Source organism: Pelophylax lessonae, assembly GCF_965119305.1.
Source record: "Pelophylax lessonae genome assembly, chromosome: 5".
Taxonomy (NCBI): domain Eukaryota; kingdom Metazoa; phylum Chordata; class Amphibia; order Anura; family Ranidae; genus Pelophylax; species Pelophylax lessonae.
In genome coordinates, this window is record NC_138772.1 from 543,640,365 (window position 1) to 543,784,543 (window position 144,179).

At 45.7% G+C, this 144,179-nt stretch overlaps 4 protein-coding genes across 7 annotated transcripts; 2 read left to right on the forward strand and 2 right to left on the reverse strand.

Moving 5' to 3' along the window:
* Positions 1 to 2,239: 2,239 nt before the first annotated feature.
* Positions 2,240 to 3,875, forward strand: LOC309556340 (E3 ubiquitin/ISG15 ligase TRIM25-like; the record flags this gene model as incomplete). The annotated part of the gene is made up of 1 exon (XM_082258794.1): positions 2,240 to 3,875. Exon 1 carries the CDS (start codon positions 2,277 to 2,279, stop codon positions 3,873 to 3,875), a length of 1,599 nt encoding a protein of 532 aa, XP_082114920.1. The 5' UTR covers positions 2,240 to 2,276.
* A 30,495-nt stretch (positions 3,876 to 34,370) lies between these two features.
* TMEM276 (transmembrane protein 276) lies at positions 34,371 to 39,636 on the reverse strand. 4 transcript variants are annotated; one of them, XM_082259166.1, is made up of 3 exons: positions 39,598 to 39,636; positions 35,016 to 35,122; positions 34,371 to 34,905 (listed from the first exon to the last, which is right to left on the reverse strand). In XM_082259166.1, the coding sequence occupies exons 2-3, from the start codon at positions 35,097 to 35,099 to the stop codon at positions 34,414 to 34,416; spliced, it is 576 nt and encodes a 191-aa protein (XP_082115292.1). In that variant the 5' UTR covers positions 35,100 to 35,122; positions 39,598 to 39,636; the 3' UTR covers positions 34,371 to 34,413. The 4 variants fall into 4 exon arrangements, with proteins under 4 accessions (XP_082115292.1, XP_082115291.1, XP_082115290.1 ...); XM_082259165.1 differs by having other exon boundaries at positions 39,566 to 39,606; XM_082259164.1 differs by lacking the exon at positions 39,598 to 39,636 and adding an exon at positions 39,503 to 39,593.
* Positions 39,462 to 87,628, forward strand: LOC309556701 (flap endonuclease 1-like). The gene is made up of 11 exons (XM_082259167.1): positions 39,462 to 39,569; positions 42,060 to 42,150; positions 46,925 to 47,027; positions 48,878 to 48,932; positions 49,581 to 49,642; positions 59,493 to 59,629; positions 64,565 to 64,625; positions 74,850 to 74,981; positions 82,082 to 82,230; positions 84,512 to 84,665; positions 87,442 to 87,628. The coding sequence occupies exons 1-11, from the start codon at positions 39,488 to 39,490 to the stop codon at positions 87,475 to 87,477; spliced, it is 1,062 nt and encodes a 353-aa protein (XP_082115293.1). The 5' UTR covers positions 39,462 to 39,487; the 3' UTR covers positions 87,478 to 87,628.
* Positions 87,629 to 99,890: 12,262 nt separating this feature from the next.
* EPPK1 (epiplakin 1) lies at positions 99,891 to 118,770 on the reverse strand. The gene is made up of 2 exons (XM_082257376.1): positions 118,706 to 118,770; positions 99,891 to 118,639 (listed from the first exon to the last, which is right to left on the reverse strand). The coding sequence occupies exons 1-2, from the start codon at positions 118,745 to 118,747 to the stop codon at positions 99,908 to 99,910; spliced, it is 18,774 nt and encodes a 6,257-aa protein (XP_082113502.1). The 5' UTR covers positions 118,748 to 118,770; the 3' UTR covers positions 99,891 to 99,907.
* Positions 118,771 to 144,179: the final 25,409 nt, after the last annotated feature.

Sequence of the window (144,179 nt, forward strand, 5' to 3'; positions counted from 1 at the left end):
CAGCCAATTTTAATCAGTGTCCCCACTGTCAATAAATACTAAAAAACCTAAAAAATCGGCGCTAATTCATAGAAAATCGATAAACTGCATCCGTACAGATGGACAAAAAAATAAAAAGTATAAAAATATATACAATCTTCCAATAAAAGCTGAATGGGTTAAAAATGGTGAATAATACTGACTAAAACTGTGTAGTGATAGTGAAACAAAATTCAGCGCTAATTCTTAAAACTATAAACTACATCCGTGCAGATGGACAAATCTATATGTTGTGTTGTATAATAAAAATAATGACTCCAAATAATGCTGAATGAGTTAAGATATAGAATATACTACAATAGGTGCAATTGTTGATATATGTAGTGATAATGAGACAAATGTCTCAATATGTGACAAAATGTTTCAATGATGTCAAAATAAATAAACAAATGGATAATACATGTGAATGAATAGTATAGGTGAAAAGAACACTTCTAGTATCCCTACAAAAATCATATATCAACAAGGTGGAGAAATGCTAAAAATCAATTCCAAATGAATCCAGATATATAAAATGTGTCCCAATATATATATAAATTAATTGGATGCAAGTGTGAAAATAAATAAATATATTGCAAGATGTCCCAATCATGTGTAAAATAAATCGTGCTGAACTGTGAATATCCCAATCAATGCAAAATCTGTTAATATAATGCGTAAAAATCACTGTGCAAAAAAAATATCCACTCTTATAAACATAAAAATGCCGCAATAATCAATATCAATAAATCCAAAGTAAATATACTATCCCAGTGAAATAAACAAGGAAAATGGAAATTGATGTGAAACAAACCAATCCTATTATACAGATTAAGTCAATCGTATTGTACTGTGTTTGTCCCAATGTATGTAATAAAAATATGTAAAAATTTGTCCACTCCTACAAAGCATAAAATTCCACAATAGTGTCCAAGATCTGATGCAGAAAAAATGAGGTAGACCAACAGGTAAATTTCCCAATCTTGATGCTCTAAAGTGTGTAGTGGCCACTTACCTCTAACACACACAAAGAAAGCATGTGTATAATTCAATACTGCTCCGCAACACCGCTCAACAGACCACTCTCTTTAGATAAATGGATGGCGGGATCCTTAAGCTCCGGAATGTGCCTATGATGGTACGGCTTCTCCACTCTATCCTCTTATGCCCGAAGCATTGATCTCATGGGGATGTAAAGAAACAATCGCTCATGGTGCAATATCTTCAGTAAACATTTATTTATTTAAATAAAAGAAATGCACTCACATGGAAACAAAATGTTACACGCTGACATCGCTAGCAGCGGTACACAAAAGAACTTCCGGTTACGGCCGTGAACACGGAAGTGACGTCACCCTGGCTCCTCCCGACGCGTTGCATCACTAACCACGTGACTTTATCAAAGGATAGGAGCGTAGGTGACTCTTGCCAGTTTATATAGCGTCATGGTTACCATAGGAACTTTTAAGCTTCTTACTGTTAACTGTTGCCGTGCCGATCCTTGTCAGTTTATGCAGCGTCAAGGTTACTATAGGAACTTTTGAACTTCTTACTATTAACTGTTGCCGTGCCGATCTTTGTCACTCATAAAGGCAAACAGGATCTCGCCGATCTTTTGTTAGTCACCGATAGGCTGTACTGGTAATGCTGCTTACCAAATTATGACCTTATAGGTATCAAAGTTTGCCGACATTCCACGAGTGTGTGCAATTATAAAGCTCGACATGTTAGGTATATATTTACTCTGCGTAACATCATCTTTCCCATTATACAACAAAATTGGGCAAACTTTAGTGTTCTGTTTTTATTTCATTTATTAAACGCAAATACTGTGTGACACAAAAAGTTTCAACGATCGCCATTTATTTACCTAGGGTCTCTGTTAAAAACATATATAATGTTTGGTGGTTCTGGGTAATTTTCTAGCAAAAAAATTATGATATTTACACATAGGAGAGGAGTGCTAGAATTTGAAGTGGAAATTAAACACAAAATACAAAAAGCATAATACTGCAAATAGCTATTCACACTGCACTATATAATCCAGTTTTGTGCCTAAAATCAAAAGAATGTGTAAAACAAAAAAAGAGATCAACTCTCACATGTAAGGAAGGATATATCCCTTCAATTTATAAACATTTGCTTTATCCCCAAAGTTCCTTAAAATAGGAGCTGCAACACCAGCTCAGCCCCACCCTGTGCCGAGAAATGTCATTGTCGGAGACTTTCACTTTCATTTCTCTCTTCTGCTGTCAGCGATGGCGTCTGCTGATCTGAGACAGGAGCTGGACTGTTCCGTCTGTCTGAACATGTATACAGATCCTGTAAACCTGAGATGTGGACACAACTTCTGCCGGGTCTGTATTGATCATGTGTTGGATACACAGGAGGGGTCTGGAGGTTATTCCTGTCCTGAGTGCAGAGAAGAGTTCCAGGATCGGCCTGCACTGCACAGGAACATAACACTGCGTAACATAGTGGAGGCTTTCCGATCTACTCATCCAGATGAGAAGACGACTGAAATCTTCTGTACTTACTGTATTCACTCTCCTGTATCTGCTGTTAAATCCTGCTTGCTATGTGAAGCTTCTTTATGTAATGATCACCTGAAAGTCCACAGCAAGTCACCAGAACATGTCCTAACTGATCCCACCACTTCCATGGAGAACAGAAAATGCTCCATCCATAGGAAACTTCTTGAATATTACTGCACTGAGGACTCTGCCTGTATCTGTGTGTCCTGCAGGCTGGATGGAGAACATCAGGGACACAAGGTGGAGACTCTGGATGAGGCCTCTGAGAAGAAGAAACGAAAACTGAGAAATGTTCTGCAGAAACTGATGACAGAGAGAGAGGAGACGGAGAAAAGAGTCCAGAGTCTGCAGGATCGCAGGAGAAAAGTACAAGAAAAATCAGCCGATCTAACAGAGAGAGTCACTGCCCTGTTCATAGAGCTCAGGAGACAGCTGGAAGACCTGGAGAAGAGAGTCCTGAGGAACATCTCCAGCCAGGAAGAGAGGATCTCACGTTCATTGTCTGATTTGATTGATCAGCTAAAATTAAAGAAGGAGGATCTGTCCAGGAAGATGGGGGACATTGAGGAGCTGTGTAACATGACTGACCCACTGACTGTCCTACAGGAATCAGACACAGGGGACTTGTGTGATACTGAGGAGGGAGATAATGAGGACAGAGAGAGACATGATAGACTCCTCCATGATGGAGGGGATCTGGATGTGGCTGGAATCTCACACACATTACACACAGGATTATCTGATATGATAAAAGGGGTAAATGTATTCTTCAATATACAGGAAGCTTCAGACATATTACTGGATGTGAACACAGCTCATAATAATCTACAGATATCAGATGACATGAAAACTGCATCCTTGTCAGATATAGAGCAGAATCGTCCAATAACACCGGAGAGATTTCAGGATACACATAAGGTATTAGGCAAAAGGATATTTTCCTCGGGGCGACATTACTGGGAAGTGGATGTCAGTAAATCAGAATTTTGGGCAGTCGGGATGTGTTATCCCAGTATAGAGAGGACAGGAGACCAGTCAGGAATTGCAAAGAATAGGAAGTCCTGGGGTTTGTTCAAGTTTAATAATCAATATTCCATGGCACATAACAATAAAGTGATCCAGTTACCTGACAATCTCTCCAGTAACAGAGTCAGGATCTATGTGGATTATGAGGCCGGGCAGCTGTCCTTTTATGATCTGTGCGACCCGATCAGACACCTCCACACCTTCACCACCACCTTCACTGAGCCCCTACATGCTGCATTAGGTGTAGCTCAAGGTTGTATATCTATTTTTGGGGGGGTCAGGAGATGTGAGAAATAATATCACAAGACATCCACCCAAATCTGCTGACATCACCGAAATCTGACTCTTGATGATTATTGACCAATGGAATGATGTAGTGCAGTGCTCCCTAACCTTTTTATCGCCACGGACCGGTTAACGTTTGATAATTTTACTGCGGCCCGCTGAGGGGGGAACGTTAATTGTTTATATTTTAGATTGTTTTGATTTAATAATTTTAATTTAATTGTATTTAGGCCCCTTTCAAACTAGTGCGACTTGTCCTGCGATTTAGGACCGCAAAATCGCATGACAAGTAGTTTTCCAATATTTTCAATGAGCCCCATTCATATCAGTGCGACTTGAAGTCGCACCGAATTCAAAGTAGTCCCTGCACTACTTTGGCATGATTTTGAGGCCAAAGACATTCAAGCCCAGTCAAAATCACTGTAAAAGTCGCGGCAAAAAGTTGCGGCAAAATCGCGGTAAATCACGCGACTTTGAAGTCGCACTAGTGTGAAAGGGGCCTTGAACATGCCTTCAAAATAAAATACAGTTACACCAAAAAACGAATATACAGTAAAGTGATTTAACATTTTAACTCACTAGAATGCTAAATCAATGAGAACCCTGAGCTTGTTTCTTTGCAACGAAACGGTTCCATCTGGGAGTAATAGGAGACAATGACACCCGAAGTGTGTTGCTTACCGGTGAACAGAGAGAAGAGCGATACACACCTTCTCTTTACCAAAGCTACAATGCCACTTGCAGCCGCTCAGCTCCAGACGTCACCTAAAACCGTCCCGATATCAGGATATTTTGCACATGCGCTGTATTGGTGCGGCTTTAGGTGACGTCTCTCAGCTCCCGGTTAACCTCTCGTCCATGGAAAGTCGCACAAACCCAAGAGAAATACAGCACAGCAAATAAAATGGAAATAATTTAATGTTCCTTGGGCGGCCTGGTACCATTTGATCCATGAACCGGTACCGGTCCATGCCCCGGGGGGTTGGGGACCCCTGATGTAGTGGATTCAGCTATTATATTTCATAAATCTGAGGTTCCCAACACAAACAATCACAGACCTGGGAAATCTTAGCACAGGAAAGTGTGATTTAAGCCCCGTACACACGTACCGATCGTCGGCCGACCGATCCGCCGTCTTTTGCTCCCGGGCTGTCCTGTCCGCTGAAAAGTGCAAAAGACTGCACACGAATTTTGTCCGCCGACTGCAGAAGTGATGTCATGTGATGGTTAACTTTCCGTGTGTTTTTTCTTTGCTGAGCATGCCCAGTCTTGCAAATCTGCTGTCTGTCGGCCGAAATCTGTACTGACTGGCGAACAATTTGCCGTTCTGGTGTCGGCATACAAAAATTTTAATGCTTGCACGATAGATTCTGTTCGGCCGAAAGTGCGCTGTCGGCTGTCGGAAGCATCATACTAACAAGCCGAAAATCGGCCGATCGGTCGTCGGACGAATCTTTTCGGCCGACAATCTGCACGTGTGTACAGGCCTTTATTCTCTTATGATAACTTTATTAAGAGTTAGGGATTTTTCAGGGGTTCATTAAGTGTTAGTGCTCAGGATAAGACTAGGGGTTAAGGTTAGGATTCAGAGGGTTAAGTATTAATCTACATTTAAACTGCTTTTTTAAGCTTTTTAAAAAATATAATATATTAGATGTTCTGGTTGCATTGTTTTTCCTCTTTCAGGCTTTTATTCCTCTGTTTTTACCTGAGGATCCTGCCAGTAACACACTTCCGACCCTAGGGTGACAATGCTCACTCACTGTACTGTATCCTTGGCAGCAGCGGCTTCTTCTGAGTCAGGGGTGACCGGCGGCGCGACTCCACGAGTCCTTCCGGTCCTGCCTCCTCCTCAGCCAATGGCAAGGGGTTTGCCTTGCGGCCAATCAGGAAGCGAGTATCGGACGCGCTTCCTGATTGGCCAGGAGGAGGATCGGTGTGACAATAGCGAATTTTCATTCACTATTGTCACACAATGGGTGGGCTCAGGACGCACTGCTCTGCGCCCTGGGTCCACCCATTGCATCGCCCTAATAGAGCCTCTGGCTCTAATTAGGTGATGCCAAGTAAAAAAAAATCCCCATTGAACTCCATGCGTCCGGCGCCCCTGCATGCAGATTAGGGGGCCGGACGCATGGATGGGGGGTGGCACCCCTGCGCCCTGCATACACCAGCCGCCACTGATCCTTGGAGGAACAACGTTTATCACCCTAGGACAGGATTACTGAACGTTTACCCTCACAGCTCATCTCTATAACATGGAGGTGGTCTTCTGTAGTCTATTAAAGTAAACTGGGCAGGGATGATAACACAGGCCACAGAGTGCACAGGACAGCATTGGATTTCTGGCAGGATTCACAGGTATTTTTGCACTTATAAAATCTATATAAGAATATTTTTTCACTTGTGTATATAACAGAACAAAATGGAGCGAATAAGTTCATTGTTATTTTCATTGTAGTTCATTGTTGTTGTCTGCCAAAACTGTACATAGCTGTAAGGCCCTAATTGGCTTTGCTGCTGTGAGGCTGATTGCAGAAATTGATATCAGGACAGATTCAGATATTTATGACAGCTCTACTGTATGTAGAAAAAAAAAAATGAATGAGCTTTTTAATTAATACATAAATGTTTGAAATTATATTTTTTATGTGTCCTTTGAATTCAGTTTTAAAGAGGAAGTAAACCGTGTAAAAATATGTTAAAAAAAAAACCTGTAGAGACAAAAGCATAACGAGCTAGTATGCATCGCATACTAGCTCATTATAAACTGCTTACCTAAAAACGAAGCCCCCGCAGTGCCGACAGGACGGCCGACATGTCCGGCCCTCCTGCTTCCTGGATCGCGTCCTCCGGCCATCTGATTGGCCAGAGGCGTGATTACATCACTCCCGAGCTGCCGTTCACGGCATAGGGCTCTGAAGGTACGGCATGGGTGGCCGTTCCTTCAGAGCGCAAGCGCCAATGACGTCATCGGCTGCATGCATTTTAAATATCTCCTAAACGGTGCAAGTTTAGGAGATATTTATAGCACCTATAGGTAAGCCTTAATATAATACACCTTAGTATAGGCTTACCTATAGGTAAAAGTATTTAAAGTGGGTTTCAACCACTTTAACTGGAAGAATTGTATTAAGGTTGTTGTAGGATATGGTGGAGGAATTAACACCCAGCAATGGGATGATGTAACTAGAACAGGGGGTTCCACACCTTTTACAACTCCCATTCTGTTTTTGGACAATCACCTTCACATTCCATGGTGCTTGGATGAAGGTGTCAATGCCACCTGTGTGGATAGAAATGCTATAGTATGGTGTGAGCAGTCACTTCCAGTTGCATAGTCCCATCCTTGGTGTCACAATGGGATGATGTAACAATAACAGGGGGATTCTACAACCTTCACAGCTTACATGCTTTTCTTGGACAGTCAACATCTGCCTTGACACATCTAATGGGGATTTGATTTAGGTGTTACCTGAGTTGAATGCTTGGGTATCTTCCTGACCCTCATTAGAACTGAAGAAATGGCTTGGAGAAGCTAAAAAATGTCTTCAACATTACAGAATAAGTACAGTTGGATGTTACTAACTGCTTTTAGCTAAACAGTGGAGGGCTTTTCCATACTGCCCTGTATAAAAATAGTGGTTGTGAACCTAAACCGACTTTGGGTTTTCTGCTCCAGCATCTATGTCCCCCCATTCAGTGCATTCCAGAGAGGGTGCAGGTCAGGCTATGAGCAGTGGTGTATTTTGGTTTTGTGCTGCCCTAGGCAAGACTAAAATTGGGCGCCCCCCCCCCCCCCCCACCTATGTAACTTTGCCCCACTCCTTTTTTAATGGATGTGGCTCCCTCCAAAATTGATGGACTACAAGTTCCAGCATGAACCCCTGAGATCTCACGAGAGAGAGGGTGGGTGAGGGAGAGAGAGAGGGGGGTGGGTGAGGGGGGATGAGAGAGAGAGAGAGAGGGGGGGTTGAGAGAGAGCGAGAAAAGGATGAGAGAGAGAGGAGAGGTGAGAGAGAGAGGGAGGGTGAGAGAGAGAGAGAGAAGAGGGGGGATGAGAGAGAGAGAGAGAGGGGGGTTGAGAGAGAGCGAGAAAAGGATGAGAGAGAGAGGAGAGGTGAGAGAGAGAGAGGGAGGGTGAGAGAGAGAGAGAGAAGAGGGAGGGTGAGAGAGAGAGAGAGAAGAGGGGGGATGAGAGAGAGAGGAGGGATGAGAGAGAGAGGGGGGGTTGAGAGAGAGCGAGAAAGGGGATGAGAGAGAGAGGAGGGGTGAGAGAGAGAGAGAAGAGGGGGGATGAGAGAGAGATAGGAGGGATGAGAGAGAGAGGGAGGGTGAGAGAGAGAGAGAGAGAAGAGGGGTAAGAGAGAGAGAGAGGAGGGGTGAGAGAGAGAGAGAGAGAGAGAGAGAGAGAGAGGAGGGGGTGAGAGAGAGAGGGGCGGTGAGAGAGAGGAGGATAAGAGTGAGAGGGGGGAATGAGAGAGGCGGCTCTAGCAACCAGTGGCCAATAGAGTCTCAGGTGGAGGGGGGGTGGCTTCTTTGCTGCCCCCCTGCAAAGTGCCGCCCTAGGCCTGGGCCTTGTTGGCCTAGGCCAAAATACAGCACTGGCTAGGAGTCCACTCTGATTCCATGCAATCCACAGAACAAATAGAGAAAAATCTCAGCCACCGCACACCATGCAAGCCCAGCGTGTATTAAGTGAAAGCAGGCTCAACCATGCCCCCCCAACATGTTTCACCCCACCCACAGGGCTTACCTCCATGACTAAGCCCTATGGGTGGGGCGAAACATGTTGGGGGTGTGGCCTGGATGAAGTTAGGCTAAGGCCCTTTCACATGGGGCGGATCCGTTTTGACGGACTCCGCTTGCTCAGCGGGGATCGCACTGCTGATCCCCCACTGAGCAAGCGGATGACAGGTCCGTCTCCGGTCACTGTGCAGACAGGCCTGTCAGAGTCCCGCTCTCCTCTATGGGGAGATCGGATGAAAAACCGACAGCCTGTCCATTTTCATCCAATCCTATTCTATCTAACCCACTGGACGGATGGCAAATGTTTCGCCATCCGTCTGTTTTCAGCAGATCTTGTCAGATCGGACGCCATGCGGGTGTCAGCGGACACATCTCCACTGACATCCGCCTCACCATAGAGGAGAGTGGGTGGCCTGATCGGGTCCATCTGAAAAACGGACAGTCGGACCCGATCGGTCAGATCATGTGAAAGGGGCCTAAGGCTGCTATCACTTATTACACGCTGGGCTTGGAGGGTGTGCAGTGGCTAAGATTTTTTTTTCTTTTTGTTTTTTAAAAAATAATAATAGAATGGAGTATATAACTGCACTGTTCATTGTAAATGTGGCCCCTTGTATTGCTTCCTCCTCTCACATTCCAGTCCTACTATACAGGGACTGCAAAGTACCAGGTCACATTCAGGTACTTACATTGCTTTATCATCAAAATGTACGCAATTTATTCATATTCTATCATGCAAAATTATGTACCTGTACGGCGTTTCGTGTAATAGCCAGTGGGGGTGCGGACGAATGCTGATTGGTCATAGGGGGAGCCAATCAGCGGCTCCGGCGGATGGGATCTCTGCCGGGCACCTGCGATCACTCCCCATAAAGACAGAACGGCGGTCTGCCTATGTAAACAAGGCAGACCGCTGCTCTGTCATAGATGAACACAGGGATCCCGTGTTCCTGCTATTTAGGAACACGGATCTTTGTGTTCATCTAGTGAGTCCATCCCCCCACACAGTTAGAAAGCACCCCCTAGGGACACACTTAACCTTTTGATCGCCCCTGATGTTAACCCCTTCCAACTGATTACTGTAGTAATGTCACTGGTCCCCCCAAAAGTGTCAGTTAGGGGTCCGATCTGTCCACGGCAATGTCGCAGTCCCGCTAAAAATCGCTGATCGCCGCCATTACTAGTAAAAAAAAATTAATAAAATAAATAAAAATGACATAAATCTATCCCATAGTTTGTAGACGCGATAACTTTTGTGCAAGCCATTCAATATTCAATTCTTGGGATTTTTTTTTTACCAGAAATATGTAGCAGAATACAAATTGGCCTAAAATGATGAAAAAAATTGATTAAATTTTTTTTTTTTTTTATTGGCTGTGTTTTTATAGCAGAAAGTAAAAAAATTGTGTTTTTTTTCAGAATTGTCGCCCTTTTTTTTGTTTAAAGCGCAAGAAATAAAAACGGCACAGGTGATCAAATACCACCAAAAGAAAGCTCTATTTGTGGGGAAAAAGGGACACCGATTTTATCTGGGTACTCGCACAACTGCGCAATTGTCAGTTAAAGTAACGCAGTGCCGTATTGCAAAAAATGGCCTGGTCATTAACACGACTTTTTACTGCGGCGGTCAGCCCCTCACAGGCAAAGCGACGTAGGTCTACGTCGCTAGCCTGTGAGGCTCTAGGGAGCGAGCGCACGTCGCCGGAGGCACGCTTCCGCGCGGTCACGGACCCCCCACGCGTGTGCCCCACGCGACGCCGGGCACTCGCGATCTTCCGTTACACCGGAAGAAAGGCAGGCAGCTAATGTAAACAAAGCCGCCTGTCATTCTTCCCTGTGTAAGAATGGAGATCACACGGTTCTACCATAGGTGTGCACAGCCTATTGCATTAGGGTGTGCACCTCAAAGCTCAAACACATACATGTATATATATACTGATGGTGTCAGTAGAGCAGTGAACGCTGTCAGTAGGGCAGAGAGTGGTGTGAGGGCAGTGGATGGTGTGAGTAGTTTTTATTTTTTATTATATTTTACAATTTTATTATTTTTAGTATTTTTTATAAACATTGTTGGAGCCGTTAGGGGGCTTTGCTGAAATATCAGGGGTTCAAACAGGGTGAATCTGCGCCACACAGGGTTATTAGGGTGTGCCCAGGCACACCTGTCACACCCTGTGCGCACGCCTATGGGTTCTACTATGTAGGACCGTTGATCTCTGTTCTTACACTAGTAGCCACAGCCAATCACAGTGAGAAACACGCCCCTAGGGACACACTTAGCCCCTCCCTCTCCAATAAAGTTAACTCCTTCACTGCCAGTGTCATTTTTACAGTAACAGTGCATATGTATAGCATTGATTACTGTATTAATGTCACTGATACCCCCCAAAAGTGTCAAAAATGTTAGTCAGGGGTCCGATCTGTTCGCCGCAATGTCGCAGTCCCACAAAAAAAAACTGCAAATCGCCGCCATTACTAGTTAAAAAAACAAAAAACAATAAAAATGACATAAATCTTTCCTTTAGTTAGTAAACGCAATAACTTTTGCGCAAACCAATCAAAATACGCTTATTGCGATTTTTTTTTTTACCAAAAATATGTAGCAGAAAGCAAATTGGCCTAAAATGTAAAAAAACTTAGATTTTTACATTTTTTTTTGGGGGGGGGGGGGGGATTTCATATAAAAAAAATGTGAAAAATATTGTTATTTTTGCAAAATTGACGCTCTTTTTTTGTTTATAGCGCAAAAAATAAAAATCGCACAGGTGATCAAATACCACCAAAAGAAAGCTCTGTTTGTGGGAAAAAAAGAACGTCAATTTTATTTGGGTACAGCGTCGAACGGCCGCGCAATTGTCCATTAAAGTCACGCAGTGCCGAATCGCAAAATAGGCCCTGGTCTTTGAGCAGGAAAATCCTCCGGGGCTTAAGTGGTTAACTGCTATCAAAACTGAAGTGCATGTGTGAGATGAGTCCATACTAAGGGTTGCAATGTATTGAAGTTATATGACATGTCTACCTCTCGTGTGGCCTTAGTAAATTCTAGATATTGGATTTAGCTGCAGATTAGATTTGAGAACTGATATGAATTGGATCTGATACATGTGTAGCACCCTCCTAGTCAGGTGCTAGGTAGAGAGTATAGTTTTGGCTCTCTCTGCTTACCAGAAGAGCAACAGGCAAAACATATACTGTATGCACTCTGCTTATCGGGGAGCAGGATTGGTAGATGTCTGCTCAGTGTGCCCAGTGTGTGATTCATTTGGTCTCAGGGAGTGTCCCCAGCTAATCCAATGGGGAGGCACGTTGGATGCTGGAGGAAACCTGACCAATGACACACAGGCTTTTGGTACTGTCCCAGGGGTTGGCACAGACAGTGGTGCATTATGGGACAGGGTATAAAAAGCCAAGGGCACATGAGGTAGAGGTCTTTGGGGCGGAAAGCAAAGTCCCAGAAGGAGGGTGGTGGCTGTCTCCTCTTCTGCAACAGTTGGTGGTGGTCACAGGCAGTCAGCCTAGTGTACCAGTGATGTGAGGCTGAACCCAGAGGTCCAGGAGAGCTGACTACAGGAGTTGGGGCACTGCAAGAATCTGGAAAAACAGTGTCCATGAGTACAGAGGAACTTGTCCAGGGGTCTGCGCAGGAAGGGGACCACTCCGGAGTATAGAGTCAGTGGACGGGTGTCAGCTAACACAGTGAGAAAGGGGGTACTAGGGGAGTACCCTGAAGAGAATTACTATAGGAACACTTTCCTCATTTTCATTCAAGTGGCAGGATGAAGTAGCGCCCTTGTCCCATTCTCAAGTCAGAAGTCCTCAGCATTGTGAATATTTAACAGTTGGAGTATCCCACTCATCCCGTTTCCCATCCCAATTTAAATAAAACCACAAAAACAACAACCCCTAGACTGATCATTGACTGAGCCAAGAACTTAAAGTGTTACGTTTATAGAAATCGTTATACGCAATATAAAAATGACGGCGTATTCTCAATTGGGTAAATGTCCAACAGTGATCTCTCATAATGTAAGGGGTTTGAATATCCCCCAAAAAGAAGCCAATTACTACGTTCCCTTGGAAAGGCAAAACCATTGTTTGTCTTTCTACAGGAAACACATTTTAGGTCATCAACAATACCCAAAATGACAGATAAATATTTTCAGGCAGCCCTCCACTCCACTAATCCGGCGGCAAAGATTAAGGGGGTGTCTATTTTGATAGGGAAACACTCGGGATTTGTACTTGATCAGCAGTTAGCGGATCCTGAGGGTCATTTTTTATTTCTTAAAGGCAAGATTGGGACAACGCCAATAATCCTGGCGAATGTATATTTTCCGAATACTGCGCATGTTTTGTTTTGTCGCCACATGATAGATGAACTTACCTGGTTTGCAACTGGTTGTATTATCCTTGGAGGGGACTTTAATGCTCCCCTAGACCCTCTTCTGGATACGTCCAATGGCAGATCTTCCGTTACTTTTCGCATACTTAAAAAAAATAAAATCAGTGTTGGCTTCCCTGACATTAATAGACGCCTGGCCCACTGTTAATCCACAAGGCAGAGACTATACTTATTTTTCGGCGATACATAATAAGTATTCTCGTATCGATCACATTTTTTGTCACCCAAAGAGATCTGACGGCCCTGGCGGATGCATGTATAGGCATTCAATCGGTCTCTGACCATGCGCCCACTTCAATCACGTTGCGGACGGGAGATACGATATTTAAACCATGCGCCTGGCGCCTTAATTCGACATTACTGGCTGATACGAGAAATGTATCTAGTATCTCTAATGTGATCCGTAATTACTTTTCTGAAAATACTACAGATTATGTTTCATCATTTTCCAAATAGGAAGCACATAAATAAGTTGTGGGCGGAGAACTTATTAGTATCTCCCCCAGGCGTAAGAAGGACAAAGACAGGGAGATGAGGCGCTTGGTAGATAACATTTATAAATTGGAACAATGATGGACTCCCCAATAGCGCTGACTGTATATCATTGTATGAGTGCGGGGAAACTTAAGCCATACAACCAGTTGGAAAATTAGCTTCTAGGCAGCCGTGTAACATATTGGCAAGATTTTCAACTCCATAGTTATATTCATAGAGCTGCTAATTTCCCAAATTTTTCTAGGCAGTTGACAAACTTTGAGAGCATGTGTATAAAGGGAAACCAGATAGAGAAGCCTACTTCAGGAATGTATGACTGGATAGAAATGCACGGTAGATATACATTCTAAATATAAGTGGGAGTGGGAATCAGCCTTGCATAGAACATTTATGGACGCCCAGTGGTCGAATGCATGTATCATGTCTTATCAGTGTTCTGTTAGTTTTAATATTCAGAAGACGGCATTTAAAATGTTAACAAACTGGTACTACACACCAGCAAAGTTGCATGCGTGGTTTCCGGATACCTCAGATATATGCTGGCGATGTGGTAAAGAAAGAGGCACGATGCTACATATATGGTGGCAGTGTGCACAAATACAGAAGTTTTGGAAGGAAGTGGTTGTTCAGATTTGCATTATTACTAAAACTACGCTTGATCTTTCCCCTGAATGCTGCTTTCTGAACTGTTCACTGAGGTTATATAAAAAGTCGCTAGTGAGGCATATGCTAAATGCTGCTAAGTCTATAATCCCTAAACATTAGAAATCAACAACTTTTATGGAGTGGCTGGACGTGGTTAATTTGTTGTATGAAATGGAAGAGCTGGCTGCGGTAGCGACCGAGAATATTAAAAAATTTAAAGAACTGTGGGAACCGTGGGCGGTGTTTAGGTCTTCCAATATGTATGCACAAATGGAAGAATGATGTTGCTTTTTATTGGGATGTACAGTAGATGTAAATGTTGATTAATGAATACATAGATATACTTCTAATAGGTTTTTGAAGAGGAGAGGAATTGGGAGAGGAAGGGGAACAACGGTCCCCCTCCCCCTTTTTTTTTTTTTTTCTCTTGCCCTTTTTTTTTTTTTACATCACGGCGGTGATTGTGTGATCTGTTTTTGCTTGTCTTTTTCCATTGTAATGTTCTAAATTTTCTTTTCAATAAAAATTTCTATTGTCTAAAAAAAAAAAAAAAAGTGTTAAGTTTTCTGCAAACTGTTGCTACGGGTAACCCAGGGGAATCCCTAAAGTGTAATATGCAGCAGTCCTCTAGGGAGCAGTGCTACACATGAAAACTGCCTTTGGCTGGATTTTGTAGACTCCAAGGTTTATGATTCTTATCCTTCCTTCCCTACGGGTCACTGGCCCATAGCTACCATGTGTATGGCAAGTGTGTGGGTGGGTCCAGCGTGGTGCAGCGGCAGTAATACAGACTCAGTCCAGATGCAACTGAAAGAACTTGTATTGAAGTCAAAGTAAAACAATTCCCACAAGAAGCCCTGTGGGAAGAGGCCCAATGGGGAACACTCACAGATAACAGCAGCGTATAGCGGAGCAGAATTCAAATTAGTTGACAGCGTCTGTCTTGAGGGGCAGAATGCAGCCTTGCCAGTCCGAATCAAAGTGGGCAAGCTTCCAGGAGGAGTGGCAAATACCTACACTTTCCCTCCTTATCTGGAACCTTTCCCTACTGCTAATACTGTCCGTAATAGAAAACTGACCTGTCCCTACACTATCCACATACGAAATGCGTGCTGAACCCAGGAGCCAGGGTCTTAAATAGACTCTGCCTGACCCAAGATGGCTGCCAGGATCTCATGGACTGTCAGCATCCAACCCAATTGCTGCCCTAGTGACCCAAGAAACTATAGAGGAACCATGTTCCTCCTGACTTCCCCTCCCCTGCATTGCTGCTGCGGTTGAGCGCCACCTGCAGTGGAGAAAACGTATTTCATCTGCCTACAAATGTACATGTTTATTTCAGATTAGTGACTTACCAAGAAGGGAAGCAAGGATTAGGAATTGGATGAATGGCCTTGGGAGTCTGCAGCATCAAGAACAAGTCAGCAATGGATGATCCCATATTTTTCAGCCCCTGATTACTGTTGGAGATACAACAGCTTTCAGCTTAGCAGATTACCTACTGCAGTTCATAAATAGGACACTAGATGTCGCTAATGCTCAGTGATATGCTATGCATTTTCTATGATGTGTTGTATTTCCTGCACACTGTACTGCACTTGTTGGTTATCTCTTCCTGTCTGTGTTTTCCCTCACCATGAGAAGGTGATATCTTTTGATCTCTGTGTTATGTTCCAATAAAGAAGCCAGTTCCTGTTTACTCCACAATGTCTGATCTGAATGGACTCCGCTGCACCCAGTGATCACACTCTGCAGCAGGTTATGGGCCCAGGATCCGGATAAAGATCGACATAAGGAAGGTTTCCAGTGACATCTCCAATAGACAAGTAAGACTGTTTATATATAAAGGAGGGAAAAATGGCCGGAAACTCAGAACTTAAACTCTCAGTGGCCAAGCTGAACAATGACAATTATCAGCTATGGAAGTTTAAAGTGGAAATGCTACTATCTAGAGATGACTTGTGGGAGGTTACCACTACAGAGAGGCCACAGGACATTAATCAGGACTGGGACAAGAAAAACAGACAGGCACGGGCCACCATAAGCTTACTAGTGGAGGATGATCAGCTCATACATATACGCCATGAGGACACAGCGAAAGGCATGTGGGATGTGCTGAATAGACTGCATGAAAGATCCAGTTTAAATAGCAAGCTGTTTCTACTGCGGAAACTTTACATAATGAGACTTAGCAGAGAAAAGGACATGCAGGAGCACATAAACGCAATGCTGGAAGTGATTGCGCAACTCAGATCAATCGGGGAGAATACAACAGACAGCCACGCAGCAGCCATGTTGTTATGCAGTTTGCCCGATACATATACTGCACTGATCAATGCACTGGAGACACGTCCTGAGACAGATCTGACGCTATCATTTGTAAAAACCAGGCTCATAGATGAGTATCAGAGAAGAAAGGAATTAGTGCATGACTCCACAGAAACCGACACCAGAACCGCTCTTAAAGCTACAGACGCAAGGTTACACAGGAAAGAGACCAGAGTGTGTTGCAGATGTCACAAACAGGGACACATAAAGAAAGACTGTACTATATGGAAAGCAGAGCAAAGAAGACAGCATCCCTCTTATGCTAAACAAAAGGTCAAAGCCACAATCAATGATCCATGGGAAGGAAACTGGAATGCCACATTTAAAGTGACAGGCAACAATAAATGTCAAGGCTGGTGCATCGATTCGGGGGCAACCAGTAACATGACAAGTGATAGAAGTTTTTTCACAGAACTTGATCTGAGCAACAAAGAAACTATTTATCTTGCAGATGGAAGCAAAATACATGCAGAAGGATATGGGCATGGAACCCTTGTATGCCCTGATGATGCGGGACACAATCTAGCCATACCAGTGAAAGATGTGCTTTATGTTCCTAATCTAGAAGGAGGACTCTTATCTGTGAAGCGTCTAACAGCCAGAGGACTCACTGTAACATTCCAAGGTGACAAGTGTTCAATCCTAAATGGCAACCAGACAGTAGCAAGTGCCAAGCTGGATGATCATCTATATCACCTCGACATAGTGAGGGAAAAGGTGAGACTGTACACACAAGCACAATGACATATATGGCACAGACGTCTAGGTCACAGACACCCAGAATGCATACAGGAACTACAGAGGAGAAATCTGACAAGGGATCTAACAATATCCCCTTGTCCAGTTACTGTTAAGTGTGAATGTTGCATTAAATCCAAAGCTACAAGAGCAACACTTCCCAAAGTCAGTCAGAAGAGAGCTTCAAGACCACTTGACTTAGTTCACAGTGATGTGTGTGGTCCCCTAAACCCACCTACACCTGGAGGCAAAAGGTACATAGTGACTTTCATAGACGACTATTCAAGATACACAGTCACCTACCTAATACAACACAAGAGTGAAGTTTTTGACAAAATACAAGACTATATAATAAAGACCAGTAACAAGTTTCAGAGGAAGCCTCTCATACTTCGGAGTGACAATGGAGGTGAATTCACAGGATATAAGATACAAGAGTACTTAACCACTTAAGCCCCGGAGGATTTGGCTGCTAAACGACCAGGGGGTATTTTGCGATTCGGCACTGCGTGACTTTAACGGACAATTGCACGGTCGTGCGACGCTGTACAAATTTGGCGTCCTTTTTTTCCCACAAACAGAGCTTTCTTTTGGCGGTATTTGATCACCTGTGCGATTTTTTGATCACGCGCTATAAACAAAAAAGAGCGTAAATTTTGCAAAAATAGCAATATTTTTCCCTTTTTTTTATATGAAATTCCCCCCCAAAAAAATGTAAAAATCAAAATTTTTTAACATTTTCAGCCAATTTGTTTTATGCTACCTATGTTTGGTAAAAAAAAATTGCAAAAAGCGTATTTTGATTGGTTTGCGCAAAAGTTATTGCGTTTACTAACTAAGGGAAAGATTTTTGTCATTTTTGTTGTTTTTTTTTAACGCGTAATGACGGCGATCTTCGATTTTTTTTGCGGTACTGCGACATTGCGGCGGACAGATCGGACCCTTGACTGACATTTTTGACACTTTTGGGGTTACCAGTGACATTTCTACAGTAATCAGTGCTATATATATGCACTGTTACTGTAAAAATACACTGGTAGTGAAGGGATTGGCTGTGGCTTCAGCTGTATGCAGAGTGATCAACGGATCTACATAGTAGATCCATATGATCATCTCTCATACAGAGGGGAGAATGACAGGCAGCTTGTTTACACAAGCTGCCTGACTTTCTCCCTCTCCCCCGCCGATCGCAGAGTGGCCGGCGGACATCGAGGCCGCCGGTCACACGCGCGGGGGGGGTCCGTGACCACACGGGAGCGGGAGCGCGCCTCCGGCGGCGCGCGCTCGCTCCCTAGACCCTCACAAGCTAGTGACGTAGTCCTACGTCACTTTGCCTGTGAGGGGCCGGCCCTGCCGCCGTAGATAGTCGTGCGGCGGTCGGCAAGTGGTTAAAACAGAATGGAATAGAACATCAAAAGACAGTACCATATACACCAGAACAAAATGGAGTAGCTGAAAGAAAGAACAGAACTCTGACAGAAATGATCAGATGTATGCTGACAGACTCTGGACTACCACAAAAATACTGGGGTGAAGCAGCTATGACAGCTACATATTTGCAGAACAGACTTCTTTCCAGAACAATAGAGAAAACTCCATATGAACTTTGGCACAATGAGAAGCCAAATGTAAAACACCTAAAAATTTTTGGATGCAAAGCATTCATCTACATACCTGAAGAAAAACGCACCAAGCTCCAAAACAGAGCATTTGAAGGTATCTTCGCTGGATACAGTGACAATGTCAAAGGTTACAGAATCCTTGATCCCAAAACAGACAAGGTTACCGTTAGCAACAGCATAACATTTGTTGAAGATTTCAGAGACAATGTAATGACAACAGTAGAAGCAAGAATAGAAGAGAAAACGGACATTGACCAGCCTATCTCTGTAACTTCTGAACGAACAGTTGAAGTGAGTGCAGACTCTACCAGTACTGAAGAGCAGACACAAGACGGCTCAGACATAAAACCGAGACGTTCAACAAGAGAAAACAAAGGTAAACCACCTGTACGTCTCTTATACAAAGCAAGTACTGCCAATATCAACGAACCTGCAACCTGGGAAGAAATATCTCAGCTTTCAGAACAAGAAGCAAGTAAATGGATAAAGGCTGCTGATGAAGAGATAAAATCCATGCATGACACTAAAACATGGACACTTACAGAGCTACCACCCGGAAGGAAAGCCATAGGCTGTAAATGGACTTTTAAAGTGAAATACAATGCAGATGGCACAATTGAGCGATACAAAGCCTCTGACTGCTGAAAGACACTCAAGGCTTACAAAGAAGATGGGTTTAATAGACAAAGCCTTAGCTGTTGAGAAGGGGTGTTGGAGATACAACAGCTTTCAGCTTAGCAGATTACCTACTGCAGTTCATAAATAGGACACTAGATGTCGCTAATGCTCAGTGATATGCTATGCATTTTCTATGATGTGTTGTATTTCCTGCACACTGTACTGCACTTGTTGGTTACCTCTTCCTGTCTGTGTTTTTCCCTCACCATGAGAAGGTGATATATTTTGATTTCTGTGTTATGTTCCAATAAAGAAGCCAGTTCCTGTTTACTCCACAATGTCTGATCTGAATGGACTCCGCTGCACCCAGTGATCACACTCTGCAGCAATTACAAGGACTCCCACATCCTTCTCTGCCATTGACTTTTTCTTATTCTTACAGTTGTCAGAAGTAAGCTAGAAGCAGGGCTTTTTTTCTCTGAGAATAGGTGCAGGTACTCCCCTCTTCTGAGTCACCCCTTGTATCCACCCCCTACCCACCTCCGAGCGCTGTCCTTTGGTTCCACCCTCTACCCACCTCCCAGTACACCCCCTTTTAGAGAATACAGAACCAAGTATCATGTTGGGGTTCTAGGTAATTTGTATAGAATTTGTTAATGATAACTAAAAAAGCAGTAAAATAGATCCCCTGGAATCAGCAACAATAGATCCCCCCCCAACAATAGATCCCCCCAGCAACAATAAATCTTCCCCTGCAACACTAGAAAAAAAACAGTAAAATAGATCCCCTGCATTTAGGAAGAATAGACCCCCAAAAACAATAGGCCCCCAGCAACAATAAATCCTCCCCTGCAACAATCCCCCCCCAATAAATCCTCCCCTGCAACAATAGACCCCCCCCCCTCAACAACTGATCCCCCAGTGACATTACATCTTCCCCTGACACAATAGAAAAAACAGTAAAATATATCTCCTGCAATCAGCCCCCAAGCAACAATAAATCCTCCCCTGCAACAGTCGCCTCACCCCCCAATAAATCCTCCCCTGCAATAATAGACCCCCCCAACAACAATAGCCCCCCAGCAACAATAGTTCTCCCAAGCAACAATAAATCCTCAACTGCAACAGTAGCGCCCCCCCCCCCCCACAACAAAATGCCCTCCAGCAAAAATAGGTTCACCCCAGCAACAATAGATCCGCCGGCAGCCAGCATCAATAAGCCATTCAGTTCACCCCACTGACCCCAGCACCCCTTTGCCATTGCATACATTCAGACTGGAGTATGCCGCACTCTGCGTTCCCCCGCGTTCCCGCTGAAAAAAAGCCCTGGCTAGAAGTATACCCTGCTCATACAAAAAAATGACTAGTGACTAATTGGATGTTCTCTGCCATAATTCCTGGCTTTGTTTCCACTTTTTGGGGAGCCTTGGGTGACCCTGACAACTTTTGTGTGTTCTATCCCCTCTTGTAACAGTATTCATAGTAAAAATACATTTAAAAATCTAGCAGGGATGGTGGGAGACTCTCATAATGAGCGCAGCAGGAGGGCAGACCTGGAAACTTGGTGTAGCGATTAAGAGTCACCAAGAGATAGACTGTCGGGTGGTTTAGCTCTCCAGCACCCACCAAACAGTCAGATCTTGGATTTGGTGAAACTGACCCTTTAGCATGTTTTAGAGCTTCTTTACACCAATTGTTTTCTGTGTGCCCTGTTTACACCATACATGTGCAGTGATGGAAGAAGTCATCTATGACGAAACGCATCGGGAAGGCGTGCTGGCGTCACCACGTGATACCCGGAAGTCGGGCGGCTGTGTTTTTGGATCCTGCTGATACAAGCGCTGTTCATTTTTTTTTTTTTACATGTGAGTGTTTTACCATTACAATAAATGTCCATTTTTGCATACTTCACTATGGTGGCTATTATTCTTTCATGATCACTGCTGGATTGTGGGCTGTCCAGGTCTCTATGTTGCGGTGTCTATCATCTTGCTGGTCTGAGTGGAGTTGCCAATGGTCCTGGTTGAGCTGGTTGGATATACTTTCATGAGCCATATATGCCTGATTACAGCCTTCATCTGGTAAGAGCATTAGCGTGATTTGCTCCTCAACACGGTGGAAAGAATATTATTTAGTGGTGGAGGATTCTGTCCTTGAGCACTATTATACACACTTTTGGACTTTTTATTCTTTAACCGCTTGACGACCGCCGCAAGTAGATTTACTGCGGCGGTCAGCCCCTGCCAGGCAGAGTGACGTTAATTAACGTCACTAGCCTGGGAAGGTCTGGGGAGCGAGTGCGCGCCCGCGGAGGCGCGCTCCCGCTCCCGCGCGGTCACGGACCCCCCCCCCCCGCGCGTGTGACTGGCGGACCCGATGTCCGCCGGTCACTCGGCGATCGTCGGGGGAGAGGGAGAAAGTCAGGCGGCTTGTGTAAACAAGCCACCTGTCATTCTCCTCGGTGTAAAAACACTGATCACACGGATCTACTATGTAGATCCGTTGATCAGTGTCCTTACAGCTCAAGCCACAGCCAATCACAGTAGAAAGCACGCCCCTAGGGACACACACAGCCCCTCCCTCCCAAATAAAGTTAACCCCTTCACTACCAGTGTATTTTTACAGTAACAGTGCATATGTATAGCACTGATTACTGTAGTAATGTCACTGGTAACCCCAAAAGTGTCAAAAATGTCAGTCAAGGGTCCGATCTGTCCGCCCCAATGTCGCAGTACCGCAAAAAAAAACGCAGATCGCCGCCATTACGCATTAAAAAAAAACAACAAAAATGACAAAAATCTTTCCCTTTGTTAGTAAACGCAATAACTTTTGCGCAAACCAATCAAAATACGCTTTTTGCGATTTTTTTTACCAAACATATGTAGCATAAAACAAATTGGCCGAAAATGTTAAAAAATTTTGATTTTTAAATTTTTTTGGGGGGAATTTCATATAAAAAAATGTGAAAAATATTGCTATTTTTGCAAAATTGACGCTCTTTTTTTGTTTATAGCGCGTGATCAAAAAATCGCACAGGTGATCAAATACCACCAAAAGAAAGCTCTGTTTGTGGGAAAAAAAGGACGTCAAATTCGTTAAGGTACAGCGTCGCACGACTGCGCAATTGTCCGTTAAAGTCACGCAGTGCCGAATCGCAAAATACCCCCTGGTCTTTTAGCAGGAAAATCCTCCGGGGCTTAAGTGGTTAATGGACTTTGTGTTCTATTGAATTTATTGTACTTAATTTGAAGTCACCTTTATTTATTTGTTTGATTGCATGATCACTTGATTAGTCACCAGTTTGATAGCTTATTGCTATCTCTTTGAGATATTTACCACATTTGTTTTATTACAAATATCATTTAGCGCAGCTTTACCCATTTTTATGTGCAGTGATGTGCAGAAAAACACAGCTCATTGGGCATGGTGTGAACAAGTCCTTAGGGAATTACTATGACTATTTAAAGAGATTAAAGCTGGCCATATACTACTAGATTTCTGAATAAATGTTAGCATGACATTTAAATTGCATTTCTTAAAAATAAAAAAAGGTAAATACAGCTGGGATTCTACATTTCTCTTACACCCTCCTGAACAATGCTGGGGGGTACTAAGCAGGGCTTTTACACAATCTCACTAAGCTCTTGCACAAAGAGCAATGGGCAGGCAGTGCAATGGGCTGTGGGCAGAGCTAGGTGTTGCTTTTCAATGAAAGGGACTGGTAGGGTTATAAAGGTTGCCAACATCTAAGTGGCTACAGCAATGTCGAGAGTGACCAACCCATAGTGATTTTAATAAAGAATAAAGATTGTTGTCACCCTATGAAAGGAGGTGCCTATCCAGGGGCCCAACTGGCAGGATCAAAATGTTCCAGGGTATACATAGAAAAAATAGAGCCCAGAGGAACTGGTATGGGCAGCCTATGTTACATATAAAAGGAGAAGATAAAAATCTGCACCTAGGATAAAAATGGAAATAAAAGAACTGGCTGCTGCCCACCTCAAAAGTATAACTCAAAGAGGTATACAGTGATATATATATATATATATATATATATATATATATATATATAGGGGAGGGTGAGGTATATGGCGCTGCCTCTAATCAATATGATGAATGTCTCAAAGTAAAGGGTAGCAATCTCAAGGATATGTAATGAGAAACAGAGTATACATAAATATATCAATACAGGTATAAATAAAAATAAAATAAATATAAAGTGCAATGTGAACACACAATAGGTGTGTTTGGCAAAAAGAGTGCCAGTGAGCAAAGTGACTGACCCCCAAAGGGATCTAGAAGGTGAGAAGTTGGTACATAAGTATGTCCACAGATAAAGGTGCAAAGTGCAAGAGAATAATATTTAATATATAAGGTGCAAAGTGAACTACAATTGAATACATTGGCGAACTGATACCAATCAACAAGTAGCTGCAGGAAAAAAAATATATATATACAGTATATAGTCTGAAAGTGACTGAGTGAATAGTGAATATTGGTGAAGAGACCAATAGATAAAGTGCCAATTGATAATAAATATAAACGATGCTAAAAAAATAATAAATAAATATGTGAACTGATGTTTTTTAAACCAGGTTCTAATTCATATAATAAGTGATAAAAAGTCCATGAACGCAATAAGTGATATATTCCAAACAGTGGATCGGTCTTAAGGTGGTCCGTTTCCAGGGGTGTAGGTGATGAATAAAGAGTTTTCCCCTCTTATATGGCCCGCACTCACCAGAACTCCATACCCCTACAGGGGTATAAAGCGTTGTACACTCCTGGGGTATATACTCTAGTGGAAAGCAGAACCTCCTTTCAATCAGTGTGAAAAATCCAGACCCGAGACAATATCCAGATAAGGTACTCTCAATATAACTCCAAGGGACATCTGTGTTGAATCAAGGGGTAAAAAATATAGGGGGTCTGGAACATGTGGAAAGAGAGCCTGCAGTGAAGATTTCTCCAGGTCCAGGTGTCTGCACAATGTAGGACTTCATTACATCAGGTCTAATGTAATAAAGTCCTACATTGTGCAGACACCTGGACCTGGAGAATTGGTGGAACTACATTATCTGTAGGACACTCTATAGCATCCTCTTGACTGACAACCATCCACTGACTCTTCTAGCTGAAGGGATGGCCCCTCCTGAGAACAGGCCCCATGACACAGATCTGTACTCACTGTATGCAGAATCAGATGCTTTCCAGTGTCTCACTTCTAGTCAGCTTCTGCAGGACATCCAGGTTCAGCTCCTCTCTCTCTGGCCCTCAGGTCGACCACCCGAGGTAGCATGGCAACTTCTACAGAGGAGGGGCAGCTGCCCCCTCCCTCCGAGACCCCACTCTACAGCTGAAAGACCCCGAGCACATATGCCCTTGGCATTTATATAGTATCCCAGCATGCACTGAGACTCTTTCCAATCACCAGGGTTGTACTAAATGCCTGTGACAGGATCGGATAGCGGCGGGTGTCAGCGGAGATGTCTCCGCTGACATCCGCTGCTCCATAGAGGTGCATGGAGCATCCGATCAGGTCCGCCTGAAAAACTGACAGATAGACCTGATCGGAAAGCTTGTGTGAAAGAACCCTTAGAGGGAATTTTTTGTGCTTTTGTTGTTCATAATTTGGGATGTGGGCATTATTTTACCAATTGGCTCTAAATATACAGTTTTTGATAGATGTGGTGGGTGCGGAGTGTGTAGAAAGGGCGTGGTGCAGTGAAACACTTTCATTTTATTTTATGTACTTCACGTGGGTGAAAAAGGACACTGCACACAAGATTTACTTATGAAGATTTTTATTGGACATTCAATATTTGAAATTTGATTATATTAAGTGCAAGCGCTGTTTCGTTATGTTTATTATTTCTTTGCAGAAAATGTAACTTGTTGAGTTTGATGGGGGCATCGTCTGTCAAACTTGCCAATTTAAGTCATTGGGACTGTTCCGCAACCACAAGCCAAACCAGACCCAGCTTTAAGCCCCAATCGCCAGCAATTCAGTTGCTTTGGCATATGGCAGTGATTACAGATTGGACAAAATAATGCATATAGGGGGGATTTACTAAAGGCAAACAGACTGTGCACTCTACAAGTGCAGTTGCTCCAAAGCTTAGTAAAAGAAGCAAAGCTTCACTTTGCAAATAATACGTGTAGCACCCTCCTAGGTAGGTGCTAGGAAAAAGCATTTATTTGCTCCTTATGCTTATCAGGGGAGGGGATATATTTTTCCACCTAATTTATTGCTTGTATATTCGTTCTTCCCTTTTCTCCCTTTCCAGGTTTGTGGGATACTCCCCAGGAATTTTTATAGGGGGCGGCTGCCCCAGAGCCAACGGGACGTGGCTCATTTTTGGTGGGGGGGGGGGGGGGGGTGGATGTAGCACTCTCCTAGATAGGTGCTAGGAAAAAGCATCTATTTACTCCTACTTATCAGGGGAACCTAATCTGTTAGTTTGCCTGTTACATGTTTCCAGGTGGGATTCACTGGGTCTGAAGGAGTGTCCCCACTGCATCCAATGAGGGAACTTGTTGGACAGTGGAGGAAACCCAGCCAGTGACACATCAGGGTTTATGTCAGTCCCAGAGGGAGGGCATTCCTGCAATGCATCCTGGGATTGGCCATAAATACGAAGGGGACATGTGACAGGGTGTTTTGGTGGAAAGCAGAGTCCCAGGAGGATGCAGATGGCTGGTCTCTCCTCCTGCAGGTGTGAGGTAAGTGGTTCAGGCAGTCGGCCTAGTGAACCAGGTGTGGAGCTGAGCTGCAGAGGATCCAGAGTGCTAACAGTGGAGTTGGTGGCAGAGTCTCTCAGGAAAAACAGCGTCATGAGTACTCAGGGATTTGCCAAAGGGTCTGCCTAAGAAAGGGGATCACTCCAGAGAAGTCAGGGGGATCAAGGAGCCAGCTCACACAGGAAGTGTAACAGTAAAGGGGGTGCCGTGTAGTTGACCCTGAAGAATAGGAACAAAGGGGGTTCCAGGAAGGGCCCTGAAGATTGTTCTGCAGTACAGTACAGTTTACCTCAGGAAGTTCACTCAATTCTACTTCACTGCTTATGACAAGGTGAAGCAGCGACCTAGCCGTGACTAGCGTTATACAGTGCTACTCAGCATTAATCAGTCATCCCAGCTAATTGTGCCTAGTTATACAAGTTGGAATATCCCACTCATTCCCTTCTCCTATCCAAGTTCTCAATAAAAACACAAAAACCAAAGCTCCTAGACTGTTTCCTGAATGAGACAAAATTACTTGGAGAATGTTGAACTGTCGTGTTGTTGCTAATGGATACCCAGGGGAACCCGTAACCAGCAGCTCCCAAGTAAGTAGTGCTACATTTGGGGGCTCGCCCGGGATGTCGCCCTGGGTTACCGGCCCAGTTGCTAATGGGAACGGCCAAAGAACATTTTCAAAATCGCCATTTTTGTTTCCAGGACTTTGTTCTAATGCTCAATCCAAGTATACGTCCTGCTCTACGGGAGATAGGGAGAGTGGGATGAAGACAAAATTGCACAGTGATGGTTGCCCGTGGCAACACAAAGATTCCAGTCAGAATTGCAATCTGTACCTAAAAATGGCGGAGAGCTTCCGTCTGAGCTACAAAATGTATACTCCTGTGAAGTACTGGGAGACAAGAGGAAGGCATCTTTATGTGAACATGGACTGTGTCTGCTTAACAGTAAAAGGTGCAAGTGTGGACGGAGAAAATGGCGGCCAGGGGCACGTGGATCGGTGTGACGGGGGCCACATGAGTGTCAAGACTATTTGGAAAAGTGTTGACCGTGCATACGACAGCGGGACATTTATTCTATACAGTGGCAGTGTCAGTAGTGTGAAGAAAGCTGTCGGCCATGCTGTGGAGGGCAGTGGGACTTTCTTCGGAGACAGTATGGTGACAGGCCTTGCTTGTACATGTGCTGGGAGGAGGACTGTTGACCGTGCATACAACAGCGGGACAATTCTCTGGACTAGCAAAGAGGGACAGCTGGCTCAAGGTGATGGAGGTGCAGCTGGGGCCCTGCTACAAGCAAGAAGAGTGGATGCATGTCTGGCGAGGGACATGGTTCTCTTTGCAGTAACTTCCATGTCGGCTGTGTTGAGAGAGAGAGCGGCATTGGAGGGGTTACTGCACCACGCAGGAAAGTGTGCGCTGAAAAGTTCTGCCTAGCAGGAGGAGCCACCGCCAAGAAAGGAATGTGGGTGGAGACGTCATTCGTGCCCAGCCAATCAGGAGTGACAAAGGAAGTCCATAAATTACTTCCTCCTTCAGGTGTGGCTGAGAGGGAGACACGTGTGTGGAGAAGCAGCATGGAGATTGCCGGAGATAGAGAGTGTTAGGGTGCTGGTGATAACCTGATGGCAGAGATAGGTCCCGATGTTCTCTAGAGGGTGGAGCTTGGACGGGAACCCCCAAGTTAAGTGACACAGGCTAGCCTGAGGTGCAGAAATCCACCGGTTTTCGCCAGAGCCTCTGGTGGTGAGGATAGACTTTGCTGCGTGTGGATACCAGGTCACGGTCCTTAGGGTCGCCCCACCAAGGGAGAACCGGTCAAGGTTCGAAGGCAGGTAAACAGACAAGGGAGATCCGAGAGAATGGTCAAACAAGCCGGGGTCAGGACGGGCAGCAGATGAGCGGAGTCAGGAACAAGCCAAAAGGTCAACAGGAAAACAGCAGGAAACAGGTCACAGGTTCAGGAACAACAGCAAGAGCTGAAGACAAGACAGCAAAGTGCCAGTGCATCAGCTGCCTTTAAATAGGCCTTCTTTGGCGCCAAAACGTCTGGGTCAGTGCGTGCAAACATGAGAACGCATGACGTGCGCATTGGCTAATTCGCGCATGCGCGTTAGCCAAAGAGCGGTTGCTAACGGGAGCTAATTCGCGCATGCGTATTAGCCAATTAGTGGTTGCTAACGGGAGCTAATTCGCGCATTAGCCAATGTGCAGTCTCTAACAAACGGTTTCTAACAGAGAGCATCAGCGATCGTACCACCTGTTGGCGGAGAACCTGCTGGGCAGACCCGGGAGCAGACTGGAAAGCCGAAGACATCCATCCTGTGGGATACAGGAGTGCGGATAGTGCCTGATGGAAGAATGGCATTATGCACAGGAGGAGGTGTGGAGCACCTAGGCCTGGTATGTCCACAGTGTTTAAGTGTGACTTTGCGGGTGCAACCATGGAGCCAGTGTGGGCACTGCGGCTATCTGCTGCTGTGGGCAGAGAGGAGTGAAGGTCGGCCCAGAAAGCTGTGTGTGTCATGGGAAACCGTAGTTGCTTGACCTTGTCGGCTCTGGAATCGGGACCTCTTAATGGCTATGGGAGAGGAATGCTCAGGGTGACGATGCAGCTGGAGGCCATGCAACCTGCCAGTGGTTCAGTATGCTTGTCAAAGGAGATCCGAATGCCAGAGAAAGAGTGCATAAAGGTAGTGCAGGCCGGGAAGAGTGCATAAAGGTAGTGCTGGCCACCTGATGCACTGAAGACCGCGGCAGCAGGTACAAAGTCTGCTCCTGTAGATATTTAGGAGAGAAGATGGCCAGCGGTAGCCAGGGACGCTAGAACAAGTGTTAGCAGTGAGGAAGAGTCCGGGGTCATCAATGTGAGGTCTCCCAGTTTTCAGAACAGGTATGGATCCATAGAGGAGGGAATCAATAACTGGAAGTCAGAGGATGAGACTGAGTGGGACTGGGGAATCTGAGGAGCGGAACAGTCCACCATGTCCTGACACAGTAGAAATGCCTGATGAAGACACTAGGGACTCTGTGGTAAGGGGGCTCGCCCAGAGTCTGGGGTTCTGTGAGGCCTATGCCAGTCAGTTCCCAGATTTAACCTCACCCAAGAACTATGCCCGGGCTCGGGATCAAAATGAGGCCTACAGCTCCCTGATCAGGCATGAAAAGACCCCATTCTCTCCAGCTGGAAGAGGGAATCGGAAAACCCTTCCCAGGTTCTCAAGGATGCAGCGGTGGCTGCAACAGAAAGTCGCAATGGAATACGGGTATGATTACCCATATGCTCCACGGGAGGTCATGATTGAGATTGAAGAGGAAAGGGAGTCTTGGTGTGATGAGGCCATATGGGACTTCCTGTTCATTCCCAAGCCTCACAGGAACTCCACCAGGACAGAACTTTGGGAAAAGTTTCTATCAGTTAAAACCCAGTGGAACTATGGGTGGTCCATCTATCTGGACCGAGTGGAGGTCTGCCGCCTAGACAGATATGGCCAGGCCTGGTCGGTCCGTGTTCGAGATGAGCAAGGGAAACTTGTCAGAATTCCCCATCCGGAGTATTACATATAAAGAGGACTTTCAGAAGAGAAGCTAAACTTCACAAAAAAAAATAAAAAATGGCTGGCTAGCCTTTATCAAGAACTAAGTCAAAACAGACTCAAGTTGTTGCTGTTGGGGCGTTTACCCCCCTCCCTTTCCATTACCCCTTCCCCTTCTCTCCTTGCAGAAGAGGTTGGGGGATATCGGGTCACAATGGACTTAAATCGGAGGGCCGTCCCTCTCTAGGATTTGGAACAGATCCTTCTGCTGTTCTGCAGACCCTTTGGGCCATCGGGCCGGGGTCACTGATTACAATTTAAAGTTGTGCCAAGTTCCAGATGAACTACTCGGGTCAATGGGCCGGAAATGGAACTTTGAAAGCGGCTGCTCAGAGGAAGTGGACAGCATGTCAAGAGTTTTGGTGGGGGGGGGGGGGGGTGCCCTGGTGTCGTCAGGGGCCCCTGAAGAGGATGTTGGATGAAAAGTTCGCCCCCGCGGGGGGAGGGTCTTCTCATCTTCCTGAAGTTAGGATTTTGGTTATGCAAAATATGTACTTATGAAGTGCCTAACCCTTTCTTCCTTTTCCTTTGCAGGTTGTGTATAGTTAGTGTTAGTTAGCTAGGATACCCTGCCTACCCACCAGAGCAGGATTTGCTTGGTGGGGGGTGCATTGCCTAAATGCACCTAAATTGTATTAAATTGTATAGCAGATACATATATATTTTTCCACCCAACTTATTGCTTGTATATTCTTTCTTCCCTTTTCCCCCTTTCCAGGTTTGTGGGATACTCCTCTGGAATTTTTATAGGGGGCGGCTGCCCCAGAGCCAACGGGACATGGCTCATTTTTGGTGGGGGGTGGATGTAGCACCCTCCTAGGTAGGTGCTAGGAAAAAACAGAATTTTTGTAAAATCTTACCTGTAAAATTCCTTTCTCTGAGTCCTCCGACAGTCGCCGCCGCCTCTAAGTCGGAGCGGAAGTCCATACCCAATAGTGATGACTTAGAGGCGGCGGCGACTGTTGGAGGACGTAAGAGAAAGCATCTATTTGCTCCTTCAGCTTATCAGGGGAGCAGGATCTATTGGTTTGCCTGTTACATGTTTCCAGGTGTGATTCACTGGGTCTGAGGGAGTGTCCCCACTGCATCCAATGAGGAAGCTGGTTGGACAGTGGAGGAAACCCAGCCAGTGACAAATCACGGTTTATGTCAGTCCCAGAGGGAGAGCATTCCTGCAATGCATCCTGGGATTGGCCATAAATATGAAGGGGACATGTGACAGAGTGTTTTTGGCGGGAAGCAGAGTCCCAGGAGGAGGCAGATAGCTGGTCTTTCCTCCTGCAGGTGTGAGGTAAGTGGTTCAGGCAGTCGGCCTAGTGAACCGGGTGTGGAGCTGAGCTGCAGAGGATCCAGAGTGCTAACAGTGGAGTTGGTGGCAGAGTCTCCCAGGAAAATAAAGTGTCTGTGAGTACTCGGGGATTTGCCAAAGGATCTTCCTAGGAAAGGGGACCACTCCAGAGAAGTCAGGGGATCAAGGAGCTAGCTCACCCAGGAAGTGTAACAGTAAAGGGGGTGCCGTGTAGTTGACCCTGAAGAATAGGAACAAAGGGGGTGCCAGGAAGGGCCCTGAAGATTGTTCTGCGTTACAGTACAGTTTACCTCAGGAAGTTCACTCAATTCTACTTCACTGCTTACGACAAGGTGAAGCAGCGGCCTAGCCGCGACGAGCGTTATACAGTGCTACTCAGCGTTAATCAGTCGTCCCAGCTAATTGTGAATAGTTATACAAGTTGGAGTATCCCACTTATTCCCTTCTCCCATCCAAGTTCTCAATAAAAACACAAAACCAAAGCTCCTAGACCAGCGATGGGGAACCTTGGCACCCCAGATGTTTTGGAACTACATATCCCATGATGCTCATGAACTCTGCAGTTTAGTTGAGCATCATGGGAAATGTAGTTCCAAAACATCTGGGGTGCCGAGGTTTGCCATCACTGACCTAGACTGTCTCCTGACTGAGCCAAAATTACTTGGAGAATGTTGAACTATTATGTTGTTGCTAATGGTAACCCGGGGGAACCCGTTACCAGCAGCTCCCAAGGGAGTAGTGCTACATACGCAATCACATGCAAGGAAAAAAAAAAAAAACAGCATTTTTTGCTTGCACATAATTGGATGATGGAAGTCAGCAGAGATTCTACTCATTTACTAATTCTGGAGCAAATGTACTTGCGGAGGGCACGGTCCACTTGCCTTTAGTAAATAAACTCCATAGTGTATATACCAGCCTACAACTGATAATGAAGATCTGCCAGCACAGTACAGACAGGATTCATTATTGTAAACAGAACGCATCATCCCCCTTGTAAGCAATGTGTAGAAGGGGAGAGCTAAGAAGGATTTTTCAGTTATGGAGTGTTCAGAAAAGAGTATGTCCGAAAGGTAAGCAGCAACATCAGGACATCCCCTGATGACGCAATTTACTACGAAACGCATTGGGTGGAGCATGTTTATGATGTGATTGCACGAGCCACTGATTGGGCGTTGGCGCTGTTTGTGATTGGTTATACAGAAAATATAGTGCCTTAAGCCGCACCCAGAAACAGGCCACACCCGTTGGAAATGCTTGAAAATTGTTTATGCATTTGAAACAGTAACCAATAGATTTCCCATTATATATATTGTACCTCCCACTTTCAGTATTTTCTCCCTCTTTTACAGACATTTTCCTCTGTCAGTGTTGTAGGAGTTGGAGGAAATGTTGTCCCATCCACTGGTCCTCCAGCAGCAGCACGTCCCCATCTTCTCCAACCCAAACCCCTGGGTAGGTGACCCTCACCACCTAGAGACTTCTCAGTGCAGGAGAATACAGACCACAACCATCATCTGTAAAATAGTTTAATCTGCAAATATCACATTTCTCGTAAACCAAAACCAGGCAGCAGATAAATCCCAGACCTAGGTGACAAGACATTCTCCTTTAAGAACGCAACTAGAGAAAGCCCAAATCACTGGCCTGTATTGTGTACTAGGAAAGGAGAAGACACTATATATACAGCACAGCCCCGGTCCCTCTCTCCTCCATACCCTGCACCCATTTACTTCTGTCCCTCTGTCCTCCATACCTTTGTCCTTGTGTGCTCCCATCTACAGACCTCTGTTCTTCATACTCCAAACCCCAGTCTTTCCATCCTCCATAATCATGGCCCTCCATACTCCTTACACCAGACCCCTGTCTCTCTGTCCTGCTTTCCCCAGACCCCTGTCCCTCTGTCTTCCATACATTAGACCCCTGTCCCTCTGTTCACCATACTTCAGACCCGTCCCTTTGTCCTAAATACCCCAGACTCCTGTCCCTCTGTCCTCCATACCCCTGTCCTTCTGTAACCCAGATCCCTGTCCTCCTTTCCCCAAACCCCATGTCCTTCTGTCCTCCATATCCCAGACCCCTGTCCCTCGGTCCTCCATGCCCATGTCCCTCAGTCCTCCACACCCCAGACCTCTGTCCTTCTGTTCCCAGAACCCTGTCCTTCTGTCCGCGGAACCCCGTCCATCTGTCCTCTATAGCCCAGACCCCTGTTCTCCATAGCCCTGACCCTCTGTGGTCTATAGCCCAGACCCCTGTCCTCCATACCCTAGACCCCTTTTTCCTCTATAGCCTAGACACCTGTTCCTCTGTCCTCTATCTCCCAAACCACTGTCCTCCATACCCCTGTCCTTCTGTAACCCAGATTCCCTGTCCTCCTTTCCCCAGACCCCTGTCCTTCTGTCCTCCATATCCCAGACCCCTGTCCCTCGGTCCTCCATGCCCAAGTCCCTCAGTCCTCCACACCCCAGACCTCTGTCCTTCTGTTCCCAGAACCCTGTCCTTCTGTCCCTGGACCCCCGTCCCTCTGTTCTCTATAGCCCAGACCCCTGTTCTCCATAGCCCTGTCCCTCTGTGGTCTATAGCCCAGACCCCTGTCCTCCATACGCTAGACCCCTTTTTCCTCTATAGCCTAGACACCTGTCCCTCTGTCCTCTTATCTCCCAAACCCCTGTCCCTCTGTAACCCAGATTCCCTGTCCTCCTTTCCCCAGACCCCTGTCCTTCCGTCCTCCACATCCCAGACTCCTGTCCCTCTGTCCTCCATGCCCAAGTCCCTCAGTCCTCCACACCCCAGACCTCTGTCCTTCTGTTCCCAGAACCCTGTCCTTCTGTCCCTGGACCCCCGTCCCTCTGTTCCCTATAGCCCAGACCCCTGTTCTCCATAGCCCTGTCCCTCTGTGATCTATAGCCCAGACCCCTGTCCTTCATACCCTAGACCCCTTTTTCCTCTATAGCCTAGACACCTGTCCCTCTGTCCTCTTATCTCCCAAACCCCTGTCTCTCTGTAACCCAGATTCCCTGTCCTCCTTTCCCCAGACCCCTGTCCTTCTGTCCTCCATATCCCAGACCCCTGTCCCTCGGTCCTCCATGCCCATGTCCCTCAGTCCTCCACACCCCAGACCTCTGTCCCCAAAACCCTGTCCTTCTGTTTGCCATATCCTATTCCATATTTTCCCAGACCCCTATCCCTCTGTCCTCTAAAGCCCAGACACCTGTCCCTCTGTCCTCCATACCTTTAGACCCCTGTTATCCATACCCCTGACCCTCAGTCCTCCATACCCCAGTCCCTCTGTCCTCCATAGTCTAGAACACTCAAGCCTCTGTCCTCAGCGCCATGTGGAGCAGAAGGATTGACATGCTAAGTACACAGTTCTGTATTGTCTCTCCTAGGAATGGAGGGATCTCTGCAGCATTCAGGAAGGAGAGGAGACCTGAGGTGGCCAAGGCCAGGCTGCCCAGCACTCCATAACTGCTCCCAATGAACACCGAGATCATCAGAACTGCCAGGGTTGCCCCGGCTCTGGTGAAATAAGGGGCCACCATTTGGGTTTCTTGAGGCAGGTACCCGTAGCCCATGGCTAGAAGCAGTGCGGAGCCCAGGACCAGGTTGGCTGACAACTGGTCCCCATTCAGCCAGAAGAAGGAGAAGACCACGAGAGGCAGGCCAAGAATACTGGCAATCCAAAGGCTGGAGCAGCGGAGAGAGTCGGGGTCCTCAATCTCTTCACATAGAAGGTCACATCCTATGGCGATGACAGAAGCCGCGGCGTGGAGCAAGAATCCAGCTGACGCTCCTCTGTGCACCTGCAAATACAACAAAACCTCAGAATGGAGGAGTAAATCAACAGGAAATGTTTGCATGGAAGAGCACCCCTCCCCCCCCCCCCCCCCACCATAACTGTTCTGCTGCTCACCTGCAGAGTACGCAGAGCGGAGTAGAGACACACGCCACTAAGACACAGATATGAGGCCACCAGACCCAACTCCGGGACCCCCATCACCAGGGAGGGGAGGAGAGCCACTGCCAGACAGAGAAAAGAGGTCACACAGAGATCGTGTATGGGGGACCCCAAATCGTATCATCTCCAAAACCCCCCATTACACATCCGCATCTCCACCTGGAACACCCCGCCACCCGGAAACACCCCGCCGTCCACCTCTCCACCCGGAACACCCCGCCGTCCACCTCTCCACCCGGAACACCCCGCCGTCCACCTCTCCACCCGGAACACCCCGCCGTCCACCTCTCCACCCGGAACACCCCGCCATCCACTACTCTACCCCAGAAAACCCCACCGTCCACCTCTCTACCCCAGAACACCCCGCCGTCCACCTCTCCACCTGGAACACCCCGCCGTCCACCTCTCTACCCCAGAACACCCTGCCGTCCACCTCTCTACCCCAGAACACCCCGCCGTCCACCTCTCTACCCCAGAACACCCTGCCGTCCACCTCTCTACCCCAGAACACCCTGCCGTCCACCTCTCTACCCCAGAACACCCCGCCGTCCACCTCTCCACCTGGAACACCCCGCCTTCCACCTCGAACACCCTGCTGTCCACCTCTCCACCCAGAACACCCTGCCGTCCACCTCCCCACCCGGAACACCCCGCCGTCCACCGCTCCACCCGGAACACCCCGCCGTCCACCGCTCCACCCGGAACACCCTGCCGTCCACCTCTCCATCCGGAACACCCCGCCGTCCACCTCTCCACCTGGAACACCCTGCCGTCCACCCGGAACACCCTGCCGTCCACCTCCCCACCCGGAACACTCTGCCGTCCACCTCCCCACCCGGAACACCCCGCCGTCCACCTCCCCACCCGGAACACCCCGCCGTCCACCTCTCCACCCGGAACACCCCGCCTCCCACCTCTCCACCCGGAACACCCCGCCGTCCACCTCTCCACCCGGAACACCCTGCCATCCACCACTCTACCCCAGAAAACCCCACCGTCCACCTATCTACCCCAGAACACCCCGCCGTCTACCTCTCCACCTGGAACACCCTGCCATCCACCTCTCTACCCCAGAACACCCCACCGTCCACCTCTCTACCCCAGAACACCCCGCCGTCCACCTCTCTACCCCAGAACACCCCGCCGTCCACCTATCTACCCCAGAACACCCCGCCGTCTACCTCTCCACCTGGAACACCCTGCCATCCACCTCTCTACCCCAGAACACCCCACCGTCCACCTCTCTACCCCAGAACACCCCGCCGTCCACCTCTCTACCCCAGAACACCCCGCCGTCCACCTATCTACCCCAGAACACCCCGCCGTCTACCTCTCCACCTGGAACACCCTGCCATCCACCTCTCTACCCCAGAACACCCCACCGTCCACCTCTCTACCCCAGAACACCCCGCCGTCCACCTCTCTACCCCAGAACACCCTGCCGTCCACCTATCTACCCCAGAACACCCCGCCGTCCACCTCTCCACCTGGAACACCCCGCCGTCCACCTCTCTACCCCAGAACACCCTGCCGTCCACCTATCTACCCCAGAACACCCCGCCGTCTACCTCTCCACCTGGAACACCCTGCCATCCACCTCTCTACCCCAGAACACCCCACCGTCCACCTCTCTACCCCAGAACACCCTGCCGTCCACCTCTCTACCCCAGAACACCCCGCCGTCCACCTCTCCACCTGGAACACCCCGCCGTCCACCTCTCTACCCCAGAACACCCTGCCGTCCACCTCTCTACCCCAGAACACCCCGCCGTCCACCTCTCCACCTGGAACACCCCGCCGTCCACCTCTCTACCCCAGAACACCCTGCCATCCACCTCTCTACCCCAGAACACCCCACCGTCCACCGCTCTACCCCAGAACACCCCGCCGTCCACCTCTCTACCCCAGAACACCCTGCCGTCCACCTCTCTACCCCAGAACACCCCGCCGTCCACCTCTCCACCTGGAACACCCCGCCGTCCACCTCTCTACCCCAGAACACCCTGCCGTCCACCTCTCTACCCCAGAACACCCTGCCGTCCACCTCTCTACCCCAGAACACCCCGCCGTCCACCTCTCCACCTGGAACACCCCGCCTTCCACCTCGAACACCCTGCTGTCCACCTCCCCACCCAGGACCACCCCGCCGTCCACCGCTCCACCCGGAACACCCCGCCGTCCACCGCTCCACCCGGAACACCCCGCCGTCCACGGCTCCTCCCGGAACACCCTGCCGTCCACCTCTCCACCCGGAACACCCTGCCGTCCACCTCTCCATCCGGAACACCCCGCCGTCCACCTCTCCACCTGGAACACCCTGCCGTCCACCTCCCCACCCGGAACACCCTGCCGTCCACCTCCCCACCCGGAACACCCCGCCGTCCACCTCCCCACCCGGAACACCCCGCCGTCCACCTCTCCACCCAGAACACCCCGCCGTCCACCTCTCCACCCAGAACACCCCGCCGTCCACCTCTCCACCCGGAACACCCCGCCTCCCACCTCTCCACCCGGAACACCCCGCCTCCCACCTCTCCACCCGGAAAACCCTGCCGTCCACCTCTCCACCCGGAACACCCTGCCGTCCACCTCTCTACCCCAGAACACCCTGCCGTCCACCTCTCTACCCCAGAACACCCTGCCGTCCACCTCTCCACCCAGGACCACCCCGCTGTCCACCTCTCCACCTGGAACACCCTGCCGTCCACCCGGAACACCCTGCCATCCACCTCCCCACCCGGAACACCCTGCCGTCTACCTCTCCACCCAGAACACCCTGCCGTCCACCTCTCCACCTGGAACACACTGCCGTCCACCTCTCCACCTGGAACACACTGCCGTCCACCTCCCCACCCGGAACACCCTGCCTTCCACCTCTCCACCCGGAACACCCTGCCGTCCACCTCCCCACCCGGAACACCCTGCCTTCCACCTCTCCACCCGGAACACCCTGCCGTCCACCTCTCCACCTGGAACACCCAGTCATCATCCTCTCCACCCAGGAGAATTCCTCAGTCCTCCTCTTCTCACAGGAACACCCTGCCATCATCCTCTCTGCCCACAAAGCCCCCCTCTATCCTCTTCCCCAACCACAATGCCCCTCCATCCTCCTCTCCAAACACAATGCCCCTCCATCCTCCTCTCCAAACACAATGCCCCTCCATCCTCCTCTCCAAACACAATGCCCCTCCATCCTCCTCTCCAACCACACCGCCCCTCCATCCTCCTCTCTGACCACACCGCCCCTCCGTCCTCCTCTCTGACCACACCGCCCCCTCCGTCCTCCTCTCTGACCACACCGCCCCTCCGTCCTCCTCTCTGACCACACCGCCTCCTCCGTCCTCCTCTCTGACCACACCGCCCCTCCGTCCTCCTCTCTGACCACACCGCCCCTCCGTCCTCCTCTCTGACCACACCGCCCCTCCGTCCTCCTCTCTGACCACACCGCCTCCTCCGTCCTCCTCTCTGACCACACCGCCCCTCCGTCCTCCTCTCTGACCACACCGCCCCTCCGTCCTCCTCTCTGACCACACCGCCCCTCCGTCCTCCTCTCTGACCACACCGCCTCCTCCGTCCTCCTCTCTGACCACACCGCCCCTCCGTCCTCCTCTCTGACCACACCGCCCCTCCGTCCTCTATTTCCTCCCCACCACACCTGTCCTAGGGTTGCCACCTCCTCCCTTTAATCCAGGACACGTATTATTACACCGGTTCTGAGGCTGATATAATGCAGATAAGGCACCAAAGCCTCTTTCACACGGCATCCGATCCGGTCTGTCTGTCAGTTTATCAGGCGGACCGGAACGGATGCTCCATTCACCCCTATGGAGCAGCGGATGCCAGCGGTGACATCTCCTCTGACACCCTCCGCTATCCGATCCGATCCTGTCCGTGAAAATAGAGGGATGGAAAACCGATTTTCCATTCTTTTGGAGGATCAGTTTGGATGAAAATGGACAGACGGTCCGTTTTCCTTCGATCTCCCATAGAGGAGAGCGGGGATCTGACAGCTCCGTCCCTGCAAAGTAAGCGAAGACGGATCGGTCATCCACCTGCTCAGGGGGATCAGTGGATCGATTCCCCGCTGAGCAAAACTGAGTGCACCGAGCGGAAAGCCCGTGTGAGAGGGGCCTAAGTGAGTTTAATTACCACCATAATCAGCCTCAGACCCGGAGTAATTATTATCTGTCCTGGTATAAAGGGATGAGGTGGTAATCCTACACCTCCCCATCCCCCATTATTACTGTCCTCCTCTACACCCATCCTCCATCCCCCCTCTGTCCTCCTCTACACCCCGCCATCCTCTTCTCTACATCCATCCTCCATCCCCCCTCCTCCTCCTCTATGTCTCCGCACAGTTTGAATCTCCCGCTGCCCGGCTCTCCCCGGATGATCCTCCCGGCTCTCCCCGCACTTCCTCCTCCGGTATGGGGATCGCACACCTGGCCGATCTCCTCAGAGATGAGACCCCAAATGCCATCCAATCCCCGCCCCCCGACCACTACCGAGGTGAGTGACGTCACTTTATCAGAGGTACCAGATCTACTGGAGGGGGCGGAACCCAACAGGCGTCTCTCCGGAGCCCGGACACTTCCGGGTGGGACACACACCGACTTCCTGTGTTCACAGTATGGGGGATAAAGGGGGCTTCGGTCACTGCTGATAATGAAGCCCCAATATCTCCCCTATAGAAATAAACCATGTGATCACCAGAGGAGTGACAGCGTCATCATTGTCCTCACCACACAGCCCCCTTCCACCTTTTTCTATCCCTCCATCACAAAGCCCCCCCAACCCTTCCACCCCCACCACACAGCCCCCCACCTCTCCCATCCCCCGTAACACACAGCTCCCACCTTTTTATCCCCCCCACCTCTTCCATCCCCCCACTAAACAGCCCCCCACCACACAGTCCCCACCTCTTCCACCCCCCACCATAGAGCGTAGAGCCCCCACCTCTCCCATCCCCCACCACATAGCCCCCACCTCTCCCATACCCCACAACTGAGCCCCCACCTCCTCTATCCCCTCACTAAACAGCCCCCCACCACAGAGTCCCCACCTCTTCCATCCCCCACCATAGAGCCCCCACCTCTTCCATCCCCCACCCCTTCTATCCCCCCACCATAGAGCCTAGAGCCCCCACCTCTCCCATCCCCCCACCACACAGCCCCCACCTTTCCCATCCTCCACCACACAGCCTCCCATACAGGAATAAACCATGTGATCACCAGAGGAGTGACAGTGTCATCATTGTCCTCACCACACAGCCCCCCCTACACCTCTCCCATCCCCCCCTCACCACACAACCCCCCTCCCACCTTTTCTTTCCCTCCATCACAAAGCCTCCCCAACCCTTCCACCCCCCCACCACACAGCCCCCCACTTCTCACATCCCCCCCCCCTCACCACATAGCCCTCCACCTCTTTCATCCCTCCCATCCCCCCTAACACAGAGCCCCCACCTCTCCTATCCCCCGTAACACACAGCTCCCACCTTTTTATCCCCCTCACCACACAGCCCCCGCCTCCTATATGCCCCCCACTAAACAGCCCCCCACCACACAGTCCCCGCCTCTTCCACCCCCACCATAGAGCCTAGGGCCCCCACCTCTCCCATCCCCCACAACTGAGCCCCCACCTCCTCTATCCCCCCACTAAACAGCCCCCCACCACACAGTCCCCACCTCTTCCATCCCCCACCATAGAGCCTAGAGCCCCCACCTCTCCCATCCCCCACCACACAGCCCCCACCTCTCCCATCCTCCACCACACAGCCTCCACCTCCTCTATCCCCCCACTAAACATCCCCCCACTACACAGTCCCCACCTCTTCCATCCCCCCACCACACAGCCCGAAAATATTCGGCCGACGACCGATCGGCCGATTGTAGGCTTGTTAGTATGATGCTTCCAACAGCCGACAGCACATTTTCGGCCGAACAGAATCTGTCATGCAAGCATTAAAATTTTTGTTGGCCATTACCAGAACGGCCGATTGTTCGCCAGTCAGTACAGAATTCGGCCGACAGACAGCAGATTAGCAAGACTGGGCATGCTCAGAAAATAAAAAACACACGGAAACTTAACCATCACATGACATCACTTCTGCAGTCGGCTGTTGTTGGCCGACAAAATTCGTGTGCAGTCTTTAGCACTTTTCAGCCGACAGGACAGCCCTGGACAAAAGACAGCCGATCGGTCGGCCGACGATCGGTACGTGTGTACGAGGCATTAGAATGGCCCAGTCACAGTCCAGACCTAAATCACATTGAGAATCTTTGGCAAGACCTGATAATTGCTGCTCACAGACGCTCTCCATCCAATCTGACAGAGCTTGAGATATTCTGCAAAGAAAAACAGGTAAAAATGTTCCTCTCTAGATGTGCAAAGCTGGTAGAGACATCCCCAAAAAGACTTGCAGCTGTAATTGCAGGGAAAGGGGGTTCTATAAATAATTGGGGGGGGGGGGGGGTGTGAATACAAATGCACCCTACACTTTTCACTGATTTTTTTTGTAAAAAATTTTGAAAACCATTTTTCATTTTCCTTCCACTTCACAATTATGTGCTACTTTGTGTCGGTCTATCACATAGAATCCCAATAAAATACATTTACGTTTTTGGTTGTAACATGACAAAATGTGGAAGATTTCAAGGGGTGTGAATACTTTTTCAAGGCGCTGTATACTCCATGCACCCCCCCCCCCCCCCCCCCAGCATCCTCTGCCTCTCCACCTCAAGTGGCCCATCATCTCACAGTTCTGCCCATACACCCCAGTATCCCCGCAGGGGCCCTGTCACCCTCCAGAACTTCCTAATGCTCTTCCTATGCCCCAATAGCCCCCACCCCACACACACATTTTCCTTTTACCCTTATAGCTGACCAGACATCTTCCCTTCCACCTTCCATCGAAGGAATGTCACAATATCTGGGTCTATGAAGAGTGTTGGTGATGCAGGGAGATCAGTGATGTGTTCCTGTGATTGTCTCCTGCAGGGAAGATCCTCGCGGTGGATGCCTCCATGTTCATCTGGCAGTTCCAGTCAGCGATACCTGCGTTTTCCAACCGAAACGGCGAGTACGTCAGGTGAGTGCGTCCTGGGGAGGACAGGCACCATTCTCACACCTCTGGTTTTAGAACTGCCCCTATAGGGCCCCAACAGATCACATTCACTAGGACCCAAATGTGACCTCCAGACATGATACAAGAGATAGTCAGAGACTGCAGACATGATACAGGAGAGAGTCAGAGACTGCAGACATGATACAGGAGAGGGTCAGAGACTTCAGACATGATACAGGAGAGGGTCAGAGACTGCAGACATGATACAAGAGATGGTCAGAGACTGCAGATATGATACAAGAGATGGTCAGAGACTGCAGACATGATACAAGAGATGGTCAGAGACTGCAGACATGATACAAGAGATGGTCAGAGACTGCAGATATGATACAAGAGATGGTCAGAGACTGCAGATATGATACAAGAGATGGTCAGAGACTGCAGACATGATACAAGAGATGGTCAGAGACTGCAGACATGATACAAGAGATGGTCAGAGACTGCAGACATGATACAGGAGAGAGTCAGAGACTTCAGACATGATACAAGAGATGGTAAGAGGCTGCAGACATGGTACAGGAGTTGGTCAGAGACTGCAGACATGATACAAGAGATGGTCAGAGACTGCAGACATGATACCAGAGATTGTCAGAGACTGCAGACATGATACAAGAGATGGCCAGAGACTGCAGACATGATACAGGTGATGGTAAGAGGCTGCAGACATGGTACAGGAGTTGGTCAGAGACTGCAGACATGATACAGGAGATGGTCAGAGACTGCAGACATGATACAGGAGATGGTCAGAGACTGCAGACATGATACAGGAGTTGGTCAGAGACTGCAGACATTGTTGAAGCTGGGGATATAGATATGGACTTTCGAGGCACTTGTATAAAAATGTATCAAAATTTATTTATACATAAAAATGACAAAGAATTTAAAAAAGCAAACAACATAAAACATTGGTAAACAAGACAAGTGTAACAAAATGATAACCCCCCTAGTAGCAAGTACAGTTAACTAGCCAACTCCCCTAATGGAATAGTGATACAATTAGCAAGAGCCCCTCTGTAATTAGAACCTTCAGGGCCCGGGTGCAAGAAACCTTGAAGGGCCCTTCCCTTCAAGCCTGGGGCTCTTCCCGCTGATCCTGGGGCCCTTTACTCTCATTGCGGGGCCCTTTATTACAGTCCCCCAGCGGGATCCTTTCACAAGTTCGGCAGTGGGCCCCCTTCCTGCCATCTTGGGGCCTCCCCACAGTGGTGGAATGCCAGGGCCCGGTTACAAGTGTGACCTTTGCGATCCTGGAAGTTCACCCACTGGTGTCAGTAGTTTTTATTTTTGGTATTTTAATTGTATTATTTTTTATGATTTTATTTTATTTTTTTACAATGTCACTGACTATGACTCTGTCCATTCAGAAAAGGAAGGAGCTGGTAAATTACATATTTACCGACCTCTTCCTGGTTCTCTATTGTGACACATCCCCTGCAGCAGCCGGCAGGAGAGGGGAGGGAGCACAGTGGGTTGGGGGGGGGGGGCAGTACAGTGGGGTGGGGGGGCAGCACAGTGGGGGGGGCAGTACAGTGGGGTGGGGGGCAGCACAGTGGGGGGGGGGGCAGTATAGTGGGGGGGGGAAGCACAGTGTGGGGGGGGAACCAGGGGAGCACACAGGGGCCCAGAGACAGCAGAACACAAGTGAACTGGATAGGAGGGGGGCGGGGGCAGCATACAGAGGAACCAATCTCCTCCATTTTCCTCCTGCAGCTACAGGAGGAAAAAGGAGGACAGAGATTTCTCTACATGCTGCCCCTCCGATCCAGGTGTACAGGGGAGCCGCACAGGCCTGGAGCATGGGGCCCGGTTGCAATTGCAACCCCTGCGACCCCTGTAGTTACGCCCCTGCTGTATTTATTGCAATCTGTTTCCATTTCAAATGCAAATGAAGTTTTGAATATACGAAACAAATCGGAATATACAAAAAGAATTCCAAAAACGAATTCTTCTAACTTAACGAATATGATGAAACAAAATGATTAACTTAATGAACCAATTCAAAACAAAATTAACTCTTCCATCTTGCACATCTCTAATTAAAATATATCTGAAGACCTCTTCACTGATATCACACCGTGCTTGTACATAGTAACGCCCAGCCGCAGCTCATTCGCCCTCTCCTCGGCTGCCAAATAACACTCAGGCCGGGTTCACATTTATGCGAATTGGATTTAGGTTTCCCCTGCATCCAATTCGCATCACAGGCGAGTGTGACCGGCTCTCAATGGAGCCGGCGCACACAGGTCAGGGACGGCTGTGGTCTGCATTCAAAAAAGTTATAGAAACTGTTAGGCAGACACCAGGCCATCATCCGAAGTGTATATAGAGTTGAGAACAAAAAGAAATAATAATAATTTTTTGTCAGACTTTATAGGCCAGAGAGGAGCATACAACAAATTGTATAAAATTCCAAATGTATTATACTTATATAAAATTATAGATGCTGATGCATCTCCCATACACATAACATATCCCCAACTACAGTGCCTTGCAAAAGTATTCGGCCCCCTTGAACTTTTCGACCTTTTGCCACATTTCAGGCTTCAAACATAAAGATATAAAACTGTAATTTTTTGTGAAGAATCAACAAGTGGGACACAATCATCAAGTGGAACGAAATTTATTGGATATTTCAAACTTTTTTAACAAATAAAAAACTGAAAAATTGGGCGTGCAAAATTATTCAGCCCCTTTACTTTCAGTGCAGCAAACTCTCTCTAGAAGTTCAGTGAGGATCTCTGAATGATCCAGTTTTATATCTTTATGTTTGAAGCCTGAAATGTGGCAAAAGGTTGCAAAGTTCAAGGGGGGCGAATACTTTCGCAAGGCACTGTACATAAAATGGCATAGATTGTGGTTATATAGCAAGTACTATAGTAGTGGCTCCTCAAAAGTCAACGCGTTTCGCCCAACGTTGCTTCCTCAGGGTTTGCGGAACCAGGAAGTGCTCATCTATAACACAAAAGTATCATTATTTATATATCTATATTAACCACTTGCCAACCAGCTGCTGCAGTTATACGGTGGCAGGTCCTCAGGTTCCCGCGAATCGCCGTACCTGTACACATCATAGGTTGAACTGGATGGGCCGATGTCTTTTTTCAACCTCATTAACTATGTAACTATGTACGGTGGTTCGCGGGAGCGATCCTGTGGGCGCACCTGCGCCCACTTGCCAGCAGGGAAGCTGAGGCGGGCACCCGCGATTGCTCCCCGTGAAAAGAGAACGGCGGTCTGCTTTTGTAAACACGGCAGACCGTTGTTCTCTCTGCTATCAACACAGAGCCCCTGTGATCCTCCTATTTAAAAACACACGTCTCAGTGTTGATTTCACAAGCCCCACCCCCTCACAGTTAGAAAACACCCCCCTAGGCTCAAATTTAACCCTCTGATCACCCCTGGGTTAACCCCTTCCCTGCCAGTGTCATATATTTTTAGCACTGATTACTGTAATAATGTCACTGGTCCCCCAAAAAGTGTCAAAAATGACAGTTAGGTGTCCGATCTGTCTGCCGCAATGTCGCAGTCCCGCTAAAAATCGCTGATCACCGCCATTACTAGTGAAAATAAATAAATAAATAAAAATGACATAAAATCATTCCCCTAGTTTGTAGACATGATAACTTTTGTGCAAACCAATCAATATACACTTATTGGGATTTTTTTTTACCAAAAATATGTAGCAGAATACAAATTGGTCTAAAATGAAGAAAAAATTTTGATTTTAATTTTTTATTTTATTTTGGGAATGTTATATAGCAGAAAGTAAAAATATTGTTTTTTTTTTTTTCAGAATTGTCGCTATTTTTGTTTATAGCGCAAAAAATAAAAATCGCACAGGTGATCAAATACCACCAAAAGAAAGCTCTGTTTGTGGGGAAAAAATGACATAAATTTTATTTGGGTACAGCGTCGCACGACCGCGCAATTTTTAGTTAAAAGAACGCAGTGCCGAAACGCAAAAAATGGCCTTTATTGTCATTAAGGGGGCAAATCCTTCCGGTCCAGAACTGGTTAATGCCATCTTAATCCGTAGGGTTCAATATTGAGTTGGCCCACCCTTTACAGCTATAACAGCTTCAACTCTTCTGGGAAGGCTGTCCACAAGGTTTAGGAGTGTGTCTATGGGAACATTTGACCATTCTTCCAGAAGCGCATTTGTGAGGTCAGGCACTGATGTTGGATGAGAAGGCCTGGGTCGCAGTCTAATTCATCCCAAAGGTGTTCTATCAGGTTGAGGTCAGAACTTTGTGCAGGCCAGTCAAGTTCCTCCACCCCAAACTCGCTCATCCATGTCTTTATGGACCTTGTTTTGTGCACTGGTCCAAATCATTTGGTGGAGGGGGGATTATGGTGTGGGGTTGTTTTTCAGGGGTTGGGTTTGGCCCCTTAGTTCCAGTGAAGGGAACTCTTAAGGTGTCAGCATGCCAAGACAATTCGGACAATTTCATGCTCCTAACTTTGTGGGAGGAGTTTGGGGATGGCCCCTCCCTGTTCAAACATGACTGCACACCAATGCACAAAGCAGGGTCCATAAAGACATGGAGGAGCGAGTTTGGGTTTTGGGGGCAGCACAGCACACAGTCCAGGACTGAACTGGTTCACATTTGGGCAGAGTTACTGCAGGCGGCTCAGGTCTTTCTGATATCTGATGGTGGTTGGGCAATGTATTCATCAAACTGTGAACTATGGTAAAATGTGCAAAACCTGGATTAACAAGAGGATTTTCTTGCTGCAGTGTGTTACAGGGCCTCTTTAACCGCACAATCTACATGCTGGAGAAAGGAATGAAACCCGTCTATGTATTTGATGGAAAACCACCAGAATGCAAGCGTGCCAAGGTGAGCCTGTGATGTAAGCAAGTGCCTTAAAGTGGTTATAAACCCTTACATATACCCAGTAAAGTGACTGGCCTCAGGTGATACACAGAGATGGAACAAATTCTCCTACATAAGTTGAACCTGTTTATCTGCAATCTTCTCTTCCCTATAGCCATTCAAAGAATTTATAAAGCTTGTTTGAACTGTCAGACAGCAGGGGAAGGAGAGCCGAAATTACACTCTGCAGAGCTCAGTGAGGAGAGCTCTGAGAGCTGATTGGAGGGAAGAGACACCCCCCCCCCCTTTTTCACAGCACATAGCTGAACTCCAAACTTGCAGGTCATTCTTGTCCTGCAGCTCGTGTAAATGAAGGGGTGGGAATGACCTGGCGTGCAGCTCACTTGAGTAAAAAATAAGTGTGAGTATAGTGTTTAGCATTTAGCTGGAGTTGAATTCGGAAGACACCTGAGCTAATCTCTACTCAACACTAGCACAGCTTGGAGAAAGCACCTGGCTCTGTTACATGGGGGAGGTTGGCTGCTCAGGCACCTGGCTCTGTTACATGGGGGTGGTTGTCTGCTCAGGCACCTGGCACCGTTACATGGGGGTGGCTGGCTGCTCAGGCACCTGGCTCTGTTACATGGGGGTAGTTGGCTGCTCAGACACCTGGCTCTGTTACATGGGGGTGGTTGGCTGCTCAGGCACCTGGCTCTGTTACATGGGGGTGGTTGGCTGCTCAGGCACCTGGCTCTGTTACATGGGGGTGGTTGGCTGCTCAGGCACCTGGCTCTGTTACATGGGGGTGGTTGGCTGCTCAGACACCTGGCTCTGTTACATGGGGGTGGTTGGCTGCTCAGGCACCTGGCTCTGTTACATGGGGGTGGTTGGCTGCTCAGGCACCTGGCTCTGTTACATGGGGGTGGTTGGCTGCTCAGGCACCTGGCTCTGTTACATGGGGGTGGTTGGCTGCTCAGGCACCTGGCTCTGTTACATGGGGTGGTTGGCTGCTCAGACACCTGGCTCTGTTGCATGGGGGTGGTTGGCTGCTCAGACACCTGGCTCTGTTACATGGGGGTGATTGGCTGCTCAGACACCTGGCTCTGTTACATGAGGGTGATTGGCTGCTCAAGCACCTGGCTCTGTTACGTGAGGGTGGTTGGCTGCGTAGGTGCATGGCTATGTTACATAGGGGTGGTTGGCTGCTCCGGCACCTGGCTCCGTTACATGGGAGTGGTTTACTGCTGAGGCACGTGGCTCTGCCACACACGGACGGTTGGCTGATCAGGAACCTGGCTCTGTTAAATGGGGGTGATTGACTGCTTAGACACTTGACTATGACACATAGGAGTAGTTGGCTGCTCAGGCATTTGGCTCTGTGACCTGGGGGTGGTTGACTGCTCAGGCATCTGGGTCTGTCACCGGGTGGTGGTTGACTGCTCAGGCATCTGGGTCTGTCACCGGGGGGTGGTTGACTGCTCAGGCACCTGGCTCTGTCACATGGGGGTGATTGGCTGCTCAGGCATTTATCTGTGTCACATGGGGGTGGTTGGCTGCTCACGCTCCGGGCTCTGTCATATGGAGGTACCTGGCTGTATCACCTGAGAGCAGAAAAAATAATTCTCAGCACAGTGTAAGGTCCAAGTTGTAAACTGTGTGCCTGTGGGTTTCATAATAGGGACCCCTCACTAGTAGATAAACTATGAAACAGACCTATTTTACTGTAGACCATGCTGAAAAATGGCAGCCATCTTGTTCACTGGAATTGATCTTCCAAATCTTTATTTATAATCAGCATAGTTCTAAGCCCAGTGTATACATAGTTCTGCCAGGAGGGTCTAGCTTTTTCTCATCTATCTATTCTTCTTTCTTAGGTCAGTAAAGATAGCAGTGGTCTTAGGAGAGAACATAGAGCCGTGCAGACCCCAGGTAAGAACATGAATATACACCTGTATCAGAGAAGAGAACAGGGCGTGTATTAGGCTGAGCTCTGGACTGCGGCCTCATTGTGCGGGGTGTATCCGACTTATCAGGTATCCGGTGTATAAAGCTGCCCATAGAGGAGTCCCTTTTTTTCTTCAACCAGGGGCTTGAAGGAAAAAACTGGCCTGTATCGTCCCATTCAAACATTCAAGGTTGATGGAGATTTCCCCCCAGAGTCAGCATACACTTATCAGCGCTTCAGGCTATAGTCTACATTACTGATCAAGAGGAAATGTTCCTGCAAGGTGGTTGTACAAAAGTTAATTGGTAGACCACAATGCTCATACATGTATCGAAATTTAGCTGGTTGGTGATATAAATAATAAAAAAATAGACATGTGAATGGCCCTCACCCTGTCCAGCCCGACCCTATGAATGGCCCTCACCCTGTCAGCTATAGCTTATTCTGCGTGTCAAGAATAGTTGTGTTTGCATTTCACCACCAGTCTGTGTATGTTACCTGAAATATTTTGTGTCCTAGTGTCTCCTGTCTGACATGCTGCACTCACATTAGTCCTCATTCACATTTTATGGCTGTTTGTCATTTTGTCCTATTTTATGAAATGCAAAACTCATCCATGTGTGTCACTGCAGGGCCAGAGAGGCATAGAGACCTGAAGAAACTGCTCGGACTTCTTGGGGTACCCGTTATAGAGGTGAGATTGAAGTATACTGCATTATCCTAATCTGTATATATATTGTCTTGGCATATACAGTGCTGTACAAAGAACGCTGATCTAACCACAGTAGTCTGTGCACCAGAGGAGCTTGCACTCTAATGTGCCGTCACAGTCATACACTATTATTATACATTTATATAGCTCTGACATATACTGCAGTGCTGTACAGAGAACACTGAGCCAGTCATGTCTGTCTCTGTACCAGATCAGAGCTATATATATGTATAATAATAATAGTGTGTGACAGTGGGGAACATTAGAATGTAAGCTCCTCTGGTACAGAGACGGATGTGACTGGCTCAGTGTTCTTTGTACAGCACTGCAGTATATGTCAGAGCTATATAAATTTATAATAATTTGGAAAAATAAATACATTTATAATAATAATAGTGTTTGACTGTGGGGTGCATTAGATTGTAAGCTCCTCTGGTACAGAGACTGATGTGATTGGCTTAGTGATCTCTGTACAGCACTGCAGTATATATCAGAGCTATATAAATGTATAAAAATATTATGCAACTGTGGGGAGACATTAGAATGTACATTTTTGTTAAAACTTTTACAACTATGAAAAAAACATTTTTACATATATGCAAAATAAATAAAATATATATATAAACAAAAATAGCTTACATCAGCATAGAAACAGAAAATAGCTTTTTTTGACAGAAAAAAACATAAAGAAAACGAAATATACCAACCAAGACACATTTTTATATTATTATTATCATGATTAAAGCCCTAACCTCCACCTAAATACACCCTCAAACTAGGAAACGATTACACGTTTAACCCATGCATGCAGCCTTTTTCCAAAAATCCAATCCTATAAAAAATCTAGGGGAATGAAAGGACAGAGAAAAAGCCCCACGCCCAGAGACAACAGACAGCAGCTACGGGGACCTGACATTCCTCCACGCTTTTCTCCAGGCCCCCAGCCGCCACCTGTCTTTCTCAAGACCCCGAATCTTCCCAACTTCACCCAGAATGTTGTGCACCACTACCTTGACATTAAGGACTTTTTTCCGAGTGGAAACCTGACACCGTGCATTCCACGTGAAGTAACGGACTACTAAGCTACGACCACTCCGCACAACTCAAGTGGGAAAGGATAGGGATACTCAGAGCCCCACCCGCCCGCTTATAGACTTTTGAAGGGACACTGAAGCAAGAAATGGCCCATCATCTCCTCCACACCGCCACACTACACTCTTGGACAACCACGGTTCTCCGCAGAGCAAACCACACCCACCCAGGCGGTTCCTCTGCCAGCATGTTACCAAAATTATGTTTCAAAAACATCAGAGAAAAAAAAATACCACCGGGTTGACTATACCTAGGCCACCCATCTGACTGGCAAGGTAGGTTACAGACCTCTTAATGAGGTTCAGTTTGTTCCCCCATAACAGCTGGAAGAAACAGGTGTAGATCTTCGCATAGAGAGACACTGGCAAAACACAGACAAAGCTGACACACAGAAATACCGGGATCAGGTAAGTTTCAATCAGGTCAATCCTTTCCCTGTAAGAGAGTTTCCATTCCTTCCTGCTGGCAACCTTGGCATCAGCATCTTGTAGCCTGCTTTCTCAGTTTGCAAGGTCGTAATCGCTGGGACCAAATTTGATGCCTAAAACTTTAATTTCCTGCCGGGGCTCTGGGAAGGTGTCCGGAAGCTCGAAGCTTTCGCCTTCCTCTCCCATCCAGAAAACGTCACACCTGATTGATATTTGAGCCGGATGCCTCAGCATACTGCTCCGCCTCCCCTGTCCCATAGATTAAAACAGATACATCATCAGCATAGGCCACAACCCTCAAAGGAGGCTCACCCTCAAAGGAGGCACCCCGCACAGCAGTTTGCTCTCTAAGCTCCTGATGAAGGGATGGATTGCGAACGCGTATAGCAGAGGACTCAAAGGACACCCCGGACGCACACCCGAGCCAACCTCAAAGGGCCATCCGATCCAACCATTCGCAAACATGAAGCTTTCAGCCCCTCTGTACAAAGTCTTTAGCCAATCGATAAAGCCCCCCTTCAGGCCATACTTGCCAAAAAATAGCCAAAGGGAATTAAGATTGACCCAATCAAAAGCTTTTGCCTGATTCAATTCCAGCAGGTACTTTCCCCAGCCTGCACCGTTCAAAGGCCTCCCGGACAGCTAACACCGCTGAAGAAATGCTTCTACCCTGAACCGAACAGTGCTGGTGGTGAGAAAGTAGATTGCCCTCTACAGATGATAAACATCAGAAAATGATTTTTTGCCAGTATCTTCTTATCAACATTGAGAAGACTAATGGACCACCAGTTCTCGATTCTTGAAGAATCTTTACACTTTGACAGAAGAATCACTGCAGATTGTGGCATGAAGGGAGAGAGTAAACCCTCTCCCAGACAGCCATTAAAAATCTCCACCAAATATGGGTGGAGTTATGAGTAACCTTAACAATCCATCTGGCCCAGGCGACTTTTTAATGGCAAGCTTATCATTAGCCATAACCACCTCATTTGCAGTGATGTCCTCTGTCAAACTCACAAGAGAACTGCCATTTCCCAGTCCTGGAATAGAATCAAGAAAACCTGACATGTCTGCCTGATCAAGGTACCTCCTGCCAAGGAGGTCGGCATAATATGACCTGGCGGTTTCCAGGATACCCGACTTGGACTTGGTCAAGGAACCCGTACTGTCAAGCAGGCCTACAACTGACTTAACTGCTCTACCTTGTTTGCAATTCTGGTAAGGGTCAGGCGAGTGATATTTTCCATAATTCCTTTCCATAACCAAAGAGGCATGCTTGTCATATTGACACTTCTGAGCAAGAGTTTACCTTCAAAGATCCTCTCTGGATCTCCAGTATTTGAGACAAGCCTATCGAGCTTCCTCCGCAAACACTGTTAGGTGACACACTTATCAATCTGTTTATTTCTTCCTATGGCCTTGAAAAACCCAACGATCCTTTGTTTTGGAAGCTCCCACCACTCTGACTTACTGCTGCAAAAGTACATGATCGATACATGTGCCTGAAAAAATCCTCAAAGGATTGACTCACCTTCTCATTGTCCAGGAGTGCCAAATTCAGCTTCCAGGTACCCCTCCCCCTAGGTGGTGTATAGGGACTATTCAGAGTCATAGACAGAATACAGTGATCGAAAAACTCCACCGCCTGACACACTGGTGCTGAGTTTCCCTTTAAAAACAAAAACCTATCAATACTACTCTGACTACTACCTCGCTGAAAAGTGAATCCCGTGTCGTCTGGGCAGCAATGAATGTGCACATCAACCAGACCTGCCTCTCTAGCTATTTTGTTTAAAAAAACGGTCAAAGTCCAGCCTGGCTCCGGTACCTTTCCTGTCCATAGTCCTAGTGACGGTGTTGAAATCACCACCGAAGACAACTTGCTGGGCTGTAAAAAGAAAAGGCTTGATCTTCATGAAGAGGCATTTCCTGTCCTATTTTGTCTGGGGCCCATAGATGTTGATCAGGCGCAGGTCCTGCCCCCCCATGGAGATGTCTAAGACCATGCATCTTCCCATTTCTACCTCAATAATCCGCAGACAGGTTACCATGCCGGAGAAAAGTACCGAAACTCCAGTGTAAGGCTTGGACGCAAGAGACCAGAAGGAGGGCCCATGTCTCCACTCCCTCTTCGCCAGATGAATATCAGCCAAACTAGACTACCGGGTCTCTTGCACAAATTAAATATCAGCATCAAAACTGCTGCGCAAAAATAAGGGCATGTTGCGAGCATATAAGGATTTTATGCTGGCGACATTAATGGTCGCCACTTTCAAAGGAGTGGGAGCCTCCATCAGGTATGGAACACTTGAGAAAAGAGCGCGCATGCTCCGTATGAGCTTGGCGCATGCTCTGAAACGTGTCGTGTACACTCTGACCCTGCTTACTTTACGCGGTTGACGTTGCGTCCCAGCCTGCCACGAGAGAACAAGCCGGTCCCGGAGGACAGCAGCCGGCATCTCCCTGTCCTCTGTTTCCATCTACCCGACAGGACTCCTCCATCTCATCCTCCCTCTTGGCAGTGGCGCTATGGACACCTCACCGTTTGACTTTGCATCGAGCCAACTATATTCTACTTTCCTGTGAGTTGCCATGTTTTTGTGTGCTTAGACTTCAATAAAAATACTGCACTTAGAGGCGCTTCGCCCGTTTTCTTCCATCAGGATGATCGGGGTACACGTTTCTTAGCCTGCTTACCCCCCTCCCTACTCGGGGACCCTACACACTTTAATGTTCCCTGTGATCCCTCTTCCATTGAAAACACAGACTCATCACCTGAAGAACCCTCATCCTCCACCTCAGAAAACACCTCAAACTTATTGGACACCTCCACCCTCCCAGGTTCAGGTACAGGCATATCCTTCTTCTTCTTCCTCTTCCCAGACTTTTTTTTTTTGCCTCCAACCACACCATATCTTCATGAGACAACTCTGATTGCAAAGCCCACTCCCATTCCACCATCACCCACAACATCATCCAACCCTCTCACCACAACCGTCCTCCCACCCTTCACCCCAGCACCCCCACCATCATTCAGTCCATCCTCCGGCGCCGCCTCGCGCCCTCCAGTCCTCAGATGCCAGGGAGTGGGGGGTGGGGGGGGTCGTTGCAATCTTGCACACTGGTCCAGCTCCCTCCACAGTCCCTACCACCTCTAGGGAGACTGACACAGGAGGATCAGACACAACATCCACTGACACCGACTCAGGGGGCTCGACACAAGGGGATGACGCAACATTGAACGGACCATCAGACACTGATTGCACTGTGAAAACAGGGACAGACACATTTGGGACCCCGGGCACAGCCCCCCTTTCCTCTGCCTTCTCCATGTCCAGGCGAAAAAACTCTTCCACCAAAGCAGACTGATTATGCAAGGCCTAAGAGCACTGGCTGTACACATGCCCAAACTTGTCACAAAGATTGCATTTGATCTTATTGCAATCCTTAGCCTGATGCCCCAGGCCCTCACACATGGGGCACTTCATCTCTGGACATAAAGAGGCAAAACGACCCCAAGAAACTGCACTTATTACAGAGCTTGGGCTGCCCAGGGTAAAACACAACAATTCTATGCTTCCCAATGAAAGCTGAGGAGGGAAGATGCATGACCACATTCCCAAACACATGCAACCTCATCTGCACCGACCACCCACCTGTCCATATGCCGCTCTCATCCACAATCTTCTTCAGAGAGGTCAGAAGCTCCCCAAATCTCCTCAGCCAGACAGACAAGTCTGCCGAGGGAATGGATTCTTTCCTCACCAGGATGGTGACATTCTTCACAAGAGGTTGGCGTGAGACAAATTTTGGGACGAGTCCCTCCCACTCCGGCAGAACCATATACACACACTCATACTTTTTCCCATACATATTGAGAGACTTGGGGCGAACAAAGGAGAGATCGTACTCATAGGAGCCTACCAGACTGTTTAGAGGAAAGATGTCATCTGCCTTGAAACCCATCCCCAAAATGTCCACAACCAACCTCCTGATAGGGGGGGGAGGGGGGCACCCCCACCTTCCCACCTAAACAGCACTACATTCCTTTGCCTGAAAGACAGGGGTGCAGATGCACCATGTGTGACTGGGGGGCATTAGAATGTAAGCTCCTCTAGTACAGAGAATGATGTGACTGGTTTAGTGTTCTCTGTACAGCGCTGTGGTATATGTCAGAGCTATATAAATGTATAATAATATTAATAGTGTGTGACTGTGGGCGGGGGGCATTAGATTGTAAGCTCCTCTGGTACAGAGAATGATGTGACTGGTTCAGTGTTCTCTGTACAGCACTGCGGTATTTGTCAGAGCTATATAAATGTATAATAATAATAATAATAACGTGTGACTGTGGGGGGACATTAGAGTGTAAGCTCTTCTGATACAGAGACTAATGTGACTGGCTCAGTGATCTCTGTACAGCACCGCTGTATATGTCAGTGCTATATAAATGTATAATAATAATAATAATAGTGTGTGACTGGGGGGGGGGGGGCATTAGAATGTAAGCTCCTCTGGTACAGAAACTAATGTGACTGGCTCAGCATTCGCTGTACAGCACTGCAGTATGATGTACAAAGAAGGAATCTGTAACAAAGTTTGTTAATATCCTTGCAATGTACATAGATCACCCAGAGGACATGGGTGGAGATTTACTACACCTGGTGCACTCAGGAGCTGGTGCACCTCTGCCTGGTAGCCAATCAGCTTTTAACTTCACGTTGTTCAATTAAGCTTTGACAATAAAACCTGGAAGCTGATTGGTTTGTATGCAGAGCTGCACCAAATTTTGCACGCTACAGTTTTAGTAAATAACTCCAGTGTTTTTTTTTCTCAATAAAAGTAGGGTTATTTGTTAAGCTTTACTTAAAGCTAGATATAAGGTTATAACGATATAAGGTACGGACCCAGACATGTCCAAAAAAAAAACACTCTAGGACTGAATGGGATTAAAGGGTGGAGAAGGGTATTGAGGTTTAACAGTCACTTGGACTATATTTTGCAGTTGATTTACTAAAACTAGAGTGCAAAATCCATGCAGCTCTCCATAGAAACCAATCAGCTTCTGACTTCAGCTTGTTCAGTTAACCACTTTACCACCGGAGGATTTTGCTGTCTTCCGTCCAGGCCACTTTTTGCGATTCGGCACTGTGCGAATTCAAATGACAATTGTGCGGTCGTGCGACGCCGTACCCAAACGAAATTTACGTCCTTTTTTTCCCACAAACAGAGCTTTCTTTTGGTGGTATTTGATCACCTGTACGATTTTTACTTTTTGCGCTATAAACAAAAAAAGAGCGTTTATTTTGAAAAAATAACAATATTTTTAACATTTTTTTATATGAAATTCCCCCCAAAAAAGATGTAAAAACCAATTTTTTAAAATTTTGGCCAATTTGTTTTCTGCTACCTATGTTTGGTAAAAAAAAATCGCTATAAGCGTATTTTGATTGGTTTGCGCAAAAGTTATTGCGTTTACTAACAAAGGGAAAGATTTCTGTCATTTTTGGTGTTTTTTTTTTAACGCGTAATGGCGGCGATCTGCGATTTTTTTTGTGGGACTGCGACATTGTGGCGGACAGATCAGACCCTTGACTGACATTTTTGACACTTTTGGGGGTACCAGTGACATTACTGCAGTAATCAGTGCTATATATATGCACTGTTACTGTAAAAATGACACTGGCAGGGAAGGGGTTAATTTTATTGGAGAGGGAGGGGTTAATGTATGCCTGGTGCTTACTGACGTGTGGGGGGGGGGAGGTGACATGGACAGATCGGATGTCCAGCTATGCTGAACAGTCCGATCTGTCACTCCCTGTCACTATGGAGATCCGTCCGCTTGTGTTTACACAGGCGGGCGGATCTCCACACTAGATCCCCGGCGATCGGGGCAGAGCAGCGGCGATCGCCGCTGCTCCTCCCCTGGCCCGACTCCCGCTGTGAACGAAAACAGCGGGAGCGAGCCTCCGGCGGCGCGCAAGCGCCGCCCAGAAGGGGGAGTGTCTGACGACGTTAATACTACGTCGTCAGACGATAACGAACCACTCTGCCGCAGTAGTATTACCGCGAGCAGACGTAAAGTGGTTAAGCTTTGACAACAATAACTGAAAGCTAATTGGTTTCTATGCAGAACTGCACTCTCCAGTTTTAGTAAATCTCCCCATTACACATCAGCCTGCACCTCTCCTCGTGTGTCAGTGTGCCAAATTTCAGATTCCAGTTGCTTTTTGTATAGTGATTGGTTGATTCGAGTAATAAGACATTTCATTGCATTAACATCTTGAGGCAGTTTTGCTTTCATTGGATGGACTCCCCATGATATACAGACATATACGGTGACTTGTGAGGTTTCATTTCACATATGCCACTGTATTGGGTTTTAAGGCCACGCCCCCTCTAATAAACCCCACCCCTTTTTTCACTTCTTCAACGTGATACAGAACTTTGTGCCAGCATTCTGGCCATTTTATCAATTGGGGGAGCAATTCATATACACACTCCTTTATTACACAGACCCTTTTGTTACTACTTACCGTGCGTCTGAAATAAGAACTCTCTGGGGTTGATTCCCTAAAGGAAAATAGACTGTGCACTTTGCAAAGGCAGTTGCACACATTTTCCCCAGAGCTTAGTAAATGTGGATAAGCTCTGCTGATTTCCATCATCCAATCACGTGCAAGCACAAAATGCTCTTTTTGTATTTTCCATGCACCTCATTGGCTATCCTTTACTATTCTACATTTGCTAAGATCTGGGGGAAAATGAGTGCAACTGTATCAGTGTTTCCAACCGCCTGAAGTGAAATTTACTGAGAGGACGCCAAAATTTACTAACGGCCCCAATTTTTTACTGGTGAAAATCATGAAATTATTAGTGACAGAGCCGCATTTTTTACTGACACTGCAAAAAAAAAGTACCTAAAATGGTGGTTTTCAGTGCTAAACTATGCAAATATCAATATTTAAACTATAAACATGTAGCTAGTGCTATTATAAAAGGGGAGAAAAAAAATTCCTGCGCTAAGTTAAATAAATGACAGTGTATTCGATATGAATTATGTGAGCAGATAGCACCAAAATCAACTAACAGTGATCAATAACCAAAATCTTTACAAAAAGTGCAGCGCTAAAGTAATTTGAATAATAATGCGGCAAGTGGAAAACCACAAAAAAACATATACAATATAAGCAAAATAGTGTCCAAAATACTGAATAAAGTCCCAAAACAGAAATGCAAATGAAAATGAATCCGCATGCAAGGTGTTGAGGAGAACAATCCTTTTCAGTGACATCCAGGGAAAAGTGAAGGATGGGGACACCTCTGTGCACAAGTATCACAAGCAGCTTACCAGAACTCCTTGGCTACTCAATTTAATGAGACAGCCTCTCCCAGCAAGATGTTATACCAATGTCACCAGCGGTTGTCAAGCTCCAATGCTTCATAATCACTCCATCATATATGCATGAATATATAAAAAGAATAAAAGCCCATAGCGTAATTCCGTAACATATAAAATCCAATTTATTAAAAGAATACTACTCACAATGCGAAGGTAAAAAACAGGTACATAGAACAGTGCGGCGTCCCACAATTGTCCAAAGCAGCATCAAGCAATGTAAAGCAGCCGACTCCGTAAGGGGGCGTGTGGACTTTGCGTCTGGAGTCGCCAACGTTTCGTCATCAAAAGACGTCTTTTGATGACGAAACATTGGCGACTCCAGACGCAAAGTCCACACGCCCCCTTACGGAGCCGGCTGCTTTACATTGCTTGATGCTGCTTTGGACAATTGCGGGACGCCGCACTGTTCTATGTACCTGTTTTTTACCTTCTCATTGTGAGTAGTATTCTTTTAATAAATTGGATTCTCCTTTTACGTGACGGTCGGGTTTATATAACCCAGCCAGGACAGCAAGCATGTACAAGCTTTCCCGAGCCTGGAATCACGCATGCGCAGTTGCGCTGTCGACCCGCAGCCATATTTTTTACAGGTATCGCTGCTCATAACAGGCAATCACGGGCAGCCTGAAAATGGGCTGATATTTACTGGCTGCCTGTAAATTAACAGGTGGTTCACAACACTGAACTGTACTTACAAAGTGCACAGTCTATTTAGTAATTCAGCCCCTTTGTGTTGCTGCACAGCCTGCAGACAGGCTGGCTCTTGTATTACTAGATCTATAATGGGAGCAGTAAATCACCATTGGTATGAAGCTGGTTTGTGTACTCGCCAGCAGACCATAGATTTTAAGTATAAGCTTTCCTCATTGGCTCTCCTCATTGTGTCATGTCTCCTCTTTTCACCTCTTAGGCCCCCAGTGAGGCAGAAGCCACTTGCGCCGCCCTGGTGAAGAATGGCCGGGCGTGGGGAGCGGTAACGGAGGACATGGATGCTCTGCCATTCGGCTGCACTCGCCTCATACGGAACCTGAAGGCTGATAAGAAGAAGTATGTGTCTGAGATGTTCTAAATTATAATTTATGTAGATAATATGCAGAACTAGAAAACCTATAAGACGAAGTTGTGATCCAGGTGTGGGGATGATATATTTCATTGCACAGTGTTTTCCTGTCTTCCTCCTGAGCGAAGCAAACTTCAGATGACCCACTGCATCTGTCAATGCTAAGGATTGACCTAGGAGCCTTTAGACGTAGTCCAGAACTCTACTTATCCCCCAGAGCACCCATGGAGCCCCCATGTACCAACACCCCACCCATCAAAGTCATAGACCAATAGGAAGGTGCAAGCTTCATCTTTCTGAAGTGGCTTTTTGCATAGTCGATGTTTTAGGGCTCCTGGACTATAGAAGCATCTGCATTTAAAGGCATACCCCACCTTTGTACCTGCATCCAGGCCTGCAGGTCATTGAAACTGCCTTCAGTTTCAAGGCACAAGCTCTTGTATTCTTTACCCCCCAGCCCCAGGTCCGTACGGAGGTGTGGACTTTCTTTTATGGGGCTGGAGGAAGTTGTGAATGGACTTTAACTGCAGTGACTTCACCACCCTAATGCCACCGCGCTCTGCTGCGATGGCAGATGGGACTTGTAGTATGTGGCTATAGTATAGACCAGTGATGGTGAACCTTGGCACCCCAGATGTTTTGGAACTACATTTCCCATGATGCTTAACTACACTGCAGAGTGCATGAGCATCATGGGAAATGTAGTTCCAATACATCTGGGGTGCCAAGGTTCACCATCACTGGTTTAGACGATGCGGGTATACGGGAGGTGCCATACGGGAGGCACTAAATTCAAAACACTGTTACTACCAAGAGCAAAATAAGTTCCCTGTGACTCAAGTAAAAGGGGGTGAGGTCTTGGTTTAGGGGAATGGTGTATGGGACTCTGGTAAGTTAGACCAGGTTCAATTCTTGTACGTTCCTTGACAGGACCATGGCTCATGGATGGGAAGAAGAGGATTCAAATACAGTGTAATAGGGCCTTTTATCTAAGGTTTAAACAATAAAATATGTACTTACAATCATGTAGACATCAATTCACAAAGTTTTCGAAAATAAGCAAGGGCAGATGTGATATTCTAACTGATTCATAAGCCGGCCCTGGGACCTGCACACAGTGTGTGTTCCAACATGCGTACCACGAACAACAGGATGTGACGACACTGAGAGACCAGAATCTGTGTTGGCGCGTTTCGCCCCTCCCACAGGGCATTCTCAAAAGACAGGCTATCTGGCTGTGCAGGTCCCGGTGCGCACTTCTGAATCAGTTAAGGCACTTTTCCACTGCAAGTACCGGCTCGGCTCCACTCGGCCCTGCCTGGCCCTGCATAGCTCGGTTTGGTTTTCCACTGCATGGTACTGCATGGTACGGTGTTGGAACGGTTTGGTACGGTTTTCTTTTCCACTAAAGTAGTAAGTGGGTGGGATAACAACAATTCTCTGACCAATCAGTGGCTAGTATTGACAGACAGTCAAGGCTGCATGCAAAGGATTGTGGGATAAGGTATCGGTACGGCCCTCTTGGAACCACAACTGAGGTGGTACTGTTTAAGCGAGCCGTACCGTTCGGTTCCATGTAGTGGAAAAGCACCGCCGTACCGTACCGTACCAAACCGTTCCAACACCGTACCATGTGGTACCATGCAGTGAAAAAGCGCAAAAGTGAGCCGAACCGTTCGGTTCCATGCAGTGGAAAAGCGCCATAGAACGTCACATCTACCCTCACTTATGTTCCGAAACTTTGTGAATTGATGATCTACATCGGCCGTCACTAAATGGCGGTCCGCGGTCCATTGGCGGCCCGCACGATGCTTTCACCCGGACCGCGAGGCCGCCTCCTGTATTCATTCAATGGTTTGCTGGGACCGCGGGTGTCCCAGCAACCAGTGACGTGCTGTGTGTGCGCTGCGGCTCCCGGTGTCCTGTCAGGCCGCGAGTAGGGGCGTGACGTCACGTGCGCGCCCCGCCCCCCCGCTCCTGACTGCGGCTCCCATTCAGCCAGGCAGCGAGTTGGGGCGTGACATTATGTGCGCGCCCCGCCCCCCTGCTCGTGGCACTGGCTCGGCTCCTGGCTCCAGGTATGTGGAGCACAAGGGGAGAAAGGAATGTGGTCAAAGCTGCACTTAAAGCTGATGGGAGGTTTTTAAAGTGTGCAGATTGATGGGCATATTTTGTAGTGCTCATTAGAGTGCCCCATAAAAAAAATGTGCCCATCAGAGTGCCCCCTAACATAAAATGTGCCCATCGGCATGCCCCTTATTTTATGTTAAGGGGCACTCTAATGGGCATATTTTATGTTAAGGGGCACTCTAATGGGCAGAATTAATGTTAAGGGGCACTCTAATGGGCAGATTTAATGTTAAGGGGCACTCTAATGGGCAGATTTTATGTTAAGCGCAACGCTGATTTACACGTTTTGTTTTGCCCATTAGAGTGCCCCCTAACATAAAATGTGTCCATCAGAGTGCCCCCTAACATAAAATATGCCCATCAGAGTGCCCCCTAACATAAAATATGCCCATCAGCGTGCCCCTTATTTTATGGTAAGGGTCACGCTGATGGGCCTATTTTATGCTAAGGGGCACTCTGATGGGCATATTTTATGTTAGGGGGCACTCTGATGGGCACATTTTATGTTAGGGGGCACTCTGAAGGGCACATTTTATGTTAGGGGGCACTCTGATGGGCATATTTTATGTTAGGGGGCACTCGGATGGGCATATTTTATGTTAAGAGCAACGCTGATGGACACGTTTTGTTTTGCCCATCTTTCTGAGTCATAGCAAAGACTTCAGATTCGGACCTCGGCCCAAAGAAAATTTTAGCAACCGGACCTCCTTGAATTTTAATTCATTACCCCTGATCTACATGATTGTAAGTGCATATTTTATTGTTTAAGCCTTAAATAAAAGGACACATTATACTATATTTGGATCCTCTTCTTCCCATCCATGAGCCATGGTCCTGTCAAGGACATACAAGAATTGAACCTGGTCTAACTTACCAGACAAAGCCTGCTAGACCCACATGCTACATGGCTAAGGGCTAATGTCACTGGTCCCATCAAAAGTGTCAAAAAAATGTCAGTTAGGGGTCCGATCTGTCCCCCGCAATGTCGCAGTCCTGCAAAAAATCGCTGATCGCCGCCATTACTAGTAAAAAATAAATAAAAATGACACAAATCTATTCCCTAGTTTGTAGACGGGACAACTTTTGCGCAAACCAAAAATACACTTATTGGGATTTTTTTTTACCAAAAATATGTAGCAGAATACAAATTGGCCTAAAATGATAAGTAATTTTTGAATTTTAATTTTCAAATTGGCCTAAAAATGATAAAAAAAAATTAGATTTTTAATTTTTTTTATTGGGAACTTTTTATAGCAGAAAGTAAAAAATATATTTTTTTTTTCAGAATTGTCGCTCTTTTTTTTGTTTAAAGCGCAAAAAATAAAAACCACACAGGTGATCAAATACCACCAAAAGAAAGTTCTATTTGTGGGGAAAAAAAGCCATCAATTTTATTTGGGTAGAGTGTCATAGGACCGCAAAATTGTCAGTTAAATTAATACAGTGCCGTATCGCAAAAAATGGCCTAGTCATGAAGGAGGGGGGGGGGGGGTAATCATTCAGGGCTGAAGTGGCTAAAAAGAGGCATAATGTAATCTACAGGCTGCAGTGCCATATTTTTCTTAGTGAAGCACCTAACTAGAATATAATCTCTGTGTCATAACTGACATGGTGATCATATGGTCAGGAACCCATCTGATTGGCTCCCGATCATTAGTGGGGAGCAGAGATGTTAGTGACAGCCAGGTTTGACAGCTAACAGATGTGCAAATTGCTGGCTGTTAACCACTTCTGGACCGGAAGATTTTCCCCCTCAATGACCAGGCCATTTTTTTGCGATACGGCACTGCGTTATTTTAACTGACAATTGCACGGTCGTGCGGCGCTGTACTTCAAAAGAACTGATGTGATTTTTTCCCCACAAATAGAGCTTTCTTGTGGTGGTATTTGATCACCTCTGCGATTTTTATGTTTTGCGCTATAAACAAAAAAAGAAAAAAAAAAAATGTTTTTTACTTTCTGCTATATAACATCCCCCCACCCAAAAAAATTAAAAAATCAAATGTTTCATCATTTTAGGCCAATTTGTATTCTGCTACATATCAAAGTTTCAGGGTCTTGCCAATCTTCTTATAGCCTAGGCCAGTGATGGCGAAGCTTGGCACCCCTGATGTTTTAGGACTATATTTCCCATGATGCTATACTACACTGCAGAGTGAACGAGCATCATGGGAAATGTAGTTCCAAAACATCTGGGGTGCCAAGGTTTGCCATCACTGGCCTAGGCCATCTTTATGTAGAGCAACAATTATTTTTTTCAGATTCTTAGAGAGTTCTTTGCCATGAGGTGCCATGTTGAACTTTCAGTGATCAGTATGAGAGAGTGAGAGCGATAACACCAAATTTAACACACCTGCTCCCCATTTACACCTGAGACCTTGTAACACTAACGAGTCACATGACACCGGGGAGGGAAAATGGCTCATTTTCACTTAGGGGTGTACTCACTTTTGTTGCCAGCAGTTTAGACATTATTGGCTGTGTGTTGAGTTATTTTGAGGGGACAGCAAATTTACACTGTTATACAAGCTGTACACTCACTACTTTACATTGTAGCAAAGTGTCATTTCTTCAGTGTTGTCACATGAAAAGATAGAATAAAATATTTACAAAAATGTCAGGGGTGTACTCACTTTTGTGAGATACTGTACAATTGTGGAGGGTCATTTCTTCTCCTGGCCAGGCTTATTAGGATGCATGTCAATATGTCATTCTTCACACCAGCCCTGTTTGTCCATAATGCATTGCAGCTGGTGATTGTGTACAGTGGACATGATATCTGTTTCTTACAGGGATATTGAAGAGTATGATCTTCCCAAAATCCTGAAAACACTGAAATTGACCCAAGAACAGGTGGGTCCTGTTTTGTCTTTATGTGTCACCAACATAGTCCAGAGTGCAGTACATTGCCTTTAGGATATGCTTCCTTGTGTTACCTATAAGAGCTAATTTAACCACTTAAGCCCCGGAAGATTTTACCCCCCTTCCTGACCAGGGGTTTTTTTGCGATTTTTTACTGCGTGACTTTAACGGACAATTGCGCGGTCGTGCAACGCTGTACCTAAACGAATTTCACGTCCTTTTTTTCCCACAAACAGAGCTTTCTTTTGGTGGTATTTAATCACCTGTGCGATTTTTTGATCATGCGCTATAAACAAAAAAAGAGCATAAATTTTGCAAAAATAACAATATTTTTCACTTTTTTTTATATGAAATTCCCCCCCAAAAAAATGTAAAAATCAAAATTTTTTAACATTTTCGGCCAATTTGTTTTATGCTACAGATGTTTGGTAAAAAAAAAATCGCAAAAAGCGTATTTTGATTGGTTTGCGCAAAAGTTATCGCGTTTACTAACAAAGGGAAAGATTTTTGTCATTTTTGGTGTTTTTTTTTTAACGAGTAATGGCGGCGATCTGCGATTTTTTTTTGCGGTACTGCGACATTGCGGCGGACAGATCGGACCCTTAACTGACATTTTTGACACTTTTGGGGTTACCAGTGACATTACTGCAGTAATCAGTGCTATACATATGCACTGTTACTGTAAAAATGACACTGGCAGGGAAGGGGTTAACTGTATTGGACAGGGAGGGGTTAAGTGTGTCCTAGGGGCATGATTCTAACTGTAGTGGGACATGGCTACTAGTGTAAAAACAGAGATCAGACGGTTCTACATTGTAGAACCGTCTGATCTCCATTTTTACACAGGGGAGAATGACAGGCGGCTTCTTTACATTAGCCGCTCCGCCTTTCTCCCGCTCTACCGACGATCGTAGTGTGACCGGCGGACATCGGGGTCTGCCGGTCACACGCCCGCACTCCTCCGTGAATGAGCCTCAGCGGGCGCGCGCCTCAGCGGGTGCGCGCTCGCCCGCTATTGGTTCAAAACCCAGTGACAGGCGAGCGACGTAGACCTACGTCACTCTGCCTGGCCGGGGCTGACTGCCGCAGTAAATATACTGTGCGCAGTCGGCAACCGGTTAAAATAACAGGAGCTGTCACTGGATTCCTTGTGTACAGTAATTAGAAGGATTTTGCTATCAGCCAGTACATGACAACCCTTCCCAGATTCCGAGGTGTTTCCCCATACTGTGTACAATGAGGGAAAAAAGTATTTGATCCCCTGCTGATTTTGTATGTTTGCATACAGTGAGAGACAGAATAACAACAAAAATATCCAGAAAAATGCATTTCAAAAAAGTTATAAATTGATTTGTGTTTTAATGAGTGAAATAAGTATTTGACCCCTTTGCAAAACATGGCTTAGTACTTGGTGGCAAAACCCTTATAGGCATTTACAGAGGTCAGATGTTTCTTGTAGTTGGCCCCCAGGTTTGCACACATCTCAGGAGGGATTTTGTCCCACTCCTCTATGCAGATCCTCTCCAAGTCATTAAGGTTTCAAGGCTGATGTTTGGTAACTCGTACCTTCAGCTCCCTCCACATATTTTCTATGGGTCTGAAGACTGGCTAGGCCACTCCAGGACCTTAACCACTTAAGCCCCGGAGGATTTGGCTGCTCAAAGACCAGGCCCTATTTTGCGATTCTGTGTGACTTTTAACGGACAATTGCGCGGTCGTGCAACGCTGTACCCAAACTGAATTTGACGTCCTTTTTTTCCCACAAACAGAGCTTTCTTTTGGTGGTATTTGATCACCTGGGCGATTTTTACTTTTTGCACTATAAACAAAAAAAGAGCGACAATTTTGAAAAAAATAACAATATTTTTCACATTTGTTTATATGAAATTCTCAAAAAAAAAAAAAATGTCAAAATCTAATTTTTTTATTTTAGGCCAATTTGTTTTCTGCTACATATTTTTGGTAAAAAAAGCGTATATTGATTGGTTTGCGCAAAAGTTATTGCGTCTACTAACTACGGTAAAGATTTATGTAATTTTTATTGTTTTTTTTTTTAACTAGTAATGGTGGCGATCTGCGATTTTTTTTTTTTTTTTTTTTTTGCGGGACTGCGACATTGCGGTGGACAGATCGGACCCCTGACTGACATTTTTGACACTTTTGGGGGTACCAATGACATTTCTACAGTATTCAGTGCTATAAATATGCACTGTTACTGTAATAATGACACTGGCAGGGAAGGGGTTAACTTTATTGGTGATAAGTGGGTTAAATGTATCCCTAGGGGCGTGATTCTAACTGGGGGGGGCGTGGCTTGTGATGTAACCACAGAGACATACAATCCTACATTGCAGGATCGCATAGTCTCTGTACTTACATCAGGGAGAATGGCAGACGGCTGTGTTTACATCAGCCGTCCGTCCTTCTCCCTCTCCTGCGGGAGATCGGGAGTGGCCGGCGGACATCGGAGCCGCCGGTCACATGCACGGGGGTGTCCGTGAACGAGCAGGGGCGGGAGCGCGCCTCCAGCGGCGCACGCTCGTCCCCTACAGGCTCCTGGGCGAGCGGCGTAGATCTACAACTGTTTGCCCAGGAGCGGCTGACTGCCACAGTAAATAGTCTTGCGGCAGTCGGCAAGTGGTTAATGTGCTTCTTCTTAAGCCACTCCTTTGTTGCCTTGGCCGTGTGTTTGGGTTCATTGTCATGCTGGAATACCCATCCATGACCCATTTTCAATACCCTAGCTGAGGGAAGGAGGTTCTCACCCAAGATTTGACAGTACATGGCCCCATCCATTGTCCCTTTGATGCAGTGAAGTTGTCCTGTCCCCTTAGCAGAAAAACACCCCCAATGCATAATGTTTCCACCTCCATGTTTGATGGTGGGGATGGTGTCCCTGGGGTCATAGGCAGCATTCCTCCTCCTCCAAACATGGCGAGTTGAGTTGATGCCAAAGATCTCGATTTTTGTCTCCTCTGACCACAACACTTTCACCCAGTTCTCCTCTGAATCATTCAGATGTTCATTAGGAAACTTCAGAGTGGCCTGTCCATGTGCTTTCTTGAGCAGGGGAACCTTGCGGGCGCTGCAGGATTTCAGTCCTTCCCGGCGTAGTGTGTTACCAATTGTTTTCTTGGTGACTATGGTCCCAGCTGCATTGAGATCATTGACAAGATTCTCCCGTGTAGTTCTGGGCTGATTCCTCACTGTTTTCATGATCATTGAAACTCCACGAGGTGAGATCTTCCATTGAGGCCCAGACTGAGGGAGACTGACAGTTATTTTGCGTTTCTTTCATTTGCGTATAATCGCACCAACTGTTGTCACCCTCTCACCAAGCTGTTTGGCGATGATCTTGTAGCCCATTCCAGCCTTGTGTAGGTCTACAATCTTCTCCCTGACATCCTTGGACAGCTCTTTGGTCTTGGCCATGGTGGAGAGATTGGAATCTGATTGATTGCTTCTGTGGACAGGTGTCTTTTATACAGGTAACAATCTGAGATTAGGAGCACTCCCTTTATGCCTCGTACACACGATCAGATAATCGGACGACTTATCGTTCGCATTTTGTTGCATGATACTAGTATCGAATTCAACAATGCGTAATAGACGTATGATTTTTTTTTTTGTACGATTCTGGAAAAGCTTCCTAGTTGCGTAGCTACGTATCAGATGGTGCAAAACAAAAACAATGGCAGCCAGGCTTTTTCCAGGTTATTTTTGTGTTTCTGATCATGCATGGTCTTTATCTATCGATTTTTAGCGGACGCATACTGTACTGATTAAACGACTGTTGTTCGCTAGGCTATCGTACAACAGGAGTTTTCTTGTTTGTCCCTTCGGATTTAGTTGGACGAACTGTCGTGATCGGCTGTCGAAAGCTGTGTACTAACGATCAGATTATCGTGCGATCAATTTGAAAGCGATTTTTTTCGTATGGTTATCTGATCGTGTGTACGAGGCATTGGGAGGGTTCTCTTATTCTCAGCTCGTTACCTGTAGAAGATACCTGGGAGGCAGAAATCTTGCCAATTGATAAGGGATCAAATACTTGTTTCACTCATTAACCACTTTACCACCGGAGGATTTTGCTGTCTTACGTCCAGGCCATTTTTTTGCGATTCGGCACTGTGCGACTTTAACTGACAATTGCGCGGTCGTGCGACGCCGTACCCAAACGAAATTTACGTCCTTTTTTTCCCACAAACAGAGCTTTATTTTGGTGGTATTTGATCACCTGTGCGATTTTTACTTTTTGCGCTATAAACAAAAAAAGAGCGACAATTTTGAAAAAATAACAATATTTTTCACATTTTTTATATGAAATTCCCCCCCAAAAAAATTTAAAAATCAAATTTTTTTTTCATTTTTGTCCAATTTGTTTTCTGCTACCTATGTTTGGTAAAAAAAAATCACAATAAGCGTATTTTTATTGGTTTGCGCAAAAGTTATTGCATTTTCTATCTAAGGGAAAGATTTCTGTCATTTTTGGTGTTTTTTATTTTTTAACGAGTAATGGCGGTGATCTGCGATTTTTTTTGCGGGACTGCGACTTTGCGGCGGACAGATCGGACCCTTGACTGACATTTTTGACACTTTTGGGGTTACCAGTGACATTACTGCAGTAATCAGTGCAATAAATATGCACTGTTACTGTAAAAATGACACGGGAAGGGGTTAATTTTATTGGAGAGGGAGGGGTTAATGTATGCCTGGTGTGACGTGTGGGGGGAGGTGACTGAGTGACACAGGGACAGATCGCATGTTCAGCTATGCTGAACCCTGCAATCTGTCACTGTTTGTCACTTAGGACAGGGCTCAAAATTTCAAGCCATGAGCTACTAGCCAGGCCTTAAGAGTTACTCGCCACTTGTTGCCCCACCCAAACCCCACCCTGCTCCGCCCCTAAACACGCCCTCTACATTGCAGAGCGCCCACAGCATGTCCCCTTAAATTGCAGAGCGCCCACAGCATGTCCCCTTACATTGCAGAGCGCCCACAGCATGTCCCCTTACATTGCAGAGTGCCCACAGCATGTCCCCTTAAATTGCAGAGCACTCGCAGCATGTCCCCTAAATTGCAGTGATCACAGCATGTCCCCTTAAATTGCAGAGCGCCCACAGCATGTCCCCTTAAATTGCAGAGCGATCACAGCATGTCCCCTTAAATTGCAGAGCGATCACAGCATGTCCCCTTTCATTGCAGAGCGATCGCAGCATGTCCCCTTAAATTGCAGAGCGATCACAGCATGTCCCCTTTCATTGCAGAGCGATCGCAGCATGTCCCTTAAATTGCAGAGCGATCACAGCATGTCCCCTTTCATTGCAGAGCGATCGCAGCATGTCCCCTTTCATTGCAGAGCGATCGCAGCATGTCCCCTTAAATTGCAGAGCGCCCACAGCATGTCCCCTTTCATTGCAGAGCGATCACAGCATGTCCCCTTAAATTGCAGAGCGCCCACAGCATGTCCCCTTAAATTGCAGAGCGATCACAGCATGTCCCCTTTCATTGCAGAGCGATCACAGCATGTCCCCTTAAATTGCAGAGCGCCCACAGCCTGTCCCCTTAAATTGCAGAGCGATCACAGCATGTCCCCTTAAATTGCAGAGCGATCACAGCATGTCCCCTTTCATTGCAGAGCGATCGCAGCATGTCCCCTTAAATTGCAGAGCGCCCACCGCATGTCCCCTTAAATTGTAGAGCGCTCACAGCATGTCCCCTTAAATTGCAGAGTGCCCACAGCATGACCCCTTTCATTGCAGAGCGCCCACAGCATGTCCCCTTTCATTGCACAGTGCCCACAGCATGTCCCCTTAATTGCAGAGCGATCATCACAGCATGTCTCCGTAATTGCAGAGCGATCACAGCGTGCACTTCTCATCAATCCACAGGCGGCTTCTCATCAATCCTGTGCGTCCTCCGTGTCTCCCGAGTCCTCCTCCTCCTCCTCGGCCAGTTACAATCGTTTGCCTTTTGGCCAATCAGGAAACACCTGCCTCCTGATTGGCCAGTAGGAGGATCAGGAGGAGGATCCCTGTGACAATAGCGAATACTCATTCGCTATTGTCACACAATGGGTGGGCTCAGGACGCAGTGCTCTGCTCCTAGAGCCCATCCTTTTCTAAAAAAGAAAGTAAAAGTAATCGCCGGCTGCTGTTAATGGCGGCGGCGGCGGCATGCACAGCTCGCCATCCTCAAAATTCCACTCGCAAAATGCTAGTAGGCGAGTGGAATTTTTGAGGGCTGACTTAGGAGATCCGCCCGCTTTGTTTACACAAGCGGGCGGATCTCCAGACTCGATTCCCCGACGATCGGGGAAGAGCGGCGGTGATCACCGCTGCTCCTCCCCTGGCCCGACTCCCGCTGTGACTGAGAACAGCGGGAGCGCGCCTCTGGCGGCGCGGGAGCGAGCCTCCGGTGGCGCGCGAGCGCCGCCCACAAGGGGAAGAGTCCAGCGTCCAGGTCTACGTCGCTGGACGGAATCGAGCCACTTTGCCGCAGTACAGTCCCAGTGACTGGTCGGCAAGTGGTTAAAATGCAAATCATTTTATAACTTTTTTGAAATGTGTTTTTCTGGATTTATTTGTTGCTCTGTCTCTCACTGTTAAAATAAACCGACCATAAAAATTATAGACTGGTCAATCAGCAGGGGATTAAATAGTTTTTTTCCCTCACTGTAATTTTTGGGCAAAACATGTCTGGGATCACTTGCTGTAGGATATTTCTATATATTTTGTGACACTGGATAAGAGGTTACCCAGGATCCTCTCTAAGCTGTATAATCATTGGATGAAATATTGCCCAGGAACCTTGGTGGGGAAGTCTAGCTTCTCAATTTTATTGCCCCTCTTTTTTAAGGAGATGATCAGCTTACATTATCATTAACCTGTCCTGGAGCTTAACCCCTTCTGGACCGAGCCCATTTCTAAAACATGTTCTTTACAAGTTAAAATCTGTATTTTTTGCTAGAAAATTACTTAGAACCCCCCAAACATTATATATATTTTTTAGCAAAGACTCTGGAGAATAAAATGTCGGTCGCTGCAATATTTTTTTGTCACGCGGTATTTGTGCAGCGGTCTTTCAAACGCCATTTTTGGGGGGGAAAAATACATTTCACTGCATTTAAAAAAACTTAACAGTAAAGTTAGCCCGTTTTTTGTATAATGTGAAAGATGATGTCACGCCGAGTAAATAGATACCCAACATGTTACGGTTTAAAATTGCACACACCCGCGGCATGGCGACAAACTACGGTCAATAAAAATCTCAATAGGCGACGCTTTAAAAAATGTTAACGGTTACCAGTTTAGAGTTAGAGTAGCGCTTTCTTTTGCAAGTGTGACTTCCGTGTACATTTTCTTTCACGGCGACATTTTGTTTCCTATTTATTTTATTACATTTTTTATTTTTAGCACAGGTTGTTAAAAAAAAAATAAAAAATCTGATCACTTTTATTGCTGTCACAAGCAATGTAAACGTCCCTTGTGACAGTAATAGGCAGTGACAGGTACTCTTTATGGAGGGATCGGGGGTCTAAAAGACTTCAATGTATTAAAAATGCCGAAAACTGCATTTTTGAATACTGTCACATTTTTTAATTTGGCGTCTTTAGCCGCCGAGTAACCCAGAAATGACGTTATGAACGCCGCTTCTGGGTTAAGTCATCGTTGACTCGATCGAAGCCAAATCCGACTTTGTTCGGGACTCCAAGCAGCCGGCGGAGGTGCCGGCTGGTTGCTCGGGTCTCCCGGTGGGACAGAAGACCCGGGCAGAGCCGTGGAAGGCGGCGGGAGGGTGGGTGCCTCCTCTCCCGTTCGCTGGGGTAAATACCGAGCGGCTCCCGAGCTGCATCGACCGTTACCACCTGAAAGTTGACCACTGGTATCCTGCGATGTTGGCACCCCTAGCCGATTCGTACATCGGCTTTGGGTGCAGGCGCCAGCATCTTCACTAAGGGAAACAGGAAGGGAAGCCTTGCGGCTTCACAGCCTGTTTCCTACTGCGCATGCGCAAGTCGCACTGTGCTTTCTGAATGATCTCGCTGTCTTCTGGGATCTGTGTGTCTCTCAGAAGGGATCGGGGGGGAAAGAGGAGGGGCCAGAAATTTTGTAGATCACCGCAATCGCCATGCGACGATCATACCCAGGAAGTGAGAGCGGGTACCTGGTTTTGACAGGTATCCGCTCCACCCCCCAAAAAGTGCCAAATGTGGCAGTGAATGGGGGAGGGTGCAAACAAGCAGAGCTTTCCCTTTTGGGTGGAGCTCCTCTTTAAACTGTACCTCCTTTTTTCTTCTTTTCGATAGAGGAGATTAACCACTTTCAGACCGGAGGATTTGGCTGCTCAATGACCAGGGCCCTATTTTGCGTTTTGGCACTGCGTGACTTTACCGGACAATTGCGCGGTCGTGCAACGCTGTACCCCAACGAAATTGACGTCCTTTTTTTCCCACAAATAGAGGTTTCTTTTGGTGGTATTTGATCACCTGTGTGATTTTTAATCATTGTGCTATAAACAAAAAAAGAGCGACAGTTCTGAAATAAAAACAATATTTTTCACTTTCTGCTATATAACATTCCCAATAAAAAAAAAAAAAAAAATGACCATTTTAAGACTGGGAGGATTTGCCCCCTTAAAGCGGAGTTCCAGCCATTCACTCACCTGTCCAACGGTCCAGCGATGCGGCCGCCCGAAGCCTCGATCCTCTCCCTCGGCGCCGGCATCACTGCTGTGGGCACCCGGCTGTGACAGTTTGCGGCTTCACTGCGCATGCGCGAGTTGCGCTGCGCGCCGTGATTGGCCGGCAATCTTCTGGGACCTTTGACATGTCCCAGAAGATTGCAGGGAGGGAGGGGGAGAGGAGAACTTCCGCTCAGGGCGCCGCGACGCTCCGAGCGGAAGTGGGAGCGGGTACCCGTTAAAACTAGGTACCCACTCCCCCCCCCAAAAAAATGACATGCCAAATGTGGCATGTCAGGGGGTCAGGACTCCCTAAAGCGGAAGTTCCACTTTTGGGTGGAACTCCGCTTTAATGACCAGGCCACTTTTTTCAACTTTTTTTTTTGCGCAATTAACAAAAAAAGAGGGACAATTTTGAAAAAATAACAATATTTTTCTCATTTTTTTTTTATATGAAATTCTCAAAAAAAAAAAACATTTAAAAATCTAAATTTTTTAACATTTTAGGCCAATTTGTTTTCTGCTACATATTTTTGGTAAAAAAAATCGCAATAAGCATATTTTGATTGGTTTGCGCAAAATATTGCGTTTACTAACTACGGGAAAGATTTATGTCATTTTTATTGTTTTTTTTTTTAACTAGTAATGGCGGTGATCTGTGATTTTTTGCGGGACTGCGACATTGCGACGGACAGATCGGACCCCTAGCTGACATTTTAGACACTTTTGGGGGGACCAGTGACATTACTACAGTAATCAGTGCAATAAATATGCACTGTTACTGTAAAATGACATTGGCAGGGAAGGGGGTTAACATTACTGGTGATCAAGAGGTTAAGTGTGACCCTAGGGGCGTGATTCTAACTATAGAGGGGCGTGGCTTGTGAAGTAATCACAGAGACATACGATCCTATATAGCAGGATCACATAGCCTCTGTGATCACTTCAGTGAGAAGGACAGACGGCTGTGTTTACATCAGCCGTCCGTCCTTCTCTCACTACTGCGGGAGATTGCGAGTGGCCGGCGGCCATCGGAGCCGCCGGTCACACTCGCTGGCTCCCCAGGTAACAAGCAGGGGTGGCGCGCTCGCCCCCTACGCTCGCCGTAGGGCTACGTCGCTTCGCCCAGCAGCGGCAGAGTGCCGCAGTAAATGTTCGGTGGGCAGGGCGGAAGTGGTTAGGGGAGATTTCCCTTTGCTTCCTGTCCCGGAGATACAACCAGAAGGGAGAGGAAATCTCTACAAATGACGGGGAAGCCCCCTCTTTGAGAAGCTGTCACTGGAACACGTGTCCAGAATAGACCATTTCCCCTCTTTTCCTGTTCTTATGACAACTTTTAGGTTTTTGATTTAATACTTTTTTTTCATTCTTGATAACATTAGTCCCCTGGAGAGGGCAAGCCTCTCAGCAGGGACATTGACAGAAATAAAAACCTGGCAGGGGGTCTAAACCTCCCTTCTCTATTCAGAACTGAAAAATAAAGTTTTGGTTTTAGATACACTCTGCTATTCATGTGTTATTTTACCTCTGCAGTTTGTAGACTTGTGCATCCTGCTGGGTTGTGATTATACTTCAAAGATCAAAGGTTTGGGGGAGAAAAAGGCATTAAAGATGATTCAGAAGTATGGAACCATCGAAGGGATCCTTCCAAACATCGACCCACAGGTGAGAAGACTGGCGACCATATCCTCCTATCAGTCAGGGTTTTATAGCTCTGCACATTATCAGCGTTAATGCCTCGTACACACGCACCGATTGTTGGCCGTGAATTTTCGGCCAACGTCCGATCGGCCGATTGTCGGTTTGTTAGTATGATGATTCCGACAACCGACTGCGACGTTTCGGCCGAACAAAATCTGGTGTGCATGCTATAAAATTTTTGTTGGCCGTCAACAGAACGGCCGATTGTTCGTCAGTCAGTACAGATTTCGGCAGACAAAAATCTGATGAGCAAGACTGGGCATGCTCAGAGAACAAAAAACACACTGAAAGTAAACCAGCACATGACATCACTTCTGAAGTTGGTTGTTGTTGGAAAAATTTGTGTGCAGTCTAGAGCACATTTCAACCAACACAACAACACTGGACAAAAGACGGCCAATCGGTCGGCCAACAATCGGTGCGTGTGTACGAGGCTTAAGGGAAATAATGTCTTCACTTGCAAGTTTTCATATATACCAGGGTTTCTCAATCAGGGTTCCTCCTGAGGTTGCTAGAGGTTCCTTGAGCAATTTCTGCCTCTCAGATAAGTTCCCAATGACACCATTGTTCCTTTTAGCTATCTGTAAGGGGGTAATTCTTCCCAATGATGACAAGAGTAAGGAGCATTCTTCCCACTGACTGTCACACTAATGTATCATGAGTTGTAGATTTTGAATTGTTAGCAGAGGTTCCACCGAGACCAGAAATTTATTTCAAAGGTTCCTCTGTGTTGAAAAGGTTGAGAAAGGCTGATATATACTGTATGCACTATATATATCATCCATCATCCCACATGGATGATGTCAGTAGAGCAGTGGACGATTTCAGTGGGGTAGAGATTGGTGTCAGTCTTTTACTATTATCATTTTATTATTATTATTATTTTTTACAATTTTTTTTATATACATTTTTTAGGAGCCCTGTTGTGATTCCCCAAGCCCTTTATCTGCAGTCTCAGCTGCACTGGACAGTGAATGAATTAGAAGTGCTCTGTGCTGAGCTGCTTCCTGTTCATTCACAAACTGAAGCATAGTAAACACATTCTTCAGTTATGAATGAACACAGTGAGTGATTGGTACAGATCCCTCAGTCCCCATTCACACTACCGCGGCGCGCCGCGACCTCGGAGCGGCCGCCACGGACTTCATAACATTGAAGTCTATGGCGGTCGCCTCCTGGTCGCCCCAAAGAAGCTCCGGACCCTTTTTCTAGGTCGGAGCGACTTGTGTCGCTCCTATTAGAACGGGTCCGTAGCTTCCCTATGGGAGGCGACCAGGTCGCCTCACAGGTCGCCCTAGTGTGAACCGGCACTTACTGTGTTCATTCAGAAAAGAAAGGGGCTGGTAAATGACATATTTACAAACATCCCCCGCAGCAGCTAGTGGGGGGAGGAGAGGAGGGAAGCCAGCAGCTCTGAGGTTGGGTGGGGTTCCCAGGCAGCAGGGTACATTTGCACCGCAGGAGATAATTAGGGTGTGCCCAGGCACACCCGCCACACCCCGTGCGCACGTCTATGAGCTCCTACATTGTTCCTCATTTTCTATATTTGCAGATACGTATATCTCCTCCGTAATCCCTTATATTCTGTATATACAAATATGTCTTATTATCCCTCATTTCTCTTTCGTTCATTGATGGGCACAGCTCCTGATCTTAATAACTGTCCCACCTCTCCCCCTGGAGGGTTTTGGGGTGGACGTGGGCCCCTTCATGGGACGGTCAGACCCCTAGGTTCCCCTTCTTCCTGTTATGCACGTGGTGGCACGCGGGGCCGCCATTTTTCTGTAGCCTGTGTGCTTAATGCACAGCGGCCACGATTCTGTAGTCCAGCGGCCATCTTGCGGTGGTTTATCATTGAAAATAGCAGCGGCCATGACAGTGGAGTCCTGCGGGTGGCGATTTTGGCTGTGGGAGCCCCTCCTCATCTCCTGGTGCTGATTTCTGGATCTTTTCACTTCCTGATCGCTGCACTTGGAGTTCAGATTATCCTGGTGGCTGCAGGTGCCTGTTTCTGCTGGGTGGTGAGTCTGGTGGGGTCCTCTCCCTCTCTGCTGAGGATCGATTAGGTGCTCTGTTACTGACGACCGAGTGGTGCTGCCGGAGAGGTGAGGGTGTCCCTTAGCAGTGTTTTTACACCTTTTCTTGTGGGATCCCCCTATTGACTCATAGAGTCTTTGGAGCACATTTCCCCACCTGTTTCCCTCTCAGAGGCAGTCCTGACCAATCATCGATGCACTGACGGCAGTCCTGGAGTCCTTTGTGTCCCAGGTGGAGGTGGTTTTTAGGGCGACTGGCTTGCAAAAAGTGCCCCCTGCCTTCCCCTGCCTCATCTGTCTCCCCAGATCCTGAATCTGATTCACCTGCCACGGACGTGGGTCACTCTGCTGGGTCTACAACTGTGCGCCCTGATTTCTCAGATAGTGAGGAGGATTCCTCTACTTCTGCAACCATGCACGAAAAGGCGCTGGTGGATGCACTGATTGTATCTGTGCGTGAGACCTTAAAAAGCCATTCAGAGCAGCAAAGGTGTTTCCTTTCCCCGCCTATTTTCACAGAATTGTTGCTAAAGAGTGGGAATGGCCAAGACGTCCCCTTGTGGTCCCTAAGTGATTTGCTATGCGGTACCCCAATGAAGAGTCCCTTCTTAAAAAGTGGACTCTTCCACCAGTGGTGGACCCTCGGGTCTCCAGATTAAACAAAGCAATTATGATTTCGGTCTTTAAGGTCCCTGACCTTTAAGGACCCGGCTGACAGGAAGGCAGAGGCCGCGGCCCGCAATATGTACACTCTGGCTGGTTCGGCACAGAGGCCGGTTTTTACCATTGCACTGGTGTTGCAAACTCTGACTGAGTGGGCTAAGCCTTTACTTCGTGACCTAGAGGGGAAGCAACTCCCCCCTGCCTTTGCTGAGCTGGTGGACCAGTTGGTCCAGGGGCTGCCATTTATCTGTGAGTGATTTGGATGTGGCTCCTCTAGTCGCTATGCTCTCTGTTTAGCAGTGGTCCTTTGGCGTATTTTTTGGCTCAAATGCTGGTCTGTGGACCAGACTTCTAAGAAGGCCTTGACCTATCTTCCTTTTCAAGGAAATCGCCTGTTTGGAGCTACCCTGGATGGCAACATTAAGGGCCTCACAGGGGGGAAGAGTACCTTTCTTCTGCAGGCTACTATGGGCAAGGACCCTTGTCAAAGACGTGGGCAATCCTTCTCAGCTCATAAGAAGTTTTTTGGTCCCTCAGGGGCGACTGACAAGGGATCAAAGCCGTTCAAGGCCTTCTCTGGTGAATCCAAGCAAACTTGGTCTGGTAAGTCGAGAGCGTGCTTATCCAGACCCACGGACAAGGCTCTTCTGCATGAAGGTGCACCTGTATCGGGGGTGGGGAGATGTCTTCGCTGGTTTCAGACATCATAGTTCCCAGGAAGGAAGGCATGGTGCATCCAATCCTGGACCTCTAGGTGCTGAACTGCTTTGTGCGGGTTCAGAAGCTCAGAAGTTCAGAATGGAGTTTATTCGCACAGTGGTTTCTTCCCTGCATCAGGGGGGTTTTCTTGCCTCTATCGACATCAAGGATGCTTACCTTCACATTCCAATATGTGCCGGTCACCAGCATTTCCTCCACTTTGCTGTGGGAGAGGAGCATTATCAGTTTGGGATGTTACCCTTTGGTCTCGCCTCTGCTCCTCGGATCATCACAAAAGTGTTAGCCCTGGTGCTAGCATTGTTACGCCAATGGTGGATCGTGATACTGGGCTACTTGGATGACCTCCTTCTGCAAGCGGAGTCTCCTACTGCTCTGGTGGAAAACCTGGGAATCACCATACGAACTCTGAGGGAGTTCTGTTGGATTCAGAATTTTCATAAATCTGCTCTGGTTCCATCCACAAATCTAGACTATCTGGGTCTGACTCTGGCCTTGGTCTTAGCCAGAGTGCTCCTTCCTCTGGACAAACTCCAGAAACTGCAGGCTGTGATTCATCTTCTGCTGTCCAGCAGATGGTCATCCTCCGGACTTGAATGTGGGTGCTGGACCTGATGGTGTCTACCTTCGAGGCAGTTCCGTTTGCACAGTTCCATATGAGGTCCCTGCAAAGGGAGATTCTGGCCAAATAGGACAGTCTCTGGACAATCAGATCTGGCTGAGGCGGGGAACAAAAGAGTTCCTGATATGGTGGCTTCATTCTCTGGCGCTTCTGCTGGGTAAATCCTTCCTCCCCTTGTATTGGACAGTGGTCACCACGGATGCCAGCCTGTCTAGCTGGGGAGGCGTCCTCGGCAAAAATTCTGCTCAGGGGATCTTGACACTGGAAGAGTTTAGACTACCGCACAATGTCTTGGAACTCCGAGCAATCAGACTTTGCCTGGAACATTGGACAGATCATCTTCAGGGATGTCCAGTGTGCATTCAACCAGACAGTGCCATGGCCGTGGCTTATGTCAATCACCAGGGGGCACAAGAAGTGTCCTGGCGGCTCTGGAGGTAGCCGGCATTCCTAGGTGGGCAGAACGGTTCGTTCCAGCCCTCTCTGCCGTACACATTCCTAGGGTGGAAAACTGGCAGACGGATTACCTCAGTCGGCAGGCATTGGACCAGGGGGAGTGGTCCCTTCATCCAGGGGTGTTTCATCAGTTGTGGCTCCGGTAGGTCTGTTGGCGTCCCGGCTCAACAGAGAGGTGCAGAGGTTTGTGGCTCAGTCACGGGATTCTTTGGTGGATGCCACAGACGCGCTGGTGGCCCCGTGGGGTCAGTATCGTCTGATTTAAACCTTTCCTCCTCTCAAGCTTCTGCCAAGACTTCGACGCAGGATTTCAGTCATCTTAGTGGCCTCGAACTGGCCTTGCCAGGCTTGATACGCCGATCTGGTGCGGCTGGTTGCCGATGTTCCTTGGAAGCTTCCTCTCTGGGAGGATATGCTGTCCCAAGGACCAATCTTCCATCCTGCTTTACAGTCACTGGCTTTAACGGCTTGACTGTTGCACGCCAGGTGCTGATGGATAGAGGTTTTTCTGAGTGGGTGATTCCAACGCTGTTAAAAGCTAGGAAATCTACTTCTAGGAAGATCTACCATTGTACGTGGAAGACGTACATTGCGTGGTGTAAGTCTCTTGGGGTTCATCCTCGTTCTATTTCGGTGGCTCAGATTCTGACCTTCCTTCAATGGGGAGTTAAGCAGAAACTGGCCTTGAGTACTATCAAGGGCCAGGTATCGGCCTTAGCAGTCTTCTTTCAAGAGCCCTTGGCCGCACACTCCCTGGTGCGTACTTTTCTTCAGGGAGTTAGGTATTTGGCTCCTCCAGTGCGGTCTCCGTTACCACCTTGGGACCTCAATTTGGTGCTCTGAAACCTCCAGAAGCCTCCCTCTGAGAATCTTCAAGAGATTCCCATGCTTACGCTTTTCCAGAAGGTGGCCATCACCTCTGCGCGCAATGTGTCATTCACCTTACTTGGTGGTTCACATAGATAAGGTGGTTCTTCGCCCCTGTCCTTCCATCCAAAGGCTCGCTCGCTCTGATTTTCATTTGAATGAAGACATTATGTTGCCTTCCCTGTGTCCCAGGCTAAAACTTCCGAAGGAAATTGCTTTGCATGCCTTGGATGTAGTCTGGGCGATTATCGTGTACCTGTCAGCTAGGGAGTCTTTTAGGAAATCAGACTCGCTATTCATGCTCACGGATGGGCCTCAGAAAGGGTCGTCCGCTTCCTCTGCGACCATTTCCAGATGAATCAGACAGACGGTAGGTTCAGGCCTATTCCATCAAGGGTCAGGTTCCTTCCTTTCCTGTCAAGGTGCATCCTACTCGGGCACTCAGTGCTTCCTGGGCCTTCCGTCATCAGGCATCAGTGATGCAGGTTTGCAAGGCGGCCACCTGGTCGTCGGTGCACAAGTTCTATAAAGTGGATGTGTTGGCATCTGCGGTTGCTTCTATTGGCCGCAAAGTTTTGCAGACTGCTGTTTAGAGGACCTGGTCCTTTTTGAGGGTGTATTGTTCTTTTCAGGTGGGCTCCAGTTGTTTTGGTTGAGCTCCTGTTTACCTGGTTGGCTATAGTTTAGCCTAGGGAATTTATTTTCTGCTGTTCCCACCCCTCATGTTTAACACTGCTTTGGGACATCCCAATGGTTAAGAAGATCAGGAGCTGTGTCTGTCAATGAACGAAAAAGAAAATTTAATTTTTGACTTACCTTAAAATCTATTTCTCTGATGTTCATTGACGGACACATCACCCACCCCTCTGTGGAGTTGTAATTCTTCTGACACTGCTTGTAACAAAACTGAGCGCACATAGCAGGGAGAGGGAGTATACCCCCTGGGACTGCCCATAGGCGTAGCCAGACTTTTTTTCTGGCTAGTGTCCTACTCCTGTAGGGGGCAGTATAACCTAATGGTTAAGAAGATCATCAATGAACATCAGAGAAATTAATTTTACGGTAAGTCATAAACCCCATTTTTCCATATTTCCAGATATATGCTCTCCATCATCTTCCATATTTTAAGATATATCCCCTCCCTTATCCCTTATCTTCCATATTTCCAGATATATCTCCTCCATCATTCTTCATCTACAATTAATATTGCCTCCATCATCCCTTTTCTTCCATATTCCCAGATATGTCTTGTCCATTATGCCTCATTTTTCCAGATATATGGCCTCCATCATACCTACTCTTACATATTTTCAGATATATTCCCTCCATAATTCCTTATATTCCATAATTCTAGATATAGCTCCTCCTTCATTCTTCATTTTAAATATATATTGCCTCCATCATCCCTTTTTTTTCCCCCATGTTTCAAGATATGTCTTGTCCATCATCCCTTCTTTTTCATATTTCCAGATATATCTCCTCTATCATCCCTCATCTTTCGTATTTCCAGATATATCTCCTCTATGATCCCTCATCTTCCATATTTCCTGGTATATCTCCTTCATCATCCCTCATCTTTCACATTTCCAGATATCTCCTCCATAATCTCTCATCTCCTGTATTTCCATATGCTGAATGTCCACCACTCCTTAGATCCCTTGTATGGAGTTGATTTGTACTTACACTTTCTTCCCTTTATACAGGATCGTATTCCCCCAGATTTCTGTTACCAAGAGGCTCGTAAACTGTTCCTGGAGCCGGATGTTGCTGATGCCACCTCTCTCAATCTAGAATGGAAGGAGGTGGATGAAAAGGGAGTTCTCCAGTTCCTGTCAACGGAGATGTTTTTGAAGTATGTGTGCTTAGAAGGACAGAGTGACTTATTCCAGGAGTGAGACGGACAGACTTTTCATAGACTAAAGCCCCGTACACACGAGAAGAAATTCGGCCGGGAAATTTCGTCCGACGACCAATCTGCCGATTTTCGGCTTGTTAGTATGGTGCTTCCGACAACCGACTCCGACTTTTCGGCCGAAAAAATCCTGGTGTGCAGGCATTAAAATTTTTGTCGACCGTCAAAACACGTCTGATTTTCGTCTCATTAGTACAGATTTCAATGGGGAAAAATTTTATGAGCAAGACTGGGCATGCTCAGAGATGAAAGAAAACATAGAAAGCAATCCCACACATGACCTCACTTCTGAAGTAGAATTCTGTCGTATGGGAAAATTTATGCGCAGTTTAGAGCACATTCCAACCAACAGACACCACTCTGGACAAAAGACGGACGACCGGTCGGCGGAAATTTGTTGCGTGTGTATAAGGCTTTACTAATTCCAAGTGACAGAGACTACTTTGGAGTGGTGGGGGTTTGCAGTCAACCAGCTCAATAGCTGTTCCTGGTAGTAGTTTAGCTCTGTAGAATAATACTGTGCTGTTCCTGGTAGTACTGTATCTCTGTAGAATAATACTGTGCTGTTCCTGGTAATAGATTATCTCTGTAGAATAATACTGTGTTGTTCCCGTAGTATTGTTTGTCTGTAGAATAATACTGTGCTGTTCCTGGTAGTAGTTTATCTCTGTAGAATAATCAGTGCTGTATTTTGGCCTAGGCCAACAAGGCCCAGGCCTAGGGCAGCACTTTGCAGGGGGGCAGCAAAAAAGCCACCCCCCTCCACCTGAGACTCTATTGTCCACTGGTTGCTAGAGCCGCCTCTCTCACCCCCTCTCTCTCACCCCCTCTCTCTCTCCCCCTCTCTCTCTCTCTCTCACCCCCTCTGTCTTTCTCTCTCATTCCCCCCCTCTCTCTCTCATCCCCCTCTCTCATCCCCCCTCTCTCTCTCATCCCCCCTCTCTCTCTCATCCCCCCTCTCTCTCTCATCCCCCCTCTCTCTCGTTCTCTCTCTCATCCCCCCTCTCTCTCTGCCCCCTCTCTTTCTATCAACCCCTCTGTCTTTCTCTCTCATCCCCTCTCTCTATCTCTCTCTCTCATCCCCTTCTCTCATCCCCCCTCTCTCTCTCATCCCCCCTCTCTCTCGCTCTCTCTCTCATCCCCATCTCTCACCCCCCTCTCTTTCTCTCTCTCTCATCCCCCCTTTCTCTCATCCCCCCTCTCTCTCCCCCCCTCTCTCTCTCTCTCTCTCTCTCTCATCCCCCTCTCTCTCTCATCCCCCTATCTCATCCCCCCCTCTCTCTCTCATCTCCCCTCTCTCTCGCTCTCATCCCCCCTCTCATCCCCATCTCTCATCCCCCTCTCTTTCTCTCTCTCATCCCCCCTCTCTCTCTCACCCCCCTCTCTCTCTCATCCCCCCTCTCTCTCTCATCCCCCCTCTCTCGTTCTCTCTTTCTCTCACCCCCCCTCTCTCTATCATCTCCCCCTCTTACTCTCATCCCCTCTCTCATCCTTTCTGATCCCCCCTCTCTCTCTCTTTCTCTCACCCCCTCCCTCATTCATCCCCCACCTCTCTCTCCCTCACCCTCTCTCTCTCTCATCCCCCCTCTCTCTCTCTCCCTCACCCACCCCCCTCTCTCTCTCTCCCTCACCCACCTCCCTCTCCCACCCCCTTCTCCCTCTCCCACCCCCTCACACCCCCCCCCCTCTTGTGACATCTCAGAGGTTCATGCTGGGACTTGTAGTCCTTAAATTTTGGAGGGAGTCACATCCGTTAAAAAAGGAGTGGGGCAGATTTACATGGGGGGGGGGGGGGCGCACAATTTTAGTCTTGCCTAGGGCAGCACAAAAACAAAATACACCACTGAGAATAATACTGTGCTGTTCCTGGTAGTACTGTATCTCTGTAGAATAATACTGTGCTGTTCCTGGTAATAGATTATCTCTGTAGAATAATACTGTGTTGTTCCCCTAGTATTGTTTGTCTGTAGAATAATACTGTGCTGTTCCCGGTAGTAGTATATCTCTGTAGAATAATACTGTGCTGTTCCTGGTAGTAGTATATCTCTGTAGAATAATACTGTGCTGTTCCTGGTAGTAGTATATCTCTGTAGAATAATACTGTGCTGTTCCTGGTAATATTGTCTTTCTGTAGAATAATACTGTGCTGTTCCCGGCAGTGTCATTATAATCCTAATATAGTGCTGGACTGGATGTCATAACACTGTGTTATTCCTTCCAGTGAGAAGAAGGTACGGCGAGCATTACAGAAACTCCATCCGCCTGAAACTTCAAAAAAGCGCAAAGCCAAATCCAAAGCCAGCAGCTCATCCCCAGAAAAGCAACCGAAGATCAGCGAGTTCTTCCAAGCAAGGAAGTCAGCAGTTCGAGAAAAGGTGTGCAAAGTATGACTCGTTTTCGTATGACTCATTTTCACCTCACCTGGGCTCTTACCTGTCACTGGGAGCCAAGTTAGGACAGAGCGAGGTGCGACTCACACTTACCTCACCTGGGATCTTACCTGTCACTGGGAGCAAAGTTAGGACAGAGCGAGGTGCGGCTCACACTTACCTCACCTGGACTCTTAGCTGTCACTGGGAGCAAAGTTAGGACAGAGCGAGGTGCGGCTCACACTTACCTCACCTGGGCTCTTACCTGTCACTGGGAGCAGAGTTAGGAGAGAGCGAGGTACGGCTCACACCTCACCTGAGCTCTTACCTGTCACTGGGAGCAGAGTTAGGAGAGAGCGAGGTACAGCCCACACTTACCTCACCTGAGCTCTTACCTGTCACTGGGAGCAGAGTTAGGAGAGAGGGAGGTACGGCTCACACTTAATTCACCTGGGCTCTTAGCTGTCACTGGGACCAAAGTTAGGAGAGCGAGGTAAGGCTTACACTTACCTCCTCTTAACCCTTTCCTGTCACTGGGAGCAGAGTTAGGAGAGAGTGAGGTACTGCTCACACTTACCTCACCTGGGCTCTTAGCTGTCACTGGGAGCAGAGTTAGGACAGAGCGAGGTATGGCCCACACTTACCTCACCTGGGCTCTTACCTGTTACTGGGAGCAAAATTTGGAGAGAGCAAGTTACAGCTCACACTTACCTCACCTGGGCTCTTACCTGTCACTGGGAGCAGAGTTAAGACAGAGTGAGGTACGGCCCACACTTACCTCACCTGGGCTCTTACCTGTTACTGGGAGCAAAGTTAGGAGAGAGCGTGGTATGGCTAACACTTGCCTCACCATTGCTCTTACCTGTCACTGGGAGCAGAGTTAGGAGAGAGTGAGGTACGGCTCACACTTAATTCACCTGGGCTTTTACCTGTCACTGGGACCAAAGTTAGGAGAGAGCGAGGTGCGGCTCACACTTACCTCACCTGGGCTCTTACCTTTCACTGGGAGCAAAGTTAGGACAGAACGAGCTGCGGCTCCCACTTACCTCACCTGGGCTCTTACCTGTTACTGGGAGCAGAGTTAGGAGAGAGCGAGGTACGGCTCACACTTACCTCACCTGGGATCTTACCTGTCACTGGGAGCAAAGTTAGGAGAGAGCGAGGAACAACTCACCTTCACCTCACCTAAGTACTTACCTGTCACTGGGAGCAGAGTTAGTGGAGAGCAAGGTACAGCTCACCTTCATTTCACCTGAGCTCTTACCTGTCACTGGGTAGGAGAGAGTGAAGTACAGCTCATCTGAACATTGGTGTCAGTCTGATATGTCATCCAATCTGCTGTTGGCAGAGTCTGTGGTTTGAATTGGGTCCATGCTGGTCCTCATCCAGAAATGTTACGTCGTTTTTTTGGGGAGTTCAGGTGTAAACATTCACTTGCAGTCTGTAGATTGTCATAAAAGGGGCCAATTATCAGCAGGGGTTGGTTGTTCTAAGCTTGATCTGGTAATTAATATATAAGGGTATATGGAGTCTCCCTAGTGCCATCTGCTATGATAATGTTTGAGTGGAGTGGATGTTCCATCCTTTGACCATATTTGGTTTGTGTATGTGGTTATCATACCTTTAGACGACCCGGAACCTCACCAGGCATATTCAGTAAACACATTGTACAGATTTCACACAGCAGAGAAAGCTCGGTCAGGGCTGGCGGGGGGAGGAGAGTCTCCAGTGGGGCATGGAACCGGCCTCTGCTCAGACACAGCTTACACCCATGCTGGGGGGAGGGCTGACCTCTGTCCTTGTCTTTATCCCGCACTCAGTAGGTAAGCGGTGGGGACTTTTTACTTCTCTTCCCCAGGAATCCTTTAGACATGTCTGTGGCAGAAGCGGTGCAGTCTTTTTATGGGGCATCAGAGTGGCTCGGGGGGCAATTGCCCCCCTGCCCCCTGGCCCAGTCCTCCCCTGATCAGGGCTGCTCTGTGCAAAACCTTTACAGAGTAGGTAAGTATAACATTATACTACATACATTATGTTATTTTTAAAGCAAATCTGATTTAAATCTTTACAATCACTTTAATTTAGATAGGTAAATATAAATGATGATGAATATTTTCCACCAGTCCTCTGTTTGCCCCCCGGTGTTCTGCCGACAACTCCAACTTGTTGAAGATCTCCAACCACATTATTTCCGGTGAGTGTACACCAAGAATAATTGGAGATTTCGACCACTTGGAGTTTTCACACAACACCGGCAGCCTTTACAATCCGGTAGATGTTACTATTATTGCAGATTGTTAGTCCGCCCGCCAGTTGTCGCCGCCTTGGAGGTGGCCATGTTTCTGGTTACTAGCGGGCGGACTAACAACCTGCACTAATTATAGCATCTACCGGAGTGTATAGGCTGCCGGAAGTTGTGTGTGAACCCCAAGTAGTCAAAATCTCCAATTATTACAGGTGTATACTCACCGGAAATAACTTGGTTGGAGATCTCGGCAAGTTGGAGTTTTCGGCTAGTTGTCCCCGCCTTGGAGGCAGCCATGTTTCTGGTTACTAGCGGGCGGACTAACAACCTGCACTAATTATAGCATCTACCGGAGTGTATAGACTGCCGGAAGTTGTGTGTAAACCCCAAGTGGTCGAAATCTCCAATTATTACGGGTGTACACTCACCGGAAATAACGTGGTTGGAGATCTTGGCAAGTTGGAGTTTTCGGCAGAAGACCGGCATTAATCCTCAGGTGGCTTGGAGACTGAGAGATGTTTTTTTTTTCTTGTTTGACAGTCTTCTACGAGGAGCTCTCCGACTTCCAGCAGATGATCCCCGGAGTCTGAATATAGTGGAGTTCTGACATTGTTCTCCATCAGATGGGAGACCGAACAATTCTCGATTCCAATTATATTTTATTTTATCATGTTACAGTAATCAGTGTGTGGAAAAGACGGCAATGACGGGAATTGTATCATGTATTCCTGGGGTGTTTATGGTGTCTTTGTTCTAGAAATGGTATGGAGGGATCTTCTGTTCTTATCATCGTATTCTTTTCTTGTTGGGTGACACAGTTTAAACGGTACCCAACCGCCTGCCGCTGAGTTACTAGTTAGTGCGGCCCTCCTGCACGAAACGATGTAGACCTACGTCGGTCGCGTGCCTGCAGCTTGGGGGCAAGCGCGTGCCGCCGGTGGCGTCGCGCTCCCGCCCCCATTTGGCAGCGGGGACTCCGATGCATGGGGCAGTTGGCTCCGATTGCCGCCTGACACCCGCGATCGCTCCCTGCTGAGAGAGAAGGACGGTCAGCTGTTGTTAACACAGCTGACCATTCTTCTCCCTGGAATGATCACAGAGCGCCTGTGATCCTTCTATATAGGATCACATGTCTCTATGATCATTTCACAAGCCACGCCCCCCCCCCCCCCCACAATTAGAATCACTCCCCTAGGTACACATTTAACCTCTTAATCACCCACACTGTTAACCCCTTCCCTGCCTGTGTCATTATTACAGTAACAATGCATATTTTTAGCACTGATTACTGTAGTAATGTCACTGGTCCACCCAAAAGTGTCAGAAATGTCAGTTAGGGGTCCGATCTGTCTGCCGCAATGTTGCAGTCCCACTAAAAATCGCAAATCGCCGCCATTACTAGTAAAAAAATAAAAAAATTACATAAATCTTTCCCCTGGTTTGTAGACGCAATAACTTTTGCGCAATCAAAATACGTTTATTGCAATTTTTTCTTTTAACCAAAAATATGTAGCAGAATACAAATTGGCCTAAAAGGATGAAAAATGTAGATTTTTTTATTTATGTTTTTTGGGAATGTTATATAGCAGAATGTGAAAAATATTGTTTTTTTTTTTTTTGTTTCAGAATTGTCGCTCTTTTTTTGTTTATAGCGCAAAAAAATAAAAATCGCACAGGTGATCAAATACCACCAAAAGAAAGCTCTATTTGTGGGGGAAAAAAATAAGACATCAATTTTATTTAGGTATAGAGCAGCACAACTGTGCAATTTTTTGTTAAAGTAACGCAGTGCCAAATCTCAAAAAAATGGGCTGGTCATTAACCACTTGCCGACCGCCGCACGACTATCTATGTCGGCGGTCAGCCCCTCACAGGCAAAGTGACGTAGGGCTACGTCGCTTGCTTGTGAGGGTCTAGGGAGCGAGCGCGCGCCCCCGGAGGCGCGCTCCCGCGTGGTCACGGACCCCCCCGCGCGTGTGACCGGCGGACCAGATGTCCGCCGGCCACTCTGCGATCGGCGGGGGAGAGGGAGAAAGTCAGGCAGCTTGTGTAAACAAGCTGCCTGTCATTCTCCTCGGTGTAAAGACAGTGATCACACGGATCTACTATGTAGATCCATTGATCAGTGTCCTTACAGCTCAAGCCACAGCCAATCACAGTAGAAAGCACGCCCCTAGGGACACACACAGCCCCTCCCTCTCAAATAAAGTTAACCCCTTCACTACCAGTGTATTTTTGCAGTAACAGTGCATATATATAGCACTGATTACTGCAGTAATGTCACTGGTAACCCCAAAAGTGTCAAAAATGTCATTCAAGGGTCCGATCTGTCCGCCGCAATGTCGCAGTACCGCAAAAAAAATCGCAGATCGCCGCCATTACGCGTTAAAAAAAAAAACAACAAAAATGACAAAAATCTTTCCCTTTGTTAGTAAACGCGATAACTTTTACGCAAACCAATCAAAATACGCTTTTTGCGATTTTTTTTTACCAAACATAGGAAGCATAAAACAAATTGGCCGAAAATGTTAAAAAATTTTGATTTTTACATTTTTTTGGGGGGGAATTTCATATAAAAAAAAGTGAAAAATATTGCTATTTTTGCAAAATTTACGCTCGTTTTTTTGTTTATAGCGCATGATCAAAAAATCGCACAGGTGATCAAATACCACCAAAAGAAAGCTCTGTTTGTGGGAAAAAAAGGACGCCAAATTCGTTTAGGTACAGCGTCGCACGACCGCGCAATTGTCCGTTAAATTCACGCAGTGCCGAATCGCAAAATACCCCCTGGTCAGGAAGGGGGTAAAATCTTCCGGGGCTTAAGTGGTTAAGGGGGCAAATCCTTCCGGTCCAGAAGTGGTGATTGTGTAAAAGTATATATGTTTCCAATTGTGTAAGAGGGAGGGGGGAGGAAGTAGAAGAAAGGAAGGGCGATTCATGAGTAAAGGACACCTCTAATGAATATTTCCCACTAGACGACCATGCTCCTTCTCTCAGCGACGGGGATAAAAACCAATACGGATTCCTGTAGGCTGATATCAGGTCTGAACTAATTTGTATGTCCTCGTTTTTACGAGTAAGGAGGATATGGGCGCTTCCGTGAGACAATAGCTTGGTCCAGGCGGGTAGTTGTCAATACACTTGGGCAGTGATGGTGAACCTTGGCACCCCAGATGTTTTGGAACTACATTTCCTATCATGCTCATTCACTCTGCAGTGTAGTTGAGCATCATGGGTAATGTAGTTGAAAAACATCTGGTGTGCCAAGGTTCACCATCACTGGTCTATACTATAGCCACATACTACAAGTCCCATCTGCCATCACAGCAGAGGGACTCAGCAGAGCGTGGTGGCATTAGGGTGGTGAAGTCACTGCAGTTAAAGTCCATTCACAACTTCCTCCAGCCCCATAAAAGAAAGTCCACACCTCCGTATGGACCTGGGGCTGGGGGGCAAAGAATAGGGTCGCCATCACTGCCCTAGGGCATCACTCAGGAGGAGAAGCAAAATGTAAAAAAAATCTAATTTCTTCATCAATTCAGGCCGATATGTATTCAGCTACTTATTTTTGGTAAAACAAAATCCTAATAAGCGTATATTGATTGGTTATTGATTAAAAATATATTTTTAACATTCTTCTGTAAACCATTCCCAAAAAAACAAAATTAAAAAATCCAAATTTTTCATCCTTTTAGACCAATTTGTATTCTGCTATTTTTGGTAAAAAAAAAATTGCAATAAGTGTATTTTGATTTGTTTTACCCTAATAAAATTGATGTCCTTTTTTTCCCCACAAATAGAGATTTCTTTTGGTGGTATTTGATCACCACCATTTTTATGTTTTGCACTATAAACAAACAAATGCGACAATTTTGAAAAAAAAAAACAATATTTTTCACATTCTGCTATATGACATTCTCAAACGAAAAAATCAACAAAATCAAAATTTTTTTAACATTTTAGGCCAATTTGTTTTCTGCTACATATTTTTGGTAAAAAAAAAAAAAAAATCGCAATAAGCGTATTTTGATTGGTTTGCACAAAATTTATCGCGTCTACTAACTACGGAAAAGATTTATGTCATTTTTATTGTTTTTTTTTTTTACTAGTAATGGCGGCGATCTTCGATTTTTAGCAGGACTGCAACATTGCGGCGGACAGATAGGACCCCTAACTAACATTTATGACACTTTTGGGGGTACCAGTGACATTACTACAGTAATCAGTGCTAAAAATATGCACTGTTATTGTAATAATGACACTGGCAGGGAAGGGGTTAACATTATGGGTGATCAAGGGGTTAAATGTGAGCCTAGGGGAGTGATTCTAACTGGGGCTCGTGAAATGACCATAGAGACCTGTGATCCTATATAGAAGGATCACAGGAGCTCTGTGATCATTCCAGAGAGAAGAACGGTCGGCTATGTTTACAACAGCCGACCGTTCTTCTCCCTCAGCGGGGGGCGATCGCGGGTGTCAGGTGGCAATTGGACCCGCTTCCCCGGTGCATCGGGCGCGCTCGCCCCCTAGCCTGCCAAGAGCGAGCGCCGTATATGTATGGCGATTTGCCTGGGAGTGGCTGACTGCCGCCGAATTATACGGCGGGCGGTCGGCATGTGGTTAATATGAATATTATTCTTTTTTTTTTTAATGAATATTATTCTTATTGGAATCATAATGAAGCGGCATATGAAGGTGTTGAGAGCATGTCAGTGGATAGATTGTGACACAACTCCAGCTTCCATCACCTTACATGCCGGAGGAGACAATGGACACCCACAGAACCTCCATTGTGAGAAAGTTCTACAACGTCTGTGACCTTCCACTGGCACTGATCCCCAGCCTTCCAACCGTCATATCAGTGAGAACACATTCCCAACTCAAGCCTCCCCTATTTTGCACTGTATAGAGGCATTTTACTCTGTTTACTTTTCTACCTTTTACACATTGAACATCAATAAAATATTATATTTATTTTACAAAGTGTGTCGCGTGTCACTTCTGATTTTCTGGCTGTTTTATCTTTACTGGTGTCAGATGATGGAGAGTAAAGTTGGCCACACAACAAGAGATATTCCATAGATTTGATTGGTTAGATGAGGAAAGGCCTCCTTGATTGGATATCCGTTGTACGGACGCCCCTCGTAGTGACTGATGCTGATCACACAGAACAGATCTAAGGGAAGTCTAACTGGTGTGTATCCGGCCAATGGCTCCCGGATCCCCAGCAAAGCCAATGAGACACAGAAGTGAGGAGGAGAAAAGAGCTGCTGGCGTGCACAGCACTGGATCCAATGAGGGCTCAGGTAAGCAAAAGGGGAATAAGGGCCCAAAACCAATGCTTAAACATTTTTTACATTAATGCAAGGAATGCATTAAGGTAAAAAAAAATATTTAGGCTTTAGAACCACTTTAATGCAGTTGTTTTCTTCGTGTCACCTTTAACCACTTTCAGACCGGAGGATTTTGCTGCTCAATGACCAGGCCCTATTTTGCGATTCGGCACTGCGTGACTTTAACGGACAATTGTGTTGTCGTGCGACGCTGTACCCAAACTAAATTGATGTCATTTTTTCCCCACAAATAGAGCTTTCTTTTGGTGGTATTTGATCACCTGTGTGATTTTTTTTTTTTGCGCTATAAACAAAAAAAGAGCGACAATTATGAAAAAAAAAAAAAAAAAAAACAATATTTTTCACATTCTTTTATATGAAATTCTCAAAAAAAAAAAAAAATGTAAAAATCACAATTTTTTTAAATTTTAGGCCAATTTGTTTTCTGCTACATATTTTTGGTAAAAAAAAAAATCGCAATAAGAGTATTTTGATTGGTTTGCGCAAAAGTTATTGCGTCTACAAACTAGGGGAGAGATTTATGTCATTTTTTTACTAGTAATGGCGACGATCTGCGATTTTTTTGCGGGACTGCGACATTGCGGCGGACAGATCGGACCCCTAACTGACATTTTTGACACTTTTGGGGGTACCAGTGACATTACTACAGTAATCAGTGCTATAAATATGCACTGTTACTGTAATAATGACTGGCAGGGAAGGGGTTAACAGTATTGGTGATCAAGGGGTTAAATGTGACCCTAGGGGCATGATTCTAACTGTGGGGGGGGGGGTGTGGCTTGTGAAGTCATCACAGAGACATGCGATCCTATATAGCAGGATCACATGACATCTGCGATCACTTCAGGGAGAAGTACGGACGGCTGTGTTTACATCAGCTGTCTGTCCTTCTCTGTCAGCGGCGGGAGATCGCCGGAGCCGCCTGACACCCGCACTGGCTTCCCCGCTGACGAGCGGGGACGGCAGCGCGCCACCAGCGGCGCGTGCTTGTCCCCTGGTTCCTCCCAATCGAGCGCCGTGCATGTACGGGGTTTTGCCTGGGAGAGCCTACGGCGGCTGGTCGGCAAGCGGTTAACAAACATCCCCTGTCCATCTTTTATGGAGCCAATATGTTCTGAAGTTGTCATCATACTATTTATAGATTTAAAAATTGTGGGGGGGCGAGGGGGGGGATTCTTTTTACTCTTCTCCGCTATGTGTAACTCTTGGTCTGTTTTCACTGATCTGATTGTACTCTTACATTTCTTATTGCATTCTTTGTAGTGTTGGAATGCTGACGATGTCCCTCTGGCCTTAAATTTTTTAAAGGACAGTCTTTCTCTTTAATGTGCCTTTTTATGCTTAAACTGAATTGGAATTTTCAGCTTTCAGCGTTGTCACACTTTGAATGACAATTGCGCAGTCATGCTACCCATATGAAATTTTTATCATTTTTTTCACACAAATAGAGATTTCTTTTCGTGGTATTTAATCACCGCTGGGTTTTTTATTTCTTACAAAAAGAAAAAAGACAGAAAATTTTGAAAAAAAAAAAGTAAAAAGAGTAAATTTTGAAAATAAGTAATTTTCCCCCTTCACTGATGTGCGCTGAAGAGGCGGCACTGATGGGCACTGATAGGCTGCACTGATGGACACTAATGAGGTGGCACTTATGGGCACTGATGAGGTGGCACTGATGAGGAGGTACTTATATGCCGCACTGATGGGCACTGATAGGTGGCACTGATGAGCACTGATAGGCAGCACTTATGGGCACTGAAAGGTGGCACTGATGGGCACTGAGAGATGGCACTGATAGGCGGCACTGACGGGTGGCACTGATGGGCGGCACTGATGAGCACTGACGGGTGGTACTGATGAACAGCACAGATTAGCAGGCACTGACTGGCAACACTATGGGCACTGATGGTGGGCACTTATGGTGGGCACTGTTTTGGAGCTTGTCTGTAATCAGGACACTGATGATCAGTGCCCTGATTACCTTTTCAAGGTTCCCCTTTGAGGAGGAGCTGCTGATCGGCTCTCCTCGCCACACGCTCTGGCAGTGTGAGGCGAGGAGAGCCGATAAACGGCACTTCCTCATTTACATGTGACCAGCACAGCCGATCACATGGGTAAAGAGCCAACTCATTGGGTCTTTACCAAGAACGGGGTCGCACCATGTCCTAGCAACATGGCGCGGCCACGACCGCCGCACTGCGCGCCCCTACGGGCGCGCGAGAGAGGCTGTTCTGGTGTGCCTTCATATGACGGCGTCCCAGAACAATAGGCGCACCGCTCCACCGAAATTTGACGATGGGCTGGCGGTAAGTGTCTAAGTAACCTCGTGCTGTACACCAATGTTTCTCAACTCCAGTCCTCAAGTACCCCCAACAGGTCATGTTTTCAGGCTTTCAATTATTTTGCGCAGGTGATTTGATCAGTTTCACTGCCTTAGTAATTACCACAGCCGTTTATTCCTCCGGAAATCCTGAAAACATGACCTGTTGGGGGTACTTGAGGACTAGAGTTGAGAAACATTGCTGTACACACCTGACTGCTCTCCTTTTTTGTCTCCTGAATTTGGTTGGGATACTAAGGCTAACAGTAGGGTGGTGGGTTAGTGGGCTGTCTTCTGTTGAAATGTTATGCACAGACTGGGTCTTTGCATATGTATCAAACATGGTGACCCTTCATCTCCACCCATATGGACATATGCAAAGTACAGTGAGATCGGACTCAGGCAGGCTATAGGACAGCGCTCAGAGCTAACAGGATCGTCCAGGGAGACCAAAGGGGATCCGAAGGTCACCAGAGGCAGTAGTATACCCAAGGCCTGTTACCCCTGTAGGGGTAATTATTTCGGGTGAGTGTGGTCCTGTGGGTGCGGGGAGCACAGTGTGATCACCTTGTTTTGCACCCTTAAAGAGACGTATTGAGGCACCTGCACTGAAGTCACATTTTGGGAAGTTATCTCTCTTTGTACAGAAATCACTTGTGGATATTATATCATCATAGCACTTTAAGATATACTGTGAAAAACATTCTCTGTGATACATCTGAAAGAAAGTGATTGGACTGCTCATTTTTGGACTATATTTTTTATCATATTTATTGAGATATTTTGGATATTAATCTCTACTGCTTTTTACATCTAAATTTTATATGTGATTTCCTGCTGGTTTTATACTTTACTACATATCTTTTAGAATATTTATAGATTGGTTTATATGTGGTACTCTGCTGGTTTTATACTGTGCATTTTTTTAGATTGTCTTCATCCAGCTATACCTAGCATCAGGATCTGCTGGGTTTATACTGTGCATTTTTTAGACTGCCTTCACCCAGCAATACCTAGGAACAGGATCCATAGGGAATTTCCCACTTTTTATTTTTCATTTATTTTTCATTAATTCTATTGGTATCCATTTATACACCTTAAAGCACCACTCACATTTGCCCTTCACTTTTTAGCACTACATCAAACCATAGCTTGTTCACTTGAGATTTTTTTCACTATTTATTTCCATGATATTAGGTCCTATCTAGGACCATACGGCACTTCAAAACATTAATTATCACTACCCAATGATTTATTTCCTAATCACTATCACTAGTTTTATTTTTTATTGTATTCACCTTCCTTATTAATAGCAATTATTTAAGAAGTTATACATTTCATATTTATTGCACTATTGCACTGTTGCACTTTTGTAGTTTCATATATTTTAGATTCATTACACACAACTGAAGTAGTGCAAGCCTTTTATTGTTTTAATATTTGATGATTTTGGCATACAGCTCATGAAAACCCAAAATTCCTATCTCAAAAAATTAGCATATTTCATCCGACCAATAAAAGAAAAGTGTTTTTAACACAAAAAAAGTCAACCTTCAAATAATTATGTTCAGTTATGCACTCAATACTTGGTCGGGAATCCTTTTGCAAAAATGACTGCTTCAATGCGGCGTGGCATGGAGGCGATCAGCCTGTGGCACTGCTGAGGTGTTATGGAGGCCCAGGATGCTTCGATAGCGGCCTTGAGCTCATCCAGAGTGTTGGGCTTTGCGTCTCTCAACTTTCTCTTCACAACATCCCACAGATTCTCTATGGGGTTCAGGTCAGGAGAGTTGGCAGGCCAATTGAGCACAGTAATACCATGGTCAGTAAACCATTTACCAGTGGTTTTGGCACTGTGAGCAGGTGCCAGGTCGTGCTGAAAAATGAAATCTTCATCTCCATAAAGCTTTTCAGCAGATGGAAGCATGAAGTGCTCCAAAATCTCCTGATAGCTAGCTGCATTGACCCTGCCCTTGATAAAAAACAGTGGACCAACACCAGCAGCTGACATGGCACCCCAGACCATCACTGACTGTGGGTACTTGACACTGGACTTCAGGCATGTTGGCATTTCCCTCTCCCCAGTCTTCCTCAGGGTCCGGTCACCTCTTCTCGTTTTGCAGCGTTTTCTGCCACACTTTTTCCTTCCCACAGACTTCCCACTGAGGTGCCTTGATACAGCACTCTGGGAACAACCTATTCGTTCAGAAATGTCTTTCTGTGTCTTACCCTCTTGCTTGAGGGTGTCAATGATGGCCTTCTGGACAGCAGTCAGGTCGGCAGTCTTACCCATGATTGCTGTTTTGAGTAATGAACCAGGCTGGGAGTTTTTAAAAGCCTCAGGAATCTTTTGCAGGTGTTTAGAGTTAATTAGTTGATTCAGATGATTAGGTTAATAGCTCGTTTAGAGAACCTTTTCATGATATGCTAATTTTTTTAGATAGGAATTTGGGGTTTTCATGAGCTGTATGCCAAAATCATCAATATTAAAACAATAAAAGGCTTGCACTACTTCAGTTGTGTGTAATGAATCTAAAATATATGAAAGTCTAATGTTTATCAGTACATTACAGAAAATAATGAACTTTATCACAATATGCTAATTTTTTGAGAGGGACATGTAGATACCCAGAATGATATTAAAGTGTTTCTTTCATTTTTTTGGAGCAGTGTATAAGTTTTAAAAAGACACAGACAGCAATAAAAACCTGACAAAGAGTCCAATCCTGACGAAATCTTAAGGTTCGGTTCACATATATGCGATGCGGGAAGGCTGCGAATTCGCAGCCTGTTCCCGCATCGCACACGCACCCCCGGCAGTTCACACTGCCATATGCGATACGCTGGGGGTGTCAATGTAATCTTAACGACACCCCCAGTTTGATCGCATATCGCAGTGCGATCGTGCAGTTCGCACAGGATCGGATCGCACAAGTGTGAACCGCTGTGCGATCCGATCCTGATGCGGCTGCAAAAATGCCTCCTGTGCGTGTTTGCTGCGGGAGCGATGCGAATTTAGCCATACAGTTTGTATGGCTAAACTCGCACCGCACAGCTGATCGCATGTAATGTCGGAGCAGTGCGCTCCGACATGACATGCGAACCCCGCACACGCACAAATATGAACCGGGGCTAAACCAAACAAAAGGACAGTCAGTTTTTATTTTTATGTTTATGTTTTTTATTTTATGATAACCACAAGCCCAACTCCAGCCATTTTGTTAAATGTTTTTTGGATACAGCAAAGAAGAGTCAAAGCCTTTCTCATGCTGTCTGTGCTTCTGTGTCCTGTCAGGAATTATAGGGAAATCTCTCCAACAGGGACACAAAGACACAATGGGGTTGATTTACTAAAGCTGGAGAGAGCAAAAGTTGGTGCAGCTCTGCATAAAAAACAAATCAGCTTCCAGTTTTTTTTTTGTCAAAGCTTAATTGACTAAGCTGAAGTTAGAAGCTGATTGGCTACTGTGCACAGATTTTGCACTCTCCAGTGTTAGTAAATCAACCCCAATGAAGGGTATGTACTGACAATGTTTTTATTGCTGTCTGTGCCTTCCTGTTCCAGTGACAACCCCACCAACTTTTTCTTTTATGGGTGTCACACGGACAGGAAGTGAGGTAAAAAGAAGGTTATTGATTGCCTCTATACAGTCGCTGCTTAGTAGAAACCATTAAAGAGGAAGTAAACCCTCCTCTGCAACTTTTACCTATAGGTAAGCCTATGATAAGGCTTACCTATAGGTACTGTAAATATCTCCTAAACATGTACCGTTTAGGAGATATTTACCTTACATGCAGCCAGTGACGTCACTGGCGCATGCGCTCTGAAGGAACGGCCGCTGGTGCTGTTCCTTCAGAGTCCTGTGCCGTGACCGTCGGCTCCCGCGCACGTGCGCGGGAGTGACGTCACCGCGGCTCCAGCCAATCAGATCATACAGGTAAGCGGGCGGCACAGCTGGGGCTCGTTCTAAGGTAAGTAGTTCATAATGAGCTAGTATGCGGTGCATACTAGCTCATTATGTGTTTCTCTTTCAGGTTACAAAAAAAAAATATATATGGGTTTACAACCTCTTTAAAACTAGTGCATTGTGCACTGCATAATAAAACTCACAAGTACAACTTCACTTTAGAAAAGTCAAAAGTTTATTAATATTAAAGTAGATAAAAAGCAAGAAACAGTATAGAAAATATTGCATTGTACAATGTTAGGTGGCTGACATACCGATGATAGCTCTACTTTCTAAAAATTATGTTTTTTTAACCTCAACAATCCCACTGTAGAATGAAAGTGTTGAAGTCCTTTGTCAATCAAAGTATCAGACCTAACAGAACAGAAGTTGTGGATGGAATGACTTAAGCCTCGTACACACGTACCAATTGTTGGCCGTGAATTTTCGGCAAACGTCCGATCGGCCGATTTTCGGTTTGTTAGTATGATGCTTCCGACAACCGACTCCGACTTTTCCGCCGAAAAAAATCTGGTGTGCAGGCTATAAAATTTTTGTTGGCCATCAACACAACGGCCGATTTTCTGTCAGTCAGTACAGATTTCGGCAGACAAAAATCTGATGAGCAAGACTGGGCATGCTCAGAGAAGAAAAAACACACGGAAAGTAAACCAGCACATGACATCACTTCTGAAGTAGATTTTTGTTGGCCGAGAAAATTCGTGTGCAGTCTAGGCACATTCCAACCAACAAAACACCACTCTGGACAAAAGTCGGACGATCGGTCGGCCAACAATCGTTGCGTGTGTACGAGACTTTAGGATTGAGAGCATCCTACAATTACACTCAGAGGAATATTTACTAAAACTGAGAAGTGCAAAATCTGGTGCAGCTCTGCCGAGAAACCAATCAGTTTCCATTTTTATTTTCAAAGCTTAACTGAACAAGTTAGAAGCTGATTGGCGACCATGAACAGCTTCACCAGATTTTGCACTCTCCAGTTTCAGTAAATCAACCCCACAGTTTGGATCTGGCTGGTTCATAGGGCAAAACAAATGTTTATTCGAGATCAGACCCAGCTGACCTTTTGCAAGCTCAATAGTCTGCAAATTATGTATTTTCTGAATACAAAATGGCTCCACAATATTTCTTTGCTATGACCCTGCCAGTTCCGATAGTGACCCCAAAGAAAATGTGTATTGAGGTGTTAGAGGAGACAAGTCCATCAGCTGGTATAATTTCACTCATAGAAAACCCTAATGGAACCCAAAGGGAGATGGACAAAGTTAAGTAAAACCCCAGAAATCTAACCTTCCCCAGAGAGATTTCGAGCACATGCTTAGGGCACCACCATTTATTGGACCGAGACACTGCTTCGAACAGCTTCAAGCGTTAAACTTGATGTTCCGGGTTTTTTCCTCTGTCTCTTTTATGATGGTGGTAATCTTATCGAACATTTGTTCCCAGGTTATGGCGCTGGATTCATACTGCTGAATAAGCTCCTTTCTTTTCTCTTCTGTGATGTACTCTGAATGAAGGAGCTCCCACAGAGAATGTGATTCCCCTTCTAGTTTGAATCCTCCAATGTTGACCTGGACTCTTACAGACTTCAGGAAGGAAGCCGTGTCTTGTTTTTGTGTAGCCACAGTAACAGTTTTAGACGATGAACCGCTCAGCATTGAAATAATTCCATTAATGGTGAGAAAGTACTTCTTGAGGAGCTCTAGTCGCATGGCTTTGGTGATGTTTTTGGATTGGAGTAAGTCCCACAATGGAATATTTTCTCCTGTAAATTCACTGCTGGAAATTGAGACAGTAAATATCTGAAGTGACTTTATAACTGGTTCTGGAATGGATTCAAGTGTAAATTGTTCAGTTTTTAGTGTGACCTTCTGGCGACTTGCAATCTGCACACTGGTTTTCTCAGCTTCCATGAGAATTTGCATTATCCGCTTCATGAGATCTTGAAGCCCAAGGGCACCAGTCCCATACCCTCCTATGAGTTCATTCCTGGTATCGCTGGTTATGTATGAAGAGTGCAGAAGCTCCCAAAGGGAATATGTCTTGCTTGCCTGTTGACCTATTGTCACATCGACTTCTACTGACTGGAGTGAATTTTGGGTCTCTGCACTTTTATTGGCTTGTGCAGATTCTTGGCTGATTGAGGAGATTTCAAGACTTTGGGCAGTGGAGACTTCTGTTGCATTTCCCTTGACTATGTTGGTGCAAACGCTCATAACTTCTCTAACAGAAAACTTATAAGTTTGTAGCAGCATGTTTCTAGTCTCCTCGGGTAAGTTTTGGTTATTCAAGAAATCCCATAAAGAAATACTGCCTGCTTCATATTGCTGTTTTGATAGGTTATTTGGAATCACTTGTAATGCTTTTTGTAGCTGGTCTTCTGAAGGCCAATGTGATGTCTCATCTGAAACTGATAGTACAGTCTGTTCCTGAACAATCACTGTCTTTCTTGATTGCATCTCTGTTTTTTGTATCATGCCTAAAACAATATTGATAATTTCTTCGATAGTCAGCGTTTGAGACTTGTACTTTTCAATCAATTCTTCTCTTTTATCTTCAGGAATATATTTGGAATGGAGCAGGTCCCAGAGAGACATGGCTTTTTCATGAAAGTCCCCGATGGAAATTTCTATTTTTACAGACAGGAAAGATTTTCTAATGGCTTTAATTTCTGGTGATAGTTTTTCTTCTTTCTCTGCTTCATCTTTTTCAGTAATTATGGTAATAAGAATAGTAATAAGTTCTTCAATAGTCAAGGTGCCAGCACGGTATTTTTTCAGGAGCTCTTGTTGCTTTTCTACTAAAATATACCGAGAGTAAAGAAGATCCCAGACAGAAATGTTTTTACCTTGAAATTCCCCAACTGAAATTTGAACGGATTTAGACTGAAGAGCTGATTTAATTTTGAGTTCTTCCTTGGCAACAGATGCATCTTTTACATCTAGCATATACAGTCCAGTCTCTGAATCCTGGACACATCTTTGGAGCAGCTGAAGGTAGGTGAGATTCTCATGAGTATTAGGATCAAAGAATCCCCTTGTGTCATCAGAGGGATCTGAGAGGATCTGGTTCATTTCTTCATCGAAGTAGCCACGTTTGTATGCAACCTCCACAGGTACACGATGACTGTGTATGGGATCGATAATTCCACCAGTGGCAATCTGGGCTTCCAGGAGACGTATGCCATGGTCCTTAACAATGAGATCTTTCTTCATGGCCTGGAAGAGAGAGATTTTCTCACCAGTGTAGGGGTCTTTATAGCCAGTGACTCCTCTTTCTGCAGACAGAATTTTTTCATATACATCATGCCCGATCAGTCCTGCAGCTAAGGCCTCCTCTACAGAAAGCTTTTTGTTCTGAATAGGATCAATCACATATCCTGTAGCAGCCTGCGCTTCAAGAAGTATCAAAGCTGTTCCAGGTCTCAGTATACGTTTCAACATGGCATCATAGATGCTAAGCTTATCTCTCTTGGAAGGATCAGTCTTTGATGCAATAAACACTCCTGCAATGCTACTAGATCCTTCCAGATATTTCTTCACAGAGTCCATCTGAGTGACCTCTTCAACAGTTTTGCTGCCCTGAGTCAGTTCATCCAGAGTTTTCTGGTCTATGATTTCTGATTGATGCAGTTCAGAGGCAGTTACCTGCCGACGGAGACCCTTAAACTTCAATTCGCGTCTCTTTTCCGTCTCTTCAATTATTGTGATAATGATTTTTAAAATCTCGTCAGCTGTTAAGGTTCCTGATTTGTATTTTTCAAGTAGTTCATTTCGTTTCTCCTCAGTGATATACTTGGAATAGAGAAGGAACCAGACAGAAACATTTTGACCTTTGAATTCTCCAGCTGCGACCTCTGTGAGCTTCAGCTCCAGCTCCTGTTGTATCTCTTTCTCTCTTTTGATTCTTAGACTTTCCTCTGTTTCTTCAATTATTGTAATAATTATTCTTAAAAACTCTTCCTCTGTTAAAGACCCGAGTTTGTATTTCTCAAGTAGTTCAATTCTTTTTTCCTCAGTAATGTACTTAGAGTAGAGGAGGAACCATAAAGAAACATTCTGTCCTTTGAATTCTCCAACATTGACTTCAGTGAGTTTCAGTTCTAGTTTCTGTTGAATTTCTCTCTCTGCTTGTATTTGCTGGGTGCGTTCAGTCTCTTCAATTATTGTGATAATTATTCTTAAAAACTCTTCCTCAGTTAAGGACCCCAGTTTGTATTTCTCAAGTAGTTCCTTTCTTTTTTCCTCTGTGATGTACTTGGAGTAGAGAAGGAACCATAAAGAAACATTCTGTCCTTTGAATTCTCCAACATTGACTTCAGTGAGCTTTAGTTCAAATTTCTGTTGAATTGCTCTCTCTGCTTGTATTTGCTGGGTGTGTTCAGTCTCTTCGATTATCGTGATAATTATTCTAAAAATCTCTTCCTCTGTTAAAGACCCGAGTTTGTATTTCTCAAGTAGTTCCTTTCTTTTTTCCTCTGTGATGTACTTGGAGTAGAGGAGGAACCATAGAGAAACATTCTGCCCTTTGAATTCTCCAACACTTACTTCATTGAGTTTCAGTTCTAGTTTCTGTTGAATTTCTCTCTCTGCTTGTATTTGCTGGGTGCGTTCAGTCTCTTCAATTATTGTAATAATTATTCTTAAGAACTCTTCCTCTGTTAAGGACCCCAGTTTGTATTTCCCAAGTAGTTCCGTTCTTTTTTCCTCTGTGATGTATTTGGAGTTGAGGAGGAACCACAAAGAAACATTCTGCCCTTTGAATTCTCCAACATTGATCTCAGTGAGCTTTGTGTCCAATTTTTGTTGAATTGCTCTCTCTGCTTGTATTTGCTGGGTCTGTTCAGTCTCTTCAATTATTGTGATAATTATTCTTAAAAACTCTTCCTCAGTTAAGGACCCCAGTTTGTATTTCTCGAGTAGTTCAGTTCTTTTTTCCTCTGTGATGTACTTGGAGTTGAGGAGGAACCATAGAGAAACATTCTGCCCTTTGAATTCTCCAACATTGACTTCAGTGAGCTTTAGTTCAAATTTCTGTTGAATTTCTCTCTCTGCTTGTATTTGCTGGGTGTGTTCAGTCTCTTCAATTATTGTGATAATTATTCTTAAAAACTTTTCCTCAGTTAAGGACCCCAGTTTGTATTTCTCGAGTAGTTCAGCTCTTTTTCCCTCTGTAATGTATTTGGAGTTGAGGAGGAACCACAAAGAAACATTCTGCCCTTTGAATTCTCCAACATTGATCTCAGTGAGCCGTGTGTCCAATTTTTGTTGAATTTCTCTCTTTGCTTGTATTTGCTGGGTCTGTTCAGTCTCTTCAATTATTGTGATGATTATTTTTAAAAACTCTTCCTCAGTTAAGGACCCCAGTTTGTATTTCTCGAGTAGTTCAGTTCTTTTTTCCTCCGTGATGTATTTGGAGTTGAGAAGGAACCACAAAGAAACATTTTGCCCTTTGAATTCTCCAGTACTGACCTCAATGTTCCTCTTTTCCAATTTCTGTTTAATTTCTTTCTCTGCTTGTATTTTCTGGGGCTGTTCAGTCTCCTCAATTATTGTGATAATTATTTTTAAAATCTCTTCTTCTGTTAAGATTCTAGATGCATACTTTTCCAGAAGTTCCTTTCGCTTCTCGTCCGTGACATATTTTGAATGAAGAAGGAACCACACTGAAACATTCTGCCCTTTGAATTCTCCAACAGTGACCTCCGTGAGCTTAACATCTAATGCTTGTTGAATTTTAGTGTCTTTTTCAGTCTCTGGTTCATCAATTAAGGAAGCAATTGTTTGCTTTATATTTTCCACGGTTAACTTATGTTTGATAAGCTGTTCATTACGTTTGTCCTCAGGGAGATAATTTGAATGGAGGATTTCCCAAAGTGACACTTTCTGCTCTTGTAGATGGCTGGTTTTAATATTGACCACAATTGCACTTAGGGCGCTTTCAAGTTCATCTGTGCCTATTATTACAGTTTCTCCTGGCTTTGGAATGGAGGTCTGATGAATGGTGACTTCTTTCTCCTTCACCTCTGTAATAATGACTGTGATGATTTTAACGATCTCTTCTAGTGTCAAGACACCTGAGAAATACTTCTGTAAGATGTCTTTCTTTTTGCTTACTTCAATATGCTCAGAGTTGAGAAGGTCCCACACAGAGACCTTCTGGCCCTGGAGTTTGCCTTTGGTAATCTCCACAAGCTCAGACTGGAGAAGGCTCTTTTTGTTTTCTTCTGTGATATCGTGGACTGCCTCCTCTAGGCTAAATCCATTCACAGTCTGGCTACCATGCTGTTGTTCCCATTCGTCAATGGCTGATTTAATACTTGAAATAAACTCCTCTACTGTTATAGTCTTTGAGTTATACTTATTCAGAAGTAACTGTCTCTTCTCTTCTGTGAAATACTTGGAGTGAAGAAGCTCCCAGGACGACACAGTCTGTCCATTATACTGCCCAACTTTAATTTGAATAGTTAGTGACTGCAGACTAGTCTTTTCAGCTAAGGCAGCTTGTTTGTCCTTCATGGTCAGCATGTACAATCCTGTATCTGTGTCCTGAACACATCGGCTAAGTAACTGCAAGTAGGTGAGGTTTTCATGAGTGTTGGGATCAAAGAATCCTTTAGTGTCATCAGTGGGATCTGAAAGTATCTGGTTCATCTGTTTATCAAAGTAACCACGTTTATATGCCACTTCCACGGGGACCCTGTGACTGTGTACTGGGTCAATGATGCCCCCGGTGGCAATCTGGGCCTCCAGCAAACGGATACCGTGATCTTTTACAATAAGGTCTTTCTGAATGGCTTGGAAGAGGGAAATTTTTTCACCAGTGTATGGGTCATTGTAGCCAGTTACTGCTTTTTCTGCAGATAGAAGTTTTGCATGAAGTTCCTGGCCTATTAAACCAGCGGCTGCAGCTTCATCTACCGACAGTTTTTTGTTGCTCACAGGGTCGATAATAAATCCAGTTGCAGCTTGGGCTTCCAGAAGAACGAGAGCTGTTCCTGGTCTCAGGATGTTCTTCTTCATAGCGTCATAAATGCTCATCTTATCTTTCTTTGAAGGATCTTTAAGTGATGGAACCAGTACTCCAGCTATACAGCTTGTTCCTTCTAAATATCTTTTCACACTGTCCATTCGAGTCACCTCCTCTATGCTCTTTTGTCCTTGAGCCAAATCTCTTAGTGTATTCTGGTCAATAATTTGTGACGTAAACAATTCAGATGCAGAAACTTGTCTTCTGAGGCCTTTAAATTTCAAAAACGTACTTTGTTCCTCTGTCTCTTGTATTATTGTGGTGATAACTTTGATAAGCTCATCAATGTTGAGTGTGCCAGAGTTAAACTTCTCGAATAACTCACGTCTTTTCTCCTCTGAAAAGTACTTGGAATTTAGTAGATCCCACACTGACCACTTTCGACCTTTGAACTCACCTTCTGTTACTTCAATCAGGGTGGTCTGCACAGCGCTAAATGTTTCCTCCTTCAAATTGTAATCTTTTATTAAGTGAGATTGGATGCTCCTCTGATCACCGTTTTCAATGGTCTGAACAACCAGTCGTATTATGTCTTCAAGAGTTAACTTGTAGTTCCCGAGCAGTTCTTGTCTTTTTCCTTCTGAGATGTATCTGGAGTGCAGAAGGTCCCACACAGAAACCTCCCGCCCAGCATATTCTCCTTTTCTAACATTGATATTGATTCTTTTCAAAGCTTTCTGAATCTCATCTTCTTGTAATGAAGGTTCAGGATGTATCTGCTGCTGTACCGGTATGACTAAACTTTGAGGGACCCCTTTCGTTTTAGATTCAGTAATTGTTGTAATGAGAATCCTTATAATTTCTTGTATAGTCAGAGTCCCATTTTTATATTTTTCTCTCACTTCCCTTTGCTTCTCTTCAGTGATATAATGAGAATTCAGGAGCTCCCACACAGGTGCATGTCCTTCAAAGTCTCCTATAGACACATCCACCTTTTCTGATTTCAGTAAAGTCTCTTTATCTGCTGAGTCTGTTCTATCAGTCAAAGGTATTGTTCCAATAATGAGTTTGATAATTACAGTGATAAGTTCATCAACAGATACGGTTTCTGAACTGTACTTTTTCAACAGCTCTTCCCGTTCTTCTGTGGAAATGAACATGGAATTCAGAAGCTCCCAGACAGAAATGTTTTTTTCTTGTATTTGAGACCCCGTGTCCTTAATATGTTGTGTTCTTACAACAGTCTCTTTCCCAGTCTTGGTAGATGGAACTTTATTAACATTCACATCCAGAATATACAGACCAGTCTCTGGATCTTGGACACATCTTTGGAGCAGCTGCAGGTAAGTGAGGTTCTCGTGAGTATTAGGATCAAAGAATCCCTTTGTGTCATCAGAGGGATCTGAGAGGATCTGGTTCAACTCTTCATCAAAGTAGCCACGTTTATATGCAACCTCCACAGGTACACGATGACTGTGAACAGGATCAATAATTCCACCAGTGGCAATCTGGGCTTCCAAGAGACGTATTCCATGATCCCTAACAATGAGATCTTTCTTAATGGCCTGGAAGAGAGAGATTTTCTCACCAGTGTAGGGGTCTTTATAGCCAGTGACTCCTCTTTCTGCAGACAGAAGTTTATCATATATGTCATGCCCAATCAGTCCTGCAGCTAAGGCCTCCTCTACAGAAAGCTTTTTGTTCTGAATGGGATCAATCATAAATCCTGAAGCAGCCTGTGCTTCAAGAAGGATCAAAGCTGTTCCAGGTCTCAGTATACGTTTCAACATGGCATCATAGATGCTCAGCTTTTCTCTTTGGGAAGGATCGGTCTTAGATGTAACAAACACTCCTGCAATGCTACTGGATCCTTCAAGATATTTCTTCACCAAGTCCATCTGAGTGACCTCTTCCACGGTCTTGCTGCCCTGAGTCAGTTCATCCAGAGTTTTCTGGTCTATGATTCCTGACTGCTGCAGTTCGGAGGCCGTCACCTGTTGACGGAGACCCTTAAACTTCAATTCAGGCCTCTTTTCTGTCTCTTCGATTATTGTGGTAATGATTTTTAACATCTCATCGGCTGTTAAGGTTCCTGATTTGTATTTTTCAAGCAGCTCGTTCCGTTTAGCCTCAGTTATATACTTGGAATAGAGAAGGAACCAGACAGAAACATTTTGACCTTTGAATTCTCCAGCTGCGACCTCTGTGAGCTTCAACTCCAGCTCCTGTTGTATCTCTTTCTCTCTTTTTATTCTAAGACTCTCTTCAGTTTCCTCAATTATTGTAATAATTATTCTTAAAATTTCTTCCTCTGTTAAGGACCCCAGTTTGAATTTTTTAAGTAGTTCAGTTCTTTTTTCCTCAGTGATGTACTTGGAATGGAGCAGGGACCACAAGGAAACATTCTGCCCTTTGAATTCTCCAATGCTGACTTCCACAGACTTTGATTCCAATTTTTGTTGGATTTCTGTCCCAGCTTTATTTTCAACATCCTCAATTAATCCTAGGATTCTCTGTTTAAGTTTTTCTATGGCAGCCTGGTGTTTTCTTAGCTGGCTGTTGCGGCTATCATCTGAAACGTATTTCGATTGGAGTACTTCCCACAGAGACACTCGTTTACCCTGAAACTCTTCTGCCTGTACGTGAACAGTAAAAACTGTTAAAGCTTTGTTTTCTTCATCTGTATTTGGTTTTAAACGTTGGTTTACTTCTGGAACAAAACCAATATCGTAAACTTCTTTTTTCGTAATGGTCACATCACTCTTAATTTCTTTGGTAATTTCTTGGACTGCCACTTCCATGCTAGCTCCATCCACAGTTTGGCTACTGCTCCGTTGTTCCCAGTCTTCAATGGCTGAGTGAATACCTGAAATAAGTTCTTCAACTGTTATGGTCTTTGATTTATACCTGTTAAGAAGTAACTGTCTCTTTTCTTCTGTAAAATACTTGGAATGGAGAAGCTCCCAGGAGGACAGCGTCTGCCCTTCATACTGCCCAACTTTAATTTGAATAGTTATGGACTGCAGACTAGTTTCAAAGGTCTTTTCTGCTAAGACAGCTTGTTTGTCTTTCATGGCAAGCATGTACAATCCCGTGTCTGGGTCCTGAACACATCGGCTAAGTAACTGCAGATAAGTAAGGTTTTCTTGAGTGTTGGGGTCAAAGAATCCTTTAGTGTCATCGGTGGGATCTGAAAGTATCTGGTTCATCTCTTTATCAAAATAGCCACGCTTATAAGCCACTTCCACAGGGACTCTGTGGCTGTGTACTGGGTCGATGATACCCCCGGTGGCAATCTGAGCCTCCAGTAGGCGAATACCATGATCTTTCACAATGAGGTCTTTCTGCATGGCTTGGAAGAGGGATATCTTGTCACCAGTATATGGGTCTTTATAGCCAGTTACTGCTCTTTCAGCAGAAAGAAGTTTTGCATGAAGTTCACGGCCAATTAAACCAGCGGCTGCAGCTTCGTCTACTGACAATTTTTTGTTGTTCACAGGATCAATGATAAATCCAGTGGCAGCTTGAGCTTCCAAAAGAATAAGAGCTGTCCCTGGCCTCAGGATGTTCTTCAACGTAGCGTCATAAATGCTCATCTTATCTTTTTTTGAAGGATCTTTGGGAGATGGAACCAGTACTCCAGCTAGACAGCTTGTTCCTTCCAAGTATCTTTTCACACTGTCCATTTGAGTCACCTCCTCTACAGTCTTTTGTCCTTGAGCCAACTCTCTCAGTGTAGTTTGGTCAATAATTTCAGATGTAAGCAGTTCAGATGCTGTAATTTGTCTCCTGAGGCCTTTAAATTTCAATTTTTTGCTACGTTCTTCAGTCTCTGTTATAGTAGTGATGATAATTTTGATAAGTTCATCTATACTTAGTGTGCCAGAATTAAACTTCTCAAATAGCTCACGTCTTTTCTCCTCTGAAAAGTATTTAGAGTTCAGAAGATACCATACAGAAAGTTGCTGACCCTTGAACTCTCCTTCAGTTACTTCAATCTGCACGGTCTGCACAACATTGTAAACTTCCAGTTTCAAATTGTACTCAGTTTTGAATCTGCTCTGATCTGCTCTGATAGAATGCACCACCAGTTCCATAATGTCTTGGACAGTCAGTTTGTATTCTTCTATTAGTTCTTGTTTAGTATCTTCAGGAATATATCTGGAATTAAGCAGATCCCACACGGAAACTTCTTGTCCAGCATACTGACCTTTTGTGACGGGAATACTGATGTTTTGTAAAGCCTTCTCAATCTCCTCATCTTGTACAGAATGATCCAGTTCCACAGGCTGCTCATCTGGTACAGATATGCTCTTCTGGACAACGTTTGTTGTTTCCGTTTCTGTGATGATGGTGATGAGAATTGTGATAATTTCTTGTATGGTCAGAGTCCCAGACTGTATCCTTTCTAATATTTCCTTCCGTTTCTCTCCAGAGATGTAATGAGAATTCAGGAGCTCCCAAACAGAAATGCTCTGTCCCTTGAAATCACCTACAGACACGTTCACCTTTTCTGACTGAAGCCAAGTCTGGGCTTTGGCTACTTGATAGGCTGAGTCTGTGGTATCAGCTTGAGACACCGTTGTACTGGCTTGAGATAATGTTTGCTCTGTTTCATTAACGACTTTAATAGTTATGGTCAGAATTTCCTCAATAGTTAAAGTACCAGCTTCAAATTTCTTCAGTAGCTCCTCTCGCCTCTCAGCTGTGAAGTATTTAGAGTTGAAAAGCTCCCAGATGGAAACATTTTTTCCTTGAAACTCTCCGATATTAATCTGAATAGAACTGGATTGTAATTTATTCTGGATCTGTGTTGGGGAGAACTTGCTGTCTTTAAGCTCCAGCATATACAATCCCGTGTCAGGGTCTTTGACACATCTCTGGAGCAGTTGCAGGTAGGTGAGATTTTCGTGAGTATTTGGGTCGAAGAAACCTTTTGTGTCATCGGTGGGATCTGAAAGACTTTGGTTCAGTTCTTCATTGAAATAACCCCGCTTATAAGCCACTTCCACGGGGACACGATGGCTGTGTACCGGGTCTATTATGCCACCAGTAGCAATCTGGGCTTCCAGTAGGCGAATACCGTGCTCTTTTACAATTAGATCTTTCTGCATGGCTTGGAACAAGGAAATTTTTTCACCAGTGTAGGGATCACTGTAGCCTGTAACTCCTCTTTCTGCAGATAGAAGTTTTTCATAAATTTCATAGCCAATTACCCCAGCTGATAACGCTTCATCAACTGAAAGTCTACGGTTTTGTATGCTGTCAATAACAAATCCAGTAGCAGCCTGGGCTTCCAGGAGAATCAGTGCTGTCCCAGGCCTCAGAACACGTCTCAGCATAGCATCATAGATATTAACCTTTTCTTTTTTGGTGGGGTCAAGTTTTGAAGGGATAAGCACCCCGGCAATGCAGCTGGTGCCTTCAAGGTATCGTCTAATGGAATCTAATTTTGCTACTTCATTCACAGTCTTCAAGTCCTTCTTTAAACCATCAAGAGTCTCTTGGTTGATAATTTCAGCATCAAATAGTTCTGCAGCGGTCACCTGTTTCCTCAGTCCTTGGAACCAGATGTCATTTTGACCCTTTTCCTTATCTTCAATGATTGATGTAATGACACTTACGATGTCTTTAAGTCCAGAAGAAATTTTAGATTTGTATAACTTGATGATTTGCTTTCGTTTTTCCTCAGAGATATAGCTGGAGCTCAAAAGTTCCCAAAGGGAAATATCCTGACCTTTGAACTTTCCACTGTTTATTCTCACATTGGTTTCTTCCAGAAGTTTTTTGGTTGGCTCATCAATGTAAAAGTAATCATCACGCCTTTCAGTCAGTGGCAGCAAATAAAGTCCAGTTTGTTGGTCTTTGACACATCTTTCCAGCAAGTTTTTATATGTAATTCGTTCATGCGTGTTGGGGTCTACAAATTCTTTCTTTCCAGAATCTGAGATGAGAAGGTAAAAGTCTTCATCCAGATAAGCCCTCTGGTAAGCTACATGCAAAGGAATTCTATGGCTTAAAATGGGGTCTACAACACCCCCAGTTGCCAGTTGGACATCAAGGAGAGAAATTCCTAGCCCTTTAGGAACAATTCCTTTCTTGATGGCTTGGAAAAGAGAAATTATTTTCCCAGATTCTTCATCTGTATATCCAGTAACTGCCTTTTCAGCAATTTCAAGCGGTTCTTGAACATCAGATTTAACTAGACCTTGGGAAACTGCATCGGGAATGGAAAACACCTGATTTTTGAGGGGATCAATAAGATGGCCAGTGGCAGCTTGGGCTTGAAGAAGGATCAGACCAATGTCTCTGGACAGAATGCCTCTACTTACAGCTTCATAGATACTTAGAGTTTCATTGGTAGGCAGAGATAAAACTCCAGCAATACAGCTTGTTCCTTTCAAGTATCTTCTAATAGAATCCAGTTCGGAAACAGTTTCCACAGATATTTTGCCTTCTTTCAGGTCACTTAAGGTCTTTCGGTCAATTATGTCTGCATTGTACAAATCAGTGGCACTTACTTCTCCACGAATTCCTTTCAGTTTTAGGTTACTGCTCTTAGATTCATATTCTTCTATAACTGTAATGATGCTGGAGATTAGCTGCTCTACGGTGAGTACCCCCAAGATGTACAGTCTAACAAGTTCTCTTCTTTTCAGGTCAGTGATATAATGAGAAGTGAGTATTTCCCAGATAGACACAGTTTTATTGGCATATCTTCCAAATTGAAGTCTAATGGTTCTTGACTGTAAGTCAGCTTTCATTTTGTCAGTGATATAGAAGTAGTTTTCACCTCTCTTTACAACTTGTAATAAAAACAGCCCAGTTTCAGGATCTTGGATGCACCTTTCTACTAGTTGCAGATAAGTAAGGTTCTCGTGAGTATTGGGGTCAAAGAAACCTTTAGTATCATCGCTGGGATCTGACAGAATTTTGTTAATTTCCTCATTGAAGTAGCCTCGTTTGTAGGCCACTTCTACAGGGACTCTGTGGCTGTGGACTGGGTCGATAATGCCACCGGTGGCAATCTGAGCTTCCAGCAGACGAATACCATGGGTCTCTACGATGAGATTTTTTTGCATGGCTTGAAACAAGGAAATCTTCTCCCCACTATATGGATCTGTATACCCAGTCACGGCTTGTTCTGCAGACAGCAACTTGGCATGTACATCGGACCCTATTAGACCCTCAGTAAATGCTTCATCAACTGACAGCTTTGCATTCTTAACTGGATCAATTATAAAGCCTGTGGCTGCCTGGGCTTCTAAGAGTACCAAGGCAGTACCAGGCCTCAAAATACCTTTGAGCATTGCCTGATATATACTCATCTTTTTGTTTGTGGCCTGAAGAAGAACTCCAGCTATGCTATTGGTTCCTACCAAGTAGCGTTTAACAGCGTCCATTTCTGTCACTTCATCTATGGTCTTCTTTCCCAGGTTAAGCTCATTGAGAGTTTTCTTGTCTATGACCTCTGATTGGAATAGGTCACTTGCAGACACCTGCTTCCGAAGACCTTTAAACTTAATTTGTGTACTTGTTGCCTCAGTTTCTTCAAAGATGGTGGTGACCATCTTTATGATTTCCTGTAACGCTTCAGAGCTGCTGGTTTTGTATTTATATAGAATTTCTTTTAATTTATCTGCACTTATGTACTCTGAATTCAGAAGTTCCCAGAGGGACACAGTTTGGCCTTTGAACCTTCCTGCATTGACAGTAACTGTAAATGATTTGAAAACATCAATTAAATGTCCTTCAGCATAAAAAGCTGCAGTCTCCGAAAGAGCCAGAAACAGCGAGCCAGTCTCTGGGTCAGTGTAGCATCTCTGTTTCAGCTGCTCATAGCTCACTTTTTCTTTAGTGTTTGGATCAACATAGATTTTCAGGTCTGCTGTTTGTTTGGATATTTCTTCATCCAGAAAGCCCAATTTATTTGCCTGCTGTAAAGGTACATAATTACAATGGAGAGGATCAATTATTCCACCAGCAGCCAACTGGGCTTGGAGGAGCGGAACACCTTCCTTCTCTGGTATAAGTTTCTTCTGGATTGCTTGACCCAGAGATATCTTGTTTCCTGTGTAAGGGTCGGTGTATCCACTTACGGCACTTTCGGCAGTCAAGAGTTTTTCATGAAGTTCGGGGCCTACGACCCCAGCTTTCACTGCATTGTCAACTGTATATTTTTCATTCTTTACTGGATCTACAATAAATCCTGTTGCAGCTTGGGCTTCTAGAAGCCTTATGGCATTGGCAGGAAGGAGTAATTTTTTTTTCAAGGCCTGATAAATGCTCAATTTTTCCTTTGTAGATGGCAGGAATACTCCAGAGATGGAACCGGTGCCCTCTAGACTTTTCTTCACTTCAACTAATTGAGAAATCTCCTCAACAGTCTTTAGTCCCTGAACAAGTTCATCAAATGTTTTCTGTGTAATAATACCTAAGTCTAGAAGCCATACAACTGGGACGGGACCTCTGAGTCCTTGAAAATAAATGTGAGTTGTCCTTTTTATCTCATTAATTCTGACTATTTGTAGGATTTCAGTGGTCAGTTCCTGAAGGCTCAGTTTCTTAGCTCTAAATTTCTCCAGGATTTCAAATTGCTGTTCTTCTGTAAAATATCCAGAATGAAGCAGTTCCCAGACTGTGATGTTTCTCTCTTCGATCCTAGCGGTCTTCAAGAGCTGCCGGACTTCTTCATCAGAATATAAATTTATTACTGGAACCTCTGCAAAATCTTGGGGCAATGGAAGCAAACGGAGGCCAGTTGATTCATCTTTTTGTGACCGACTGAGAAGTTCGGAGTAAGTGACCTTTTCTTTGGTAGTTGGGTCATAGAATGTTTTTGTGTCATCTGTAGGCTGAGAGAGATTGTTTAGTAACTCCTCGCTAATATAGCCATGCTTCTTGGCCACAGAATCTGTAAGGTGGAAGCCATGTATTGGATCAATGACTCCACCAGTAGCTAGCTGGGCCTGGAGGAGCTGTTTGGCATGCTTTTCTTCAATAAAGCCTCTCTTCATGGCTTGGAAAAGGGAGATTTTCTTCCCTGAAAATGGATCTCTGTAACCTGTTACAGCTTCCTCTGCATAAGCGAGTCTTTCATAAAACTGTGGATCGACAACAGCTGCTTTGAGTGCCTCATCAACTGAGAGTTTCTGGTTGCTGACTGGGTTTACTATGTGTCCAGTGGCAGCCTGAGCCTCTAATAATGGCAAGATGGTGCTAGGCAGTAAAATGTTATTTTTTGTTGCTTCGTAAAAACTGAACTTCTGATTAGAGGGTTGGATGATGACTCCACTGAGGACACCAGACCCTTGCAAACTCTTCTTAACTTTGTCGATTTTAAACACATCCTCTATTGTCACTTTTCCTTCTAGGACTTGCTCAAATAATTCTTTTTCGATGATCTCATATTCCAACAGCTCATAAATGTTCACTTGTCCCCTTAATGTGGGAACACGGATCTCTGTCCATTTCTTTATTTCCTCTTCAATGATGATGATAATTTGTTCAAGGGTCAACTTTCTCAGCCTAAACTGCTCAAATAGCTCTCTCCTTCTCCACTCACTGAAGTACTCAGAGTTGATGAGGAACCAGGCGGTCACTGTTTGCCCCTGGAATCTTCCATATCTGACATAAATCTCTACATTCCTGAAAGAATCCCTTATGTGGTCATTAATGTTGAATTGTCGCTGCTTGCTGACCAGAGGTAGAAGACAAAGGTTAGTTGACGGCTCTGTAATGCATTTCTCTTTCAGCTGTAGATAGGTGAGGTTTTCATGTGTGTTTGGATCAAAGAACCCTTTTGTGTCATCACTTGGATCTGAGAGTATTAGATTCATTTTCTTGTCAAAATAGCCTCGCTTGTAGGCAACTTCGACTGGGATTCTGAGACTGTTTATGGGGTCGATAATGCCGCCAGTGCCAATCTGGGCTTCAAGGAGCCTAATGCCGTGTTCGTTGACAATCAAGCCCTTGTTCATTGCTTGAAACAGTGAAATTCTTTCACCCGTGTATGGATCTTTGTATCCGGTAACTGATTTTTCTGCTGCCAAAAGTTTTTCGTAGTACTCAGGACCGATAATATTTGCCTTGAGGGCTTCTTCCACTGAATACTTCTTATTTTTCACTGGATCAATAATATACCCTGTTGCTGCTTGTGCTTCAAGGAGAATCAAGGAGGTCCCAGGTCTTAGGAAGCCTTTTCTCTTTGCTTGGTAAATGCTGATCTTTTCTTGAGTATCTGATAGGATTAATCCCCCTATACTTCCAGTGCCTTGCAGGTATTGCCTGACTGTGTCAATATTCACCACATCCTTTGCTGAAGCTTCGCCTTGCTGCAGTTTATCAAACAAGTTCTTGTCAATAATCTCCGAATCCAGCAGCTGCCCAGGAGTTACAGATTCTCTAAGGCCTTTAAATGTGACTTTGGTGGAGGATACCACTTGCTTAATCTCTGCTTCAACTTTCCTAGACAGTTCTTCTACCGAAAGACTTCCAGCTTTATACAGGTTGATGAAAGATTGCCTTAACTCAAAGCTAAAGTATTCAGAGAAAATAATTTGCCAAAGGGAAACAAGATGTCCTTTAAACTTGCCAAATGTAAGAGTCAGTTTTATTCCATCGAAAGTCACTTTGGTCTTATAATCTATAAATGAATGTGGGGTTTTCTGTGCCTCCTGCTTGTTGTCAAATACAGGAGTCAGGTAGAGCCCGGAGTGAACATCAATAACGCTCCGTTCCAGCAGTTGTTCATAGGTAACATTTTCTTTTAAGTTTGGATCGAAAAATCCCTTAATGTCATTGGTTTGAGCAAGCAAAACCTTATTTGTATCACCATCAAAGAGACCACGTGTGTAAGCTGCCTCTACTGGAACACGATGCTTTTTTGATGGATCAACGATTCCACCTGTGGCAAGCTGGACGTTCAGAAGATGGATGCCATGATCTTTTGTAACAAAACCCCTCTTTATTGCTTGGAACAATGAAAGGCTCTCTCCAGAAGAGGGATCTTTGTAACCTGTGGCTGCCTTTTCAGCGAACAGAAGTTTTTCATAAAGCTCAGGTCCAACCAAGCCATTTTTCACTGCATCGTGCACAGAAAATTTCAAGTTCTTGACAGGGTCTATCAAATATCCTGTGGCAGCTTGAGCCTCAAGGAGAGCAATGGATGTTCCTGGCATGAGAAGATGTTCTTTGAATGCTTGGTAAATGCTTATTATCTTATTGGTAGAAATGTCTGCTACTCCAGCAATTAAGCCAGTTCCCTGAAGATAACGCTTCACATTCTCCTGTTCAGCAACATCTTGGACGGATAGCTTTCCTAGCTGGAGGCTTTCAAATGTTGCCTGGTCAATGATATTAGAGTTGAGCAACTCATCACTTGTAACTTTTCCCCTTATACCATGGAAGGAAAGTTTCAAAGGAAAGAAGTATGCATTGGATTTTGGATCAAATGTGGCTCTCGATCTAAGTTCCTGATAAGTAACCCAGTCATTAGTGTTGGGATCCAGGAAACCACGATTTATGGATAACAGTTTTGCCATATCTTCATCCAATAAACCTCGTTTATAGGCGGTTTCCAAAGGGACGTGAAAACTGTGGAATGGATCAATAATGCCTCCTGTTGCAAGCTGGACTTGAAGAAGATTAAGGCCCAAGTTTCGGTCAATCAGCTCTTTTTTTATTGCTTGAAAGAGGGAAATTTTCTTCCCAGTATATGGATCGTTAAACCCAATGACTGCCCGTTCAGCATTCAGCAGCTTCTCCTTGAGGTCAAATCCCACCACTCCTTCCTGAACAGCTTCAGTTACAGTGAAAGTTTTGTTCTTCTCTGGATCTACGAGGAAGCCTGATGCTGCTTCAGCTTCTAACAGGGCAACTGCACAATCAGTTGGAAGAAAGTTTCTCTTCAAAGCCTGATATATACTGATTTTCTCCTTCGTGCTTTCTACGTGTACTCCTCCAAGGCTTGACAACCCATTTAGATACTGCCGGACCTCTTGCAGTTCTCCCACCTGCTGTATTGTTTGTTTGCCTTCTCTGATTTCATCATACTGAACCTGAGTAATTATTTTGGCCTTGAACAGTTGCTCCAAATTGACAGACTTCCTCAGACCCTGCAGACTTTCCTGCAGAGGGAGAAGTACCAGTCCAGTTTCTGAATCTGTGAAGACTTTGGATAGAAGCTCCTGATAGCTAGAGCCTTCCTTTGTATTGGGATCAGGATAACAGCTGGATAATTCTGATGGCCCATTTAGCGTTTTGAACAGACTCTCATCTATGTAGTTAAGTTTTAAGGCTTCGGAAAATGGTACTCTGCTTCCAGTCACGTAATTGATGATTCCACCAGTCGCTATTTGGGCTTGTAGAAAACGCACTGCATCCTTTTTCCCAACCAGACCTTTTTTAAATGCCTGAAAGAGAGATATTGTTTCTTCTTTGTGTTTGTAGCCCGTGGCTGCACTATTTGCCAGCAGCAGCTTTTGTTGATACTCTGACCCCACAATACCTTGTTGAATAGCTGCCTCTACAGTCAGCTTTTGATTGTTTGATGGATTGGTGATATGACCAGTAGCAGCTTGGGCTTCCAGCAGAGCCAAAGCCACCTCCTCAGAGACAAGTTTCTTCTGTAGAGCTTGGTAAATGCCAACTTTCTCCTTTGTCTGAGACACAGCGAAGCCACCGATGCTTGGCGTGACTTTGATGGGTTCTTCAGATTTATCCTGGTGGCATAAAGATCCATGAATGTGAGTCTTGACATGATGGCCTACAGCCCCATGAATGTGAGTGGTGGCTTGGTGGCCTACAGAACCATGAATGTGACTGGTAGCATGGTGGCCTACAGATCCATGAATGTGACCGGTGGCATGGTGGCCTACAGACCCATGAATATGAGTGGGGGCATGGTGGACCTCGGCTCCACTGATGTGGCCGGTGACTTTGATGGATTCATCAGCTTTTTCCTGGTGGCATACAGCCTTTTGGTGGCCTACAGCCCCATGAATGTGTGAGATGGAGTGGTGGCCCTCGGCTCCACCGATGTGGCCGGTGACATGGAGACCTCCAGACTCGTGATGGCCATGAGAACTGGACTCATGATGGCTGTGAGAACTGGATGAATGTGAGACCTGCTGAAGACCTTGAAAAAAGTGGGTTTCCACCTTGCCGACTGTCTCTTTCACTGTGTGAGAAACCTTGTTCTGCTTCCCTTGTGCGTGATGACCTTTGCGCTCCATTGTTGTGGCCTGTGACGATTTTACTCCACACTCTTGTCAGACTTTTTTTTTCAGATGCTGTTAAAAAAAATATAAGAAAAGGAATAAAGGTTATTATTATGTATGGCAGATGTACATTGCACCATTAACAATTCATCTGCTTCCTATCAGATAATGCTCACACAGTGTTAACAATCCACCCCTGTGGCAAAGTGGATACTGTGAGCCTTGGCAGAGGTTAATGACACTAAATTATATTTATCTGAGGGGTTTTCAAAATGTTTCCACACACACACACATATATATAATATATATATATAAATATATATATATACACATATATATATATACACATATATATATACACATATATATATATATATCAGTTAAAAAAAGTGCAGAATCATTTTGGAGGATAATCAAATTCTTCAGCTTTCCATTATATTTGCGTAGGTTCTAAACAGCACATAGGAAGCATAGCCTGACAAATCTAGCTCTGCATCCCAAATATAGAATCAAAACAGAATGAAGAAAAATGAAAGGAAAGGAAAGGAAAAGGTATAGAAAATGAAAGGAAAAGTAAGGAAAGGAAAAAAAGAAAAGGAAAGGAAACCAAAGAAAATCAAATAAAGTGAAACGAAAGGAAAAGTAAAGGAAAGTAATGGAAAGAAAATGAAAGGAGAGGATAAAAAGAAAAGGAAAGGAAATCAAAGAAAATGAAACAAAGCAAAAGGAAAAAAAAAGTAAAGGAAACCAAAGGAAAGAAAAGGAAAGGGAAAAAAAAAGGAAAAGGAAAGGAAACCAAAGAAAAGGAAACAAAGTGAAAGGAGAGAAAAAGCAAATTAAAGGAAACTAAAGGAAAGAAAAGGAAAGGAATGGAAGGAAAGGTAAGAAAAAAAGAAAAGTAAAGGAAACAAAAGAAAAGAAAAGGAAAGGAAGCAAAATGAAAAGTAAAGAAAATGAAAGGAAAAGGAGAAGAAAATGGAAGGAAAAGTAAGGGAAACCAAGAAAAAAGTAAAGGAAGCAAAAGGAAAAGAAAGGAAAGGAAAAAAGAAAGGAAACTAAAGAAAAGCAAATAAAGTGAAAGGAAAGGAAAAGTAAAGGAAACCAATGGAAAGAAAAGAAAATGAAAGACAAGGATAAAAAGAAAAGGAAGGAAACCAAAGAAAAGGAAACAAAGTAAAAGGAAAGGGAAGAAAAGTAAAGGAAACGAAAGGCAAGAAAAGGAAAGGAAGGAAAGAAGGGAAGGTAGGGAAACGAAAAAAAGAAAAGGAAAGGAAATGAAAGGAAAGGAAGCCAAAGAAAAGGAAACAAAGCAAAAGGAAAGGAAAAGTAAAGGAAACAAAAGGAAAGGTAATAAAGAAAAGGAAAGGAAAACAAAGAAAAGGAAACAAAGTGAAAGGAGAGGAAAGGAAAAGTAAAGGAAACCAAAGGAAAAGAATGGAAGGAAAGGAAAGGTAAGAAAAAGGAAAAAAAAAAGAAAAGGAAAGTAAACTAAAGAAAAGGAAACAAAGTGAAAGGAAAGGAAAAGGGAAAGGAAAGGAAGGTAAGGAAAATAAAGAAAAAAAAGAAAAGGAAAGGAAAGGAAAAAAAGAAAAGGAAAGGAAAAAGAAAGGAAAGGAAAAAAAAGGAAAGGGAACTTTAAGCTGCTATACATATTCCCAGGAAATGAACCCACATCACCTGGGTTTATAAAACCTTATACGAGTTAAAAGAATTCGATAACATCTAATACAATGTATTGATATCATTCCTGAAAAGGCGCTATTTCCTGCTAAGTTCTAATAATCATATACATACAATATGACAAACGTGTTGAAAAAAAAAAGTATTAACACCAGTGTGGAATATTATGCATTTCACATTTTTGATGCTTCATCGGGAGATCAACAAACATAACATATTAGTGTGCATGGAGCGCCACATCCAATTAAGCCGGGGGGGGGGGGGGGGGGGTTATATCCCTTGTTCAGTAAGTGTTAGTATTTCGCAGGGATAGGGCTTAGGAAAGTCATCGTTTTCTTACACTGGAAAAACAAAACTCTGTTCTGCAATTTGCTGAAGTAAAATTCTGTTTGATTCAACTTCTATGTCTTTTTGAAGAGTTAAGCTGCCTGTGGAGGGTGGCATCTAGAACAAAACGCTATGAACAATCTAGCGACAAGCAGATCTAAGATTAGTGTAAGCATTTGGTCCACTGATGGAAATCCAATCAGATGCAGCAGCTGTTTAGATGGTTTTTTTTGACAGCTGCCGACGCTACTTCCAAATCACAATAGGCTAGCAGAGGGCATTTGTCTATCCGCGCTGTATGGTGTGGATGGAGGAATCTGTTAGATTTAATTTGATCAGCCCGCCGACTAAAAAAAATAAATCTATCACTATTCGATTGTAAGCTCTTATGACCAGGGCCCTCTTAAAGGAGTTGTAAAGTCAGAAGGCATTCTATGCATTAAGATAAAAAGCTTTATGTGTGTAGCAGCCTCCCCCAGCACCCCCTAATACTTACCTGAGCCCCATCTCTCTCCAGCAATGTCCACAAGTCCCTTGGCCATTAGGGACTCTCCCTCCTGATTGGCTGAGACACAGCTACGGCGCCACTGGCTCCTGCGGCTGGCAATCAAAGTTGGTCAGCCAATCAGGAAGGAGAGGGGGTGGGGCCGAATGGCAGCTCTGTGTCTGAATGGACACACGGAGCTGCAGCTCGGCTCGGGTGCCTCCATAGCAAGCTGCTTGTTATGGGGGCACTCTTCAGGAGGGAGGGGCCAGGAGAGCCGAAGAGGGATCTGAGGAGGATCCAGGCTACTCTGTGCAAAACCAACTGCACAGAGGAGGTAAGTATAACATGTTTGTTATTTTTTATTTTTTTTTAAAACGCGACTTTATAATCACTTTAACCCTCTTGTTCTTTCGTGTTTTGTAACTGTACTGTCTCCCTTTATATTGTAATGCGCTGCACAAACTGCTGGCACTATATAAATCCTGTATAATAATAATAATAATAATATTGGTGTAAGGCCAGCTTGTTGCCAAAGTCCGATGCAGTACTGAGATCTGAGCACTGGGTGGCGATGGTGGATCAATATTGGATGGATGGTATTACTATCAGTTTATTGCAGGAAAGGCACTCCTGTCTACAAAAGTGATGCAGGTTTAAAGTAATAAAATGCAATATGCAGTCAAGAAGGCAGCACAATTACAATCCCTGGACCCTGCATAGCGTTAAAATGTAAAGTTTAATTTAAAGTGTAACTAAAGGCAAAACTTTTTTTTAGTTTTGGATAGAGTGGTGAGGGATTAGAACACCTGTCAGATTTTTATTGCTGTCTGTGGCCCCCGTTAGGGAGATTCACCCTCTCTATTTGTCCTGCTTACTTTAATCAATGAAAGTGAAAGCAAATCACAAATGTTGGGTTGTCACCAGAACAGGAATATAGGGGAAATCTTCTGATGGGGACGCCAGTTCTGGGATTTCTTCTCACTTTCTGGTGATGGGACAGGAAGTAAAGGGAAATCTCCCCAATGGGACACTGACAGGGGTATAGCACCCCCTTACTGTATCCGAAATGGAAAAAAAAAAGCGTTTTGCCTTTAGTTCAACTTTAACCCCTTCTGGAGCGCCCACCCTGAGGACTGGAGGCCCATGCAGGCAAAGTGATGTACCGGTACATCGCTGCCTGCTTTCAGGTTTAGGGCACATGCATGCAAGCCACACCCCCCCCCCGCCCGCCTAATTGTACAGAGCTGGAGTCTATCGCCAAGTCTTGGCCAATGATTCATGGCCGGGACCTGCTGATCAGCTGTGTCCAATCACAGCTCAGAGCCCTGTGTTGACAATCGTACAGAGGGAACGATCGCCCTGTTTCTTCTCCTTGCAAAGCACCACGTGTTCAGCTGTCAGCCAATGACAGCCGATCATAGGTCACCCCTTAGTGATCACTAGTGCAGCAAATCAGTGCCCACCAGTGCCACCTATCAGTATCTATCAGTACTGCTTATCAGTGCCCACCAGTGCCACCTATCAGTATCTATTAATACTGCTTATCAGTGCCCACCAGTGCCACCTATCAGTATCTATTAATACTGCTTATCAGTGCCCACCAGTGCCACCTATCAGTATCTATCAGTACTGCTTATCATTGCCCACCAGTGCCACCTATCAGTATCTATTAATACTGCTTATCAATGCCCACCAGTGTCACCTATCAGTACTGCTTATCATTGTCCACCAGTGCCACCTATCAGTATCTATCAGTACTGCTTATCGGTGCCCACCAGTGCCACCTATCAGTATCTATTAATGCTGCTTATCAGTGCCCATCAGTGCCACCTATCAGTATCTATTAATACTGCTTATCAGTGCCCACTAGTGCCACCTATCAGTATCTATCAGTTCAGCTTATCAGTGTCCACCAGTGCCACCTATCAGTATCTATAAGTACAGCTTATCAGTGCCCACCAGTGCCACCTATCAGTGCTGCCAATCAGTCCCCATCAGTGCCTCATCATTGGTGCCTCCTGATCAATGGCCACTAGTGCCATCTATCAGTGCCTATCAATGCCGCCTATCAGTGCCACCTATTAGTGCCACCGCTCTTTGCCACCTATCAGTGCCCATCAGTGCCACTCATCAGTGCAGCCTCATCAGTGCCTCCTGATCAGTGCTCACTAGTGCTACCTCATCAGCTCCACCTATCAGTGCCCATCAGTGATGGGGAAAAATTACCTGTTTGCAAAATTTTATAACAAAATATGAAAAACGTTTTGTTTTTTTTTTTTGTTTTTTCAAATTTTTTTTTTTGTTTTTTTTGTTTAGTAAAACTAAAAAACCCAGTGATGATTAAATATCATGAACAGAAAGCTCTTTTTGTGTGAAAAAAATCATAAAAAATGTATTTGGTTACAGTGTTTTATGACCACGTAATTGTTATTCGAAGAGTGACAGCGCTGAAAGCTATCCTGGGCAGGAAAGGGGTGAAAATTACCCAGTAAGCAAGTGGTTAAAAGCCGTCAGTTTCGGTTTCGGCCTGAATTTTCAGTTTCGGTTTTGGCACCGAAATTTTCCTTTCAGTGCACCACTAGTAAATATGATATTATTTCCTATCTATTTACTATTGCTAGCAGCATTAGGATTACAAATAACCAATATTGATTAGGAGGGTGAAGTTCCACTTTAAGTCGTCTTGAGTATAGATAGAGATGTAGTACTGCAATTGGAGCACTAGGTGGCGCTGGCTGATCACAGTTGGATAGGCAGGTTTGGGTCTAAATCATAGCTCCCAACTGTCCCGGATTTCGAGGGACTGTCCCTGAGTTGGAATAAAGTCCCCCTATTCCTCTTTCCTCCTCATTTGTCCCTCATTTTGGTCTGATCTATATAGTTGTATATAAAATGCAAATTTTATCTTTCAAAAAGTGTTTCCCGATGCTAAACCGTTCATCCAATTTCTAAATTGCTGCATTTGGAAGTTTCAAAAGTCAATATAAAGGGATAGTAGTGGTAAAAAAAAAAGCACTTGTGGGTTTAACTAATCATTTATTTAATAATTCTCCTTAACCACTTGCCGATCGCCTGCCGCAGATATACTGCGGAAGGCTGGCTTGGCTATGGTATGGCGGTTAGTGGGCGCACTCCTGGGGGCGCGGGTGCGCCCCGGAGGCATTAGCCCACCCTTATTAGGCAACGGGGAAGTCATTCCATGGTGCCGGTGGCCGTGATTGCCGTCGGCCACCCGCGATCGCTCCCCGTGGAGAGAGAACGACAGTCTGCTTTTGTAAATGCGGCAGACTGTTGTTCTCTCTGGAATGAACACAGAGCCCCTGTGATCCTCCTATTTAGGATCACAGGTCTCTATGTTGATTCCACAAGTCCCTCCCCCATACAGTTAGAAAACACCCCCTAGGCTCACACCTAACCCTTTGATCGCCCCTGTGTTAACCCCTTCCCTGCCAATGTCGTTATTACAGTAACAGAGCATATTTTTAGCACTGATTACTGTAGTAATGTCACTGGTCCCCCCAAAGTGTCAAAAATGACAGGGGTCCGATCTGTCCGCCACAATGTCGCAGTCCCGCTAAAAATCGCAGATCGCCGCCATTACTAGAAAAATAAATAAATAAAAAAAAAATGACATAAATCTTTCCCCTAGTTTGTAGATGGGATAACTTTTGCGCAAACCAATCAAAATACGCTTATTGGGATTTTTTTTTTTTTTTTTTTACCAAAAATTGTAGCAGAATACAAATTTTTTTTTATTGGGAATGTTATATAGCAGAAAGTGAAAAATATTTTTTTTTTTTTTTTAGAATTGTCGCTCTTTTTTGGTTTATAGCGCAAAAAATAAAAATCACACAGGTGATCAAATACCACCAAAAGAAAGCTCTATTTATGGGAAAAAAAGGACGTCAATTTTATTTATGTTCAGCGTTGCACGACCGCACAATTGTCCGTTAACCTCTTTACCACTGCCCGCCGCAGATATACCGCTCCCAGGCGAATTGCCATACATGTATGACGCTTGCTCTCAGGAGGCTAGGGGGGGGGGGGGTGGCGCGTTCCCGCTTGTCAGCGGGGAAGCCGATGCAGCGGGCAGGCGGCTCTGATTGCCGCCTAACACCCGTGATCGCTCCCCACTGAGAGAGAAGAACGGTCAGCTGTTGTAAACACATCTGACCGTTCTTCTCTCTGTAATGATCACAGAGCTCCTGTGATCCTTCTATATAGGATCACAGGTCTCTAAGATCATTTCACAAGCCATGCCCCCCCCAGAGTTAGAATCACTCCCCTAGGCTCACATTTAACCCCTTGATCACCCACAATGTTAACCCCTTCCCTGCCAGTGTCATTATTACAGTAACGGTGCATATTTTTAGCACTGATTAATGTAGTAATGTCACTGGTCCCCCCAAAAGTGGCAAAAATGTCAGTTAGGGGTCCGATCTGTGAAAACACAGCCGACCGTTGTTCTCTCTGGAATGAACACAGAGCTCCTGTGATCCTTCTATTTAGGATCACAGGTCTCTGTGTTGATTTCACAAGTCTCCCATACAGTTAGAAAACACCCCCTAGGCTCACACTTAACCCTTTGATCACCCCTGGGTTAACCCCTTCCCTGCCAGTGTCATTATTACAGTAACAGTGCATATTTTTAGCACTGATTACTGTAGTAATGTCACTGGCACCCCCAAAAGTGGCAAAAATGTCAGTTAGGGGTCCGATCTGTCCGCCGCAATGCCGCAGTCCCGCATCTGCCATTACTAGTAGATCACTGCCATTACTAGTAAAAAAAAAAACAATAAGAATGACATAAATCTTTCCCATAGTTCGTAGACGCGATAACGTTTGCGCAAACGAATCAAAATACGCTTATTGCGATTTTTTTTTTACCAAAAATATGTAGCAGAAAACAAATTGGCCCTTAAATGTGAAAAAAAAAATTGATTTTTAAAATTGATTTTTGAGAATGTTATATAGCAGAATGTGAAAAATATTGTTTTTTTTTTTTTTTTCAAAATTGTCGCCCTTTTTTTGTTTATAGCGCAAAAAATAAAAATCGCACAGGTAATCAAATACCACCAAAATAGAGCTCTATGTGTGGGGAAAAAACTTTTGCGCAAACCAATCAAAATACGCTTATTGCGATTTTTTTTTTTTTTTACCAAAATATGTACCAGAATACAAATTGGCCTAAAATTATGAAAAATTTTGATTTTTACATTTTTTTTTAGGAATGTTATATAGCAGAATGTTAAAAAATATATATTTTTTTTAGAATTGTCGCTCTCTTTTTGTTTATAGCGCAAAAAATAAAAATCGCACCGGTAATCAAATACCACCAAAATAAAGCTCTGTGTGTGGGGAAAAAAGGACATCAATTTTATTTGGGTACAGCGTCGCACAACCGCGCAATTGTCTGTTAAAATAATTCAGTGCCGAATCACAAAAAATGGCCGGGTCATTAAGGGGGCAAATCCTTCTGGTCCAGAAGTGGTTAAGGGGGCGTGGCAGGGGTGTGTGTCCTGTGCCTACATACTTTTGCTAATGGGTGTCCCTCATTCCCATCTCAAAAAGTTGGAATCTGGAAAGTCGTGTCTAAATGGTGGATACAGACCCCAGACCCGCCCACTGCAAGCTCCGCCCTGTTAGTCACATACAGAAATCCTGACTGCTATGCATTTGTGTTAAGAGGGACCCTCTTAATACAAATGCATAGCAGTCAGGAATTTCTGTATGTGATTAACAGGGCGGAGCCTGCAGTGGGCGGGTCTGGGAATCCATGATCCACATCACAAGCCGGTGTTCCCAGACCACCAAGTTCCAGAGAGAAGGTGGCTGGGTGGCCTGGGAACGTGTAGTAATGTCTGGAAGGCATCGATCTCCAAAAAGATGACAATCTATCTGGGCGACAGATCTTCCAGCTCAGCTACGGTATATATATATATATATATTATCCCTGTGTCTTATTATACACAGGATGCCAGGACTGGGTGGAGCCCCCCTGACCGGTTTCAGTAATGATTCTATATAATAATTAATGATGTAAATTTCTACGAGGTCAGACGGTGTGATGAGCGGCGGTTGGGTGTGACACGTCTGTTCACGGCCGTAACGTGCGCGGCCGGGGGGAAAGTGATTTAAGGATAACGAGATATTTACATTTAATAAAAGCCTGGCTTCCCACAATGCACTTCTGCTTTTCATACAAACAAATGACGCAATGCAGGGAGAATTTCGCCATCCTCTCAGGTCGGATACGCCGTACTTTACCAATCCACAGACACGGGCGCCAGACTCAGAACGCACACGCCGCATGCTTTTTGGAGATGCCTTCGCCTTTACATTGACTTGTGTGGGGAAGAGATAAATGCCTGCATGTTAACCCTAGAGATGCTGGTTCCTTTTCGGTTGTGAGCCATTTCTTAGAGCAGATCTTCTGCCTAACAGAAAATCTCCAGCATGCTGGACAATGTCCGAGATTTATAATCTCCTTTACTTTCTTCTCCTGGTAACCTTCCACGCCTAAAGCCACTCTGGAGGGATTACCTCTCACTAGAGGCATAACTAGAACCTTCAGGGCCCCGGTGCAAGAAACCATGAAGGGCCCCCTCGGCCCCTAACCTTCAGGCCTGGGGCTCTTCCCACTGATCCTGGGGCCCTTTGTTCTCATTGTGGGGCCCTTCACCAGGTTCTGCAGTGGGCCCCCTTCCTGCAATCTTGGGGCCTCCCCATGGCGATGGAATGCCCGGTCGCAAGTGTGACCTTTGCAATCCTGGAAGTTCACCCACTGGTGTCAGTAGTTTTTATTTTTTGGTATTTTAATTGTATTATTTTTTATCATTTTATTTTATTTTTTTACAATGTCACTGACTATGACTCTGTCCATTCAGAAAAGGAAGGAGCTGGTAAATTACATATTTACCGACCCCTCCTGGTTCTCTATTGTGACACATCCCCTGCAGCAGCCGGCAGGAGAGGGGAGGGAGCACGGGGGGGGGGGGGGGGGCAGCACAGTGGGGGAAAGGGGGGGGGCAGTACAGTGGGGAGAGGGGCAGGGGAGCACACTGTCCTTCCACCAACCACCTTCCCATCCATCCACCCACCCATCCATCTACCCACCCATCCATCCACCATTCCATCCATCCAACCAACCATCCCACCCTCCCATGCATCCACCCATGCATCCATCCACCCTCCCATGCATTCACCCATCCACCCACCCATCCATCCACCCATCCATCCATCCATCCATCCACCCTCCCATCCATCCATCCACCCTCCCATCCATCCACCATCCCATCCATCCACCCTCCCATGCATTCACCCATCCACCCACCCATCCATCCACCCATCCACCCTCCCATCCATCCATCCACCCTCCCATCCATCCACCATCCCATCCATCCACCCTCCCATTCATTCACCCATCTATCCATCCACCCACCTACCCATCCATTCATCCACCATCCACCCTCCCATCAATCCACCATCTACCCTCCCATCCATCCACCCATCCATCCATTCACCCACCTACCCATCCATTCATCCACCAATCCACCCTCCCATGCATCCACCCACCCATCCTCCCATCCATCCACTCATCCATCCACCCACTCATCCATCCATCCACCCATCCATCCATCCACCCATCCATCCACCCATCCATCCATGATGACAAGTTTGGGCTTAGGCTTGAACCCTTTCAGCACAGACTGGAGAAAAAAGGCTTACACATGGGGTGGCAGAATCGCTGTTTATTGGCAGGTGAGGGGTTCCCCTATTGGCTCACAGGCATCAGGCTGGCAGAGAAGGGGTTACTGATCACTTTTATTACCAGTTGGCGCAGGTTGGTGTTGTTGGCTCTCGGTGACTGATCCGGTGACATTCCTGGGCGTCCATCATGTGAAATCCCTGCAGAGCGGAGACAACACCCACATAACTGACATACTATGGGAGCGTCACCTTCCATGGGACGCAGCCAGCTGGTGCTAACCAGGCGGAAACGCTGCGCAGAGCTTCTCACAATGTGCATTAGGAGCTTCAGAAAGTCAGAGAGAGCCCCGCCTCATTTCCTGGCTGGAGGACACCCAGTAGCATCTAGCTCTTTCCTCCCCAGCCTGACTGTCCCTGGTCCATCCCTTTCATTCATTGGATTTTAGTTCTTTCAATGATGGAGGCTCAGCATCACATGTAGGCGGTAGCTTTGCAAATACAGCCTGCCTAGGAACACTCACTCTTCCAGACCCACCCATCAAGGCATTTTGATATTTGCATAATTCCACCCAAGGGCTCCTGAGAGGAATACTGAGACTGGGTGCTGTGATGTTTCCAGGAAGCTTTGTACAGCACCCTGCTGGCCCCTCCCACCAGACATGATCTGCCTGCATTGCATAGAGAAGCAAAGAGACCTAGTGATGATAATGATAGCAGATCGATCAGACCTCATACAATGGCTGCGGATTGATCAAACCTCATACATTGGCTGCAGATTGATCAAACCTCATATATTGGCTGCAGATTGATCAGACCTCATACATTGGCTGGGGATTGATCAGACCTCATACAACAGCTGCAGATTGATCAGACCTCATACAATGGCCGCAGATTGATCAGACCTCATACAATGGCTGCAGATTGATCACATCCCATACACTGGCTGCAGATCGATCAGACCTCATACATTGGCTGCAGATCGATCAGACCTCATATAATGGCTGCGGATTGATCAGAACTCATACACTGGCTGCAGATCGATCAGACCTCATACATTGGCTGGGGATTGATCAGACCTCATACAATGGCCGCAGATTGATCAGACCTCATACAATGGCTGCAGATTGATCAAACTTCTGGCTGCAGATTGATCAGACCTCATACATTGGCTGAGGATTGATCAGACCTCATACAATGGCTGGGAATTGATCAGAGCTCATACAATGGCTGGGAATTGATCAGACCTCATACATTGGCTGAGGATTGATCAGACCTCATACATTGGCTGCGGATTGATCAGAGCTCATACAATGGCTGGGGATTGATCAGACCTCATACATTGGCTGGGGATTGATCAGACCTCATACATTGGCAGGGGATTGATCAGACCTCATACATTGGCTGGGGATCGATCAGACCTCATACATTGGCTGGGGATTGATCAGACCTCATACATTGGCTGGGGATTGATCAGACCTCATACATTGGCAGGGGATTGATCAGACCTCATACATTGGCTGGGGATTGATCAGACCTCATACATTGGCTGGGGATCGATCAGACCTCATACATTGGCTGGGGATTGATCAGACCTCATACAATGCCTGCAGATTGATCGATCTGTTGGCACTGTACCCACTATGAGAAATCTCCCTTCAAGATATAACTGTAATAGTTAATCTCCCGGGGGAAGATAATGGTGACAATCCTGGAGGTGGTGATATAGCAGGCCAGGACCCGGAAGGTATGACATCACATATCTGATACATATTTCACCCTTCTGCTAAATTCCACACACCAGCTGCAAAAACGATGAAAATCCCCGGTGACGGGCCGCACCCCGCTGAGCTATGGCAGTGAGAGCAGAGCATGCTGGGACCTGCCTGGCAACACACAGCCACAGCCCAGCCTAACATGGACACCAGGAGGCCCGTCCGATGGGTCAGCAAGATGGATGGTGTGAGATCAAGGAGACTGGAGCAATATCACAGAGAATTATTAGAAGATAGAGTAGTAGATCCCTGGAATGGACCTTTAGTAGTGGGTCAATTACCAGTGAGGGCTCCCTTCATATTTGATTCAGGGGCGTAACTACAGGGGTTGCCATTGCAACCGGGCCCCATGCTGCAGGGGGTCTGTGTGGCTCCCCTGTACACCTGGATAGGAGGGGCGGTGAGGGCAGCATGTAGAGAAATCACTGTCCTCCTTTTTCCTTCTGTAGCTGCAGGAAGGAAAATAGAGGAGATTGGCTCCTCTGTATGCTGCCCCCGCCACTCCTCCTATCCAGTATACTTGTGTTCTGCTGTCTCTGGACCCCTGTGTGCTCCTCTGGTCCCCCCCACCCCACTGTGCTCCCTCCCCTCTCCTGCCGGCTGCTGCAGGGGATGTGTCACAATAGAGAACCAGGAGGGGGTCAGTAAATATGTAATTTACCAGCTCCTTCCTTTTCTGAATGGACAGAGTCATAGTCAGTGACACTGTAAAAAAATAAAATAAAATGATAAAAATAATACAATTAAAATACCAAAAAATAAAAACTACTGACACCAGTAGGTGAACTTCCAGGATCGCAAAGGTCACACTTGTGACCGGGCCCTGGCCTTCCACCACCGTGAGGAGGCCCCAAGATGGCAGGAAGGGGGCCCACTGCAGAACTTGTGCAAGGGTCCTGCTGCAGGACCGTAATAAAGGGCCACGCAACGAGAGTAAAGGTCCCCAGGATCAGTGGGAGGAGTCCCAGGCTTGAAGGGAAGGGCCCCTGCCAGGGGTTCGGGGGGCCCTTCATGGTTTCTTGCACCGGGGCCCTGAAGGTTCTAGTTATGCCTCTAATTTGATTGGCCTACTAATGCACATGCTTTACGTGACGTGCTGACACACCACAATGGACCTACAATCAGACCCTCACCTTTTATGCCGATGCCGCACATTACAGCAATGTTTTACCATGAATTGTGGTTCCTCTGTGTTTGCTGGTTCAATGAATTGGGGTGTCATTCTAAACGTGTGACACCATCACACCGCAACGCACTGAACTCAGATGTGTGAATCGCAGTAACGTGCAGCAAGACATTCATTTGAATGCATTTTAACCTGTTCCTGTTGGCTATGCACATACACACTATATTACCAAAAGTATTGGGACGCCTGGCTTTACACACACATGAACTGTAATGACATCCCAGTCTTAGTCCATAGGGTTCAACATTGAGTTGGCCCTCCCTTTGCAGCTATAACAGCTTCAACTCTTCTGGTAAGGCTGTCCACAAGGTTTAGGAGTGTCTATGGGAATGTTTCACCATTCTTCCAGAACTGCATTTGTGAGGTCAGGCACTGATGTTGGAGAGAAGGCCTGGCTCGCAGTCTGTGCTCTAATTCATCCCAAAGGTGTAGCGCAGGAACTACTTTTGCTACTTTTGCTTTTACTTTGGTGCGGCACCGCAAAGTCGGTGTCACACCGATTGCAACTCTCCCGTTGCTTGCAACAGGCTGCGATTTTACCTGTCAAATCTCGCCAATGTGAATAGGGGCTTAGGCTGGATTTGTACAATGGCGGCTGGTGCTCCATGGGCCTGGGGGGCGGCAGACAGACCACACCATATTCCCCCCCCCCCCACCCCGGACCAGACCAGCTCCAGCACGCACATCATACCACCACCCCCCCCCCCGGCGGCTTCCCCCGGCGGCGGCTTCCCCTGCGTCTCCTCTCTCCTCCTCCTTGGCCAATAGCATGGCTCCTCCTTTCGGCCAATCAGGAAACGGGCCTCAGGACCCGCTTCCTGATTGGCTGGGAGGAGAATCAGTGTGATAATAGCGAATAATCATTCGCTATTGTCATACAACTGGGTGGGCTCAGGGCGCAATGCGCAATGCTCTGCGCCCCGAGCCCACCCTTTTTTTAAAGCCTATTAGAGCCTCTGGCTCTGATCACGTGCTTACAAAAAAAAAAAAATCCCCTATTGGAATCCATGCGTCCGGTGCCCTGCATGTAGATTAGGGGGCTGGACACATGGATGGGGGGGGGCCCAATGGACGGGCCACCACTGGATCCATACTGGCTGCGGCTCACAGCAGGGGGTCCGGTGTGTCCCTGTTCACCAATTCAGGTGCAAATCAGGTCCGAATTTCTACCTGAATTTGCACCTGATTCTGAGCCAAAGACGCACAGGACTCTTTCAAAATGCGGACTGCGGCCCCTCCCCCGGAGCTGTGTGAACCGGCTCCATTGACAGCTGGTCACATTCTCCTGTCTTCCGAATTGGAACTTTGGAAACCCACATCCAATTTGCAAGTGTGAACCCAACCTTAAGGAAGCCAATCTTATTTTCAGGGCTCTTAATCGCCCCATGCAGGTGCCTTTCCCAAGGTATGAGAATTTGCAGTCAAGTCTGGCACAGCACCTGCACATTTGCACCCTCATCACATCTCCAGGTTCTAAAGGGCGCTGTATAAAGAGACTCTTCTCTGTAACAGACTTCATGCAGACCCCGAGAGGCCCTGTACAGTCCGATCCCTATACACGCCCCGCCACTCCCTACAGCTGGAGATTACACAAGCACAGCTCAGGGACACCTATAATAGGCACTCATAGCAGACAGTCAGGAATGTGAAGTGATTTTGGGTCAGGTGACACTTCTCGCTGTCCTAGATGCACTGACATACCATTGTACAATTATTGCATTAACTACCTACCCCCCCCCCTCCCCCGCTATCATACCTGTATACTTCTTAAAGAATGGAGAATTTGACATTCTCCCTCTGGACACATTTATTTGGTGATACCTTTGTTACCACTTAAAGCGGTTGTATCACCTGTGTACAAAAAAAAAAAAACCCTGCAGGACAATGGCATAATGTGCTAGTATGTATCGCATACTAGCACATTATAAAATACTTACCTTAGAACGCCTGGACATCGCTGAGGAAGCTGACATGTTCCCTCTGCGTCCCTTCCGGGTTCGGCGGCTCCGACGCTGTAAGTGGCCGGTGCCACGATGACGTCACTCCCGTGCATGCGCGCGGGAGTTCACTTTCCGGCAAGGAGCTCTGAAGGTCCGGTAAGATACCCCGGACCTTCAGAGCGCATGCGTCGCTAGTATCAGCAGGCTGCATGCAGGGTGAATATCTCCTAAACCGTGCAGGTTTAGGAGATATTAATTTTACCTACAGGTAAGCCTTATTATAGGCCGCATTATAGGCTTACCTGTAGGTAAAAATTTAAAAGCGGAGTATACTACCACTTTAAGACTGGAAGATTTTGCTGCTTAATGACCAGGGCCTATTTTGCAATTCCGCACTGCGTTACTTTAACGGACAATTGCGTGGTCGTGTGACGCTGTACATAAACGAAATTGACGCCCTTTTTTTCCCACAAACAGAGATTCCTTTTGGTGGTATTTGATCACCTGTGCGATTTTTATTTTTTGCGCTATAAAAAAAAAGAGCGACAATTTTGAAAAAAAAATAAATAAACAATATTTTTCACATTCTGCTATATAACAATCCCCCCCCCCCCCCCCAAAAAAAATGTAAAAATAAAATTTTTTAAACATTTTAGGCCAATTTGTTTTCTGCTACATATTTTTGGTAACAAAATCGCAACAAGCGTATTTTGATTGGTTTGCGCAAAAGTTATTGTGTTTATTAATTACGGGAAAGATTTATGTAATTTTTATTGTTTTTTTTTTTCCTAGTAATGGCGGTGATCTGCAATTTTTAGCGGGACTGCGACATTGCGGTGGACAGATCGGACCCCTAACTGACATTTTGACACTTTTGGGGGTACCAGTGACATTACTACAGTAATCAGTGCTATACATATGCACTGTTACTGTAAAAATGACACTGGCAGGGAAGGGGTTAATACTATGGGTGATCAAGGGGTTAAATGTAAGCCTAGGGGAGTGATTCTAACTGTGGGGGGGGGGGGGGGGGGTTGGGCTTGTGAGATGACCATAGAGATATGCGATCCTATATAGCAGGATCGCATGGTCTCTGTGATCATGTCAGGGAGAAGGACGGACGGCTGTGTTTACATCAGCCGTCCGTCCATCTCTGTCAATGGGGAAAGATCGCTGGTGTCAGAAGGCCGTTGGAGCCGCCTGACACTCGCTCCACCGGCGGCACGCGCTCGCCCCCTAGCTCCTCCCAGGCGAGCGCCGTACATGTCCGGGACTTTGCCTGGGAGAGCCGACCTGCTGCCGTACATCTGCGGTGGCTGGTCGGCAAGTGGTTAAGGACCAGGCCTATATCTGACACTTGTTGCTTACAAGTTAAAATCAGTATTTTTGCTAGAAAATTACTTAGAACCCCCAAACATTTTATATACAGTGGGTACGGAAAGTATTCAGACCCCCTTAAATTTTTCACTCTTTGTTATATTGCAGCCATTTGCTAAAATCATTTAAGTTCATTCTTCTTCCTCATGAATGTACACATAGCACCCCATACTGACAGAAAAACACAGAATTGTTGACATTGTTGCAGATTTATTAAAAAAGAAAAACTGAAATATCACATGGTCCTAAGTATTCAGACCCTTTGCTGTGACACTCATATATTTAACTCAGGTGCTTTCCATTTCTTCTGATCATCCTTGAGATGGTTCTACACCTTCATTTGAGTCCAGCTGTGTTTGATTATACTGATTGGACTTGATTAGGAAAGCCACACACCTGTCTATATAAGACCTTCCAGATCACAATGCATGTCAGAGCAAATGAGAATCATGAGGTCAAAGGAACTGCCTGAAGAGCTCAGAGACAGAATTGTGGCAAGGCACAGATCTGGCCAAGGTTACAAAAAGATTTCTGCTGCACATCAGGTTCCTAAGAGCACAGTGGCCTCCATAATCCTCAAATGGAAGACGTTTGGGATGACCAGAACCCTTCCTAGAGCTGGCCGTCCGGCCAAACTGAGCTATCGGGGGAGAAGAGCTTTGGTGAGAGAGGTAAAGAAGAACCCAAAGATCACTGTGGCTGAGCTCCAGAGATGCAGTCAGGAGATGGGAGAAAGTTGTAGAAAGTCAACCATCACTGCAGCCCTCCACCAGTCGGGGCTTTATGGCAGAGTGGCCCGATGGAAGCCTCTGCTCAGTGTAAGACACATGAAAGCCCGCATGGAGTTTGCTAAAAAACACCCGAAGGACTCCAAGATGGTGGGAAATAAGATTCTCTGGTCTGATGAGACCAAAATAGAACTTTTTGGCCTTAATTCTAAGCGGTATGTGTGGAGAAAACCAGGCACTGCTCATCACCTGTCCAATACAGTCCCAACAGTGAAGCATGGTGGTGGCAGCATCATGCTGTGGGGGTGTTTTTCAGCTGCAGGGACAGGACGACTGGTTGCAATCGAGGGAAACATGAATGCGGCCAAGTACAGGGATATCCTGGACAAAAACCTTCTCCAGAGTGCTCTGGACCTCAGACTGGGCCGAAGGTTTACCTTCCAACAAGACAATGACCCTAAGCACACAGCTAAAATAACGAAGGAGTGGCTTCACAACAACTCCGTGACTGTTCTTGAATGGCCCAGCCAGAGCCCTGACTTAAACCCAATTGAGCATCTCTGGAGAGACCTAAAAATGGCTGTCCACCAACGTTTACCATCCAACCTGACAGAACTGGAGAGGATCTGCAAGGAGGAATGGCAGAGGATCCCCAAATCCAGGTGTGAAAGACTTGTTGCATCTTTCCCAAAAAGACTCCTGGCTGTATTAGATCAAAAGGGGGCTTCTACTAAATACTGAGCAAAGGGTCTGAATACTTAGGACCATGTGATATTTCAGTTTTTCTTTTTAATAAATCTGCAACAATGTCAACAATTCTGTGTTTTTCTGTCAGTATGGGGTGCTATGTGTACATTCATGAGGAAGAAGAATGAACTTAAATGATTTTAGCAAATGGCTGCAATATAACAAAGAGTGAAACATTTAAGGGGGTCTGAATACTTTCCGTACCCACTGTATATAATAGCCGAACAGGAAAAATCAAAAGTGCCCATTTTGAAGGCTTATATGCAAGTAATTGGCCATAAAAGGGGTCTGGGGGTCTGGGTACTGCCCTGGGGGACATGTATCAATAAAAAAAAAAAAAAAATTAAAAAGATTGTTTTTTCAGAAGCAGTGATTTTAATGATGCGTAAAGTGCAACAATAAAAATGAAAAATTAATTTAAATATAGTGCCTGGGGGTCCCCTAACATGCCTGTAAAGTGCATCTTTTTTTTTTTTCGGGTCCAGCGGGCGTCCTGATTGACGATGGATTTATATCGAAGGACACTATTTTTTTATTTTTTAATATTTGTCAAAAACTTTCTTTTGGTTATTACTTTTTCACACTTTTTTTTTTTTTATTCAAACATTTTATTGATTTTCATAGGAAGAAATACAATATGCAAGAAAAGCAACAGTAATTGTGGTTACATAGACAAAAGTTTAATTCTGTCTTTTCAACAATTGTTTGGTGAATGGATAGGGGTACAATGTACCAGATACCCCTTCAGAGGGGGGAGGGGCATCCGTTCCCCTTTTCCTGACCTGCGGGGCTGCGATTGCTCGGATAAGGGTCTGGTATGGATTTTTTTTGCATTTTGGTGTGGGCCATTTTTTTCTCTTTTGGGGGAAACCCACTGACAGCTGATAATCGGTTGTTAACCACTTAAGCCCCGGAAGATTTTACCCCCTTCCTGACCAGGGCCTATTTTGCGATTCGGCACTGTGTGACTTTAACGGAAAATTGCGCGGTCGTGCTACGCTGTACCTAAACGAATTTGACGTCCTATTTTTCCTACAAACAGAGCTTTCGTTTGGTGGTATTTGATCACCTGTGCGATTTTTTGATCATGCGCTATAAACAAAAAAAGAGCGACAATTTTGCAAAAATAACAATATTTTTCACATTTTTGTTATATGAAATTCCCAGAAAAAAATGTAAAAATCAAAATTTTTTAACATTTTAGGCCAATTTTTTTTTTTTACCATATGTTTGGTAAAAAAAAAAAATCGCAAAATGCGTATTTTGATTGGTTTGCGCAAAAGTTATTGCGTTTACTAACAAAGGGAAAGATTTTTGTCATTTTTTTTTTTTTTTTAACGCGTAATGGCGGCGATCTGCGAATTTTTTTTGCGTGACTGCGACATTGCGGTGGACAGATCGGACCCTTGACTGACATTTTTGACACTTTTGGGGTTACCAGTGACATTACTGCAGTAATCAGTGCTATACATATGCACTGTTACTGTAAAAATGACACTGGCAGTGAAGGGGTTAACTTTTTTGAGAGGGAGGGGTTAAGTGTGTCCCTAGGGGCGTGCTTCTAACTGTGATTGGCTGTGGCTTGATGTGTAAGAACAGAGATCAACGGTCCTACATAGTAGAACCGTATGATCATCATGATATTCTTACACAGGGGAGAATGACAGGCGGCTTGTTTACATTAGCCGCCTGCCTTTCTCCCGCTGTAACGGACGATCGCGAGTGCTCGGCGGACATCGGGTCCGCCAGGCACACGCGCGGGGGGGGGTCTGTGACCGAGCGGGAGCGCGCCTCCGGCGGTGCGCGCTCGCTCCCCAGAGCCTCACAGGCTAGCGACGTAGATCTACGTCGCTTTGCCTGTGGGGGGCTGACTGCCGAGGTAAATAGTCGTTAGGCAGTCGGCAAGCGGTTAAGGACGCTGCGGCTGGCTTCCCGGCCCTGCTACTTAACAACTAGCTTACACTGTGCCCTGATTGGTCAAAGCTTTGCCCAATCAGGGCACAGAATGCACTGTGCAGCACTCAGTGTATTGCAGGGTGTTTGTCGGGAGGGGGGGGGATTCAAATTTAGGTGATCGGCAAACGGCCGAACGGGCAAATGTTCTGCCTGAACTCACGCTGAACCGTTCGCCCATCCCTAGTGGCAATGGTTAGTGCCTATTCTGAACAGAGAAGGGTGTAGTCTTCATCAAGACATCTGTGCTGCCTCAGCGCTTGGTTTGTACATGTAATAATAATAATAGCACATTGTGAAGTATTTATAGACTGACAAGTCTTAAAGTGTTGCAATAGCGATGATGATGTCATGTCATCGGGCGGTAGATGTGCGGCGCTCTGATTTGAAATCACATTACTCTGCGTTGTGGGCGATGACATCATAGAGTCTTCACTCACTGTGATTGACATTAGTGCCCCAGGGTGCAATGGTTGCAACATTAGGTCACTTGACCCAAAATATGGGCGCTGGATTTCCATGTTGGGAAGACAGGTATATTTTGTGGTAATGCCCCTCTATCCTTTCCTTGATGTCCCTTCCCCCTTCCTACAAACTCTTGAATATCCCAACCCCTAATACTCTTACCCCCTCTCTACCTCATTCTTCATACATAGTACATAGTAACATAGTTAGTCTGGTTGAAAAAAAGACATAAGTCCATCTTCCGCATAGCTGAGCTCCTCCATGCCTCTTATCAGATTGGTTGCCCTTCTTTGCACTTTCTCCAGTTCCCCGATATCCTTTTTGTCACCTGGTGCCCAAAACGAAACTGCATATTCCAGATGAGGTCTTACTAATGATTTGTACAGGGGTAAAATTATATCTCTCTCTCTCTGGAATCCATGCCTCTCCTAATACAAGAAAGGACTTTGCTCGCTTTGGAAACCACAGCTTGGCATTGCATGCTATTATTAAGCTTAGGATCTACCAGAACCCCCAGATCCTTCTCCACTATGGATTCCCCCAGTTCTACTCCCCCTTGTATGTATGATGCATGCATATTCTTACCCCCCCAAGTGCATAACTTTACATTTATCAACATTAAACCTCATTTGCCACATAGTTGCCCAATGAAACGGTGCATTGAGGTCGGCTTGTAAGTTGGAGACATCCTATAAGGAAATTATTCCACTGCAAAGCTTGGTGTCCTCTGCAAAGACTGAAAACTGATATCTTTACTTCCTCCCTAATACTCCTACAAGATCTCAAATACCCCCTCCCCCCCCATAATACTCTTACCCCCTCTCTAATACCCTTACCCTCTCCATAATGTCCCCTGCCCTTTCTTAATACTCCTACCCTCTCCCCAATACCCATACCCATTCTTTAATGTCTCTACTCACTCCCTAATACCCCTACACCCTCCTTAGTTTTTCTAATTCCTACGTTATTACCCTTACCTCCTCTCCATAATGTCCCTACGCATTCTTAATGCTCCCTACTCCCTCTCTAATCCCTCTCTAATCCTCTCTACCCTCTCAATAACACGCCTTCAACTTCCTGTAATGTTCTACCACCTCCCTTTTACCTATTCCTCCTTCCCTGATACCCCTTCCTAATATCCCTACTTGCTTTTTAATGTCCCTACACTCTCTCTATTACCCCATACCCCCTCCCTAATTCTTCCTAGCTCCTCCTTAACACCCCTACATCCTCCATAATTTTCCTTCTTCCTCCCTAATACCCATACCCTATCTTTAATGCCCCTACCTTCTCCTCATTTGAGTTCCCCCTTACAAAATGATCCTCCACTCTCCTTAATATCCCACCATCTCCCTAAAACACCTACATTCTCCTTATTTCCCTTCCACTTCCTTGCCCCCCCCCCCTATTGTTCCTATCCTCCTCTCTAATACACCTACCTCTCTCCCCAATACCATATTCCCTCCCTAATACCCTTACCCAGGGCCACCTTACCGAATGGGCACACTAGGCAGTTGCCCGGGGGCCCTACTTGCCTGGGGGGCCCCACCTGCCCAGCAACCCAGCCCCAGCCAAGCATTAGTCCTGATTCCCATGTGCATCCCGCCACCGAACTTATCAGGTGGCAAGGGCCTGTCGGCCCTGTGCTGCTGTCAGGCCACTTGGGCCATGGAGGGGAAGCCCACAACTGCAGGAATGCCTGTCCGCCTCCACGGGAACAGGCACACACAGGACAGTTTAGTCTGACTTCCGTCCGTGTGTGTGTCACCGGACCCAGCCGCCAAACTTGGAAGCTGTCATTAGCCTGGCACTGCAGTACCAATAAATATCGCCTTATCGATAATTTGCATTTTTATTCTCGTGGTTGATTATGTAGGCGGGGCCCCAGTGCACTGCATTGCCCGGGGCCCGTTAATGCTCTTAAGATGGCACTGCCCTTACCATCTTCCTAATGTCCCTACTCCCTCCCTAACACCCCAACATCCTTCCCTAATGTCTCCACCCACTTTCTAATACCCCCACCCTTTCCTCTAAAACCGGTTTAAAGTCATCCTGCATTTTCAGCTCTGACTTTCATTCTGTTCTTACGGAAGTTGCTTTGAGGTCACAACTACTTTTCAATGTCTATCTATAGCCAAAAGGTGTGAAATCTCTGGAGAATGGCCTGGAGGGACGGGCGGCGGCGTCAGTTACATTTCACCAGAAATCGATTACATCAGTGTAAAATATTCCTGGATCTGGGACGGGCTACTGCCATTGCCAGAGGAGACGATTCACCTCTCAGGGCAAGAATCTATGATATGACAAGAATGAGATGACACATGAGATCAACAGCATGGAACATGAAACTCGAAATCCAGAATAGAGCGGATCACACAGCCAAATGACGCTGGTAATCCTAAATCTAAACCTAAATCATTTACTATAATCCAAGCCTAGGACTTCTAACCTTCAACCTGATCCTGGAAAGTAAGCCAGACACTTGCCTTTAAAGCGGAGTTCCGGCCTCAAATACCTTTTTTTTAACTAAAAATACCCCTATAATACTAATCCATCGCCCTTTACAGAACCGCTATTCTCATACTTACAAGGTGTACAGTATTGGATTTTAGTCAAAATCTTACTTTTAAAAATGCTGTCTGGGCGCGGCCATCTTAGACGTGGGCATCTGAAGCCGCAGTGTAATCTGCTGTGTCCTTCTTCCTGATTCCAAGGAGTATTCTGGGAGTTCTTCCTGATTCCAGCCTCCTGGGAGTGATGACAAACAGCTCCCAGGATGCAATGCAAAGGCGGAAGTGATGTCGGTGGCCGTGGCCACAGAGGGGGGAGAAGGAGGAAGTACAATCAAAAATGCCCTGAAAATAAGGTAAGGGACCCCCGAAAAAAATTGAAAATGCCCAATTGTTGATCAGCATAGCGAGCACTCCAGGAATCACTAAAGTTGCAAAATAGGCCGGAACTCCGCTTTAACTCCATCTTTTGTGTAACACCTGACGTTGACCTCAGGCTGGAACATGGCTAGAACAACAGATAATTGTTCCATGGAATACGTAAAGTGAGCTCAGTGACCCGCTCTAGGCTATGCTTACCCATCCCATTGATGTAGGGCCCCTTTCTTTGGTCAGTGATCTAGGAGCCCCTATCTTTCCTGATAAGAGGTCAGAAGAAAAAGCCAACGTTTTGGGGGCTCACAGCTCCCCCTTTATCAGAACTTGTGCTGGTAGTGATTGGATGGCCAGCTTGGCTACCCAAATCAGCATTGCCTTATTTTTCTATCCTTACAATTATTGTCCAACATTATCTCCAATCATTGTCAGCATGAGCGCTAATAAAGCCCTAATGAAGGGGGAATTCTGAGCCCCTGGAAAACATTGGCTTTTCTCCTGAACCCAGCTATAGAAAAAAATCAAATCTGAAATCCAGCTTTTGGAGGCAACGCTCAATCAATTGGGGGATCCTCGAAGGCCTCTGAAATAATCTGGAGAGTTTGCAGGGAGGTGTCTGAGAATTCCTCCTATATATCATTCACAAGGGATCATTGAGGCCTCCTAAAACAGTCTTAAGAGTATACATAGAATAAGAAAGGCCACAAACCTGGAGTCCAAGTAGAACTTTATTTTTCTTGACAGGAATCCAGAGGAAAAAGCCAACATGTTTCGGGGGCTCAAAGTTCCCCCCTTCATCAAGGCTGATGCTGGTAGTGATTGGGCTGTCAGATTGATGACCAAGGCAGCATTAACTTAATTTTAAAATCTTACAATTATTGTCCAACATTATCGCCAATCATTGCCAGCATGAGCCCTGATGAAGGGGGAATTTTGGCACCCCAAAACACACATTGGCTTTACTTCTAAACCCAGCAAATTAAAAAAATCAAATCTGAAATAGAGCTTAGAGCTTTTGGAAGCAGCACTCTACCAACCGGAGGATCCTTTAGGGCTCCTAAAATAGTCTGGAGAGTATATAAAGGAAGAGAACTCAACAAATCTGGAGTCCAGTAGAACAGGTATGACAGGAAATTATAAAGGGAAGAGACTACATGTTTCGGGGGCTCAAAGCTACCCACCTCATCAGGGCTGACGCTGGTAGTGATTGGACTGCCAGACTATCAACTAGGGCAGCATTACCTTATTTTTCTAATCTAACCATTATTGTCTAGTATTATCTCCAAGCCCTGGTGAAGAGGAAATTTGAGCCCCTGAAACACATTGTCTTTCCACTGAATTTAGGATTAGAAAAAATTTGAATCAGAATTCCAACTTTTAAAGGCAGCATTGTATCAACTGGGGGATCCCTGAGGGTTGCTGAAGTAGTCTGGAGAGCTTGGAAAGAATGAGAGGGCCAAAAATCTGGAGCGAGTACAGCAGAATTAAAGTTTTCTTGAAAAGGGGTCAGAGGAAAAAGCCAACACGCTTCGGGGGCTCAAAGGCTTCATCAGGGCTAGTTCTGGGAGTGATTTGGCTGACAGATTGCCAACCCAAATCAACATTACCTCGTTTTTCTCTTCTTACAGTTATTGTCCAGTATTATCTCTGATCACTTGCCAGCACAAGCCCTGATAAAGGGGGGTTTTGAGCCCCCCGAAACACATTGACTTTTTCTTCTGAATTCAGCAATAGAAAAATCAAACCTGAATTCCAACTTAAGGAGCTAGCTCTTTCTCAGCCAGAGGATCCCTGCTGGACACTAAAGCAGTCTAGAGAGTTTGCAAAGGTTGAAAGTGCCACAAATCTGCAGTAAGTCGAGTAGAATCTTACTTTTCCTGAGAAGAGGTTAGAAGAAAAAGACAACATTTTTCTGGGGGCTCAAAACTCCCCCTTCATCAGGGCTTGTGTTGACAGTAATTGGGGAATTTGGGGAGCTAATATTGTGTATACCCTTGGTGAAGGCGCCAACCTTAAAAATGTTTAACTAACAACTAACTGTCGCCCCTTTAGGTGTAAATCACATAAAGCCAAAAAAAAAACCCGCCAAAAGTAAAGTAGGTGCTGTTAGAACAAAAAGCCCTTCGTGCAATGTACCTAGGCAACAGGTCTATGTGAAAAATAGCCATAAATTCTATTGTAAATTGTCAA

Bases quoted from the DNA above. Each gene is read 5' to 3' on its own strand.
- TMEM276 (XM_082259166.1), bottom strand. From the start codon at position 35,099: ATGGGGGTCCCGGAGTTGGGTCTGGTGGCCTCATATCTGTGTCTTAGT. The intron at 34,906-35,015 runs GTGAGCAGCAGA...TTGTATTTGCAG, and splicing joins CCGCTCTGCGTACTCTGCAG to GTGCACAGAGGAGCGTCAGC.
- LOC309556701 (XM_082259167.1), top strand. From the start codon at position 39,488: ATGGGGATCGCACACCTGGCCGATCTCCTCAGAGATGAGACCCCAAAT. The intron at 39,570-42,059 runs GTGAGTGACGTC...TGTCTCCTGCAG, and splicing joins GCCCCCCGACCACTACCGAG to GGAAGATCCTCGCGGTGGAT. The intron at 48,933-49,580 runs GTAAGAACATGA...GTGTCACTGCAG, and splicing joins TAGAGCCGTGCAGACCCCAG to GGCCAGAGAGGCATAGAGAC.
- EPPK1 (XM_082257376.1), bottom strand. From the start codon at position 118,747: ATGGAGCGCAAAGGTCATCACGCACAAGGGAAGCAGAACAAG. The intron at 118,640-118,705 runs GTTTCTCACACA...GGTCTTCAGCAG, and splicing joins CACAAGGGAAGCAGAACAAG to GTCTCACATTCATCCAGTTC.